Source organism: Melanotaenia boesemani, chromosome 18 (assembly GCF_017639745.1).
Source record: "Melanotaenia boesemani isolate fMelBoe1 chromosome 18, fMelBoe1.pri, whole genome shotgun sequence".
NCBI lineage: Eukaryota > Metazoa > Chordata > Actinopteri > Atheriniformes > Melanotaeniidae > Melanotaenia > Melanotaenia boesemani.
This window is the reverse complement of record NC_055699.1, coordinates 27304020-27444461: the sequence shown is the minus strand read 5'-3', so window position 1 is coordinate 27444461 and position 140442 is coordinate 27304020. Positions and strand designations below refer to the sequence as shown.

The 140442-nt window shown below is 43.2% G+C and overlaps 9 protein-coding genes across 18 annotated transcripts in view; 6 read left to right on the top strand and 3 right to left on the bottom strand.

Moving 5' to 3' along the window:
- LOC121629041 (ankyrin repeat and SAM domain-containing protein 6-like) overlaps positions 1-14318 on the bottom strand; it is a 27498-nt gene extending 13180 nt beyond the window's left edge. The window contains exons 1-7 of one of the 2 annotated variants that reach the window (XM_041968532.1): positions 13740-14318; positions 12635-12853; positions 12378-12570; positions 12163-12313; positions 10046-10090; positions 8674-8878; positions 5997-6103 (exon numbers count right to left, since the gene is read on the bottom strand). In XM_041968532.1, the coding sequence (XP_041824466.1) occupies positions 5997-6103; positions 8674-8878; positions 10046-10090; positions 12163-12313; positions 12378-12570; positions 12635-12853; positions 13740-14068 (1249 nt within the window). In that variant the 5' untranslated portion in view covers positions 14069-14318. The remainder of the gene's footprint in view (positions 1-5996; positions 6104-8673; positions 8879-10045; positions 10091-12162; positions 12314-12377; positions 12571-12634; positions 12854-13739) is intronic. The other variant, XM_041968533.1, reaches the window with a different exon arrangement.
- A 3406-nt stretch (positions 14319-17724) lies between these two features.
- rps20 (ribosomal protein S20) lies at positions 17725-19397 on the top strand. The gene is made up of 4 exons (XM_041968573.1): positions 17725-17851; positions 18736-18835; positions 19014-19087; positions 19181-19397. Exons 1-4 carry the CDS (start codon positions 17849-17851, stop codon positions 19361-19363), a joined length of 360 nt encoding a protein of 119 aa, XP_041824507.1. The 5' UTR covers positions 17725-17848; the 3' UTR covers positions 19364-19397.
- Positions 19398-27989: 8592 nt separating this feature from the next.
- On the top strand, positions 27990-31749 carry LOC121629060 (regulator of G protein signaling 9 binding protein). Its single transcript, XM_041968569.1, has 3 exons — positions 27990-28242; positions 30014-30320; positions 31210-31749. Exons 1-3 carry the CDS (start codon positions 28147-28149, stop codon positions 31590-31592), a joined length of 786 nt encoding a protein of 261 aa, XP_041824503.1. The 5' UTR covers positions 27990-28146; the 3' UTR covers positions 31593-31749.
- Positions 31750-39069: 7320 nt separating this feature from the next.
- On the top strand, positions 39070-49116 carry mcur1 (mitochondrial calcium uniporter regulator 1). 2 transcript variants are annotated; one of them, XM_041968565.1, is made up of 9 exons: positions 39070-39488; positions 41192-41308; positions 42648-42751; positions 43398-43499; positions 47681-47722; positions 47813-47884; positions 48173-48226; positions 48316-48430; positions 48588-49116. In XM_041968565.1, the coding sequence occupies exons 1-9, from the start codon at positions 39263-39265 to the stop codon at positions 48641-48643; spliced, it is 888 nt and encodes a 295-aa protein (XP_041824499.1). In that variant the 5' UTR covers positions 39070-39262; the 3' UTR covers positions 48644-49116. The 2 variants fall into 2 exon arrangements, with proteins under 2 accessions (XP_041824499.1, XP_041824500.1); XM_041968566.1 differs by lacking the exons at positions 39070-39488; positions 41192-41308; positions 42648-42751 and adding an exon at positions 43212-43274.
- A 102-nt stretch (positions 49117-49218) lies between these two features.
- Positions 49219-59237, top strand: dph2 (diphthamide biosynthesis 2). Of its 4 annotated transcripts, none has more exons than XM_041968552.1 (8): positions 49236-49331; positions 50922-51084; positions 51411-51581; positions 51862-51974; positions 53902-54122; positions 54204-54887; positions 57114-57293; positions 57375-59237. In XM_041968552.1, the coding sequence occupies exons 2-8, from the start codon at positions 51082-51084 to the stop codon at positions 57500-57502; spliced, it is 1500 nt and encodes a 499-aa protein (XP_041824486.1). In that variant the 5' UTR covers positions 49236-49331; positions 50922-51081; the 3' UTR covers positions 57503-59237. The 4 variants fall into 4 exon arrangements, with proteins under 4 accessions (XP_041824487.1, XP_041824488.1, XP_041824486.1 ...); XM_041968551.1 differs by having other exon boundaries at positions 51408-51581; XM_041968553.1 differs by lacking the exon at positions 50922-51084 and having other exon boundaries at positions 49219-49331; positions 51408-51581.
- On the bottom strand, positions 57634-65267 carry ncf2 (neutrophil cytosolic factor 2). Its single transcript, XM_041968555.1, has 15 exons — positions 65030-65267; positions 64750-64832; positions 64549-64657; positions 63012-63146; positions 62798-62905; positions 62445-62504; positions 62289-62332; positions 60855-60996; positions 60711-60776; positions 60275-60341; positions 60145-60185; positions 59925-60067; positions 59750-59849; positions 57848-57965; positions 57634-57771 (listed from the first exon to the last, which is right to left on the bottom strand). Exons 1-15 carry the CDS (start codon positions 65201-65203, stop codon positions 57686-57688), a joined length of 1476 nt encoding a protein of 491 aa, XP_041824489.1. The 5' UTR covers positions 65204-65267; the 3' UTR covers positions 57634-57685.
- A 637-nt stretch (positions 65268-65904) lies between these two features.
- Positions 65905-74090, top strand: garem (GRB2 associated, regulator of MAPK1). 4 transcript variants are annotated; one of them, XM_041968536.1, is made up of 7 exons: positions 65905-66270; positions 66712-66822; positions 68971-69111; positions 69216-69346; positions 69582-70772; positions 71297-71436; positions 71525-74090. In XM_041968536.1, the coding sequence occupies exons 1-7, from the start codon at positions 66150-66152 to the stop codon at positions 72366-72368; spliced, it is 2679 nt and encodes an 892-aa protein (XP_041824470.1). In that variant the 5' UTR covers positions 65905-66149; the 3' UTR covers positions 72369-74090. The 4 variants fall into 4 exon arrangements, with proteins under 4 accessions (XP_041824470.1, XP_041824468.1, XP_041824472.1 ...); XM_041968534.1 differs by having other exon boundaries at positions 71522-74090; XM_041968538.1 differs by lacking the exon at positions 66712-66822.
- A 1416-nt stretch (positions 74091-75506) lies between these two features.
- On the bottom strand, positions 75507-130056 carry prkdc (protein kinase, DNA-activated, catalytic subunit). Its single transcript, XM_041968527.1, has 86 exons — positions 129684-130056; positions 128124-128200; positions 127944-128048; positions 127748-127822; positions 126685-126793; positions 126486-126598; positions 125920-126019; positions 125797-125852; positions 125699-125729; positions 125464-125621; positions 125237-125383; positions 122982-123146; positions 122729-122897; positions 122513-122562; positions 122322-122429; positions 120886-121035; positions 120700-120809; positions 120363-120522; positions 118597-118683; positions 118394-118513; positions 116492-116651; positions 116297-116406; positions 116132-116219; positions 115884-116047; positions 115651-115803; positions 114233-114340; positions 113804-114030; positions 113158-113252; positions 112807-112909; positions 112207-112340; positions 111025-111255; positions 110727-110953; positions 110443-110651; positions 110233-110356; positions 110008-110166; positions 108600-108803; positions 108334-108522; positions 108158-108262; positions 107904-108071; positions 107680-107807; positions 107397-107604; positions 107106-107284; positions 106858-107026; positions 106061-106126; positions 105931-105994; positions 105682-105830; positions 105429-105569; positions 105212-105331; positions 104984-105127; positions 104578-104729; positions 103698-103829; positions 103396-103507; positions 103196-103320; positions 102440-102589; positions 101835-102008; positions 101657-101755; positions 101357-101567; positions 101096-101270; positions 100816-101016; positions 100619-100734; positions 100411-100542; positions 100159-100338; positions 99854-100062; positions 99624-99762; positions 94087-94275; positions 93725-93949; positions 93243-93351; positions 93062-93164; positions 92822-92981; positions 92567-92741; positions 92299-92492; positions 89682-89865; positions 89226-89386; positions 88558-88769; positions 88397-88481; positions 88001-88144; positions 81820-82027; positions 81660-81727; positions 81351-81571; positions 80005-80097; positions 79445-79525; positions 78378-78449; positions 78094-78295; positions 77780-77968; positions 77378-77517; positions 75507-75840 (listed from the first exon to the last, which is right to left on the bottom strand). Exons 1-86 carry the CDS (start codon positions 129844-129846, stop codon positions 75636-75638), a joined length of 12306 nt encoding a protein of 4101 aa, XP_041824461.1. The 5' UTR covers positions 129847-130056; the 3' UTR covers positions 75507-75635.
- An 8404-nt stretch (positions 130057-138460) lies between these two features.
- snx16 (sorting nexin 16) overlaps positions 138461-140442 on the top strand; it is a 10628-nt gene continuing 8646 nt past the window's right edge. The window contains exons 1-3 of one of the 2 annotated variants that reach the window (XM_041968562.1): positions 138461-138614; positions 139347-139883; positions 140343-140429. In XM_041968562.1, coding sequence (XP_041824496.1) covers positions 139479-139883; positions 140343-140429 — 492 coding nt within the window. In that variant the 5' untranslated portion in view covers positions 138461-138614; positions 139347-139478. The remainder of the gene's footprint in view (positions 138615-139346; positions 139884-140342; positions 140430-140442) is intronic. The other variant, XM_041968563.1, reaches the window with a different exon arrangement.

The following is a 140442-nucleotide window of genomic DNA, read 5'->3' as shown; positions in this document are numbered from 1 at the left end:
GGATCAGATTGGACTCTAAATAATAAAAAAAAGTTTAATGGATTACTGTTAAGACACCAACTAGAAGCAAGCAGTTAGCAGCGATGCATCGGCAGGTCCTACTTTGCGACGTTGGATCAGGAGCAGACTGGGGCAACTAGTGTTGCCGGAGGTGTCGTCCTCGGAGACATCAAGGTAGTGGTCTCGGACTTTTCTCTGGTTAACACCGCTGATGGGGTCCACCCATCAGGGAACCGGGTCTCAGTTCAACGTCTCAAGTAGACCACTTATTATTGCTCCTTTTTCCTCACCAGGAAAGACTGCACAGGGTGTCGGTAAAACAGCAATTCCAAGTTGTGATTCTCACCAGTGCGTCATGAGCGTATCACTCCAATACTGGCTTCTCTACACTGGCTTTCTGTTCAGTACAGGATCCAGTTCAAGATTTTATTGCTTGTTTTTAAAAGTTTTAATAACACAGCACCACCTCATTTTTCAGAGCTGCTCACAGTCCTGTCAGAGAACTGAGCTCATCAAGTCAGTTGCTCGTCACAGTTCCTAGATCCAGGTTAAAAGGCAGATGTGACAGAGGTTTTTCTGTTGCTGCTCCCAGACATTGGAACAGCACAGAGAATTTAAAATCATTATTAAAAACACACTGTTTCTCACTGGCTTTTCCTCCACCTTGAGCATTTAAATTGAGTTTGTATTGTATTATGTGTTTTTATGCTATTTTACTGTATTTCATGTTATCACATGTAGACCGATAATTCCCAAATTTCCCTGAGGACTCTCCAAAGGGATTAATAAAGTATTTCTATTCTATTCTATTCTATTCTATAATTCCATAGTCACTTGCCAAAACACCATCCAATGCTATACAAACAATGTTTTGTTTTATTTAAATTTTACCAGTGAGCAGCAGCGACAGACACGCCAGTGTTCACGCATCCGGAGGTCTGGTGTATTTATGCCAGTTTCTTAGAGGAATAAGTTCTTTCTTGGCATGTCTTGCTGATAAAACCCAGTCTGGTCCTTGAGAGTGGTTTTTAAAGCTGGTGGTACCAGTTTTACTGATAAGCACTTTGACCATCTGCTGAGCGAATAGGGGGGTTCTGGTTAGGTCATTAATCCTAAGGTCTTCTGGGTCTGGCTTGGGGATTTCCTCTACAAAAGTTTAAAGTAATATGCAATAATAGCACATTATATACAGCATACGTATCGTAAAGAGTGTATAAAATGCTTATAGCAGCAGAAATTGTTTAAAAAGGAGAGGTAAGTGACAGGCGTCAAAACACTGGAAGATTGGGGGGGTTCTGAATAAGGACAGGGACAGGGCTGGCATAGAGTTTAACACAGCCTTGTGAGTGAAGCTGTTTTTCAGACTGCTAGTCCTCCCCCAAAATCTCCTCCTCCTGGACTATCCCATCTGGATAGTGCCCTGTCTCTGCAGCAGGACACTGTCCAACCACCGTACTACACATTGATGCAGCTAGTGAGGGTGTTCTCAATGGTAAATGGTCTGTATTTATATAGCGCTTTTATCCAAAGCGCTTTACATGTACGTCACATTCACCCATTCACACATACATTCACACACTGATGGCGGAAGCTGCCATGCAAGGCGCTCAACCACGACACATCAGGTGCAATTAGGGGTTTGGTGTCTTGCTCAGGGACACCTCGACATGAGCTCGACGGGCCGGGATCGAACCAGCAACCCTTGGGCTGAAGGACGACCACCCTACTAACTGAGCCATGCCGACCCACCGATGGTGCCCTAGTAGAAGCAGTGCACGATGGAGGCTGAGGTTTTGGCTCTTCTCAGTCTGCAGACGAAGTAAAGGCACTGCAGAGCTTTCTTGGCCACTGATGCGGTGCTGGTGTTCCAGGAGAGGTCCTCTGCGAAGTGCACACTCAGGAATTTGGTGCTGCTTACTCTTTCTACAGTTGTACCATTGATGGACATGGGAGGGTGTTTGATGTGCGCTTTCCAGAAGTCGACAACAATCTCTTGTTTTCTCCACGTTGAGTGTGAGATTGTTGTTGCTGCACCATTTGGTCAGTTGGCTCACCTCTTCCCTGTAACTGGACTCACCCTTATTGCTGATGAGACCCACCATGGTCGTGTCATCCGCAAACTTGTTAAAAGGGTTGATGTTGTGCTTTGGTGTGCAGTCATGGGTCAGAAGCGTGAAGAGTAGGGGGCTGAGCACAAATCCTTGGTGGACTCCCACTTTCAGGATGATGGTGCTGGATGTGCTGCTGCCAACCCGGACTGCCTGTGGTCTCCTGGTCAGGAAATTCCGTCACCAGTTTCACAGCGAGGTGCTCAGCCCCAGCCCGTCCAGCTTCTGTACTAGCTGCTGGGGGATGATTGTGTTGAAAGCTGAACTGAAGTCTACAAACAGCATCAGAGTCCTTGGTGTCCAGATGGGTGAGAGCTGTGTGAAGAGTGGTGGAAATATAATCTTTAGTGGACCTGTTGGTGAGATAAGCCCACTGGTAGGGGTCCAGGGTGGGTGGGAAGATGGACTTGATGTGCTGCATGACACTTCATAATTATTGGGGCCAGTGCAACAGTAGTCACTGAAGCAGGATGGAGAAGCCTTTTTTGGAACCGGGATGATGGTGGTGTCTTTGAAGCATGTAGGGACAGCAGCTTGGCTCAGGAAGGTGTTAAAGATGTCTGTGAGGACAGCTGGTCGAGCTGAATGGATGGCCACCAATGTGCTATACAAATAAACTTGCCTTCCCTTGCCCATAAGACCTGGAGTTCCCAAATACCGTTGTCCATATCCCCAAACGAATCCCCCAGAATGGCGATTCCACATGACTGAGGTCCATTACTGGATCACATTCCAACAGCAAATTCACCAGGTCTCTTGAGGTGATGCTGGAAAAGCCTGCTGGGTCCATGAGTGGCCCTTTCATTCTGTCAAGGTGGCGAGGCGGAGGTGTGGACCTAAATGCAGCAAGACTCCAGACGGCAACCAAATGGCGACTAAAATGTGAGATAGTGCGAGTGAATTTTTCATCTACTCGTGCAATGGCGACCGATACATTTGCCGATCTTTTTCTTGTAGTAGTTATAACTTAATTAATTTTGTCGCTAACAAACTTTGCTCCCCTCTTCAGCCCAGTAGTTCACTGTAATGCGCAAATTAGCTGCTGGTTTGCCGACTCAAACTAACTTCAATACGAGAAAAGGAGACAAACACCAACGAAGAAGACGACAGCCAACGTGTGTGTGAGCAGGGAAGAACGACCACTGTGATTGGCTTATGTGTGAAAAGAGCCGGGTCTTGTGGGAATTTATTATTCCTCAGTGCTGCCAACTTAGCGACTTTGTCGCTATATTTAGCAAGTTTTCAGACGCCACTAAGCGACTTTTTTTTTTTTAAGCGACTAACAACAAATCTAGCAATTTTTTCTGGTTTTATTGGAGACTTTTGGAGACTGACATGAATGAACGTAGTTAACTCTTCCCAATGAGGAGTATGTGCTGTGCAGACCCCTCTCATACGAGGCTTGGTCTTCTTGCAGCAGCAGCAGCTGCATTCAGAGCAGACGACGTTCACCTCTGTGTCATGACCAGGCTGAAAATTAAATGTACAAAGCTGCTGCTGCGCTGGCTTACCACCAGAGTAATGTCTATTAATGAAGAGTGTGGAGGAAAACATTTAAAATTTTAGAAATTTAGCAAATAAAAAATATATCTAAAAAATATATAAAATAATAAAAAAGCCTAATAAAACTGAACTTAAAAACAAACATATTAACATATTGTGACATGTTCCACACTCCTAATTACAAAAACAAAATACACTTAAAAACAACTGAACTAAAAATGAAGAAAAATTGACAATTATTTTATTTATTTATTTATTTATTTATTGTTGTTCTAAACATTTTTAGGTTGCCTTTTTTTTCCATCAATTTTTGCCTTTCCCACGACATCCCTCTTTATGGCCTCTATATGTATCAGGCTGATTATGCTAATTAGCTACTTTTCTTACTGAGAAGTTGGGAACAGTGGCTGGAGAGGAGTATCAGTCCCTGTCTGTTTATTGCCAGGGACTACATGGACCAGTCATACCGTGCCCTAAGGGGGATGATGGTGACAAAGTTGTCATTCTGCTTCGACTACAAAGTGAAAATCAAATCTGATGTGATTTGATTTGACAAGTTCTATGTCTACTTGTTTTGTATTAGAGCGACCTGTCAGATGTTTTTTTTATGTTATGTCCACTGCTGCACAAAAGAAATGTGAATTGTAAACATTGTCATTTCTGAATTTATAGTTCGAGTATTTATCATTAATACAGTGAAAACGAGAGGAAATGTGAATGTTTGCTTTGCAAGGCGATTTCAGTGTGTGCCTCTAAATTTTCTGCTTGCGCTCCTGAAAATTTAAGTTAGGGGCCACTGTGCTCGTAAAAAAAGTTAGTCTGGAGCCCTGTGCAGGCTTGATTAGCAGAAGACAGAGTGGTTCAGGAACTAAGGTTTTATTAACAAGAACTGAAGATGAACACTGAGGAACCAAAGACACGACAGGACATGAAGACTCACAACATATAGACTACAATGAACTGGTCGGATATAACTGAAACCAAAGGGTATATATACAGAGGTGAACTAACAGGAAGCAGGTGAAGCAAATCAAAACAGGTTTACTATGGACAGGAAGCAGAAAGTTAAATATAATACACAAGTAGAAATCCTACAAAATAAGACAAGAAAACCAGAACATGACAAGACTACCAAACCAAAACCTATGGATCATGACAATTTTTCAGGGGTCATTTTCACAACCCTACAGGGGCCGACCAATTCTCTCCCCATGATTCTGACCCAAAACCTGACTCCACCACCTCCTTGGTGACATCCCAGCCTTGTTGGAACATGGTGGCCATCCACCAGTCATTCACTACTCCTTCCATTTGGACCATCCAGGGTTGCATGGCACTCGTCAGTGAACAAGACTCAATGAGTCTTCATGTGTTTTGGGGCCCACTGCAGTTGTTTCTGCTTGTGAGCATTGGTTAGGATGGTCAAATAGAAGATTTCTGCATAACTGCAAACCTCTGGATGATCCTACACCTTGATGTTCGTGGGACTCCAGAGGCATCAGCAGCTTCAAATACTTGTCTGCAGCTTTGTAATGGTATTTTAGCAGCCACTCTCTAAATTGAATGTATTTGTCTGGCAGAAACCCTTAACATTGTGCCTTTATCTGCACAAACCTGTGTGTGCTCTGAATTGGCCACAAATCTCTTGACAGTACGACGTTCATATCTAAAGTTTTACCTTGACCGAGGCATTCAACTATTTTACGCTATTTGTCAGCAGAGAGATCGTTTCCATATTGCTTGAAAATGATGGTCTCATTAATAATGTGAAACATCCTTTTTCAGTAGTTTTCCTTTAATTGAGCTCACCTGGCAAACTAATTATCACAGGTGTCTGGGACTGATGTCTGTGATCCAAAGAGCCCTGAGATACAATACCATCCATGAGTTAAATTGAAAAACAAAAAATTTTATGATACTTAAATACAATTTACATTATAATTTTGGAACACTGTGTAAACTGAATATACTGTAAATGTTTTATTCAATCTAAAGTATATTATTTAAATTTAAATTTTACATGGACGCAACTTTTCTTCTTCTCCTGTTGTGTCTCAGTTTCATTAGATAAGAATGTTGACCCTCCCGTTGCTATGGCGATGAGTCATCTGTTGTAACTGCTTTACTTCACTCAGTCCTTATTTTTATTCTGGATTGCTGTTTGGAGGAAAACTTTAAGAAGTGGTTACACTAAAAATTGATCATCTTCCAGTTTCCTGTTGATTATTGATCAGGAAGGAATGTTTTTATTGTCAGATTCTGTTTTTACTTTATTTACTTTGTCACTGAGCTGATGAACAACTTCGTCTACAATTGTGAAGCCCTGCTCAATTTAAGAGATTTTCCCAAAGTGTTATAAAAGAAAAGGATTATGATGATGGTTACCTGGATCATTGAGTAGCATCACCAAATCAAAAGCTGTGTATCCATTCTTAGATCGAAGGTTCACGTTGGCTCCTTGACTCAACAAGAACTTCACGATGTCTTTATTCCTGGATGAGGACAAGAAGGACGGAGAGAAGTGATGATGTCAGCAGCCGCTCTGCATATTTTCATCAGATTCCCATCAGATTTACATCAAGTCAAGTGAAATTTACTTCTATTGCACAGTTGAGCAAAGTGCTAAACAGGATAGACAATAGAAACAACATCAGACAGCAATAAAATAAAATAAAATACACTCACGGGCAAAGTTTTAAATAATAATAATAAAAAGGTAGAAAGAATAAAATAAAATTAAAAGCTAAGCAATAAAAAGGTTTAAGAAAACCAAGTTAAAAGATCTCTATTCCTGCTTTGCTTGGTTCCTCAATCCCTCCACCCTCCACTGCACCTGTCTGCAACCCAGTGGATAAACACTTTCTAAAAATATGGGCCCAGTTCAGGAAACAGTTTGTACGATTTTTTCCCTTCTATTGGATCTAACCACCTTTTAAGCCCTCTCTCCATGACATTTTTAAGATACCTGCAAGCAAACACTATGTGCACTCTTTTAAGCATTAATGCAGTCAAACAATTAATGCAGTCAAACATAGCCTTAACGCAGTCAAACGCAGCATTAAACCAGTCAAACATAGCATAACACAGTCAAACGCAGCATTAACACAGTCAAACATAGCCTTAACGCAGTCAAACGCAGCATTAACGCAAACACAGCATAACACAGTCAAACGCAGCATTAACACAGTCAAACATAGCCTTAACGCAGTCAAACGCAGCATTAACGCAAACATAGCATAACACAGTCAAACACAGCCTTAACGCAGCATTAACGCAGTCAAACACAGCATAACACAGTCAAACACAGCCTTAACGCAGCATTAACGCAGTCAAACACAGCATAACACAGTCAAACACAGCCTTAACACAGCATTAACGCAGTCAAACACAGCATAACACAGCCAAATACAGCCTTAACACAGCATTAACGCAGTCAAACACAGCATAACACAGTCAAACACAGCCTTAACACAGCATTAATGCAGTCAAACACAGCATAACACAGTCAAACACAGCCTTAACGCAGCATTAACGCAGTCAAACACAGCATAACACAGTCAAACACAGCCTTAACACAGCATTAATGCAGTCAAACAAAGCCATAACGCAGTCAAACATAGCCTTAAACCAGTCAAACGCAGTATTAATGCAAACACAGCCATAACACAGTCAAACATACGCAGCATTAACGCAGTCAAACACAGCCATAACACAGTCAAACACAGCCTTAATGGGGTCAAGCACAGTATTAATAAAATCAAACATAGCCTTAACACAGTCAAACATAGCCTTAACACAGTCAAACATAGCCTTAACACAGTCAAACACATTAATGCAGTGAAACGCAGCCTTAATGCAGCTTTAATGAATGAATGAATGAATGAATGAAACTTGATTGTCATTGCAACAGGTGCAATGAAATTTTTTTCCAGTACAAACCCATCCAAGATTAGACAACAACAACATATAGAACAAACAGGATCAGGCAGACTGAGGCAGCAGCCGCTGTGCAGCGCGCCATTTTCACAGATGGAAAAGATAACATGAGGGAGAGTAATGGGGAGAGGCTAGAAAAAAAGGCATCTCTACATTGGGCCTTGACGGGCCCAGTGTAGAGACACAAAAAAAACACACCTCGGTACATGAAAGCACATAATTCAGACATTCACAACATGCATACAGTTAAACACATCCATAACGCAATCAAACACAGCCTTAACACAGTCAAACGCACACTTAACACAATTAAACTCAGCCTTAACGCAGCCATAATGCAGTCAAATAAAACCTTAATGCAGAAAAATTAAACCTTAACGCACCCTTAATGCAGTCTTAACGCAGTCAAATGAAGCCTTAACGCAGGCCTAATGCAGTCAAACGCATGCCGACAGTCAGTCAACCATACCAGTTCGTTGCCTCACCAGATCCATGCAATACCACAGATCTACGTTTGTGTTTAGAAGTCTGGAGTAAGTTTTTGTGGACCTATTTCAGTGAGGGAACCTGTCTAAAGCAGTTCATGCTATGGCTAGGTCAAAAAAAAAATCAATGAATCATTTTGAATCGATTAGAATTTTATTAATCTAATATCGATTCATAAAATTTTAAGATTGATTTTTTGTATATGTCCTTTTTTCCAGTGACGTGCCCCTACTTTCGCGTGACTTACTAAGTCTCAGTGAGATCTTAGCATATATGCACACTGCTTGCCTGTTGCAACATGTAAGGATATCCAGCCCTAGTTCATACTTGACCAGGCTGAGCCAGGTTGTTTTCCACCTCTCAAGTTCAGGTTGTTTCTGCAGAACCAGTCAGAAGCTTCAGGTTTCCGAGTGCACAGAACGACACTCATCCTGGTCTTTCACCCTGAAGTAAAACATAAAAAGCTTCCTCCACCTCCAACTTCTGGTTCTACAAAAACTGGACCTAAACTGGACCAGCACTTTTTCCTGCAGAGTTGTCTACAGTAAAAAGGTTGTTATTTTCCTTACTTCCTGCCAGTTAAAACATGGTTGAGGAACCTGGAAAAACGATTATTCCAGAAAACCAGACCAGTACCAACCCATGGTAAGTGGCTTGCATCAATGCGGTCCATCCATGAACGCAGTCCTGTTTGTCTATGTCAGCGTTCTTCTCCACCATCAGCTGCACCACCTCTAACTGGCCGCTCACCGCCGCCATCATCAGAAGAGATGCTCCCTCCTGATTCGACAAATTCACCTGAGAAGGATCCTCCTCCAAGATCTCCTTAACAAGCTGTGAATTTCCTGGAGCATTACACACGTAAACATGACGACATGTAAGCATGATGACACAGAAACACGTGAACATGACGACACATAAGCATGATGACACAGAAACAGGTAAACATGACGACATGTAAACATGACGACATGTAAACATGACGACACAGAAACACGTAAACATGACAACACGTAAACATGACACAGAAACACGTAAACATGACACAGAAACACGTAAACATGACAACACGTAAACATGACACAGAAACACGTAAACATTACAACACGTAAACATGACACAGAAACACGTAAACATGACAACACGTAAACATGACAACACGTAAACATGACAACACAGAAACACGTAAACATTACAACACGTAAACATTACAACACGTAAACATGACACAGAAACACGTAAACATGACACAGAAACACGTAAACATTACAACACGTAAACATGACACAGAAACACGTAAACATTACAACACGTAAACATGACACAGAAACACGTAAACATGACAACACGTAAACATGACAACACGTAAACATGACGACACAGAAACACGTAAACATGACAACACGTAAACATTACAACACATAAACATGACCCAGAAACACGTAAACATGACAACACGTAAACATGACAACACGTAAACATGACACAGAAACACGTAAACATTACAACACGTAAACATGACACAGAAACACGTAAACATGACAACACGTAAACATGACAACACGTAAACATGATGACACAGAAACACGTAAACATGACAACACGTAAACATTACAACACGTAAACATGACACAGAAACACGTAAACATGACACAGAAACACGTAAACATTACAACACGTAAACATGACACAGAAACACGTAAACATTACAACACGTAAACATGACACAGAAACACGTAAACATGACAACACGTAAACATGATGACACAGAAACACGTAAACATGACAACACGTAAACATTACAACACGTAAACATGACACAGAAACACGTAAACATGACACAGAAACACGTAAACATTACAACACGTAAACATGACACAGAAACACGTAAACATTACAACACGTAAACATGACACAGAAACACGTAAACATTACAACAAGTAAACATGGTGACAGAGAAACACGTAAACATTACAACACGTAAACATGGCGACACAGAAACAGGAACTCACCCAGTCTAAGAGCAGAGAACACGTCTGGTCGTCTTCTCTCATCATCTGTGAAGAAGCCAGAGAAGATTTCAGTGGAAACTCAATGGTGTTCAAAGAAGAAGAAAACTTCTGGTGTTTAAGGGGAACTTCTCACTTCATTTATGACAGAGATAAAAATTTTGAAGTGACTGGTTTTATTGTTGCAAAACGGTGAGTCGGTTCTGCAGTTGATAGATGTTAAACTTCAAAGCCTCACCTGAAGCAGGTTAGATTCACTCAGCATTTATTTTTGTATGTATTTATTTCTTCTCTTTATTTGATCAAAAATCCAAACCTGTTTGATTGTTTCAGGAGTTTTCATAAACCAAAGCAAAGTGAAATCAGTCAGTGGATGGTGGATTGATAAATCTCTCTGGAAAGTTTATTTCACTTTGAAATGGAGCCGCATCTGGATCTCCTCCCCCTCCAACCTGTCTGGTTCCTGGAGCCACAATGAGCTCTGGACTCTGACTGGACCAGGTCAACACCTGGTTCTGGTGTAGATCTGCTGCTGTGCTTAGGATCACTGTCCTGCTCCATGAGGCAGTTCCAGACCAGCTTTAGCTGTCAGACAGATGGACTCACGTCTGACTGTAAAGAAGTTCATGGTCCACTCACCGACTTCAAGATGTCCAGATCATCATCCCTCAACCACCATGCTGCCATGTTCTTTTTTTCCCTTGCAACCCTTCCCAACAAACCATACTGGTTTAGTCTTTTTCTAACTAGACTTCAACATTGAACCTTTTAACTAAGACCTGGAGGGTCTGAGATGGGTTTTTTCTCTGAGATGGACTCCAGATCTATAGTCCGGAAATGACCTGAAAACCTTCCCAGACTAACAGGCAGCAACAGGGGCTTCTCTAAGATCATTCTGATGTCTTTCCTCCAGTAAAACTGCTGCAGTCAGTTTGGAGTTGGATTAGTTTCGCTGTAAACTGGAGGGAAGCATCAAATTCTTTCAATGATCACAAACCTTCAGCTTATAAAACAAAAGCAAACTTAATGAATTTCATTAGTTTATAAACGGTGTCCTCAACTTCTGTCTTCTTGTTGGACTTTACAAACCTGTAGCATGGACTACCAATCAGGATGAGAGAGAACTGAGAGAACAGATTACTGTTGATAATTTTTTCCTGCTATTTTTACAGCTAGTACTGGTGGGTACCTATGGCTGGAATAAAGCCAAGAAGACGTTTCTGATGCACGGTGGCGCCACAAAGCAGCTGAGCTGGAGTTGGTTTAGTGAGGATAGCAGGTAAATAGTAGCAGGAATAACTGGAAATGAGGAAAAAGTGGAAACATGGAAACAGTTTCTGTTGTGTTTTTGTTTCAATGCCAATATTTTTTCTCCTGAAAGCCAAGACTTGAGAGAACGATGAGATGAGAAAAGGTTTGGTCACTGTTAATCTGTGTGTTATTTCTACAAAGTTCTGTTAGTAATAAATTCTGCTTTCTTCTTCTGGTCGGCCTTTATGCTGCTATATCTATTCATACATTCATTTATATCATTTTAGTCTCATAATCTGACAGAAACAGGCTGGAAACATCATGTCTGCATGCTGACTGGGTTTAAAAGCTTCAGCTGCTACAGACTGATTTATACTGGGATTAAAAGCTTCAGCTGTTACAGACTAGTTTATACTAGGATTAAAAGCTTCAGCTGCTACAGACTGGTTTATACTGGGTTTAAAAGCTTCAGCTGCTACAGACTGATTTATACTGGGATTAAAAGCTTCAGCTGCTACAGACTGGTTTATACTGGGATTAAAAGCTTCAACTGCTACAGACTGGTTTATACTGGGATTAAAAGCTGACATTGTCATGTTAAAGGTGAACTAACATTTTATTTTTTTATGAACCTTTATTTAAGTCGGATCTCCACTGGGACGACCCCGTGCTGCACCAGGTAGAAAACATCAAATCATCTTCAGAGCAAATTCACAGACTTCAGGTGAACAAGTTCTTAATAAAGCTTTAAATTACTGAGCCAAGTTAGCAAGTTTTAAGGTGGAGGCTTCCTGGAGGAGGGTTTGGTCTGTTGATCGGAAGCAGGCTGAATCAGTGACATTATAAAAGTTATTGACTGGGAAGCTGACCTGTCTGAGGCCGGACGGTCGTGATGGCGTCCAGGTACGACTTGATGTCTCTCTGTTTCATCTGCAGGGCCAGTTCAAAAGCAGTTTTAGACAGAACGTTGACCCGGTCCGGGTCGGCGCCACGCTCCACCAGCTGCTGGGCTACACCCACCTGCAGAGCATAACTTTATTCACCTAACTGAAACCAGTGGGGACCAGCAGAACCAGAGCTCTACCTTCCCGCTGAGCGTGGCCACCATCAGCGGCCCCCAGCCTGTGGTCCTCTGGGAGAAGTTGACATCTGACCCCCACTCCAGCAGCAGGCGGACCACGGCCTCGTGGCCATGCTGAGACGCCACCATCAGGGCGGTGATGTCCATGAAGTCTCTGCCTCCTCCTGGAGCGTCAGCAGGTCCAAACCCGGCGGCGCTGTGGACCAGAGGAATATCAGACACAACTCATCAACAGCATCATTCTCTGGAAACACAACCACCTGCAGCTGTTGTTGTTGTTGCCGTTGGAAACTGCCTCCGCAGCAGCAGCCAGGTGATCATAGTCGTCCACGTAAGCCCCGCCCTCCAGAAGGAGTTTCACCACGTGTGCGTGTCCCCCTCGAGCCGCCATGCTCAGGATGCTGGCGCCGAGCCGGTTGCGTCCGTTTATCTCCGCCCCATTCTCCAGGAGGATGTGGGCCACGGTCAGATGGCCGAACCTGGACATAAAAAAGTCCTGAAACCGGAGATTCCTCCCCAGACCTTCTCACAGTAAGTCTGATGTGGACATCACTACAGTAGAACCAGCAGGACTGTGGAATCAGGTGTGTTGGAGCTGGAAACATCTAAAACCTGCAGTACTGCGGCGCCTGCCTACCTGCTTCCTCTGAATGTGTCTGCTAATATTTTCTCCCACTCAATCATCGCTCTGTAAGGTTAAACTAGTGCTAAGCGAGTAAAATCAAGGGCTAGTATCACTGATACTTTTTAATAGGGATATCAAAATGACTGCATTAACACAAATAATCTGTGGAAGTAATGTTTTTATCATATTAACAGATAAACAAAGTTGTTACATCATAAGCATGTGACTTTGCCAATATCTCTGCGTTAGAGGTTGATTTGGGGCGTGTAGGTGCTTTGTCACAGCAGTAAACCAAATCCACCAAAACTACTTTAACCTCCATATTTAGATTCTGACAGTTTTCAAGCCTGCCATTTGAGTATTGACGCTATCACACTAGTATCGATCGGTGACGATACCAACATTGGTATTGATGTTCTGGATATTTGGATGGATCTGCCCATCCAGCTTTAGAACCAACAGGTAAAAGGTGAGTTACATGTGCAGGGAAATGATCCAGCATCGGTGGGAACACTAGGGATGCTGAGGTACGGGGGCCAATTCAGATTCTGCTCAGGGCCCAATGATGGCTCGTTCCGGCCCTGGTAATGAGTAGAGGCATGCAACTTTCATGTGTTTTGTTTGTGTAAACATTGCACACGTCATGTAAAACAAATCTCAGAGTTTCTGGCAGTGACGTCAGCTCATTAATAACAAATCAGAAACGAGGTAAATGAGGACGTTTTTAACTTCAGCCCCACCTCGCAGCCTGCATCAGGGGGGTCCAGCCGTAGTTGTTCCGGCTGTCCACTGAGGCCCCCTTCCTCAGCAAAAACCGGACCAGGTTCTCGTGTCCGCTGGCCGAGGCGAACTGCAGGCCGGTGTTCCCCTCCTCGTCCGTGCAGTCCACCGGAACCAGAGCCATCATGTCCGCGGCGGAGCCGTCAGAGCCGACCTCAGACAGCAGCCTGCTCTGCCGCCCGGACTCTCTGGGGGCCCCGGGCTCCAGGATGCCCCGGGCCGTTTCATAGTCCCCCTCATCGCAGGTTCTGAGAAGCAGGAGCGAGTTTGCGGGAACTCCGAAATTCATGTCTTAATTTGTGTTGTTTTTTTTCTGCTGGTTCTGATCCAGTTTGTGGTTCGAACGAGTCGATGGAAAACTTTTATGTCTCTGGGTGCGGCCCAGAAAACCTAGTTTTTCCGCCATGTGGAGGAAAAACTTTTTCTTCCAGATTTACCCAGATTTCCACCTAAACCAGATTCTGGCGTGCAGTCGGTCCGCTACGGTTCCGCTAGTCCGTAAAGAAGTTCACCTCCATCAAGATGCCGACAACATAGCACGTCACTTCCGCTTTCACTTTTCAAAATAAGTTTGCCAGGTTCACCTGTGGCCCAAAATAAACCATTTGCCAGTTTAGAACGTCGTTACGACGTCGTGAAAAGGTGCGAATCGAGGACGGAACGTAATGTGACCAAACTCTCTCCCTGCACTCACATCCCTACCCATTACACGTTTTAATTGATAACTAAATCAGTAAAGGCAAGGCAGTTTATTTCTACAGCACATTTCATGTACAACACAATTCACAGTGCTTTAAACATTAACAGCGTTACAGATGGTGCAAAGACCTGAATTTAAAAGTGTCTACATTTGGTGAAAGTTTAATCTAAACTGGCAGTTTGTTCCACTTGTTTGCAGCATAACAGCTAAATGCTGCTTCTCGTGTTTAGTCTGGACCCTGGTCTGGGCTCTGGTCTGGACTAGTTGACCAGAGTATTTGGATTTAAGAGCTCTGTTGGGTTTATATTCTCTAAACATATCACAGATTGATTCTGGGATGTAAACGATCAGAAGGGTTTAAAAATCTATTCTGTGACAGACTGGAAGTACAAACTGGAAACCAGTGTAAATGGTAAGCCAGTGTAACGATTTTATAGAGACAGATTTTATTTTCATTTTGTACACAGTAGGTGTAAACAGAAGGAAATGTTTCAGCTTCAGTTTACTTTAAAACCACCGATCTTTCAGCAGCCACATCAAAACTGTCACTAACATTTGATATTAATTCTCCTGAGAGCGCACGCTTGGGGGGGGGGGAAACCAAAAAAAGGATTTTCAGGAAAAAGGGGAGATGTTATTAATAACATCAACCACATCAACCAACCAATAAAACAAAACTTACATGTTATAAAACACATCCAGCTAAATAAGGTGTCAGTCTGCTGCCAGCATGTCAGAAAGTCATTCAGAGGAGCGGGACGCAGACTGGAAGCTGGAGTCTAGAAGTGATGCAACGCTAATAAAACACACAAGAGGTGGATTTCCTTTTATTTATTTAATCTTACACAATGCTTTATTTTAAATTGTTGTCCCAATTCCTGTCCAGACTGTCTTTATTTAACGCAGCTCCTTGTCCACCTAGTTAATAGCGGTGATCGTGTCCCTCTGCACCGCCCAACCAGCTGGAGCACCCAGCAGCTAGAAAGAAATATTATTTAACATGAAATAAACTGCTACCAATCTCAGATATATCTGTACAATGACTAAATTACCAGCATTATTACCGTCATTTAACAGACAACTTTCTCCAAAGCGATTCAGCACTCTGGGAATTGAACTTCGGTCTCCTGCATGGGAGACGGATGCTCTACCAACTGATACCCTGCTGAACATTTCAATACCTCTGGCATGTGTTGCCTCCTGACACTGCCATGACAGCATCTCCACCTGCTGCCACTATTCTGCCTTTCTGACACCAGTAATGCCCACCAATTAAATATTTTTACGTTTGTCACCGTGGTCCGTCAGGATCGCAGTCTCACACCCCGAAAAATCCATTTCTTCCCTCTTTTTCCCTCCTGAGCCATCATGGAAATGATGTAATGAATATGTATCGTAGGCGTCCACCTGAACATTTATAGCCACCATGCGGGCGTGAGAAGACGTTCCCTCACGTGCGCCCACTTTAGAGTTGATTGTGATTTCTAAAGAGAAACAGGTGTAGGACATGCATGGGCACGCTTTTATAAATCTTAAAGTTGAAGTGCGCAGCATTTGCTTTTTGCACAGCGGACGCCACCTGTAGTTTTCTTTGCTACACACAGTTTTATAAATAAGGCCTCTGAACTCTAAATAAAAACTAGTTCCATGCAGCAGAGGACAGGTGGGTCTTTAACCTGGATTGAAATAAACTGTATATTTCAGCTGATCTGAGGCTTTCTGGGAGTTTGTTCCAGACATGTGGAGCATAGAAGCTGAATGCAGCTTCTCCATGTCTGGTTCTGACTCTAAGAACTGATAAGAAACTGGATCCAGATGACCTGAGGGTTCTGGTAGGTTCATACTGGGACAAGAGGTCCTAAACAATTCAGAGCTTTATATATTAATATAGAGCTTTTATATATAAATATAAAAGCAGAGCTGGAATTCATTTATCATTCAGAAAATTAAACTTTCAGTAGTTTGTTGTTTACTATATAAGATTTTTGCCATTTCACCAAAAGTTGATTCATCTTGGGTTTTGAAGTTATCAATTAAAAAAATATAATAAATGTGTGTGGGGGATGGAAACTTGAAGAAAATACTTGCTTCAATGTCTGCGTAAGCAATGAAATGAGGACTGTTCGTTTTGTGGGGACTGGAAGTAGAGCTCATTCTGACTAAAAAGATCAATGTTAATGTCATGAAATAGCAGAGAACTGTATGAAAGCAAACGGTACATTTCCAAAAGCGTTTGCAGTTTGATCAATGCATGAGAAACTCTACTCTGATTCGCACACACAACAAGCTTTTGTGGAGTTTAAACTGATAGTGATAAGAATGTTAATTCTGATGAGAAAGCACCAAAGCCCCTGAGAAAAACAGTTTAACAACAAGTCCCGACAATGACGTCACTTCATCTTCAAAACTGCAACAAACCTGAAATTAGAAATAAAACTAATTCATTTCCAAAGTTCCCTCCCAGCAGAAGGAAATTCATAACTATAAAAGAGATATTTCCTACTGATGGGTTTATCTGAGCCAAGGTTAGATTAAAAGTGGATTCGTATGTAATGATCATTTGGAGTCAGTTTGTTTTTTAGATGTGAGGTGATTATAATCCTGTAGCGTCTGAGTGGCTTCAAGGAAAGATTCTATTTCTTTTTATCAGATTTTTCGTTAAGTCATCTTGTAATTTTTTTATTTTATTTTTCTGCCAATGATTGTGGGAATGATTTTTAGTTAGAAATTCTGGCAAATGTAACCCTAACCCATAGTAAAGAATTATTTTAAACGTTGCCGGATCCAGACAGTGATCAGGGTCACCTTCAAAATCAGATCACTTGTGCCTTTATTACATTTGAGATGTTTCCTGAAAATTTTATTAAAATTCTTACAGAACTTGAGTTATGTTGCTTACAGATCCTTGTAGTCCACTTCATTTATTTAGATTAGAGGTGTTATTTATTTTATTTTATTAGATTTTTCTTGCTTTTTCTTTCTCATTGTGTCCTGCTCATCCTGTTACAGAACCAGAGTTCTGATATGTGATGTTTTACAGGTGGTGGTTTAATGTTCCAGCCTGACTTCATCTCACAGAGCTGGGATTCATATTTATTACCAATCTGACATGTTTCTATTCTCTGAATATCATGTTTGTTCTATAGATGGTGTGGAGGAATGAGCCTCCACACCGGTAGGTGGCGGTAATCATATGCTCTATGCTCTCCTTTTTTTTTCCGATCAAAACCCGGATGTACGGAACATTTTCCGGAAGTGGACCTCCCTTCTTCCTTTTCCCGAAGATCTCAACACGCTGGTAGCGTGTTCTCCTGGCTCACCGCTGTTCGCCTGAATTTCTTCCGAATAAGTCGGTCAGGAATCATTAAAATGGTTCGTATCATTAAATTAAATCTGGTACTCATCGATACAAAGCATATTTGCATGTTGTTTGACATTTTTATTGTTAAATTAGCACATTTTAAGCAGCTAATGTAGCTAACAGCCGCAATGGAAGACGGCGCGAGCTTCCCGCCACGCGCGACAGAATAAATTTCACAGTAATCAAGATGTGACTGATGGCGGAGCTGTTTTATGAAACAAACAGTACCAGCGGAGCCATTGAGCCGAGATTTTATAGCTGAACTGGGCCCAGTTTGGAGGACTCGGAGACTTTTCCCCCATCACAGTCCTCGTGCTCGTCCTTAAGTGCTTCAGCTGGCAGTAAAATTGAACTCATAAAGCAGAAGTTAAATGTTTTTTATTCAAATTAAACAATTATTTGAGGATTTTTGTAAAAGAGCAGAAGCATAATTTTAACTGGTTATAACTGAGAAATGTGACCAGCTCACCAGTAAGAACCACAATGGGATTAAAGTTTCAGGCTGCCATTTCCAAAACCCAATGCAGCAAAGAAAACTGATGTATAGAGCTATGTCACGTTGGAACAAACTACCAGCTAAAGCAGATTACCAGTAAGATTTGCTTTACAAAGTTTGCATATAGAAAAGCCAATGTGTACTCTGCAGTGTTGAGACTAACTGAAAGTTAATTGTCTTCATTGTACATATTGTGATGTTAAAATGTTTGTATTGGTATATCAAAACAAAGTTTTAGTATGTACTGTAAAGTTATAACTTATTTATGTTTCATTGCGTGTGGACCCCAGGAAGACTAGTTGTTGCTGTGGCAATAACTAGTGGGGATCCGTAATAAAGATTTAAGTAAAGCAGGCCTTGCATGAATGAGACTTTTAAATAAAAATTAAACTTTTTCAGGCCTTTAAGGACACCGGAAAGGCACCTGTTGAGACCGAGGTCGCCATCCACCGCATCCGGATCACCCTCACCAGCCGCAATGTCAAGTCTCTGGAGAAAGGTACATTATCCCAGTTAAATGAGATGAAATTGTCCTTAAAGCCGAGCTGTGAGGAAAACCACATGACCAGAACCAACCCTGTTGATTGTATACGCTATTCTGAGCTGGAGGCCGCAAATCTCCTCTGAACGGCACCGCTCACGGCTTCAGTTAACAGCTCCCTGTTTTTCTCCTCCAGTTTGTGCAGATCTGATCCGTGGGGCGAAGGAGAAGAACCTGAAGGTGAAGGGCCCGGTCCGGATGCCCACCAAGGTACTGAGTAATGCTCCGATCCATGCCTAGAGGTTGGATCCAGGCTCTGAATTGATGACTGTGTCTGTAAGCTGGGTCTCTGTCTGCTTCCAGACTCTGCGCATCACCACCAGGAAGACTCCCTGTGGCGAAGGCTCTAAAACCTGGGATCGTTTCCAGATGAGGATCCATAAACGCCTGATTGATCTGCACAGCCCATCTGAGATCGTCAAGCAGATCACGTCCATCAGCATCGAGCCGGGCGTGGAGGTGGAGGTCACCATCGCTGATGCATAAACAGCAGTTTCTAATAAAGAGAAAAAGAAACCTGTTTCTTGTCTGTCATTAAAAGATGGTTTTCCAGGATGATCCGTCTGGAACGATCAAACGTGATTTTGTCTCTTTAGATGCTTCTGTAATAACTCAACGTTTTGAGGTTTCTGGTTTTGAATCTGGCTTCCTCCATCTAAGTGGTTTTAAGTTAGAAAAACCGAACTTATCTTGGCTTTCTGCGATCAACTTTATCCTGATAGGTCCTCATGAGGCTGGAAAAACTGACCGAAAATGACCAGAATTTCCTTGAAACCAGACTGAACCAGTTTTAGGTCCAACATTGAGATTATAGACCATTTAGTTGCTGAAGGCAATCAAGGAGTTTGTTAGCAGTATATTAGCATGACCCCTTCTGTTGGATAACAGCTGAGGACAGAAATGGTCAGTCCCCAGATGTCCTCGGACACGGTGGAGATGGTGATCATTTGATTGATTGGAAAAGTCAGCTGGTGATGGGGCTGAAAAATGTGCTTGAATTTAAATCCAACTCTTTAAAAAGTGCTGGAAACTCCTGAGTTGATTGTAGTTTAAAGTTTTTTTTTTTATTGAGCAAATGAAAATACAAACTCAAAGAGGACAATAATACAGATGAAAGTTAAATACAGGGTAAAAGTCTAACTGGAATTCAGGAATCAAACCACACAAAGTGAAACACCATGTTGGTGTGAAAGATGTGATTAATCGGGCATTAAATCTAGCGTAAAAAGGAGCAGCGGAATAATAAGTTGGAATAAGAAGACAGGAAGTCTGGAAGATGTGTGGAGTATAATGCAGCTTCTGCTGAATTCCTCGTGTTTCAGGGAAAACCAGGCACCTGGTGCGGCTTCACACTTTATACAATAGCTGTTTCGCGTGTCTTTCTGTTGCCATGGAGATGTGTGCTTCCCTTTTCCAGTGGAGGGTAGAGGCCATCCTGTTCCTGTCCATCTTCAGTTCAGCAGGTAAACAGCTGATTTCACAGGAGGTCCAGGTCTCTGATGGATCAGGTCTCTGATGGACCAGGTCTGTATGAGAATTTTCTGCCATGAGATGAACTGAGATGATTATGTCTGGTAGCAAAGAGAAGGGTCGGCACTAGTCCAGCATCTGAGACTCCAGCATAGACCAGGTTGATGGACTCGCATCTGACATGAAAGCTGTCACCAAGGCAACAGAATTTAAGGTTTAGTCTCTCAGTAAGACCAGTAGAAGGTCCTCCATATATTTATCTCTAGCAGATTCAAGATCTTTCTTTATTTTTATTGTCATTATGCAGCATAAAAAGTTTTTTGTGGACTGTCTCAGCACACATTAGTAAAAAAATAAAGATCTAAAATCTTTCAGAACACGTCCATATTACTAGAAACTGGGAGAATTCCCAGCAGACAGTAATATTTACAGACTGGATAAAGTTCATCCTGGTGCAAGGATGGAGGTCTGTGTGTGTGTGTGTGTGGCTGAAAAGGTGTGTGTGGCGGGTTGGGTGCACATGTGTGAATACTGTAGGGGGGGTGTAAGTGTTGAATCTGTCTGATTGAGTCTGTCTGTGGTGGTTTCAATGTTCCTGTTCAGCTTTCCTGATGGAAGCGGTACAAACTGGGCGTCGCCTGGTTGGGTGGGGTCAGCTGCAATGCGTCTGGCCCTCTTCTGGACTCGGGCGGTGTAGATGGAGTCCAGATCTGGTAGACGGCGGCCCACAATCCCCTGAGCTGTCCTCAGCACCCGGACTAAGTTCTTCTTGTCCTGTGCTGTCCAGCTGCCGTACCACACCGTCACACTGAGACACAAGATGCTCTCCATGGAGGCTCTGTGGAAGTTCACCAGCAGCTGAGAAGAGAGTCCCGTCCACTTCACCTTCCTGAGAAAGGAGAGCCGTTGTTGGGCTTCTTCACCAGGTGTGAAGTGTTCACAGTCCAGGAGAGGTCAGAGGAAATGTGGATGTCCAGGAACTTAATGCTGTCCACACGCTCCACTGCCTCTCCGTGGATGCAGAGAGGAGCGTGTTCAGTCTTCCTGGACCTCCTGGAATCTTCTAGGACCTCCCTGGTCTTGTTGATGTGAAGAACCAGATTGTTCTTGGAAGAGCATTTAGTGAGACTCTGGACCTCTGTGGTGGGTCTCATCATTGTTGGATATGAAACCTACCACAGTGGTATCATCCAGAGACTTCACAGCCATGTTGGTGAGGTGAATGGCAGAGCAGTCCTGTGTGAAGAGTGCGGGGCTGAGCACACAACCCTGCAGCGTTACAGTGTTGAGGATCAATGGTGAAGATGTTGACTTCCCTATCCTCACCACCTGGGCCTGTTGGTGAGGAAGCCCCTGATCCAGGTTCAGGGTGATGCTTGTAGACCAGGTTGTGGAGCTTCAGGACCAGCACGTCCAGGAGAACGGTGTTAAAGGCTGAGCTGATATTGTTGACCAGCCAGGTCTCGGTGAAGATTGCCACAGCTGTCAGTCTTATGTGAGACAATCCCCAGATGAATTTCCTCCAATTTCTTGGTGAGAGACCTGGCGTTGGGGAGGAGGCGACTGGCCAGGGTTAGCTTGTAGCCTAGCACTCAGCTTGTGTTTACGTTGTCTCCTCCGTCTCCTGGACCAAAGAGGGGGGATAGTTCTAAAGGTTTCCAAATTCATTGTGTATTATTCTTTATTATTCATTAATCATCTTTTTATTATTCACTTCATTAATCTTCATTACATTTCTTACAAATTTTTTCATTATAATCATTTTAGTCTTTTATCCATCTCTAAACATCTTCTTTTTCTGAGTATGTACTCTGAGCGATGACCTGAAGGTCTCTGATCCTGGGCTGGGAACAGTGTGGTTCTTATGAGAGACACTGAGTCTGTACAAGAGAAAGGTCCAAGGGAGGGAGTCAGGCTTATCTGGTCATAATGACCTCTGGTAACAGCACAGAGGTAGAAAACTACTCAACCTGGTCCTGGTTCTTCAGAGCCTCCTGCAACCAGGTGCGGTGTCCAAGTCTTTAATTGTAATAATGTAACTAAATAATAAATAACTGTAATAAACGTTGTTAAACTTTGCTCAGACTCTTGGTAATAATTTTTCTACAATCGTTCCAGAGGTGTCCAGATCATTAGTGAACTGCTTATTTAGACAAGTCTGAAACTTTTCAATTGTTCTGATGTTCCACCTTATTTTTATCCATCAGAGACACATCTACTGATTTTTACTCGTCCTAATGAATCTGGACCCGTTAATCGGATAACCGGCATCTCCAGAGTTGGTCCTCGCAAACTTTTTTTTCATCCTTTGTGCCTCTCTGTCCCATTTCCAGTCCTGACCAGTAACCATCCAGCACCCCCAGTCCTGACTCGTCCGCCCTGTGTGTGGGATTCTTGGAGATTTAATCTTTTCTGGACTCGAGTCTTGTTTTCTAGACTTATCCCAGTTCTTCTTCCAGCCATTGGATTTTCACCATGAAGCTCCTGAAGGTCAGAGGAGGAACCGTTAAAGCCGTCTCTGAGTGAGTTTATGGACTTTTCCAGATGATTTTATGTGGCGATTATTTCCCAGTAAACAGAATCAACAGGTATTCTTGTTGATGACAGAAACAGAAACAATGAAATCAGCTGGATTTTAGAGGAAATCAGATGTTTCCAGAATATTTGACTAAATGTATTAAATGTTGCTGGTAAATAAGAGACAAATAAAAAAATATTAATCCCAGGAGGAAAATATTGCAATAAAATGAGGTTATTTTAATTAAATATAAAATAATAAGTATTTTTACATTGATACAATGTAATAAATATATAAAAAAATAAATCTTAAACTGATCCAACTGTAAATTCAATAAGTTTGAAATGCTTGTCATGGGTCATTTTATCCATTAGATAAAAACGCAGATAAATCTGCAGCATTTAGATGATTTTATTTTCCAGGAAGTAAATAAAAAGTGACATGGACTCACACAGGGTAGAAATAGATGTAAAATGTGATGTAGGAGGTAAATATTTAAAATCTGCAGTAAGAATTTAAAATGTGTAACAGATTGAGTCAGTTGCATCTGACTGGCAGTGGCAAACTTAGTAATATGGGGGCCCCTGCATCTACCGATGTGCCTTATATGTACATTCTATGGATATTGCAAACTCTTATATTGTCTTAAAGCATGGATGTGTGCAAATTAGGGCTGTCAGAATTATTAAAAGTTCTAATCAGATTAATCACAGCTTACAAATTAATCATGATTAATCATCATTTGCGACTATGCCTGAAATCTGCCCATTTTTACTGTATTGTATCAACAGAACGAGCCGATGCTATTGACCTTCCCTTGTGTAAATGTCAGATGTCCAATGGTCAGTAAATGCAGCATGTAATGTACTTCTATATGCTGTTCTAAATCATCTCTACCATGTTCTTGATCATGATTAAGAATTCATCCAGCATCATCTCACCAACCATCTCCATGGTGAACATTTCTGTCATAAAACCAGCAGAAGTGACGACTGAAGTTAAACAGCCAACATTGATGAAGAAACTCTGACAAAACTGATGATCTGGATAAAATCAGCTTTTTCCTTTTAACACTGAAGTGTGAGAGTTTGGGCAGCAATGACAAAAGTCTTACAGGAGCATCACCCAAAGTAAACACCTGCTGATAAAATACATGATTGGCTGTTTGTTTTACTAGTTCTTCTTCACATTTTTTTACATTAGATAATCACTTTAGTTGTATTAATCAGTTCATTATTTAAAAAAATCTAGACCTAAAAAAAATGTCTCATCTGTTCCCCCCTTTTCCTGGTAAGTGCTCCTGCCTGGCCCCCCCATCAGAACTTTTCTAGGTCCGCCCCTGCATAGCTGAAGTATAAACCGTGTCTACCACCAGCCAGCTACTGTGTTAGAGAAGGTCCTGCCAAAAAACACTTTGGGATAAATATGCAATGGTGTGAACAATAACCCGCTAGTTTCCTCCTTCTCAGTTGAACCATGAACACACCAACAAGAGAGAAAAGCCAATCAGCTGATCACCGACAGCCCTCATGATTCACAGTCTGTTTTTGTTTTTTCAAAAAAGCGACAACAAAAGCAAAGGACACGTCTGCACTTTCACTGTAAACTAGCCAAGATCTGTACACCCTCTCGCCATTTTTCATTAATTTGTAATAGTTTGCCTTTGTGAATTATTATCTACCTTTTCATTTTGTGGTAAACATTTAACTTTAACTTGGCCCCATTTCCACAGCTGAGCAGCTCATCAGGAGGGAGGGATGAAGAAATGCTGTCACTCAACATAACTTGTGCATCATCTTCTTCATCAGATTGTGGATTGCTGCTGGCTAAGCCAGAGCCACTTGGATTGACAAGAGGACTCATTGGTGATGGGAGGCGCTTCAGCTACAACATTACCGGCGGTGAGAGAAAACGGTGTAGGTTTCTCTTGCACCGCAGCCACAGTTCCAGTAAAAAGCTAGAAAGCTTTGGCAGCTGTGATACGAAGTGCTGCCTTTGGTCCATCTTTTTCTTTTTTTGTGAGCCATTTTTATATGTCTGCTTCATTTTGATTTCTCTCTTTTACCGTTTGTTTGTTTGTATTTTTGGGGCCCCATGGGCCTTGTATGGGGTCTGGGGCTCCAGACAAATGCTTGGTTTGCCTAATAGTATGGCCCGCCTCTGCTGATTGGACTTATTGATATTGTGAATTGGAATAATTATTAGTCATGATTCCAGATGGAATAAAAATGGTGATAACTGAGGAAATAATTTCTCTCTACAGCCTCGCCAGATCAGAAAGATGCCATGAAACGTTCAGAGAAAGGCTGCAGGCCGGGAATATCAATAATTCCCTTCTGGTTCTTGGAAAGAACATCAGCCCGCTGCGTAGTAGTCAGACCAACAGGTAAACCACAGATTTACCACCTGTCTCTTCAAACCGGCTTGAGGACCGGTTCCTGATATCTGGAACCATCAATCAATCAATAAAACTTTATTTATAAAGCGCTTTTCATGCTGAAGGCATCACAAAGTGCTTTACATGATTAAAATAAACAAAATGTTCATTCATATTTCAATTCATGCATATAAAAAAAGAAAACAAGCTTTTACACACATCAAAATAGAATTACATAAAAAAAAACATTCATTCAAAATCTTTCACAGTTGTGCATGCACATGATCAGTCTGACATGTGATGAGTGGATATATTTCAGCTCCACAAACATGCACAGTTTGATGTGTGTGTGTGTGTGTGTGTGTGTGTGTGTGTGTGTGTGTGTGTGTGTGTGCGTGTGTGTGTGTGTGTGTGTGTGTGTGTGTGTGTGTGTGTGTGTGTGTGTGTGTGTGTGTGTGTGAAGACCACAAACCTCCTTCAACACAGAAGCAGAGGTGATGAGGTGAACTAAAGAGAAGAGGAGGAGGACAGGTGCAGCTAGGGTTGAAGACCTATTTATATATCTTGTTTTTTTTACATTTTGTTACTTCTAAGTGCTATATATGATCATTAAACCTGCACAAAATCAGTCAAAATGAGTCTTATGACAAAATTTTGGTTGGTTCCACCAAATTTCTCCAAGGAGTATTGAAAAGTTGGCAGCCCTGTTTCCACATCATATTGGGTGGAATACTCCCCAGACTCACCTCTCCTCAGGGGGCTGCAAGCAAACTGAGGAGCAGAGCGCAAACAGGAAGTGACATCACCAAAGGAAACCAGGATCAAACAAAAAAATTAAAGCACTTATTTTATTGGAGAGCTTTTAAGAAAAATAGAAAAGTAACCCAGAACAAAGTATACACAGACATATAAGGTGGATTTTTGGTGAAATATAAAGCAGTTTAACACCATCTAAAGTCAGGGTTTAATCTTTCCTGTGAAGCCCGCAGATAAAGGGGCTGAGGGGAGCAACACAGAAAAGCTGGAGAACATGCCAACCCAGACCAATCCATACTGGCCCAGACAGGCCTATACTGGCCCAGATCAGCATAGACCTGCCCAGATTGGCCTAGACTTGCCCAGGCTGACCCAGACCAGTCCAAACTGGCCCAGACTGGCCTAGACCGGCCCAGACAAGCCCTACACTGGGCCAGGCTGAAACAAACCAGTCCACACTGGGCCAGACTCGTCTAGGCCTGTCCAGACAGGCCTAGACTGGCTCAGACCAGTCCACACTGCCCTAGACCAGCCCAGGCTGCCCTAGACTGGCACAGACTACTCCAGGTCCTCAGTGGTAATACTATCTGCAGAGTATATCTGCAGAGTTTTATGGACCAGTCAGACCAGTAAATAAACTGTCAGGCCACCAGGAAAATGTTCGATGGCCAGTCTGTCCCTGACATGATGGTGTCTGGGATCTGGGATGGACGTGGTCAGGTACTGGTGGTTAGAACATGTTGGTACTGAGGGGTCCAGAGTGGACTGGCAGACAGTAGTGGTACCCAGAGTGGTCTCCTGCCGCATCCTGGTCCAGACATCTTTTCTCTTCTTCAGACCATCCTCTATAAACCCTGTAGACGGATGTGTATGAAAATCCCAGTAAACACTCAGACCAACAACCATTAATCCCAGTTCTTCCTGATTCTGATGCTCAGTCTGAAGGTCAAGTTGCTGTCCTGTGAGAGGCTGATCACATATTAGTGTTAACAGCAGGTTAGAGGTGGAGCTGATGAAGAGGACGGTGGGAGTATAAATGTCTTCTTCATGAAACTCTGATCCTCATTGAACCAACAGAATGATTTTTAACTTTCAGGTTTATCTCCTCTCGTCCTTTCAAACTCTCAGACGGGACGTTTCTGTATTGGACATGTTGGTGTCCAGCAGACAAGGAGGACAAGCTCCAACGGTGGACCAGTCAGACTCAACTGCCCAAAGATGCTGAAGAACCAGATAAATGTCTGGTTTCCAGGTGGACAGATGGGATAGATGTGAAGATGTGGGACGGAGGACAGGTGGGATAGATGTGAAGAGGTGGGATGGGGACAGGTGAAATAGATGGTGAAAAAGTGGAATGGGGGACAGGTGAAGGACATCAAACTCAGCAGGAGTTTCATCGAAATGTTTAAACCACATTATTTATAGGTTTGTATATATATATATATATATATAGGGAAATTATAAAGTTTTATATATCATATCATATATATCATATATATGATATATAAAACTTTATAATTTCCCTTCATTTCATGATAAATCCAGTTTTTTGGTTTTACGTTTCATCTTTGTCTCTGAGGGGATGCTGGTGTCCAGTAACATGTCCCTCATGTCTTCAGGCTGTTTTTATGATTTTATTCATTTCATCATCATCTTTACTAAATAAAACTCAGAGTTTGACATGTGCAGAGTGATAAGGATGGAGCGGCTGGAGTTGGTGTGGAGGTTCTGAGGGGATGGAGCTCCCTGCCTCCTCCTCCTCTTCCTCCTCCTCCTCCTGGACCAGCTGCTCAGCTCTGGGTGATGCTTAATAAGATTATCTGGATGTCTTAGCTTGCGTCAGTGCAAAGGGGTCAATCACAGGATTACACCTTGCTTAAGACTTATATCAGTTTATTATACTTTTTCTTCATTGCTCTGACTTTCCTGGCCTGCTCTCTGAGGGATGTTTAGTTAAACTGCAGCCTGTTTGCAGGACGGGGATGTCGGTGTTAGCCATGCTGCCGTGGGACTGAGTCGACTCTCACCCGCTGAATGAAGCATCTTCCAGGAGGAGACGAGGAGCAGAGGCAGCCAGAGAAGTGAAGGGGAGTCAGGCCAACATCTTGCCTCCTGTGCAGAGTCTGAGACTCTGGACAAATCATCCTCATGCCACTTGTAAACAACAAAGTTGGGGATGACTGCACAGCTGGTGGTGACAAGGCGCTGTTAGACGGGAAGCTTTGGGTGGATTCTCTGATAAAGGTAAGCTGCTGCAGCATTCTTTTCTCTTTATGTTGGAGGATATTTCTCTTTTCTTTCTACAGCAGGTCCTCCCCAACATCTTCATCATCTATTTTACTTACAAACAACATTAGTTTTTCCACCAATATTCTGAGTTTAAAATCTAAATATTTGATATAAAATAAAAAGTATTATCTGTATGAACATGTTTCCTTCTTCAGCAGACTGAACAAAGATTTTCCCTGCAGCTAAAAAGGCACTTTGAGAAGAATTTCTGCTCCAATGCATCTCTGTTAATGCTGCAGCCAGCACTTACTTTATTTATTTAACTCCATCGGACTGTTTATTATGTGAACATCCAGTCCACCACACCATCCTCAGCAGATTAAACCTTCTGATTTCTCAAGTAGCAGCTTTGCAGAATTTTGTTTTCAGCTACAAATAAATAAATAAAGCAGAACTTGTGATTATGAACTGAGTTTCCTTGGTTAGTAAATGAATATTTGATAAGAGAGAGATTTGGGGGTAAATTTTGCTGGAAACCCAATTTTGAATTGAATTTATTGCAGAAATAAAGCAGAGAATAAAATAAAGTTTTTCTGTTGGGGTTTCTTGTGTCGGCAGCATGAATGTGGGCCACTGCTGCTCTGAGTGCACAAGGTTGTTTTGGCTTATCTAGAAATAGATCAATGATAATGAGATTATATATAATATTTTTAATGAATGGAACCACACTGCTAATCCACCAGGGTTAAGCTAATAGCTGTTAATAAAACATGGTTAGAAGATGATTTACTGCAGAATACTTTTCATTTCAGGAGGTTTAGAATTCCTTCTTGTTCATAAATCCACGTCTTCTCATATTTACAGATGGCAAGCCAAATTTATTTCAGAATTCAGGTATAAAAATATAAATCAATTAAATTTCTGTGGTGGAAATCTGTTTAAAGACCCACTCCAGTGAAAATAATGTTTTTCGTGTTGTTTACATGTCCATGTGGCATTTATCTGACGATAGAGGACATATCTTGTGAAAATGTGATCAAAATGGCTCTTCTGAGTATTTCTGCATTTTAAATCATTGTGAACCAATGGCGAGCAGAAAAAGGCGAGCTCAAACAGACCCTCATTTACACATCATAAACCCACAGGGCGAGGCCACAAGCTCCTGCCCCGCCCACTCCACCCACTCTGACTCTGAGGACAAAAAGATGGCGGATCGACGCAAATGTTGCTAATCACGTTAGCTTTCATTATTTACCAAAAATCTTTGCTGTGAGAGAGCAGTGGATTAGGTTTCTCCATCATCACAATATAACAAATGTTGAATTGCAATCAACACTTGAAGGAAGCCTGGGTCAGCATAGCTCCTATGTTACATGCCTTTTTCTTTTTTCACCGCTAATGATCGGCTGGTGCACTAGCATGCAGAGCCAGCACATAGCAACGGGAGGGGGGGTTTAGAGCGCCAACAGGGGGAGGGCACTGAGCAGCGCTGACTCCACCCACAACTCAGAGGCAAATTGCTAATGAGCTACTGGTCCTCTGCAGAAGCAGAGTCCTGGAAAAGGGTGCAGGTTTTTTTTTAATTTTTGCCAAAAACTTGATAATCACAATTTAAAGGCCACTGAAAACATTTTAAATAGTTCCAAATAAGCATTGTAGGGGGTCTTTAAAACCTGATAGACAGAGACCGCTTGATCAAGATTAGAGATCTTATTGAACATCTGCTCGTCTTCTTCTGTAGTCTGGTTTTCTAACTCTTCTATCTCTGACTCTTCTTCTCTCTCAGGTGGTAGCATGTTACCGACATTTAGCCTCATGTGTTGGTGGGTGCACTGATAGTCTGCAGCTCCGCGATGAACTGCGACGGACCAGGGAAAAGGCCCAAAAGCTGGCCGAGGCCATCTGCCATCACCTCACCTCCCATCTCCGAGACAAGAGGCTCCCCGAGGAGCAGCGGAGGGAGATGGAGCTCCTCTGGGTGGCCTTCTCCTGCAGCTTAGAGCTGCTGCATGTCGACATGTGCAAAGTTTTTAACATCGGAGACATTTTCTCACTGGCCACCACAGCTTCCCTGGTGCAGACCGGTCTGCAAGGTAAACGCTGCAGCTAGACTAGTCTGAACCTGTCTGACCGGCCTGATCAGTCTGGACCGGTCTGACTAGTCTGGACCGGTCTGACCAGTCTGAGCCAGTCTGGACTGGTTTGACCAGTCTGGACCGGTCAGACCAGTCTGGATTTAGACAAAGAATAAGATTTCCAGCCTTTCCAAGTTTTAGTCTCTGAAAATGTTACTGAATGAAAAGTTACACCATGAAGTTCTTCAAATGATCGGCCCTGTTCTTCCTGTACTGACACCATAGCCCTGTTTCCACCAGGGAGTCCAGCTCAGTACAGCACGACTCAGGATGGGGTGCATAGATCAGTCTGAGTTGGCATGTTTCGGGACGGTAACAATTAACACGGTTTGCGACAGGACATATGGATCATATGAGTTATCACAGTTTGGAATGGGATGGTACAGGGTGGAACGGTTCGGGACGGGACGTAGGGAGTGTCTGAGTTGAAATGAGACATATGTATCCGAGCCGTCCTACTTTTTTGGGACCCTTTCGTTAAGGTCCCAGTCTTACCGTTGGATGTCCACCGTTCGTCTCTGTTTTTCTGGGTCGCCTTCTTATTCTTCCTTAGAATTCAAGGAAGGCGTTGTGCCGCTATGACATAGTGATGTCATAGCACCCACTTGCAGCTGACACATCTATGGCTATCTGGCTGATACCCTGCCTATCAGGTAAGGGTATGGTTGCTGTGGAAACACTACAGAGACCAGGTTTTACTGAACCGTGCTGTTCTGAGACGGATCTGTTGGTGGAAATGGGGTTCATGATGCTCTGGTTTGCAATTGTTTCTCAAACTTTTGTTCAGAAGTTTCTTTTTGCTGTTAAAAGGTGGTAAAAATTTTAATGTTGTTGTTTGATGCTGCAGGAGGAGGCAGTGAGGTTGCGGCAAGAGCGCTCAGTTTGCCAGACCTGAATCAGGACCAGACCACCACCCTCCACGATGACTTGGAGAATGAGGAGCGCATCATCATGGAGCAGGAGATCAATCACATTGACCACATGATCGATGACATGGAGATGAAGGTCAACGTGTTGCGCTGGATGGTGGAGCCTCACGGGCCTCAGTATGTGGACCCGACTGGCAGCACAGACAGCGCTTCGCTAGCCCTGCTCTCCATCAACGAGGAGCAGCCCGGCCCAGTCTACCAGCCTCTCGGCCGGCGGAGCGACATGTTCGTGCTCTTGTTGCTTTTTGCATTTATTTCCGTGGCAGTAATTTTATCTGTCTGTGTTTTCCTTCTGTCCTGAAGGAAACTGTCAAAGAACTCTCAGAAATGCTCCGTAACTCTGTAAACATGGCCACCTTCGCATGTACGCTAGTTCTTTCCTCACTCACATCACCTTCCTGCAAATGCTCTGAAAACAGCTGACAAAGCAAACCAGTTCAACCTGGATGCAAACCAGTTTGCCATTTTGTTGCATTGAATCAAACGGCCATATGCTTTTAAATATCTGATCAAGGAAATGTCAGTTAGAAATAATTTAAGTCAAATAAATCATTTTAGAAGGAATTATTATTATTATTATTATTATTATTATTATTATTATTATTATTTTCCCCTGCTAGCATTGGGAGAACCTAAAATAGATGGTGATGCTTGGTAGTTGATGTAATAACTTTTTGGATTTATAACGTATTTTGTAAATAATGTGCTTTGTAGAGAAATATTAACACTGTGCAATATAAAAATATCAACTTTGATATGAAATTGTTGTTTTTCATTATTCTTTTCTTGACCTTCAGAAAACACCATATAATTATAAATAAATATAATTATTAAGGCAGTAAAAATGAAAGCGATGACTGCATTAGTTATGTAATTAATTTACATTTAACAGTTAGAAACCTCAGACACTCGTCATGTCTCTGTTAGGACGGCAAGATAAACTATACAGTAAAAACAAGATTTTTTTAATATAAAGCTGTCTATTGATTAGCATTAAAAACATTCAATAAAACTATAAAAACATAATTTATAATCATAATTTTTTCCCTTAGTTGTCACATTAATCCCTTAATTGTGAGTTTTCAAAAGATTTTTTTGAATGAATAAATAAAATTAAATTATTTACAAGTACAGCTTTATGTACATATTTAATTGTGCTGGTTTACATATGTTCTTTTTCTTTATACTTTTTGAATAACATGTCTGTGAATTTCTTCTTAAGTAGCAAGTATCTTCTTCTTAACCTCCCCCCAGCCTATACACACACACATATATATATTCTGGTGTATATATAATGGTTGCAGAGGACTCTTGTGTTTCCCCAAAAGCTCAACACAATAATTAAAATATGGCACAATCAGTGAACTACATTTATCAGTGTTTTAAAAGCATTAACATCAGTTCCTCTTTAATGGCTTGGTGCACTCTTAGAAATAAAGGTTTCCAGAAGGGTTCTCCATGAAGGGGAGAGGTTCAACCCACAACTATTTGCATCTGAAAATCCCTTTTTCATTGAAAGGGTCTATCAAGGGTTCTTCAAGGGTTCTCTGTAAGAATAAGGGTTCCCATAGCAACCCCTTTAATGCAGAAAACCATTTTTGGGGGAGGGGGTGGTGAGGGGGCTGTTCTTCAAGGCCTGGTGAAAGTATGGGTGTTAGGAGATCATCACCCTCAAATATTTATGTTTTTAAAAGTATTTTTAATGCTTGTGTCTAGAATGCTTTCATCAATTCATTTTACTGACAAGAAATGAAGTTTCAGACAAATTTAACCTTTTTTGACTGCTCTGCTTTACATTTGAGTTCTTCGCTTTAATTCCTGTGCTGTTAACAATTAGGCAATGTTAGAAAGTTCTGCCCTGTTTGAATTTTAAAGTTGATACCATTAGTGAAACGGACAGCACAGGAAAAGAAGTCACCACCAGCCACATCTTTTATATGTTGTGACATGAGTAAAAAGGGGATGGTTACTGCTGTAACTTATTGATACCTTTTCAGTTCTGCAGATAGCAGTTCTGGACCCGTGATGTGTTGCAAAGATGCATCTAGAAATTGTTATCATTGGAAGGTGTGTAACGAAATGCAGTGGAAGAACGAAACAATATTCATAAATCTCATTTAAGAAAGTTAATTAAAACAACTAGAGTATGAAGACAATTAGATAAGTGAACTAATGGGTTTGAGTAAAGTCTAATGGCTGCCCATGTTGTTATAACTTGACATGTTTCAGCATTTATAAAAACTAGAATGGTTTAAGGCAACAAACTTCCATGCTAATTTCTAATAAACTCAACTAATCTGGGATTAGAGTGCTGACACTTTCCAGGAGGTCAGTCATGGCAAACACCATTTACCTGAATGTTGATTGGTGAATGTTATGATGTGTTCACACTGAAATATGTGGTCTGGCATGAGCTTCAAGGGGTGTTACCATGGTTTCTACAGCGGGGCTGCTGATTGGCTGTCATAAAAATGGTTCTAGAAATCAGACACATGACCAGCCATCTTGAACCATGTATGTGCCTTTTGTTTGCCTGAATTTGATCTTAATGGAGGTGAAATTTCCACCATGGATGTTTGCAGCTGATCACCTTGTTAGAGAACTGCATGCTGTGCAGTTAGTACTTTAACATTTAACAGTTGTACACTTGCATTCAAAATTAAAGAGAAACTCTAATTACGTTCACCTGTAAAGGTCATTGTACATTTTAACTCTGTTCTGACATCATTCAACAAGTGAAATATTCTTAACTTGTTGCGAATAGTGTATGTCTCACTATTTATTTCAATGGGATCTAAAATCCAATCCAATAAACCTTCAACATACAGGCACCAGTTCAATTAAATCAGGGTAAGACAGGTGTACCACTGAGCCCTCTCACATCCAAAGGAATATATTGAATGAATTGATCAATTTAACCAGTAGAGAGAACCATTCAGTTAGGTAAAAAAAAAGTCAAATAATCAAATGCGGGGTTCCTTTGCTACAAACAAAAACTATATTCATAGGTTTGTTTGTCTAATGTAAAATTAATTTTGTGTGGGATTAGGTTGAGGGACATCTATTTTGATATGATTTTTGGCATGCGGGGCCTGGGAGCTGGCTGCTCGGTTGGTTGCCCTGTGGGAGTGGAGTGTTGGTTTCCATATTGACAAAACAGGTGTCACATGTCGGTGGTGATTACTATTCTCTAATGTGATCACCTGTCTAGGAATTTGGATTAAGAGATGGGTTAAGTGTGACGACATCTGAAACCTCAGAGAATTCAGGTAAGTTTAATCTTATTTTGCCAAGCATGACTAGCTAAGGATTTCCATGGGGAAAGGTAGAATATCTTAATATTAACATCTGTTTCTTGTACGTATTTTTTTGGCAGATAAATTATCAACTTTAGACACAATACGATGGGTGCCACTTGCTTGAAAAAGAGGGTTTTGGTGACTTTGGAGGTGTCTTTTTGGGTGAGATGACATGAATTTGCAGTGTTCAACTATACCATCAAAGTGAACCCCATTTTGTTGTTGAACGCGTTGAAAATGGATGCCCAAATAAATATACCAAAATATCATCATTTCTAAAACATCTATGCCAGAAACAGCAGCACAATCCAACAGGAAAACACTGGAGTGGACGCCAACATAGACCTATCATATGCCATGTAACATTTCTGTTTGTGTTACAAACCTGGAATGTGTTACTGAAAAGATGTTCGAATTTACCAGCATAAAATAATGTTAAAACTTTGTGAGGTCCTCTCACTTCCATCTGATTATGTGCCAATGGAGGCTGGTGTAGCAGGAGTTAGAAGACGAGCTCCGTCAGTCTGTTCCACTATTACTATGTGCTTATTCTCAGAGTATTCTCTCTGGACCATCCATTACTGTTGGTAGACAGCTAGGTAATTCATCTGGTGTAGTAATTATGTCTTGTATGGATGCTACTGGCTGACTTTTTTGTCTTTCCTTTCCATGTCACCATTGTTGGAGATGATATTCATCCACCTGACAAGGACATCTTGGTGTGCCTGGCTTGTCTGTAACATTGGTTAATCTACTGGCCTATGCTCACTTTTATTACCCACAGGACCAACATAACCTCTCCTCAAAGAGTATGCCCTCCTTATCCGTCATTGTGTGAAGATTTTTTCATAAAAAATAAGATTTAAATGCAGTTGAATGCTTTTTCAATCTCAGCTATTTTGATAGACACAATATATAATGTGTATGTTATTCAATAGTTGTGCCTGAAATGTTGCATCAATTTTTTCTCTGCTCCGCTGGAACTGGAATAAGAAAAGGAATGGAGTTAGCAAACACCCGCGGAGAAACCGATATGGCAACAAATGATTTACAACGCAAAGTTAGAAGTAATGACGTGTCTATTTGGTTGGCAGAACTGGTTAGAAAAGGTGGTCATATTAATGAACTTCATGAAGTGCGACAGTGTCAATACAGTGTATGAAAAACAAGTTTAGTTAATGACATTTAGGAATGAGTGAAATACAACTTTATGTGTTTTGTTTGGGTTTATTCAACTTTGGTAGACATGGCTTGAACCGTGTACTGTTTCATTATTGTTTACTATTTTTTTCCTTTTTTCTTTATTGTAACTGACCTTTTTAAAAAAAAGCTAGAAACACTTCGCAGCTGGTCTAAAAAGGGAAGGGTGAAAACATTTCATCAAGTTCAATGTACTACCTAATAAATTTAAAAAAAAAATGGGAGAGGGAGTAATTTATCAGGATAGAGATGGGGCAAGATTTTTTTCTGTGGGAGTAGGATGGGACAGGAGTGAAAATGAACTCCCGTGTCACCCTCTATTTAGCTGCTCTCGTGTCTGTTCGGAACATGCGTGATTGTTTTTTAGCAGAGCAGCTTGCTAATCGTTTGCCTGCGTTGATTATTTGACTAAAACAACAGTTAAATTAATAAAATCCAGATTTTTCTTCAGAAATATGAGCTAATATGTGAACAAAATGAGCTAGCTTATATGAACAAAGTTTAGAAGAGACAACAAGCTGATGTTCCACAATTTTCCATCAGACGAACTAACTGACCCACCTCCCCTCTGAAAGAACTAGGTGACATATTGTCGACCCCTCTGTTCTCTCTAGTCTCAGCCTTTTTCTTTTCTTTTTAAACTTCCCAATTTTTGAGGCATCCTGCCATCTTACCATCCACTGTCTGTTGTGTTGGAGCAGGTGGACTGAACCATTTCAGGGAAATATAGAAGGGGTGTGTGTGTGTGTGTGTGTGGGGGGGGGGGTGTTCAGAAATGTTTCCGAAACAAAGAAACTTAGTGATACCAGTGCATTGTAACTAAAATGTTTGCGTGATTGTAAGTTTATCATTGAGTATTAGATAATTTTCTTAGTATTACACCTGCATTGAGGGCCCTTCTGGGCCCCTGTCAGTAATGGGCCCCTAGAATCCTTCTCCTTTACCCCCTTTTTCAGCGCCCCAGTTCAAATATCTACCAAAAGATCTAACCCAGGGGATTTTGAGAGACCAAAACACAATAAAATGGCCAAACTCAGATTGAGTAAATTTATAAAGAGTTTTTGTTTTTATCTTTTTGTTACTTGTTATATGACCTAAGAAAACCTTTCCAAGGTACTGAATGTCTATGTGAAAGTAGATTTAGTGACCTGATGGGCAGTGGAGAGACTCACTGTGAAGTATGGTTGGCACCATTAATATTGTTTTATTAATCATTCACTGAATTTTTTATTTTTCCTAACTTACTGTCAAAGATGGTGGCATAATGTGTATGTAAATTCTGTTATAAATAATAATAATAATAATAATAATAGAGAAGTAAAAAAAGTTAGCCCCCCCAATTTTTCAGTGAGGAAAGATATTCCACATAGAGGTGGAGTTTTTTTAGGTATGATTTTAGCTAATTTGTTTAAAAGGTGTTATTTAAGGTTGTAAAATTGAAAAAGTTTAGACCAATGTTCTGATAAGTGTTTATTATCACTGACTTTTATATACAGTTTTTCCACGGTTTTTCAAAATGAAGTTAAACAAAAGGTGATCAATACTTTTAAAGTGTCTGATCATTTATGTATAAAGATAAAGCAGCATAATTTTATCAGGATATCTCTTCAGCTTTTGACATCAAGACCCTCCCCTTTATAGTTAGGTCCCTTTGGAGCCATTGGTTGAAGCATTTTTTGTTGTTGTTGTTTTATCAATTATATGCTCAACATTTTGACATCTATTGATTTGATTTTTGGCAATTATTATACCCAGGATAGTAACATTATTTTTTTACTGGAATATTAAAGAATTATAAAATTATAATTAACAGAGTTAAAGGCTTTATGAAAATCAAGGAAAAGAATAAAACTATCATCAGGGACTAAGTAGGAGCAGTCCAGAATATCTAAAATGAGATGAATATTGATTGAAATTTGTCTTTTCTGCATGAAACCAGGTTGTTTTTCTCCAATTATTGTGTCAAGAATAGATTTGAGTCTTTTAGGGAATACTGAAGCAAAACTTTTGTAATTGTTATTCAGGACACAGATAGGGCGCCAGTTTTCAATAATTAATAAGTCTTTTTTAGGTTTGGGTATCAATGACAAGTCCTTGAGTCAGACTGGGAGGAAGCAAACCAAACTTTATAGATTTTTCAAAGACTTTTAGTAAAATAGGAGCAAATTGATCAGGAAATAATTTGTAAAACTGACCAGATATCCCGTCTGTGCCAGGAGGTTTATTGTTTTTAAGATAATTTACACTCCAAACTACTTAGTCTGCAATATTTTTGGAATCTGTTGTTATGTTATCATTAATTTTTAGTTTTTGGATTGTAATGTGTTTGCCACGACGTTTTTCAAGCTGGAAGAAATATGCTGAGTGGGTTCATCTTCCTGCAGCCATTTTAACCTGGATCTAATGAAAGCACCTTCTGCTTTATATTAGTAGATTTCGTCAAGGTTATTTTGTAGGGTTGCCAGATTTAAATTTTTTGTCTCTGTAAGATCTGCTAGGATTTTTTTAGATAGAGCCAAAATGTCATTAATGACTATATTTTCTTCTGCTGCTTTGATTTTAGCCATATGTGAACTATAGTTTCTAAAAGACCTCAAACTTAAATAACTCCCAGGTTTTTTTTAAAATAATCATTTTCCTTTTTAACTTTTTCCAAATATTCAGTAATCATATTAAAAATTTTGCATTTTACTGTCTTTTTGAGAATAGCATTGTTCAAGGTACAATATGAGTTTCTTTTTGGGAAGTTTTTTTCATCTGATAATTTAAGTGTGATGTGAATTGCTTTATGATCTGTATAAGGCGTAGGAAGGATATCGACAACTAGTTTATCTAGATTAATGTTATCAGACACAAGCCAGGAATCAATACAGGATTGTCTGGAGCCATTGTTATTTTTCCAGGCATAAACCTGGTCATTGGAAAATGTTTTCTGTAAGGAATTTTTTCTCTCCAGACATCAATGAAGTTATATCTCTACATAAACTGCACAAAGTCATCATCAGAAGACGACTGTGGCCAACGATCAAGCTGGTTATTAATAACTAAATTAAAATCACCTCCAATTACCAGAACAACAATGGAAAATCTGGAGAAACCCTGGTTAATGTGGTTTCCTAAAGAGAGTAAGAGTTTTAGTTGAATTTTCAGATTTTGAATTATAACCATATACATTAATGATAATAAAGATCTTATCACAGCAAGAAATGGTCGTTTCAGCTTTATTTTGAAAACTACGACCGGAAGCTTGTTGAATTCTTGTGAATATTGTTTTTTTTAATGATCAGGTTAAATTTAACCGGCTTATTTAAATCGGGTTAATTGATTAATTCAGAACAGTTAGTCAGGGTTAGTTAGATCGGGTTGGTAAAAGGGGAAAAGTGTTGATGTCAACAGGATAGACATGTGTGAGGCTCGTGACAACCGGAAGTAAACAGTCGGTAAAACTTTTAGGAGGACTCGAACTTCCGTGATGGTTCTGAAACGGAGAATGAAGCTTTCTAGTCTGAAACGGATTGAGCGGGTCGGTACCAGAACTTTACCCCAGATCGAGGCTCGCGCTCCGAACGTTCCTCTGGTTTTGCTCACCTCCACCTCCTCTGGTTTCCGGTTCTCCTTCCAGAGGTCGCCATGGACCCGGACTGGTCCGGAACTGAAGATAACAGATCAGTCCGCTGGTACACGCCTGTCAGTCCGAGGTAAGACTTGGATCTACTTTAATCCGACCCATTCAGGACTTGAACTTCTTGACAGGGGGAGGGCTGTAGTCTGGTTCTGGTTCAGTTTTCAGTTTTTTTGTCAATCCCGGTGTTAATAAGCCAGAAGCTGGTTCTGACAACCAGAAGGATGGCGGGGAAAACAGTGTAAAAAGAAAAACGAGCACATTTCATCAAAGCTGCTGATCAATCATCATTCACTCGTTTGGAATGAATGAATAAATTTATTTTGAACGATATGTAAAGACGAGGGAGAAACTTACAAAAAGAAAACAATGAAAAAATAAATAATAATAATAGTAATTATTATTGCATCATCATAGAAAGAAGTTCGAAAAAGGAGTGGGAAGAAGTGTACACTTTATTTGGAAATTACACCCCTTTCTACTCATCATGGTTTATAAATATATAAATTGTCCCCTCGCCCTCTGTGGGCGGGCTCTCATCCATCCAAGCTCGGGTCCTTGAGGCTTGAGGGTTCTGTGTAGTATCTTTGCTGTTCCTAGGACTGCACTCTTCTGGACCGAGATGTCTGAGGTTTGTCCTGGGATTTGCTGTAGCCACTCTTCCGGTTTGGGGATTACTGCCCTGAGTGCTCCAATGACCACGGGCACCACTGTTGCCTTCACTTTCCAGGCCTTCTCAAGTTCTTCTTTCAGGCCTTGGTATTTCTCCAGTTTCTCATGTTCCTTTTTCCTGATGTTGCAATCGCTTGGTATTGCGATGTCAACCACAACGGCTTTCCTCTGCTGTTTGTCCATCACCACAATGTCCGGCTGGTTTTCCATTACAATTTTGTCGGTCTGGATCTGGAAGTCCCACAGGATCTTAGCTCGGTTATTCTCTACCACCTTCGGAGGTGTTTCCCACCTTAACTTCGGGGCTTCCAGTCTGTACTCCGCACAGATGTTCCTGTACACTATACCAGCCACTTGGTTATGACACTCCTTGTAAGCTTTCCCTGCCAGCATCTTACACCCTGCAGTTATGTGCTGGATTGTCTCAGGGGCCTCTTTGCACAGTCTGCACCTGGGGTCTTGTCTTGTATGGTAGATCTGGGCCTCTATTGCTCTGGTGCTCAAGGCCTGTGCAGCTATGATCAGTGCCTCTGTGCTGTCTTTCCAGGAGTATGGAGTGCTGGATCCCCTCATACAAGCTGTTTGGTCCCTGTACGACCGGTGCCAGAGCTTGGTCCACATTGCCGGCAATAATTCAGATTAGTTTTCAGTGAGGTTTGGACTCAGCCATTGGACCGAATATTTAGGTGCAGCCGAGGCGTTGAGGAGATCCAGTTTGGTGGCCTCAGGATTGGGTCTCTGGTTTCTGGGTTTCCTATTCTTATTAATATTCTTATATGAAAATAAATTTACATCCATATAAATATACATCAGAGAGTAACATGATGTTTCTTTATTGAATCAGGATCAGTCAATGTGATTAAATCATGAGCTTCATGAGTTCTAAATGATTGAAAACACAGCATCACATTATACAACATAAGAATACCAGACATGTAGACCCAGTACACCCAGTGTACAGCAGTGGAAAACGAAAAAGTTTTAAACATGACTTCAAACTGGAGCAACAAAGTGGGAATCTTGAACCCGTTTTGCGTGTCTGAACTAACGTGTCTTCCCACATAGAAAAAGGAAATCCTGAACCTGTGTTGCATGTTTTGGTTTCAGAGCTCAGAACATCTGCCAGAAGTTTCCAGTACGACCTGAAAGCAGATGTCCCGAAGACGGAAGGACGAACGTTGTTCTTTGATACGCACGCAGTCGTTCAGCTCCTGGAAGAAAATGGTTTGATTTCTGCTTTTCTTCTGTATTTCCTGAATATAATCATTCATATTAATTCAGCTTTATTTATGGAGCCCCAATTAACCATGAAAGCTTTCAAAGTTACTTTAACCAGAACCGGGAAGGAAAACCTCCATCAGCACCACAACCGGGAAGGAAAACCTCCACCAGGACCAGAACTAGGGAAAGAAAACCTCCGTCAGGACCAGAACCGGGAAGGAAGCCTCCATCAGGACCAGAACTAGGAAGGAAACCTCCATCAGCACCAGAACCGGGAAGGAAACCTCCATCAGGACCAGAACTAGGAAGAAAACCTCCATCAGGACCAGAACTGGGAAGGAAACCTCCATCAGGACCAAAACTAGGAAGGAAACCCTCCATCAGAACCAGAACCAGGAAAGAAAACCTCCATCAGAACTGGAACCAGGAAGGACGGTCATCTTCCTGGACCAGTTGGGGGATGAGAGGACAGGAAAGAGGGGTCAACCAGCCGCAGAACTCTAATCCAGGGATTCCTGCTGAGAAAGAATTGGAGAAACACAGATGAATGACAACAACCTCAGATATTTTTACATGAAGAGTAAAGAGAGCAGAGAGAAGCCCAGTGCATCATGGGACGTCCCCCAGCAGAGAGGGTCCGATAACTGAAGGTTTTGCCTCATATTCTACTTTTAGAACCTCTAGGAACCACCAATAAACCTGCAGTCTGAGAATGTAGTACTCTAATGGAAAAAATCTGGAACTCTGAGATCCTTAAGATCCAATGGAGCTTGGTCACTGAAAGTTTCATATGTGAGGAGAAGAATCTTAAATTATATTCTGGATTTAACAGCAAGCTGATGAAGAGAAGATAAAACTGGAGAACCATGACCTCCTCTGCTAATTCTCATCAGAAACCTTGCTGCAGCATCTTGGATCAGATGGATATTTTTAGAGCAATAATCAGAAATTTCTGTTGTCCAGTCTGGAAGGAACAAATCCATGGACCAGGTTTCCTGCATCATTCTGAGACAGGATGGTCCTGATTCTGGGAATATTACGTAGGTGGAAGCAGGTTGTCCTAAAAAACTGGTTTATATGTAGGTCAAAGGACAGATCTTGATCCAGAATAACTCCAATTTCCTCACTGTAGTACTGGAAGCCAAGTCAATATCATCCAGAATGATTCCATAGCTAGACAGAGCCTTCCTGAGGTTCTCAGGTCCAAACACAACAACCTCAGTCTGTCTGAGTTTAGAAGGAGAAAATTCATCCAGGTCTTTATGTCTGTCTGAGTGTCATCTGTGAAGAAATGACATGTTATGCCAATAACAGTGTTTGGATCTTTTTTCCTCCTCAACAGGTTTCAGTCCTCAGCAGGCGGAGGTGATTGTCAAAGTCCTGGTGAGGACGACAAACTCTAACATGGACATCATATACAGCGACATGGTAACCAAGGTGCAGCAGGTTAGTCTGACAGGTTTCAGATCTGTGTTAGATTAACACACTCAGATTTCTCCTCTATTCTCCAATGTCTTCCTGCACGAAGACCCATACATCTGATTTATTTAGTCTTTCACATCAGAGTATGCGTAAAAAACAAGGTGAGCGAAGCTCAACAGAAGGATGTCATTTAGCAGCAGGAAGTCAGAGTATAAACAAGCAAAACCTTCACATGTGGTCTTGTTAGCAACTTATTAGCTCCCACATTAGCAGCTAATGCTAAAACTGCAAGCTCCTACATTAGGTGTCTGTCTAGTGATGGAGGTGTGACAGAGTTGTGGTGTCTGAATACTGATGGAGATGTCACAAAGGTGTGGTGGCTGTCTAGTGATGGAGATGTGATGGAGGTCTGGTGTCTGTCTGCTGATGTAGGTGTGATGGAGGTGTGTTGTCTGTCTACTGACAGAGGTGTGATGGAGGTGTGCTGTCTGACTGCTGGTGGAGGTGTGACAGAGGTGTGGTGTCTGTTGATGGAGGTGTGATGGAGGTGAGTTGTCTGTCTACTGACAGAGGTGTGATGGAGGTGTGGTGTCTGTCTACTGATGGTGGTGTGATGGAGGTGTAGTGTCTTACTGCTGATGGAGGTGTGATGGAGGTGTGGTTTTTGCAGGAGATCGTGTTGCAGCGGGTGATGTCTCAGATTGCTGCTGTGAAGAAGGACATGATCATCTTGGAGAAGAGTGAGTTTTCCACACTGCTGGCAGAGAACGAGGTGAACATCTTTTATCCCGTCATCTGCAGACTTGTCCACCATCCATCCATCCATCCATCCATCCATCCAGTTATCAAATCACCCATCCATCAATCCATTTAATTTAAATTTTTATTTGACAGAGAACGAGCATATTAAAAAAAAACATAGAAAGAACACTTCTAGATATGCTGGATTTGGGAAAAGGGCAAATTTTCTGTCCTTGGCCAGATCTTAAATAAGCTCCCTGGAATAAGGAATAATAAAGGAATAAGGAAAAACATAAAGAAAAAGACCTTCTCTGGGCTCAACACCTGAAGGAGGGGGCATAGGAGTTGGGTGCAGTGTGAGCTGGGCGGTGGGCAAAGGCAGGGACCCTGGCAGTCTGATCCTCAGCTGCAGAAGCTAGCTCTAGGGACGTGGAACATCACCTCTCTGGTGGGGAAGGAGCCTTAGCTGGTGCGTGAGGTTGAGCGTTTCTGGCTAGATATAGTTGGACTCTGGAACCACAGTCCTCGAGATGAGTTGGACCCTCTTCCATTCTGAAGTTGCTCCCCGTGAGAAGCACCAAGCAGGTGTGGGTATACTCATTGCCCCTCGACTTAGCGCCTGTAATTTGTGGTTTACCCTGGTGGACAAGAGGGTAGCCTACTTCCACCGTCAGGTGAGGGGTGGGTCCTAACTGTTGTCTTATGCACACTTCAGAGTACCCACCCTTTTTGGAGTCCTTGGATGGGGTGTTTAGTGAGTGCTCCTTCCACGGACTCCCTCATTCTGCTTGGGCACTTCAATGCTCTCGTGGACCATGACAGTGAGACCTGGAAGGGTGTGATTGGGAGGAACGGCCCCCTGATCTGAATCTGAGTGGTGTTTTGTTGTTGGACTTCTGTTGTCGTGGATTGTCTATATTGAACACCATGCTCAGGCATAAGAGTGTCCACATGTGCACTTGGCACCAGGACGCTCTAGGCCCCAGTTCATTGGTCGACTTTGTAGTCGTGTCAATGGTCTTGCGGCTGCATGTCTTGGACACTCGGGTGAAGAGAGAGCAGCGAAGCTGTCAACTGATCACCACCTGGTGGTGAGTTGGCTCAGATGGTGGGGGAGGATGCCAGTCAAGCCTGGTAGACTCAAACGTGTTGTGAGGGTCTGTTGGGAACGTCTGGTGCAGTCCACTGTCAGAAAGAATTTCAACTCCCACCTCCAGCAGAAATTCAACCATGTCCCCGGTGAGGTGGGGGACATTGATTCAGAGTGGGCTGTGTTCCGTGCCTCTATTGATGTGGCAGCCAACTGGAGCTGTGGCCGTAAGGTCGTCATTGCCAAAAAACTCGTTGGTAGTGAGGCAGTGAGGCATGTTGTCAAACTGAAGGAGACCTATCACACCCTTTTGGCCTGTGGGACTCCAGAGGCAGCTGATGGGTATCAGCAAGTTAATTGGAAAGTGGCTTCGGTTGTCGCTGAGGCAAAAACTCAGGCATAGGAGGAGTTTTGAGAGGCCATGGAGAAGGACTTCCAGACGGCTTTGAGAAGAGAAGAGGATCACACTCCTTAGTCTCCCTGGTAAGGTCTATTCAGGGGTCCTGGTGAGGAGGGTCTGTCAGATAGTCAAACCTCGAATTGAGGAGGAGCAGTGTGGTTTTCGTCCCAGTCGTGGAACAGTGGACCAGCTCTACATAGGCCTATCGCAATAACAAATTTTGCTGTACGATAAATTTTCTCAGAAATTATTGCGATAAGCAATAATATTGCGCAAAGCTGTCATGTGTTGTCATTTTGAGACCATTTTCAACTAATATAATGACAATGCCATAATAATGCAAATACGCCCTTTCAAAGATCAATAAACTTTCATTTCTAAAGAACATTTTACACTGGAACTGGAAGATATTTTAAATAACAAAACAGAAACAATAATTAGAATGGACTCTGTCTCATTAACATTGAATGAAAACCAAACACAACCAAAACTAATAAGTATGATAGATAATAAAGTCTCTGTTCTGTAAACAAAACTGTCCTTCAAAAAGTATATAAAAAAAATTAAACATGGCGCTCAGATGTGGAAAACCGGTGAAACAGTCAGTTAGTACCATTAAAAAAATTTTTTAAAAATTACTGCGCATCGTTGCTGTTTGTGAAATATCTCCCCTCATCGCTGCGTGTCAGACTGATCTATGAGCAGTGAGCTGCTGCGATGCTGCGCTTTTCCACATACATCGGGACACCGCCCTAAAAGTAATGCGGCCCACTGGAAATCCTATCAAACCTCTCGATTAGCTCATTGCTCATTGCAATTGCTCTTCATGTCTATTTCAGCGTGAGAGGTTTAGCATGAGATCGTGAGAAGCCACTCAAATGCACAAGTCTCACGGCCGATGCGTGAGAATTGGTAGCCCTGTAAAACAAATGCAGCATACCGGCTCACATAGGTTAAGTAGTTCACCACGGTCTAGTGCTGCAACATGCTGCTGTCAAGTATGACACGAGAGAGATCACTCCACAAGAAACGAGAGTGTTCAGTCGAGATGCTCCATAGTGAAACCTACTGTCATATACAGTGGTAAAGTAAGATAAAAAAAAAAATAATAAATTATCGCGGCCGGCAAACTCGTCGTGCTCATTTTTTCTTACCCTGCAATTAATTGACTTATTGTGAGACAGGCCTAGCTCTACACCCTTTTCAGGGTCTTGGAGGGGGCATGAGAGTTTTCCCAACCAGTCTACATGTGCTTTGTGGACTTGAAGGATGCTTTTGACCGTCTCCCCCAGGAACTCCTGTGGGGGTTGCTCTGGGAGTGTGGAGTACCTGACCCCCTCATACAAGCTGTTCGATCCCTGTACGACTGGTGCCAGAGCTTGGTCCACATTACCAGCAGTAAATCAGAATAATTTCCAGTGAGGGTTGCCCTTTGTCACCCATTTTGTTTATCTATGTGTTGAGGGGATCCGGTTTGGTGGTCTCAGATTTGAGTATTTTTGCAGATGATACGGTTCTGATGGCTTCATGAAGTGTGTGTGAAGCTTGACGTGGAACTTTGTTGCTGAAGCACACCCTCTGATCCCCCTTCTTAAAGAGGGGTACCAAAACCCCAGTCTCCCACTCCAGAGACACTGTCCCCAATTTCCACTCAATGCTGCAACGGCGTGTCAACCTAGCCAGCCCTACAACATCCAAAGCCATGAAGAACTTCACATGAAGATGCTGAACAACAGGGGGCCCAACATGGAGCCATGGGGAACTAGACATAGATGCTGGACAACAGGGGGCCCAACATGGAGCCATGGGGAACTAGACATGTAGATCTACAGTTACCAACTGGTACAAGATAATTCCTGACTGTCAAGCAGGATTCAGATTTTTTCATATCTGGACCAGATTCTCTCTCAATTTTCCATTCTTAGGAGACATACAAACACCTTCTGACCACTGTTGCCAACTGCTCAGTAAGAAAAGTAGCTATTGGCTGTCCTAAAACTCGCAAGAAGTCGCTAATTAACATCATCATCTAATTAGCATAATCAACCCAGCCTACATATAGTTGTAATGGATGCTGCCATAGAGAAGGATGTCATGGGAAAGGCAAAAATTGATGAAAAGACAATCTAAAAATGTTTAAAACAACAAATAAATAAAATAAAATAATAATTCTGTCAATATTTTCTTTATTTTTTTAGTTCAGTTTTTTAAAGTGTATTTTGTTTTTTAATTACGAGTCTGGAACATGTCACAACACTTTTAACTTTTTAAATATTTTTGTCCATACTCTTTAATAGACGTTACTATCTGACAGAGGATCGTCCAGCAGCAGCTTTGTACGTTTCATTTTCAGCCTGGTCATGAAACAGAGGTGAACGTAGTCTGCTCTGAATGCAGCTGGAGCTGCTGCTGCGTAAAGACCAAGCCTCGTATGAGCGCTTTTGGGCGGGGTGTGTGTCTGCGCAGCACCCACTCCTCATTGGGAAGAGTAAACTTCGTTCACTCTCGTCAGTCTCCAAAAGTCTCCAATAATATCAGAAAAAGTCGCTAGACTTGTTGCTTTTTTGAAGTAAAGTCGCTAGAGGGGTCTGAAAAGTTGGCAACACTGCTCCTAACCACAGCATCCTTGACTTTCATCAGTCAGAGCTCTGTGTTTCTGTTTCTGCATTGTTGTCAGGAATGTGATTTATTGAACTGTTTGTTTCTCGTATGATTTCTCCAGAAACTGAAAATCCAGTTGTCACAGCTCAAAGTCCAACTCGCAGTAAGTGGTTCATTGTTTTAAACCACGTTATGGTATCATTTCCTATAACTGGACCGTGCTGAAGCGTCTGCCTTGTCTTCTGTGTTGCAGGATGTCATGAATAAAGTTCGTTCTGACAATATTTTGGACATGAATTTGGAAAAAAGCCGCGTAAAAGAACTGGTAAGTTCTTTGGATATGGAACGTAATCTTTAAAATTGTTTTTCTATAATTGAAGCGACAGATGTTTCTAGATATCGGGAAACGGTCCAGATGCCAGGAACCAGGAGAAGTTAGACGTTGGTTCAGGATGTTGTGGTAGCAGCCGTCCCAGCATGCTCTGCAGAATTTTATTCTGTTGGTCAAGCTCACCTTTTCGTTCCTTTTCATCTCATCCTACAAACATGCACCTGTTCAGGTGTGAGAATGTGGGATCATCACATTCCTGATAAATATTGTTCATATTTTTAGAAAGCAGATCATGAGAAGAAGCTTCTGGGGACCCGAACTGAGATTGTGGAGATGGTTTGTACCTCAAACAACTCAAAATGTTTTTGTTTCTGCTGATCTGAGGCAGAAACGTCTGTAAAAGTCTGGTTCTTGTTTGTTCCCAGACAGCAGAGCAGGATCGGCATCTGACTCAGACCAATATCAAGATCGACACCGAGGTTGCCGGTTTGAAAACCATATTAGAGTCTCACAAACTGGATACCATCAAATATCTGGCAGGTTTGTGATAGTACGGTAACCAGACCAGTTTCCCACCAAAACCACAAAAACTAGAAACTGATATCTGCTGAACTTGATTGAAAAGTGGAATGTGACCTGAGTGGAAAGAGATTTTGAGCTGAGAACATCTGCTTTCTTCTTTGTTTTCCTCCTCCAGGTTCAGTGTTCACCTGTCTCACCGTGGTTCTGGGTTTCTACCGGATCTGGATGTGAACCACTGCTGATACTTGAACTTTCTGCATCTCTTCAAAACAACAACATTCTGAGAACTGACATCTCACCTTTCATGGTTCTTTTCTCTGTTTCCAGATATTAGGATAAAAGAGCTGTTTAGGTAAAACAGGTCTCCATAAAAATCCTGTAATCTTTTTCGGGATTCTTGAACAGATTACGATGGGTGCAAAGCCAATTTCTCCGTTTAATGTTTGTTTTCAGCTTAATGATGACAGTTTTCTGTGTGTATTTATCTGTTGATGGTGAAGAACATATCAGACGCGTCAGTGTGAACCAGAACCAGTCCATTTTACCAGAACAAATATTTCACTGTCGATTTAATTTAAATTTTCTCAATGAAATTATTAATAAATGCAAACTTTTGCTCACAGATGCCATGCTTGATTTTTATACAGATTGTTAAACTCTATGAAATTATTTTTTATCAACAAATAAAAGAAAACAATAATAAATGTGAGTTATTTTCATTTTAACTCCTTTTAGTTAAGTTGTTTAATTGTTTTATTACAACGGTGATATCAGGTCAGTTGACGGAAGTGACGAGACAGGAAACCGTAAGAAGAAAAAAAGCGTTAGGACCGGAAATGTTGTCATGATAAACAACATTGGTTCCCTGTTCGCACGTGCAGAAGTTTCAGAGAAGCACGCGACTTTATGACTGTCAATTGTAAGTTTACCTCAATAATTAGCCCCGTGTAAAAAGGTGTATCCAGATTTACGCTGTTAGCTAGCTGTTAACATTCGCTAGCTGTAGTGTAATCAGTTAGCAATTTAGCTAGCCGAGGGTAAACAGGGAACCCAGAAGCCAACGTGCTCAACTATCTTTATTTTATCGTTAAATCGTGTTAATTTTTTTATTATGATCTCGATATAGAGAAGATGTGGGTTATTTCGAGATAAAAGTATGGTGAAGGTGGGCTCAAAAGTAAGTGTTACCTGATTTCATTGATCAAAATAGACATGACAGCTGGGAGGGAAGCTACGGAGCCACTTCAGAGACGCAGGTCCTTGATTTCTGCACCAGTTAGACTGGAAACCAACACTGCTCCCAGTACACCACCAACACAAGTCAATAAAAGTTCTTGGCTTCCGTAGAGATCAGATTCAGAAGACTTTATTATTCCCTGGAGAAAAGTTAAGTCTTTAATTAGCAACAAAAGAAATGTAACAACTTATACGTAAAAACAGAATAGAAAAATATACTCTGCTTTTTACATATGTGTTTATTGGTGTGTGTGTGTGTATACACTCTATTGCCAAAAGTACTTGTTCACCTGCCTTGACTCACATCTGAACTTAATAGACATCCCATTCTTAATCAGATGACTTCATTATGACATTGGCCTACCCTTTGCAACTATAGCAGCTTCAACTCTCCTGGGAAGGCTTTCCACAGGTTTAGGAGTGTGTTTATAGGAGGTTTCTCCTCTAGAAGCTCATGTGTGAGGTCAGACACTGATGTTGGACCAGAAGGCCTGGCTCTCAGCCTTCCGTTCTAATCCCATCCTATCAGGTTGAGGTCAGGACTCTGTGCAGGCCAATCAAGTTCATCCACACCAAACTCCTCATCCAGGTCTTTATGGACCTGCTTTGTGCACTGGTGTACAGTCATGTTGGAACAGGGAACAGGAAAGAGCCACTCTCAAACTGTTCCCACAAAGTTGGGAGCATGGAATTGTCCAAAATCTTTAGGTATGCTGAAGCATTCAGAGTTCCTTTAACTTAAACTAAGAGGCCAAGCCCAGCTCCTGAAAAACAGCCCCAAACCATAATCCCCCCTCCACCGCCTTGGCACAATGCAGTCAGCCCAGTATCGTTCTTCTGGCAACCGCCATACCCAGACTCCTCCATCAGATCGCCAGATGGTAAGTGTGATTCGTCACTCAGGTGAACGGGTGTCTACTGATCCAGAGTCCAGTGGTGGCGTTCTCTGCACCACTGCATCCGACGCTTTGCATTGCTTCTGGTGATGTATAGCTTGGATGTAGCTGCTGCCGTGGAAACCCAATCCATGAAGCTCTCTTCTGTTCTAGAGCTGATCTGAAGGCAACATGAAGTCTGGAGGTCTGGAGCAACCGACTCTACAGAAAATTGCAGACCTTTGCGCCTCAACGTCCGCCGACCCCACTCAGTTTTTTTAGGGGGCCGACCACTTCGTGGCTGAGTTTCTGTCGTTTCCACATTGTTATGATACAACGACAGCTGACTGTGGAATATTTAGGAGTGAGGAAGTTTCACGACTAAACTTGTTGCACAGGTGGCATCCTATCACAGTACCACGCTGGAATTCACTGAGCTCCTGAGAGCGACCCGTTCCTTCACAGATGTTTGTAGAAACCGTCTGCATGCCTCGCTGCTGGGTTTTTATACAGCTGTGGCCATGGCAGTGATTGGAACACCTGGTTTCAGTTATTTGGATGGTGAGTAAATACTTTTGGCACTAGAGTGTATGTCAAAATGTGTACATTCACGTACACCGAACTGCTGGAGTTAAAAGCGTGTGTTCATGTATATGTGGGCATGTATATGAATGTAAACTATGTTTGTGTATGTGAAATCTGTGGTTTCCAATGAAGCAGTTTTTTTTTTAACACATTATTGAATAGAAGTGTTGTGTTTGTTGTTTCTGTTTATAAAGGGAGAGAAACGTTGAATGGAGACCATGTTTTACTGAACGGGTCGTCTTTGGTTAGTTTGTTTAGTTATTGCCGTCCAGTAATGTGTTGTGAATGTTGTGTCTTAGCAGGTTTACGTTTTCTTTGTCGTCATGGCCGACGTGTTCAGCAGCAGCTCGGAAACCGTCATTCAGCGATCTGTCGACATTCCACTGAAGGGAAACACTCCACAGGAAAATCTGGAAGAGTTTTATCAGCTCAAGAAGATCAGCCAGTTCATAAGTGAACACGGATTTAAAAAGGTTTAAGTCTGATTTTTCAGTTTGTTGAAAGCAGTGGTTCTCAAACTGGGGGACAGGCCCCAGTTGAAGGGACACAACAACATGATGGAGGGGGCACATGGGATTGGGAAAATGTAGCAGACAAACTAATAGGAGGCCTAGGAAGGTTTATTCCTCCAAAAGGGGGCCATGTTTGGAAAAAGTTTGAGAACCCCCAGCTTAAAGGAACATTTAAAATATTTTTTCTATGAGGAAGAGGAGTTGGTGGTTGAGGGATGTTTCTTTTCTTGTGGTTTTCCAGGTTGCTCTTCAGTTTCCTGATGAGCTGCTGGTTGATGCCGTGGCCGTAGCAGAAGAGCTTCAGAGAAACACTAACGTCAAGACTTATATTTTAGGAGATACGTCTTACGGCAGGTAACATGTCACATTTAACATGTCATATTTAACATGTTAGGTTTAACATGTCACATTTAATATGTCACATTTAACGTTTGCTTTAACGTGTCACTTTAAATACATGACTTTTAACTAATGTACATTTAACAGGTCACATTATAACCGGTCACATTTTACAGGTCACGTTATAACAGGTCACGTTTAATAGGTCACATTTAACAGGTCACGTTATAACAGGTCATGTTTAATAGGTCACATTTAACAGGTCACGTTATAACAGGTCACGTTTAATAGGTCACATTTAACAGGTCACGTTATAACAGGTCACGTTTAATAGGTCACATTTAACAGGTCACGTTATAACAGGTCACGTTTAATAGGTCACATTTAACAGGTCACGTTATAACAGGTCACGTTTAATAGGTCACATTTAACAGGTCACATTTAACAGGTCATGTTTAATAGGTCACGTTTAACAGGTCACGTTATAACAGGTCAGATTTTACAGGTCACGTTATAACAGGTCATGTTTAATAGGTCACATTTAACAGGTCACATTTAACGGGTCACGTTTAACAGGTCATGTTTAATAGGTCACGTTATAATAGGTCACATTTAACAGGTCATGTTTAACAGGTCATTTTTAATAGGTCACATTTAACAGGTCATGTTTAATAGGTCACGTTATAATAGGTCACATTTAACAGGTCATGTTTAACAGGTCATGTTTAACAGGTCATGTTTAATAGGTCACATTTAACAGGTCACATTTAACAGGTCACGTTATAACAGGTCACATTTAACAGGTCACATTATAACGGGTCACATTTAACAGGCCATGTTTAATAGGTCACATTTAACAGGTCACGTTTAACAGGTCATGTTTAATAGGTCACGTTATAACAGGTCACATTTAACAGGTCACATTATAACGGGTCACATTTAACAGGTCATGTTTAATAGGTCACGTTATAATAGGTCACATTTAACAGGTCATGTTTAACAGGTCATGTTTAATAGGTCACATTTAACAGGTCACATTTAACAGGCCATGTTTAATAGGTCACATTTAACAGGTCACGTTTAACAGGTCACGTTATAACAGGTCACATTTAACAGGTCACATTATAACAGGTCACATTTAACAGGCCATGTTTAATAGGTCACGTTATAACAGGTCACATTATAATGGGTCACATTTAACAGGTCATGTTTAATAGGTCACGTTATAATAGGTCACATTTAACAGGTCATGTTTAATAGGTCACGTTATAACAGGTCACATTTAACAGGTCACATTATAACAGGTCACATTTAACAGGCCATGTTTAATAGGTCACGTTATAACAGGTCACATTATAACGGGTCACATTTAACAGGTCATGTTTAATAGGTCACATTTAACAGGTCACATTATAACGGTTCACATTTAACAGGCCATGTTTAATAGGTCACGTTATAACAGGTCACATTATAACGGGTCACATTTAACAGGTCATGTTTAATAGGTCACATTTAACAGGTCACATTATAACGGGTCACATTTAACAGGCCATGTTTAATAGGTCACGTTATAACAGGTCACATTATAACGGGTCACATTTAACAGGTCATGTTTAATAGGTCACGTTATAATAGGTCACATTTAACAGGTCACGTTTAACAGGTCACGTTATAACAGGTCACATTTAACAGGTCACATTATAACGGGTCACATTTAACAGGCCATGTTTAATAGGTCACATTTAACAGGTCACGTTTAACAGGTCATGTTTAATAGGTCACGTTATAACAGGTCACATTATAACGGGTTACATTTAACAGGTCATGTTTAACGTGTCAGATTCATATTTTTGGCAGTTTGTTTTGGTCGCAGTCAGAAGTTTTGGACTCTGAATGTGTTTTCTTTTTTCTGTCATGTTTGCTAACCGTGTCGCTGTGACAGCTGCTGCGTGGATGAGGTTGCGGCCGAACATGTCGGCGCTGACTGCATCGTCCACTTTGGCGCCGCCTGTCTGAGTCCATCCACACGGCTGCCACTGTTCTTCGTCTTTGAGAAAAGACCGTTGGACGTGGAGGCGTGTGCGTCCAGCTTCAGAGAGCTTCATCAAGATACGCAGAGTCACGTCATCGTCCTGTACGACGTCAACTACCAGCACGCCATCAGTAAGTTTCCACACGGGAATATGTCCTCTTTTCACTGGCCACGTGTCAGAAGGAGAAAATAAAGCAGTTTTCCTTTTCCAGATGACCTCTTGGCGCTCCTGTCTCCAGAGTATCCTAACCTGGTTGCCTCGGAGCTTCTAGTGGAGGGAGGGCGGTGTTACAGTCACGGTCGGATGGAAGGACTGAACGGAGAAAGAGACCAGGAAGAAAACTGCCAGGTGATACATCAGTTTGGAAGACGGATCTGTCTGAAAGCCGGTCTGAGTGTCGTAGATTACCGGATGTTCTACGTCGGCCAGGAAGGAGCTACGTTACGGAACTTCATGATTACGTGGAACCGCTGCATGTTCTGCTCCTATGATCCCGTTTCCATGACAGCAAGGACAGAGTCGGTCATCATCAACCGAGCGCTGATGAAGCGATATTACGCCATAGAACGGGCCAAAGACGCCGCCGTGGTCGGCATCCTCGTCGGGACCCTGGGCGTAGCCGACTACCTCGGCATCATCCAGCAGCTGAAGGAGACGATCCACGGAGCCGGGAAGAAGAGCTATGTGTTCGCCATGGGGAAGCTCAACGTTCCCAAGCTGGCAAACTTTCTGGAGATCGACATCTTTGTGCTGATTGCATGTCCAGAAAACTCGCTGCTGGACTCCAGTGAGTTCTACAAACCTGTCGTGACGCCGTTTGAGATGGATGTGGCCTGCAATAAGAACAGGGAATGGTCCGAGGAATACGTCACAGATTTCCGACATCTCCTGCCAGGTAGGGCTGGGATTTACTTGCATACTTGCCACTTTTAGCCAACAGGAGGCCCCAGTGAGAACTGTGAGGAAATAATATATTACTCCTGAAGTAGCTGCAAATTTTATTGATATTTTAAATCAAACTCCTGCTCAGATTTTACCTGCATCATGTGATTTTATTGTTGATAATTTTAATAGCAAACACAAGTCAGTTATCAATGCTGTAGCTCCACTCAAAACTAAAATAATAAAATAAAAACCCAAGCCATCATGGAGAAATGAACAAATCAAAGAGCTCAAAAGAAATTGCAGGAGAGCAGAGATGAAGCGGAGGAAAACAAAATTAATCATTCATTTAGGAATTTTTAAAGAACAACTCAAAACCTACAATAAAACAGTTAAACAGGCCAGAACTCCTCGTTTCTTATTACAGAAACAAGAATAACCCCAAATTTCTTTTTAAAACTACAGATCTTTTAATAAACAGATTTTAACAAGTCCTCCATGCCTGCATCAGATGCTGCGTTCAAGGACTTAGCAGACCACTTCAGAAATAAGATCAATGTTATCAGATCCAGTCTTTTATCTCAAAATGTTGATTTTAACAGATCTGAACCTCTGCTTTTACCTGAGGAAACACAGGATAGTTTTGTCCTGGTTGATGCAAGTTTTCTAAACACAATAACCTCCCTGTTAGACCCGATTCCTACATCACTTTTAATAACATTTTTTGATTTTTTTGAGTTTGAGCTTTCAAACGTGGTAAATTTCTCCCTTCAGACGGGTGTATTTCCGGTTGCCGTTAAAACGGCGGTGGTGAGGCCCCTTCTGAAGAAGAGTCATTTAGATCCAGACATTCTTGATAATTACCGACCTGTCTCCAACTCATCATTTTTAAGTAAAATTATTAAAAAACTTGTCTTTATGCAATTACATGAGTTTTTGCATTAACACAATATTTTAGAAAAATATCAAAACTACAGTACCGAGATGGCCCTTTTAAAACTTGTTAATGACCTTAGATTTAACTTAGACTCACAAAAACTTTCTGTCCTGGTTCTACTGGATCTTAGTGCCGCCTTTGATACAGTTGATTACCAGATTTTACTAGACAGACTCAGAAGTCTGGTGGGCCTCTCAGGTACTGATCTTAAATGGTTTTACTCCTATCTCACAGATCAAAATTTTTTTGTAAATATGGATACATGCTCCTCAAGAATCCATGAAGGCAAGTGTGGGGTTCCCCAGGGATCAATTTTAGGCCCAATGCTATTTAATCTGTACTTGTTGCCTCTTGGGGATGTCATCAGGAGACATTGATTTTCACAGCTATGCTGATGATACGCAGTTTTACATCGCCATGTCTCCTATAGACCTGGAGCCATTTAACGTCCTTTTAAACTGTATTTTATATATTAAGTCATGGATGACAGAGAACTTCTTACAGCTTAACTGGAGCAGTTTGCTTATGAGGAGTGGGCCAGAATACCTGCTGAGAGGTGCAGAAGTCTCAATGACAGTTACAGGAATCATTTGATTGCACTGATTGCCTCAAAAGCAACAAAATATTAAGTTAAGGGTACCATCATTTTTGTCCAGCCCTGTTTCATGAGTGTATTTTTTTAAATAATTCTGTTGAAGCATGGTTGAAAAGCAATGTCTGATTTCATTGGTCAAATTTCATAGAATATTTATTTATTATTACTTTAGTCAGATTCACGTTATTTCTTTGACCATTGTCAGTTTTTCTTTTCCGAAGGGTACCAACAATTTTGTCCACGTCTGTATGTTATTTTTTTTTTAATGTTATGCTACTTTGATGTGTGATATGTGAAAGCTTGTTTTATTTAATATGCATAAACTGTTTTTATCATGTAAAGCACTTTGTATTGCGTTTGGTAGAAAAGTGCTTTATAAATAAAATTGATCTGAAAATCTGGTGACTAAATCTGCAAAATCTTCAATCTTCTGAAGAGGTGTGAGCTCCATCCATCAGGTTACAGAATGTTCCTAACATGGATTTTCTACATTTTAGCATGTTTGCATAAGTTATTCTGTTGTATTCTGGCAGCATCAGGCCAGATATTTTATACCTGCTTTCAGCTTGATTGATTGATTGATTGATTGATTGATTGATTGATTGATTGATTGATTGATTGATTGATAAAAATTAATATTGATCATATTGATCACATCTTTGAGCTGTAGTTTATTGAAGGAAGGTATACTTCCTGTTTTCATCCAGGTGGGCGGAGCCACGTTCCTCCATCTGATCAGCAGGATGGTGACGAAGCAGATGTCTCATTGATCACCGGATCTCTGCGGAACCAGAACCTGAGGAGCAGGGATCCTGTAGAGTCCTCGTTCGGGTCGTCAGTGGTTCTGAGGAACCAGACTTTGACCGTGTCCAACCCAAACTCAGCTGGTAAACAAACAAACATTTCTGCTGCGGTTGGTAAAAACAGGACACACTGAAAGGTTTGCTTTTATGTTTATTGATCTGTAGCATCTTTCCTGGCTGGTCGGAGCTGGCGTGGCTTAGAGCCGAAGCTGGGAGAGACAGCCGTGATGAAGGCCGTGGAGGGGAGGCGGGGCATCGCCATCGCTTACGAAGAGGAGGGAACGTCTTCCTGATTCACCACAAAGTCTCCACATTTCATCAAATACAATAAACCTTTAATCAGCTGAAATTGTTATTTTCATCATCATTATCATCATCATCATCATCTATAAAGTTTTTACGTGGAAGGCAGTTCTTTCTGTTCCTGATGATTTGGATTTACAACCTCGTCTGAGACAACATACAGCACAGGCCGTTTACATCACAGGAACTTCTTCCACAAAGGATGCAGGAAATATACCAGTATTCCCATCACAGTGGCCTTCCAACCAGTCCTGGTTAACTGGAAAAAGAAGACACATCCTTAGTAAACAGAATTTTATTTTCCAGATGTTCTGAACGACTGGACGGAGTCTCACCTCTAGAGAGCAGCGTGATGGTTGCCCCCTGGTCAAAGTTCAGGTCTTCAGGGTTGGAGGACTGGTAGGAGTGGAGGGCCACAAGACGGATCTCATCCTGGGGTTCTTCATCGCTCAGCTGAAATTAAATTTTCATTTTAAGATTAAATTTGTACGGAAAAGTTCAACTAAAATGTTTCTGACTTCAGGACTTTTTACTCGAACGAAGGAGGTTTCAAACGGAACGGAAGTATCCGGTCGGATCCGGACCAGGATGGCTGTCCAGCCGAGTTACCGTGGTAACTAGTGCTGGTGAACCGGTCTGATCCAGGTCATGATAAAACATGGTTCCTTAAGATGAATTTGATTTTGAAGAACTTTCGTGTCACACCAAGGCAGGAAATGTGTCTTTGACTGGCAATAAAAACACACGAGTCGGTACACACAACATTTACTATAATACAAAGTTAATCGTGCAAACACACATCAGACACAGAAACACAACTAGCCATCCACCCGCTGCCATCCACCTGCAGCCTGCACTCTGATGTGTTAGCTACTGTAATTTGTTGACCACAGTAACCACGTTGGGAATAAAATAACTCATGAATCTTTTTCTTTACCAAAGATGCTCTATAGCACCACCCTGAGGGGAGTAACGCAAACTCGTAGTGGGGGTGTGTTATATCTCTAGTTAGTGATAGGGATTTCCTTCGGACGGCAGAGCTGTAAAGTTCATCAAAGGTCTTTGTTAACAGCCAGAATCTTTCCCGCCGTCTTCACCACCCTGTTCACTTTGTTCCTGTTTATTAGTCAGATGTCCAAGCCACACCGAGATGTTAAAAACAAGGATGCTGTAAATAAGACGCACATACACCTTTCGTAAAATATCAGTAGTGACCTCAGGTTCTTTTAGCCTCCTCCATTCTCTGGCTTTCTTACATATTTCATCTGAGTTGTTAGTGAAGCTCAGCTGATTACCTCTGCGTGTTTCCAGATATTTGAAGCGCTGGACTGTACCATGGGATGGGAACGTGTTTGATTTTTGATTAACATGCCTTTCACCCTGCTGACCTCATGTAATCAGATTATATTCAATCTATTGAAACCAGATCACTGTATTTCATTGTTTCTAAAATAAAAAAAAAACCTTAAAATTGCTTAAGTAAAAGATTATATGCAACAAGTTGCAAATAGAAGTAAAGTCTGGATGACCCCCACCCGTGGGTGGGTGTGCTGGGAGCCGAGACAAGTCAGATTGATTTCAGTAACTCGCCCTAATGGAAGATATTTATATTTCATTTTTCACATACAGACACATTTTATGTCGTCAGACATATTATTATTATTTTATATAAAATGTTAGTATCTTTTATTGAATTTAATTTAATAAAGGATGATTATTAATCTCCATGGTTACAGGTTAGTGGGGTTCACTTCCACTTAACTCAGTAGAACTAAGTAACGTAGCTGCTTAGAGGTCAGACTGGTTATGTTACTATAGTCACATGATCACTTTTAAAGTTTCTTTATCAGTAAAATGAAAAGTCTGTCTGGAACCAGCCTGAATGTCTGAAACCAGCTTAGATGTTCGGAACCAGCCTGGAAGTTTGTCTGGAGCCAGTCTGGATTAAATAATGCTGAGCTGGTTAGTGGAACAGCCGGTTAATGTGGTGGTTCCCAACCTATTTTCCTTGGCGACCCCCTTAATGAAAACCTAAAAAGCCATGGACCCCCTGCTCCACCTGGGACTGGAACCATGCTGGTTTCATGCTTTCAAAAGTCAGATTCTCACCATAAATAATGTGTTCTGGCTGAGTCCTATCCTTCCATAAAGCCTCAGTTAAGTTAAGAAAAAACCCTCTGGAAAACCCTTCTGGAGTTTTTAAAGATCGGGAGTCTGTCCTCCCCCCTCCTCCTCACCATTCTGGTCTTGCACCACACTGTGATGCGCCCCTCCTTGGCCCGACTCCACAGGTCGTCCATGTTGTCGTGGATTAGATGCTGTCCCCCGGCCACGGAACTGGAATCAGACAGAAGCTTTGTCCTTCAACCGTGAACGTGGACCAGAGGTCATGATGGTGGGATGAGTCGGTACCTTAGAATGACTGCAGCTGAACTGACATTCAGCTTCCTGCTGATTTTTCCCACCAGCACTCTGTATGGAGAGCCTCTAGGAACGGAGACGATGAAGTTAAAGGTGAAACGGACTTTGACGACACAGAATGCTTCTGTTGGCTCCTGGAAGAAAAGCAGAACCTTCTGTTTAAACATGTGGCTCAGAGACTAGGACAGATGGAGGATTTTCTTCAGCGTACCATCCTCCGAGCGTCTCCTCCACCCTCTCCTGGAGTCAAACCTAACACAACCAAAAAAAAAAAACATACTTTATTCCTGTCTGGAAGGCATGAAGTCTGGAAATGTGATTTATGTTGTTGGATAATTTACCCAGAATCCTCTCAGGTCTGGTTGGTGGTTCTCGGCTTGGAGACGCTGTTCGGTCCGGCTGGTTCACCTGAACACAGAAAAAGTCAGAGGTCACACTGAATCAGGACAGAGATCGCTTTGGATCAGGTCAGACGTCACGTGGGATCAGGTCAGAGGTCAAGCTGGATCAGATCAGATGTTTGGAAACAAACTTCATGTTTGGGAAAATTATGTCCTGAACATGAAACATAGGGAAACACAGATTTTTTTAGAAACAGTAGCAACTACGATGATGGTTGATGGTTTGAAAACCATCTCATCCGGTTTGCTCAGTAACAGATACCACGGCAGATAGAGACCACCTGATGGAGAGTTCCTGATGGAGACCACCTGATCCTCTGTAACATTTAGAGGTCATAATTGAATGTCATGTGATATTAAAGAAAATAATTCTTACCCGATTCTGTCGGGAAGCCAGGGAGATTTCCAGACGTTCCAGGTAATTATAGGGAACAAGTCCCCGCTGTAATGGAGATCACCATCACCATCATCATCATCATCATGAACTCTGGTTTGATTATAATCAAAAGTTGGTTCTTACTCTCTCATTGAAAACCACGTAAGCCCAGTTATCAGCTCCTTTCTGCAGAACAAACACAATGTTTCCTGGAACCACGGCAAGCTCATCGCTGGTCTCAGGACAGAACTCAAACAGAACTGTGTGGGGTTCTCCTTCCAGAGCTCTGGAGACCAGACAAAATAGGGTTAGGGACCAGGGGCCTCATGTCTAAACCTGAGCATAGCAAAGCAGACTACAGGTGGTGTACGTAGGGTCCGCTATTAACAATGTGGACAAGGAGTTACAGGAGATAAAGACCATCTGAATGGAAAATAAGGACAACTCTAAAAAATCCTTTGTGAATGAATAAAACTCCACCTCCTGCATGTTTCCTAAGTATTGCATCACTTCTAGACCTCCAGCCTCCTGTCCTCGTCCCACTCTGCTGGGTCTTTGAATGACTGAAGCTACTTCTCGCATTTTCTTTTACTGACTGCTACATATTGGGACAACTTCTTCAGAACGACGTTTGCAGACACCATAACATAGTGTGGTTCTGTTACTTTTTGTTATTAGTCGCCCGAAGCCTCGTTTCCAACAAAACGAAGCAGATCCTGCAGATGAAGCAGTCGCCTCAGTTATTGTGGACCCAGGCCGGAGAGCCACAACATTGGTGAGCCACATGTTGAATCACATATGATTTGGACATTTAAAGAATGAAAATGTTTTGGTTATGACAGCAGATTTCATTTCCAATTTACAATTTGGCTGGCTGGTTAGCTCAGTTGGCATAGCATCTATCGCCCATGTGGGAGACATGGCAACCATGTCATTTTGATTATTAGGAACTTGTTTGTCTGGCTCATGTTGGCAGCAGACTGTTAATCTTAGCCTGAATGGATTTTATTTCATAGAAAGGTAGGAACATTCTCCCACCCCCAAGTTTGGTTTTTAGAAATCCCAAAAGTTGACTATAATTGGTGTATGGCGGTTTTTGTATGTACGCCTACTTTAGAAATGAGGTCCCTGGACATTCTGGCAAAACCAGGACAGTCTGAACCAGGATGTTCTTGCAGAACCAGGAGGTTCAGAAGGAACCAGGACATTCAGACACAACTAGAACATTCAGACCCAGGACATAGAGACAGATCTGGGACATTTAGAAACAGGATGTTCAGACAGAACCTGGACATTTAGAACCGGGACATTCAGACAGGACCAGGACATTAGAAAACCAGTACATTAACACGGACCCTGGGCATTCAGAACAAGCTTGTTCAGACAGAACCAAGATTTTTGGACAGAACCAGGACATTCAGAACCTGGATATTCAGACAGAACCTGGACATTTAGAACCAGGACGTTCAGGCAGAACCTGGACATTTAGAACCAGGACGTTCAGACAGAACCAAGACGGAACCACTTTAATAGATCTAGTTGGGTTTTGTTCTTCAACAGTATGACCGAGACTAGTACCTCAGAACCTCTGGTTCTTTCGGAGAAGAAGGACCGTCCTCAACCTTCCAGATGTAAACAAAAACACAAACAGTCATTAAGTTTTTATGGTTTATTTAATCAGCATCGACTTCATGTTCAGTAATGTTTGTTGGTTGTCATGGTGGATGAAGTCACCTGAGGTTGTAACGGCGCAAATCCTGAGAAATCATCCTGAGGAACAACAGAGGCAACGACCTAATAAACACAAACAAAAATAAAATCAGTCAGTGTCATCCCTGGAAGGAGGTTCAGAGATGGAAAAGAGTTTTAAGGGAAGTTGTGGGAGATGCAGGATCGGGTAAATTTCCTGGCGAGATGCAGAACTGGGTAAATGTCCGGGCGTAACGCTGGATCAGGTAAATGTCCAGGTGTGGAGCTTTTAGGGATACTGAGATCAGAAAAATCTACACCAACAATAAAAACTTCTTTTTTTAAATAGAGAAAAATCTAAAAGTAATGTCAATAATCGATAATCAGTAATGCGTTACCTTTGCCTTTCCCAGGTAGTCCTTCTTCTCCAGCTCCGCCACGTAATGTTTGTTTGGTCTGAATAGGATGGTGGATGGGAACGTGACCAGCTTGAAAACCTTTTGTTTCTGTATGAAAAATTTGCACCAAGAAAATTCAGTTTTTGTTAACACGACATGTGAGAAGGTCCTTTACTGGGAGCTTTGGTAATATCAGATCCATGTCCTGACTGACCAGTGTGGACTGCAGAGCTTTGTCAATGACACTCAGCTTGGCCTCCGTCTTGCAGTCCAGTGCCTTCACCAGGTTCTCCTGGGCCTTTTCCCAGTTCCCCAGCTGGGCCTCAGCCAGGGCCACATTGTGGAGGACCTGTCCCGGAACATATTGATAATCTATTAGATCTATTGTCTCTATTAGACAGTGATGATTCTCCAGCTTTTTTAGTTCCTTTATACAGAAAATTCAATCAGGCCTGAGCCTCTATTCAAACAGTCTCATCAAATAGTATCTCTCTCTCTCTCTCTTTCTCTCTCTCTCTCTCTCCACATATATATATATATATATATATATATATATATATATATATATATATATATATATATATATATATATATATATACATATATATAGAATAGAATAGAATAGAATAGAATAGAAATACTTTATTAATCTCTTTGGAGAGTCCTCAGGGAAATTTGGGTACCAGCAGCAATACAACACCAACAGTAAAGCAGGATAAGCACGAGATATAATATATACAGGAATAAAGTAAAATAGAGGCAATAAGGTGCAAGAAAAGTATAAATAGAATGCAATAAATAATAATAAGATAAGTTAAATAAAATAATATAAACAAGCATTGCACACAGTAGAGGTGGTACAGATTCCCAGTTCACTATTGCACGTATAAGTTATAGCAACTGTTTGTATGGGTTATTGTGCATGTGTTGAAATCAGGCGGACTGCACACCTCCCTCTCCCCCCTCCTTCTCCCCCTCCTACATAATGCAGAGTTGTACAGTTTGATGGCTCGGGGGACAAAAGAGTCTCTGAGCCGGTTGGTCCTACTCTTGGTGAGAGTAGGACCAACTCCTGATTATATATATATATATATATATATACATATATAATCTAAATAATAATCAGGATCTGTTGGGCTGCATTAACACCAGGATAGTCCGCTACATTCAGTCCGATTGGGGACTCAGTTCAGCTGGGGGTGCAACATTCTTGCGGACCGAGTCTGTGTTCGTGTTGCATGATCCAAATGAATCTTATAAATAATGTGTTCCACTCCTCACCAGAGGCAGCACTGCACCAAGAATTACTAAACTAGAAGACAAGACAACTAACAAAGAAGATAACTGGCTCATCTACTGGTTAATGCAGGATCAGATAAACATGGAGCTGCATCAGATCCTAGCATCTTGACTGATCAGAATTCTATCTGAACTTTTACAGAGTTCTTCCACATCTGACTGCAAGACTTTTCTCCCATCCAGAGCCTTATGTCATCCTATGTTTTGATTGTGTTTACCCATGATGCCTTGTGCTGAACCCACAATGCCCTTTGTTCTGCAGTCCTTTCCCTGTATTCGGTTCACTTCAAATGGACCGAATCCTTGAAGGCGGACCAAGCATCTGAATCAGAATTTCTTTGTGCGTTCACAATACCCCAAACAAAGCGACTTTCCCAGCAGATGGACTGGGATTGGGATTATAAAGCTGGTGCAAATGCGGCCTTAGATTGGTGTGGGTTACTGGTTTTTACCTCGCATGCATACAGGATGTATCTGAGACCGAGAGCCTTGTAGTCGATCAGCTGGTTTCCTCTCAGAGCTTTGAAGGCTCTCTGGAAATCAGCTAAGCTCTCCTCATACCTTCAGTCAGGAAAAATCAAGTTATGGCTGTTGTGAAACATTTAGGAGTTAAATATGAAAAAGTCCTTTCATTAAAGAGAGATGAGTCTTACTTCTTCTTTCTGTAGAAGGTGATTCCTCTTTGAAAGAAGGCAACAGCCAGATGTTCATCTTTGCGTATGCTGCAATCAAAGGCCTGAAAAATGTAGAAAACAGTAACTTCCTCAGCGAGAGCAGAAGCATCGCCTACTTCTTCTTTCACAGTGACTTGCGTTTTCAGACACCTTTTCATCTCTGCAGCTCATCCCAGCTTCACCAGCTGCATCCTGGTATTTTTACAGGTTCAAAGTCATATTTTACAACCTCACAGTTTCTCCGGTTGCTCACACGTACCTTTTCGGCAGCATCCAGGTCTTGGTTGATTAGGTGGAGGCAGCCGATGTCAAAACAAATCTTAGAGTTTGGTTCTTGAATAGACAAAAAAATCCTGAGGGCTTCTGATAAATCCTGTCTGTCAGCACAGGTTATAGCCTCATCCCACTGACGCAAAGTATCCACAAAAGACATTTTCACTGGCTGAAGACACTGACACCAAAATCAGGAAGCTCCTCAGATTTATAGTAGCAGGATGAGGAAGTGTGATGACAATCATTCACTGGTGTAACCAAAGCTGATCTCAGTCATGCTCTGACTTCTGCACAGTAATGTCAAGGTTTAATGTGGGGAAAAAATAATTTTAATTCATTTTTTCTCATAATATTTCAGTTTAAAGCAATAAACACACAATGACTCGAACATAATAATGTATGTAAAGCGTGTTTCTTTAAATCCACATGTTCTTTTACGGCCACATAAAAAAACAAGATTTTATGTAAGGTATGTGAAGGAATGCGGATTGTGTCAAGTTCATGATCATCACTTTAAAATGCTTTTTTCCTCTCTTGTTTTTAGTCAGATTTATTGGTCTGACTCTGTGTTTTTATTTAAGAGAAGATTGTTTAACATGTTTACATTATTTATTCATTTATCTTTTTGACTGACTGGATAAATTTGTCTTCAGTTTTGATCAACATAAAAGTATGACTGAAGTTTTTAAAATGGATTGTACAATTTGGATTGTAGATAGCTGGAGAGCTCATATTACTGAATACGGTACAGTTCAGTAACAACATGTTTCTTTATTAACATGTTGAAATAATCTATAGAAATAATATTTCTGTTCAACCGTAAGGTAAACAATGCTCTTGTTGTTAAAGTGTCATGACGTATTTCCGGTGAAGCAGTTGCGTTGATGCAGCCGTCGTGAGCTAAACAAACATGGCTCTGCTCCTTTATCGACCTTTATGATACCTGGACAAACGAAAATGGAAATATGAGACGACCGTGTAGTATAATATGACTCTGTAGATGAAGATCAACTTAACCATTTAATGTGTTCTTTTGTTTAAAGTAGCGTTTTGTGGCCGTGTTTACGTTGAGCTAGCTAAACAGTTAGCTAATGTAAGCTAACAAGATGGACCTTGGAACAATGTTGTACAATAATTTAAAAGATGTTACGTGGAGTACGTCGTCGCTTCCATTAGATCAGCTCGTCAGCGCCTATAAGTTACCCCAGATCATCAGGCTGGACGACGGTTAGTAGTTTCGTGACTGTCCCAAGTTTTCATGTTAACTTATTAGCAGCAGGGGCTAACAACTGTGAGCGAGGCTGGTTTGTACGATCAGCTTGGTCAGTTTCTGATAACTGCTCAGTGTAATAGTGTCTTTTTCATTATAATGTAGGAATTTCCCCATGTCTGCCCAACAAACCACAATACGTTAAGATAATTTGTTTAGACATATAATCTACTCTTCACAGCTTTACTTCACATAAATAATTAAAGCCAATTAAAACACGGTGTCATTGTAGCTCAGTGGTTTATGCGATTTGATTAAAATTGTTCTCTACATTAACAACAAGGAGCTGCTCAGAGATGTGTTATTGTTATAAAATGTTAAGCAGGCAGTAACTATTTAAAGATAGCAGATCTGCAGGGATGTTTAGATCACATCAGACCCTCTCCCTCCTTGTGTAGTGTTATCGTCACCTGTACCCTCCTCGCACCACCCTGTCTCCCCCATCCACAGCATCCAAAAGACCCATCCTCCACCCAGCCGATCATCATGTCTGCCTCACAGCCGATCAGGTGAGAAGCCACCTCAGAAGGACGAAGGCCATGAAGGCAGCAGGTCTGGACAGAATCTGCTCCAGGCTGCTCAGAGACTGTGCAGACCAGCTCTTTCAGGTGGTCCTGAATATCTTCAACCTGAGCCTGAGTCTCGAGAGGGTTCCTGATCTATGGAAGACTTCCTGTGTGGTTCCAGGGTGCCCAACCACTACAGACCTGTGCCCCTGACTTATCACTTCATGAATCGTATCGAGCAGACTAGCATTGTATAAGGTCAAATCATTAATGAATTGCATCATGAACAGGGCTAAGTTGTATTGCATCATATCCGCCGGAGGCTTCACTGTATCGTTAATGTACATATTGCTGGCAGCATATGGAGATGCATATCAAATTGGCCTTTAGTGGTGGGGATTCACATCCCTATTGTCCAGTGCTTTCAACACCATCCAGCCTGCACTGCTGAGAGGGAAGCTGGTGGGAACTGGAGTGGACAAGTAGTTGACTACATGGACCATGGACTACCTTACCAACGGACCACAGTATGTGAGGCTCCATGACTGTGTGTCCGATGTGGAAGTCTGCAGCATGGGGGAGCCACAGGGCACAGTTCTCTCACCCTTCCTGTTCAACCTCTACACTTCAGACTTTAGGCACAACTCGTACCATTGCCACCTACAAAAGTTCTTGGATAATACCGCCATTATTGGACGCATGTCAGAAGAGGAATGACAAACTGGTCCGGAGATCAGGTCCTGTGCTGAGATGTCCTCTGGAGCCTGTTGTGGTGTTGGACAAGAGGACGATGTTAGCAAAGCTGACATCCATCATGGACAACCCCATGACCCTCTGCATGAGGCCGTGGGTATGCTGAGCAGCTCCTTCTGTCAGAGACTACAGCATCCTGGCTGCAGGAAGGAGCATTTCCTTGATCCTTCATCACCAGTCAGTCGGACACTTTACCTCCACTGTTGCCACTTCATGCACACAAGATGCACCTCGTATGTGTGTAGACAGTTATGTATGTATGTGTGTGTGTGTATATGTGAAAATGTGTAAGTGTATGACAGGTGCCCAGCTCCAGTCCTCAAGGGCTACAATCCTGCAGGTTTTTGATGTGTCCCTGCTCCAAAACCACCTGACTCAAATTGATGAGTCATTGTGCAAAACTTAATAGGCTGTTGGATCTATTTAATTTGAGTCAGGTGTGTTGAAGCAGGAAAGATTGGAAAATCTGCAGGACAGCGGCCCTCAAGGGCCGACTTTGGGCACCCCTGATGTATGAATATACACTGTGTATGTGTATGTGTAGATATATGTGTATACATGTATGTCGATACATATAGACAGATATTACCCTAATTGCATATTTCAGTAAACCTTCCTCCTTAATGCACACTGTGTACGCTTGTACATAGAACACCAATTACTGTGGTATATAGTTTTTAAAATTTTGTTGTAATTGTATTTAATATATGTATTTTATATTTTCTTAATTTGCTTTTCGTAATATATTTTTCTGTAGTAACACACAATTCCCTGTTGTGAAATTTATAAAGTCTTAGTGGATTAAAATGGTTTAATTCTTCATGCATTGAAAGATTTGGTTCAGTAAAATAATCTGAGATGAGGAAGCATCTCTCCTGTGTTTTGTTTTGGCTTCATTTTTAAATTGCCGTCTTTCTTCACATCTCCACCCACGCTGCAGATCTGATGTTTTTTTTTTTTTACCAGGCCTGTAGGTTTTCCTCGCTTCCTGCTCCAGCACACCTGAGCCAGATTATTGAGTCACTGTGCAAAATTTCATAGGCTGTTGGATCCATTTAATCAGAGTCAGGTGTGCTGTAGAAGGAAACATCTAAAACCTGCAGAACTGCAGGCCTCGTAGGACCGGGATGCACCAGCCTCTGGAAGACTTATGGATTAATCTTTGCTTTCAGTTATTCAAAGTTTTGCCTGAAAATAGAAATGGCTGCTGCTGTAACAGCATGATATTTAACGTTATGGTATATTCTTCTGGCCTGTTATTGTCGTTCTCTGACACCAGTCAAGCCAATACCAGACTCATCTGTACTTGGATGTCATTGGTAGTATTTCCTTGGTGCAGGTGGAATGGCAGGATTAAGTCAGCATTTCAGCTGATGAATGTTTTTCTCCTTCCTGCAGATCAGCTGGTTGAAGGGCTCCAAGACAACGACTACCTCTTGGTTCATTCCTGCCGTCAGTGGACAACCATCACTGCTCACAGCCTGGAGGAGGGACACTACGTCATCGGCCCCAAAATAGAGATCCCAGTTCATTATGAAGGTAAGCTCCAAGCACGTGTCCATTCTCTGTTTGTTCTTATACCGTATAGTTTTGTCTTTGCTTTCTTAATATTCTCTGTTCCCACTGCGTGTTTCCTGCTTAAGGTCAGTTTAAGCTGCTGGAGCAGGACCGGGACGTCAAGGAACCCGTGCAGTACTTCAATAGTGTGGAGGAGGTGGCGAAAGCCTTCCCTGAACGGGTCTACGTCATGGAGGAAATCACTTTTAATGTAAAGGTACATTTAATCTGTTTATTCTGGAATCTTGTTTGGTGTGTGGGATTCATTTAAAACCCAGTTTTTCTGGAAGCTGGCAGCATTTCTACTGACATGTTTACCCCAGGAATTTAGATTTCCATGAAAAAGAAAAAATGAAGAAACTAAATTTAGTGCTGTCACATGGCCGATGTGGTTCTAAGGTCCATTCCTGGCTCCTTCTAATCAGTTTAATGGTGATGTGATGTTTCCTCAGATGGCTTCTGGAGAATGTAATGAGGACACAGAAGTTTATAACATCACACTCTGCACCGGTGATGAGCTGACATTAATGGGTCAGGCCGAGATCCTCTACGCCAAGAGCTCCAAAGAGAAGTCCAGACTCAACACTATTTTTAAGAAGATCGGGAAGCTGAACTCCATCAGTAAGATCGGTCGGGGAAAGATGCCGTGTTTGATCTGCATGAACCACCGAACAAACGAAAGCATCAGCCTTCCGTTCCAGTGCAAGGGCCGGTTCAGCACCTGCAGTCCGCTGGAGCTCCAGATGCAGGACGGTGAGCACACCATCAGGAACATCGTGGAAAAAACCCGACTCCCGGTCAACGTCATCGTCCCTAGCAGTCCACCCCGAAACCAGCATGACCTCCACCTGATCCGGGAGGGGCACCGCTACAAGCTGGTGAACATCCAGACCAAGACCGTGGTCGTGTGCTGTATCCTGCGAAGCAACAAAATAGTTCCCATCCATTTTCCTTTTCACGTGGCCATGCCGAGGTTCATCGTTCCAGAGGAGCTGCTGCAGGGAGAGCTGTGGCTGGACACCATGGTCCACCGCTGGTTCTCCTTCTGTCAGGACCAATTTGACATCGATGACTACTCGCGTGCCGTCCGGGATGTTCGGACAGACTGGAATGATGATGGAAAAAGTCCTAAGAAGAGCAGTGGGAATAGTAGCGGTGGTGGGAGCAGCAGCTCCAATGGGTGTCCGGGTCACCTGCAGATTCCCAGCTCCCTGACGTACGCCCGGGATGAGCTCACCCAGTCCTTCCACCGGCTATCAGTGTGCGTCTATGGCAGCAATCTCCATGGTAACAGTGAAGTCAACCTACAGGGATGTATGACGCTGTATGGAGACTGGCCCCCTCCACCGTCTGACGGGAACCAATCAGAACCCGGAGAAAACGAACACTTTTTCCACGAGCTGCTGGAGAGCTCAAGCCAATCGCCAGGCCTTAGCAAGCTAGACGTTCCCTATGAGGAGCTGTGGTTGGACCACCTGCGAGGCCAGATCCCAAAAACCTCCTCAAACGAAGGAATCCGAAGCATCAACAACGGCTGCATGGCAACTGGGACCCTGTCGTACCCGGTCACGTGTCCTCTGGGCGCTGTCACCAGTTTGGATGCTCCTCTGACTCCACCACCAGTCCCACCCAAATCTGAAGCTGTGAGTACAAATCCTTCCTACAGGGATGGTCTGAGAAGGTCTGATTCACATTGATTTATACGTAAAAACCAGAGAACAGAACAGTTTGATTCGTAAGGTCTGTTTGTTGGTAGATTTTAATCTCCATCAGAATGAACACGTCATTCATGAAAGGCTGATATGGGGACGGAGTCTCTACGGTCCGCTCTGCGCCAGCGCCTTTCCTCCCAAAACATCCTGATTTCTAAATAAAGTTTCCCACTTTATAAAAGAAAAACCATTTCCAGGGTTGTGACTGGTACCGTGGACACAAACATCCAGAACAAACCGATCCTTCCTGTGTGAACTGGATCAGTAGATCAATTCTCCTGTTAAACGGGAGCAATGAGTTTATCATGCTGACCGATCCGGTCCAGAGGATCCGGCTCCTACGAGTCAGGTTTCAGACTTGTCTCAGTTTTTGACTTGTCTTTGTGCTGTCTGACAAATCTCAGGCTGAAAGAAAACATTTTCAGGGTTGTTAATGTTGTTTTTTTTCCTTTTAGGTGAAGGAGGAATGTCGTCTCCTCAACGCTCCGCCCATCCCGCCACGGAGTCTCAAACAGCCGCCGTTAAAACCACGACAGCAGGACACCCGTTCCCCTAGTCCAACCCTCTCGTATTACTCCTCTGGTCTCCACAACATGTAAGAACTGGGGAACTGGAAAACTGAGCCAGAGCACGTTTAGACTGACCTGAACCTGCTGACAAATTTTCCATTTTTCTTTCAGCAGTGGAGCGAGTGAGCAAGACGGAGCCGATCCAGCAGACCAGAGCCATGGTTGCTACCCCTGTAACTGGGTCCAGTCCAACAGCACTGAGCCTGCCGACCCCCCTAGCAGCTCTCTGAGGTCAGATGGAGTTTCCTCGCGGTTATCTTGGCCCAATAACTTCAGCAGAGGAGAGTCCTGTTGCATGGACGACTTCCTACCGTCCAGCTGTCGCAGTTACTACAGTTATCCCAGAAAAAGGTCTCCCAACACCCCTAAAATGTGCACGTCCAGCCTTGTGGACTTCAATGTACGAGAGCACGTACTCACCAGTAAAGACTTCAGTTTTCAAAAAGCATCTCAGATCTGCACCAAATCTTCTAGTTACAACTCGGAGATGTACAGAGACAAGCCGATAGAAGAATCTAACAGCCAGCAGAGCCGGTCCTGCCCCATTCTGCCCCCCCGAACACCCAAATCCTGCACCATGAAGACCACCAAGGACCTTCTGTCAGAGTTCGTCTGTGATACAAAGGAGGAAACTACAAACTCCTCACTTCCCCAACCAGACCAGGACACAGAAAACAAGTCTACCGTCTCCAATTCTTTAATCTGTCCCACCTTTTCGCCGACTGAACCCTGGCAGCCTCCGTCCAGCCTGGCTGGGGTTTCTATAGAAGAGGTGTACAAGTCTCTAAAGTTCCTGGGCCTTCCAGACGAAATTGTCTCTCTGTTTGTGTCTGAGAAGATTGATGGGAATCTGCTCCTGCAGCTGACCGAGGAGATTTTATCCGAAGACTTTAAACTGAGTAAACTACAGGTCAAGAAAGTCATGCAGTTCATCAATGGATGGAGACCCAAAATCTGACCGTCTAACACTAAAACTGAAATCTAACACTAACTCCTGTTGGAGGACTTCATGCCTTCAGTACATCTGCTATGCACATCAGCCACAAAGTTCCTTTTTTTTATATGAACTGGTTTCTTTAATTCTGCAGCGTACAGACGAACGTTGCTGTCCGATGGTTAAATATTTGGCACTTTCACAAAGATTTTATATAAACTTTTAAGTACTTTTTTAATTCACAGGCTTCTGTTCATGTCATCACACTAAATGTAGGTCAGACAGAACTTAAATCTACAGAAATGTGTTGCATTCAACACATTCAACAAATGTGTTGCATTCAAGGAGCCAGTGTCCTGCAGGTATTGGATGTTTTCCTGCAGCAACACCAATGATTGGGTCACTTGTGCAAAACTTGACAACAAGCTGTTGGAGATCCATTTTATTAGAATCAGGTGTGTTGCAGTAGGGAAACATCCAATACTTGCAGGACACCAGCCCTCGACGACCAAAGTGAGTGATCCCAGCTGTATCATCAGCAGGGATCCCGGTAGAGCAGTTCTCAGTCTTGGTCTTCAGGAACCACCACCCTGCATGTTTTAGAGGTGTCCATACTATAACACACCTAACTCACCTAAAACATGCCGGATGATGGTTCCTGAGGACCAAAACTGAGAAAGACTTCTGTAGAGGTGAGCAGCGATGTCCCTCTACAAGAACATGTTAAAAACTTTTATCAGAGAGAGTCTGTGTTCTTTTAAAGATAACTTTGGACTCCTCTTGGCTTCTAAACTTTATTCATTTTTTCCTTTTTGTAGAAAACTGACAAATTTCTCTAGAAGCTGTTGGTTGAACTCATGGTTCCTCACTGATGTGCGGTTTGTTTGAAAACGGGTCCTGGAAGATTAGAAGGAAGCTGTGGCATTACAGATATATAAAGCTTTAACAACACTACAGAAAACAGTTGAGAGGTGTTACTGGTTTCTTATCCAACTTTTGATGATCACAACAAATAAACTCGCTGAATTTCTGCATCTTCATTCTTCTAAACGCAATGAGCCAAAGCAGCGGATCATCATCATCATCGCTTGATTCTTCTACTTTAAGACGTCTCAGCTGATCAGAACTCTAACATGTGAAGCCAAAAATGAGAAGTTTCGTAAAACTCGGACACCAGGATGAACTGAGCGAATGGACCCAGATGTTCAGAAAACACTAATTATGCATCTCGCACTTTCATTTCAGAAGTTCTGGCTGTTAAAGTGTTTTAGTAAAACCAGCTGCGGCGGTACGTTTCTGATGCAGCGCTTCTCCCTGCGCCTTAAACCCAAAGACCTTAACGGATTTCTGGTTTTAATGTTTTCATTTTTTATGTCAAACCTCAACATGAACCGAGGGAATGATGTTGGTTCATCTTCCCCAGAACCCGACGGAAACAAGCTGAAAACCATCCGTGTTCACAGAAAAAATGTTAAACCAGGAAATTCAAACCTGTTAAGAATTGTAATTGTCGGTTCTGCAGTGTTCTCTTTGCGACACTTTTTATGGCAACTTGTTACATAATTTACTTTATATATTTTTTATGAATTTTTAAAGAAAATCATTTGAGATTATTTTTTACTGAAAAATGTTTTGTTAAATCTTGGTTCTGTTTGGGTGTGAATCCATGTCTGGAAGTAATTGTGACAGAAGAACCTCCTGCAGGCCTCAGTCTGTTTACTGACCGAAATAAAGAAATAATCATGACTCAGCACTTTCATTGTCTTGAAATCTGGATTTCTTTTGGATTGATCCGTGTTGTATTGGGTCTCCAAAGACCAGGAGAAGGAACAACAAAGTTCTGGGTTCTGATCCGGCTGCAGTGTCCAGTTATGGTCATGACCACCTTCAGGATGTTTTGTGTTCCTGGTACTGGTCCGATCCAGACCGGGACCTGCAGGAATCATCACTGTGACCGTTAAACAGAATAATGTTTTCTTAGCCCCCCCCCCCATTTTTAATGTTATAATCTATTGAAGTGGATTAATTGCTGCTTGTGTCTGATCACTGATAAAATAATTTAACTTAATTCATGCTCAGAGATAATTCACCTTCAGCCCAAAGATTAAAACCAGAACTTCCAGATTTGATGCTAAAAAGATTCAACAGATCTGAGCTCGATTGGTGGAAATGATTCCGTTTATTGAGAAGTGAAATTAATTTAAATTTAACCGAGTCTCTGAACGGATGTGTTCTATCTTCAGTCAGCTGCTATACATTTTTGAATTAACAAGATCATTTTAGAAGTAAAAGTTTTTTCCCTGACTTTAGGAGACTTTCGGGTCTAGTTCTGGTCCAGGAGGTATTTTCAGTGCCTGGGTTGCTGCTCCAAAACTTTTTTTTTTTTTTTTTTTTTTAAAGAGCAAATACTGGACCAAAGGAAAAAATTGTTGGAGGGTTCAGGCTGAGAGAGAGAACAACCTAGAGTATGAACGAGTCCTGAAAAGAGAAACCAGGAAAAGTTAGTTTCAATGAGTTCAGACTTAGAGAACAGGAACCAGAACCAGTTCTGCTTTTCTGGCTGATTGCAGCTTTTCCTTCCTGCTGCAGAAATATGCTCCTTCTCACCGTTAAACTTCAACTCTGTTTATCAACCAACCACGCGTGAAATCTGTTGGGAAATGAGCTGACTGGTTTGTCGTGAAGGAATTTTAATGTTTCTAGATGGATCATCTGAGTCAGGTCGGACCAGGAAAACCTGCAGCACCGAGGTCCTCCAGAACCAGAACTGGACATCCCCTGGTCCAGAAGTTTCTGGACTCTGGTTAATAATCTTCCTTTATTAAATTAAATTAAAGATACTAATATTTTATATAAAATAAAATCTTCACTATTATATCTGAACAGCGGTGATCTGAGTGGACGATGATCTGTGTGCCAGGAAGTGAAAATAAAATCTAAATCTCTCCCTTCAGGGTGAGTTAATGAAGTTTTACAGATTTAGCCATAAAGAGATCCAGTCCGCTGTTTGTAACATTGTTTGGAAAAGTGATGTATAAATAAAGTTTTATTATGCTCCATCCTGTCAGAAAACGGCTGGACTGGATTAACGGGATTGTTGGAATGACAATAAATGAAAACAGCTGATGCTTTTATCTCTTCAAGTAATTTTACAGGAAAAACTTCAGACTTTGGTTTATTTTCATTCAGATGATTAAAGTTTTTTTCCACAGACAAGAATATCTGACATCAAGCAGGGTTCTTCCAGTTACCCCAACATTTGTTTGATCACTCTGACGATCCACCACAGAATCAGATCCACGGTTCCCAGCCGACCCAAACTCTGCCGAGGATATTGGGATCCATGGCCTGGTCCAGCAGACAGTCCACCTGGTTCTCCACTGACAGACCGGAAGCCGGAAGCTTTGCCCGAACGTTGTGCTCCTCACTTCCCAAAGCTACACGCTGCATTCCTGGGAATGACAAGTCCTTCTCAAAGCCGAGCTCCAGCTCCTCACTGTGGACACCACAGAACAGCTGAGGGTTAATGAAACTCTGAATAAAAACCTGAATAAAACCAGAATATTCTATTCTACAGTCATTTGATAGACGCTTTTCTCCAAAGCGACTTACATCTGAGAGTAAGAACAACACAGAACTACACATCATCATCTTGGGCATAAGTGCACACAGCTTATTCTGTACTTTGTTGAGCCAAAGAGCTGCACAAATCTTTCTAACTCATTCTGAGTAGAAGAGTTAAGCTAAGAGTGGAAATGCTCCTTAAATAGCTGAGTCCTTAGCTTGCTTTTAAAAGTGGATAAGGACTCTGCGGTTCGGACGGAGTTTGGTAGATCGTTCCACCACTGGGGGACAACAGAGGAGAAGAGTCTAGCTACTGATTTTGTCCCACGTTGTGGTGGGAGCACTAGGTGACTTTCACTGGCAGAGCGTAACTGTCGAGAGGGAGTGTTGGATTAAGGAGTGAAGGCAGACAGGAGCCGTTTGGGTTATTGTTTTGTAAGCCAGAAGCAGAGCTTTGAATTTGATGGGTGCTGCAACTGGAAGCCAGTGAAGAGCAATTAGCAGCGGAGTGACATGAGTTCTTTTGGGCTGGTTGAAGACCAGACGTGCTGCTGCATTCTGGATCATCTGCAGAGGTTTAACTGAGCATGCAGGCAGGCCAGCCAGCAAGGAGTTGCAGTAGTCAATGCGTGAAATGACCAGAGCCTGGACCAGGAGTTGGGCCGTGTGTTCTGTCAGGTAGGGTCTGATCCTCCTGATGTTGTAGAGAGCAAATCAGCAAGATCGAGCAACCGAGGCAACATGGTCCTTAAAGGTCAGCTGGTTGTCTACCATGACACCAAGATTCCTGATAGAAGATGTAGGCACAAGTGTGAGTCAGACTGCATACTTAAATGTGGCAGTAAGGAATGATTTGCTGGAAAAACAATAAGCTCAGTCTTGGACAGATTTAGCTGAAGGTGGTGATCCTTCATCTATGCAGAGATATCAGCAAGGCATGCTGATATTCGCATTGAGACAGTTGTGTCGTCAGGTGGGAAAGAAAGGAAAAGCTGAGTGTCATCTGCATAGCAGTGGTAGGAGAAACCATGAGAGCTAATGATGCACCGAGTGAGGAGGTGTATAGTGGAAAGAGAAGAGGGCCAAGCACAGAGCCCTGAGGCACCCCTGTTGTCAGCCCATGTGATCTGGACACGCCCCCTCGCCAAGATACTTTGAAAGAACTTCTGAGCTGGGTTCTGGTTCTGCTTGAGGTTTTTCCTTTCTGTTAAAAGGGAGTTTTTCCTTTCTACTATCACATCGTGCGTCTCAGGATGGGGGATCGGATTGAAGTCAAGATTCAATGCAATCTGTTGGTTTTCCTTAACTAGGCTGGTATTGATCATAAACTGGCTGGAATTGATTTGTCTATAAAGCCCTGAGATGACGTGTTGTGAAGTGGAACTATTCAAATAAAGCTGGATTGAACTGAACCAGAATAAATTGGGAATAAAACCAGAATGAAAGCTTCATCCGTCCTGAGGTGGTACCTGGTTATAACAGCTGGATTTGCTCCTTCGAGCTTCCGTCTGGCAAAGTTGACCTTCTGCAGAGGAAACCAGTTGATCTCTTTGGTGTCCACGTTCTCCGTCCACGTTCCTCCTTTTTTCAGTTGTTTCATCTCAAAGTTCTTCAGAAAAAAACAAAAATATATTGTGTGTTTTCTGGATGAAGAAATGGGTGTTGGAGTCTAACTCAGAACCTGGTCTGGTATAACATCACTCTTCAAATCAATGACTTTTATCTATTAATGATTAATCTGACTTGCTGATTAGAAAACATCTGGCTTTATCTGCATCATGTAGAATAGAAATACCAGCATCATATCAGTTCTACAGAAACCTGAACCCTGAACCATAACCTGGTCATGGTCCTGGTTCAGGTTCTGGTACCTTCCAGTCCAGAGATGGTTCTTTGACAAACACATCCATGGTGTTTAGCAGGAGGTCCGGCTCCGCCCGGTAGGCCCGCAAAGAGTGGACCATGATGTTATGGATCAACCCAGATTCCTTCAATGGCTGCATCAGATTCAGGAACTGCTGAGTCAGCCGGAATGGCATCAGCTCGGGAACCGGGAGGAACTGGAAGGAAACACAACATTCCACCTTCGAGTCTCAGGTCAGTGTTCTAAGGGGAGGTAAACTCCACTTACTTCCGACTCTTATTTAATGAAGTGTTACGACATTTTTGGAGTTAATGAAATTACCTGTGTGGCTGAACCAAAAGCATGACCAAAGTCGATGCCGATCATGCCGCCGGTCTCCATGTTGATCATAAAGTTGGATAGATGACGGTCTCCGATGCCGAGGATCCAGTGGCTGATGCACAGCAGAGCATGAGAGCTGATGAAGTGGGATCTGAGAGACAGGAAGGCTTCGGGACTACTGCACATCTTCAGGAATGCTCTCCTGGACATTGGAGAGGAAAAGGAAAAGTTTCACCGAAATTCTGCTTTTCCTTCGTCATCGTGAAAAGAATTATTCAACTTACTTTAGCAGATCACCAGGAACATGCTGCATCACTTTCAAGAAGTTACTCACTGCATCGGCACGTTTGGCTTTCCTGGTAGAGAAGGAAAAGATTTCAGCATGAACTGCTTCAAAGTCAGGAACTACCTCGTATCAGCCAGTAACTGTAGATCTGAATGTGGAGTTCCCCACAGCTCCACGTTGGGCCCCTTATAGTTCAGCATCTACACGTGGAGTTCCCCAAGGCTTCATGATGGATAAGTGTCAGTTTTCCCTAAAAACTCAAAAGCATGGTCTAGAACAGAGGAGGATTTGATGTTAGCAACCTCGTCAATGTCGACGCCAAGTTGTGAACCTTACATTGAACGTGGAAAATCCACCATTAAAGTGAAAATACCACCACGACTGTTTGCAGCTTATTTTTGTTTTGAGCGGGTGATGTAGATGATCCTCAACTGCATTGTGTTTTGTGGTACGAAACTTTGACTGACGAGGCTATGAAACCTGCAAAGCTGAAGAGACACCTAGTAAGCTTTGAGTGGATCAGATATCCATTTGGGTCACCAAGAAGCCGACAGCCTTGTTGATACTGTATAAGATGAGACACTGACTACAGCTTTCACCAAGAAAAGTTTAACTGACTTTTGGCTCCAAATCCGACCTGATCCTGAGCTCACTGACAACGCCCTGAAACAGCTGATGCCGTTTCCATCCACTTACAACCGTGAAGCCGGATTTCTGCACTTGTTGGCCTGAAAACAAAGCAGCGCAACCGCATTAATGTGGACTAGGATATGAGACTTAAACTCTCAGATGTGGAGCCAGATATTGCTTCACTTAGGCACAGAAAATCAGCACATTCTTCCTATTAAGATGGTAAAATGAAACAATAAGTGAGTACAGACTAAAATGTTGTAAAAGCTGTGAATTCATGTTGTAAACTGCTGTGAACTGTTTAAGTTGGCAAGTTGTTTTGGGAGCTGTTTAGAGTTAGGTAGTCCATGAATGTTTGTTGTATGGGTCAAGTGGACTAAAAAGGTTGAGAAACACTGGAACAACCCGATGCAGACCTGAGTTTAAATAGGTTACCTGTAGACCAGTCCATACACAGCGAAACCACTAACGTCTGGAGCAAAGGTAGAGAGCCATCTCATGTAGACGTCAGCAGATCTGAAACAGAAATAATCTCCTGTCAAGCTAAATCTGGATTAAATGTAAATACTTCCAAAAGAATCTCAACAGGGAGATTTGGAGAAAGACAGAAGACTCAGGTGTTTTCAGGAAATAAAATATGAAATGGTGAGGATCTCCTCCAAAAAAATAAATTTAATCCAAAATGTGTTTGAAGGAAAGTCCTCAGGGCTCATATCTGGGGTTATGGTCCACTATCGACCACTAACACTTGACTGAAAATAGAAAAGAACAAAGACCTTAGCAGGGATCTGATCTAAACCCAAACCATGTTACCATCAGTGGCAGAACAATCAGTAACAGAAAGATCTGACATCTGAGAGTGGAACACCAACATCATGATGAACCCTCATCATATCAGCGGACCATACCTTCAGATTAGCGGACCGTACCTTCAGATTAGCGGACCGTACCTTCAGATTAGCGGACCATAGTACCTTCAGATAAGCGGACCGTACCCTTTAGCTTTGTGCTGCTCCTCTTCAGTCATCGTGTTGTAGAGAAACTCTTTCAGAGTGCAGGTGTTCTCCATCCATTCAATCAGACCAATTCTGAAAACAGAAAGTTGTTCAGTCAGTTTTAAATTTTTTAAAGTTTTAAAGTGGAGGGAATCAGTCAGTGATCACAGAGAGAATTATTTAGTTCTAGGTTTGCAAAATTCCAGGAATTTTCAAAGTTGGAAACTTTCAATGGGAATTAACGGGAATATTTGGGAAATAACGGAAAAATATGGGAATTAATGGGAATATTTTGGAATTAACCAGACACTTACTAAGTTTAAGGTTTATTCACTTAAACTTCACTTAAAATTTAACAGAGAACTTAAATTTAGTTAAGGAAAATATATTATTGCATAATCTTGGCTAAAACAACCAGATTTATAGCAAGCACACTTGAATATCTATGCCAGGGCTACTCAATTCGGTCCTACGAGGGCCGCAATCCAGCAGGTTTTCCATGTATCCCTGCACTAACACACCTGAGTCAAATTAGGTGTCTCTAACAGCCAATCAGGTTCTACACAATGACTCATTAATTTGACTCAGGTGTGTTGGTGCAGGGATACATGGAAAACCTGCTGGATTGCGGCCCTCGTAGGACCGAATTGAGTAGCCCTGATCTATGCTATTCAGGTAAAATTCTGGCCAGTTTGGCAAAGTACCTACAGCCTCCATCATCCTCCAAATCCCATCATCATCAGCTTCCTCTGAGCGCAACTGATCACTGTTCAGTAAAAAGCACACAAAGCATACAAGCTCACAAATGTGAGGTGGCCAGGTGGTGAGAGTAATACTTTACTCAACATTCATGTTTTTGCTGTTCAATAAAAGATTTGATTGTTCAGTACAAGAATTAACGATTTAAAGTTCTGCTCTGAAGTAAATCTGTTGAAATACCATGTTTTTTATTGTTTTATTTTGCATGGAAGTCTACTTGTGACAAAACAAAATCTTGATATTTATGTTTGGATATGATAGTTTGTTGAAATTATCCCCAAATTCCAGTTAATTCCCATGAATTCCCAATAATCCACATAATTCCTGTGGAAAGTTTCCAATTTGGAATATTTCCAAAATTCCCAAGCTTAACTTCCCATGGAAAGATTCTGGAAATTTACCAGAAATTTACTGGACATTTTCCTCTCCTTTGCAATCCTATTTGGTTCTGACCCAAAGTTCTGACTGAATCCTCTATTTCTGGATCTCCATCCGGACTGATGGAGATCCACCAATCAGAAAACCTTTATACTATATAAGAGGTTGATAAAGATGTTTCTGGCAGTAGTAGTAGTTTCTGCTGGTACCTGGTGGTTATGGGGATGACCTGATAGGTTCGAAGCTGCAAACCTCGACGTGTGCAAGATGTGTCGTGGCTTAGCAGGATGTTCATGACAGCGAAAAGCTGCTCGATGCGCTGGTCTTGGCGGAGGTCCTCCCCACCCTTCACCAGAAACGGGTGGTCCCGCTCATCATCGCCACGGATAATCAGACGTTTGGGACGACGGATAGAGGACATCACCTTCACCTGCAAGGAGTAAACTCATGTTCATTGAGCCTTCCTCCAGGATAACAGACTGGTTCATGTGTCCTGGTTTAAAAAAGAATGCTGATACCCTTTCATCAAAGCCTGTTATCTTTGCATGATACTCTGGTAAAGGTTTGGATCTGCCATCATATTGTCCTACAACAGGAAGAAAGAAAACAGCCTCATTAAAGCCGATCACCTAAAACATGTCGTTAAAGAAGTTTCTGAACACTGAGGAAGTGACTGACCAGGGATCTCCAGCTCGTTGCTGAACAGGTCTGCTTTAAATCCACTCAACCAGGGTGAGTATTCCTTAAGGTTCCCCGGTTCCTTCTGAAATTCACGCATGGATGCTGCCAGCTTATCCACCGGTCGCAGAAAGCTTCTGTCTTTTCTCTTCTCAAACAGCTTGCAGCCATTTGGCCCCAAAAGTTTCTCCACATCTTTAAAGAACTTCTACAAAGTCCATGATGACAGAACACAGCTGCATTAGCTACAGCCAGCTTACCCAGTACGGGGTTTCAGTTCATTACAGAAACACACACTCACACCTTTATAACTGGAAAATGGGAACTCTAACTTTCCATTTTTTAAATTGCTGACTTTAACTTATCAGGTTCTTCATTTTAGAGCTTTTATTTACAAAATAAAATATAAAAATATATAAATCGCACCTTGTTTTTACAGCAATTCTGATACTCTGATATCTTGGATTTTACCTAAAATTAAAGTGTAAATTCTTGTCTACTGTACCTGTAACACTACAAGAGCCACTCAGTAGCTAGTTAGCTAACTTAAAAACACACAAAGCACAGGGTATTGTATTTAACTAACTACATGTTAGAAGTTATCAATTATAAATTCATTTGTCAGCACACACACGGTCATTTATCTGTTCATCTGTTTAATACTGATGCAGAACAGCCACACAAAGTATTGTAGTCATATAAATTATTAGCTAGCTAAGATGCTAAAAACACCTTAGTTAGCAAGCTAACTTAGCGTCTTAGCTAGTGAGCTAACTGGATCATTCTATGAAACAGGTGCCATTTAAACCCACAACATTTGATGAGATTAAAAACCCATAAAAACGTGTCCAACTGTGTTTCCAAAGTTTCAAGCGGTTAATGTGTGTGTTCTTAATCGCATAATATGAGACACTGCGTTTTTAAAAGAAAAATATCTCATTTTTAATTATTTTTAATTAGCACATAGCAATTTTTGCCATGTCCACAATGACCAACATGATATTTGCATGTAACATAAAATTTTTTTTTTATCAAACTTTTATTCTATTTTTAGTAATAATTTCAGAAAAAGAAATAATAATAAAATTTGAGCGTGTCCCTCAGTTTGACTTACCACCCCATCACACTTGCTTTTTTGTCTATAGAAATATACTTATTTTACATGGCATCACAAACAGGAAATGACATAATCTCAGCGTCTGTAGCAGTGTTGTTTTCGTCAACGATGTCGATGACGAATTTACTTAGTTGACAAACCTTTTTTCATGACGATAACGAGACAGTGACGAGCTAAAAATGGCTCTCTGATGACGAAAACATGACAAGACGTTTGTAAGATTTCGTTGAGACGAAAATGTTGAAGGGCTGATTGTCCGACATTAAAAATGCACGACATTTCTGCCTGTTGTGAGAGCAATCTGTCAGTCAGCAATGCTGCTGCACCTTGGCCACGCCCACCACCAGACGTGTACAAGCAGTTCATTCATTCATGATAAATCATGACGGCAGTGTGGACAAAGGGTAGAAGCGATGAAACGATATATGGACATATTTTAACTATAATCGATCATAATTTCACTGGCAGACCAGGTCATATGTGTTCCTCATCCTTTGCTCATATTTTGGGCATGTGTTATGTTCAGGGTGGAGTATTGCACTTCAGAAAATTCTCAGAAATAAAGCCACGTTTACCAAAGTGAGGATGTTGCTCTTTTTTGGAGTAATTGATTCCACAGTTAGAACTTTATCTGTGCAATGTATAACCCTAAGTAGATCAGAAAGTATGGTGTTGGTCGGGAATCCTTCTAAGTCTAAAACAATTCTTTTTAATTTTGTAATTATTGATGAAAATAACCAAACAACAAGCTCACAATGTGTTGCTATATGTTGAACTTATAGATCTAATATTTTCTTGTGTGACATTTTGTATGATTAAGTAGAGCATCAATTCATGAAAAAAGGTGAAATATAGAAATAAAAGGTTTCTGCCCAACAGCAGTTAAGTAAAACACGGCAGCATTGCATCCCTGTTGATGGGAAAGTCTCAGCTAAGCTGTCAGTCTGGTAAAGGATCTGGTTATTAAGCAAAAGCATTAAGGTCAACTTGTTTTATGAGTTGCAATACTTGTTATAACCTGTCAACCTAAATTATTATTATGCACCTAAATTAATTTGTTAAAAGACTAATACTTTTTATTTGACTAAAACGAGTTTTCGTCGACTAAAACTAGACTAAAACTATCAAACTTAGAAATTACTAAAATTAATAAGCACTTTCGTCATGACGACTCAAACTAAGACTAAAACTCAGATGCTGCCAAAAACAACACTGGTCTGTAGGAGCCAAGTTCCCAGACTATTTTACATTAATTATTTGATGTTTTTAACAGTTGGATGGGGTCCGTCAAGCTTAATGTAACAACCCCATCACACAAAATAGATCAGGAAAACTTTTCTTTTTTAAAGAAAAAACAGCATTAATGGAAATAAAATTATATTTCAGATTGAAATACACTGCTCACAAAAATTAAAGGAACACTTTTTTTATTGGGCCTGGCATGAAATCAGTTAAACCTGTCTGATAATTTTCTGGTTGGTTAAGCAGCTGAGGGCATCGTTAATCACTTTCAGCTGTATTGGTGTTCATGGAATTAACAACAGGTGCACCACAGTGGCAACAATCAGAAAACCCTCAAAACAGGACTGGTTTTACATGTGGAGGTCATTTCAAGTTTCTCCCTCTTGATCTTTTTTGGCTGATTTTTCACTCGTGCTGGTTTTGGCTTGAGTAATTATCTCTACTGGCAGTATGAGGCGATTCCTTAACCCTACAGAAGTTGCACAGGTTGTCCAACTTCTCCAGGATGGCACATCCACACGTGCTGCAGCAAGAAGGTTTAATGTGTCTCCCAGCACAATCTCCAGAACATGGAGGAGATTTCAGGAGACTGGTGGTTATTCTCGGAGAGCTGGACAGGGCCGTAGAAGGTCCTCAAGCCATCAGCAAGACTGATACCTGCTCCTTTGTGCAAGGCGGAACAGGCTGAGCACTGCTCGTGCCCTACAGAATGACCTCCAGAGGGCCACTGGTGTGAAGGTCTCTACCCAAACAATCAGGAACAGACTTCATGAAGGTGGCCTGAGGGCCCGACGTCCTGTAGTGGGCCCTGTGCTCACTGCCCAGCACCGTGGAGCTCGACTGGCATTTGCTGAAGAACACCAGAATTGGCAAGTCCGCCACTGGCGCCCTGTACTTTTCACAGACGAGAGCAGGTTCACCCTGAGCACCTGTGATAGACGTGAAAGAGTCTGGAGAAGACAAGGAGAACGTTATGCTGCCTGCAACGTCGTTCAACATGACAGGTTTGGTGGTGGGTCAGTGATAGTCTGGGGAGGCATATCCATGGAGGGACGCACAGACCTCTACTGCCTAGGAAATGGTTCTCTGACTGCCATAAGGTATCGAGATGAAATCCTTCAACCCATTGTCAGACCCTACGCTGGTGCAGTAGGTCCTGGTTTCCTCCTAATGCACGACAATGCCCGGCCTCATGTGGCAAGAGTATGCAGGCAGTACCTGGAGGATGAAGGAATTGAAACAATTGAATGGCCTTCACGATCCCCTGACTTAAACCCAATAGAACATGTGTGGGACATTATGTTTCGATCCATTAGGCGCCGCCAAGTTGCTCCTCAGACTGTACAACAGCTCAGGGATGCCCTCACACAGATCTGGGAGGAAATGCCACAAGACACCATCCGTCGTCTCATTAGGAGCATGCCGCGACGTTGTCAAGCATGCATACAAGCTCGTGGGGGCCACACAAGATACTGAAAAGCATTTTGAGTTGCAGAAATTAAGTTTTTGAAAAAATGGACTAGCCTGCCACATCTTCATTTCACTCTGATTTTAGGGTGTCTACACAATTGAGCCCTCTGTAGGCTGAAAACTTTTATTTCCATTAAAAGACTTGGCATCCTTTTGTTCCTAAGACATTGCCCTGTCGTTATTTGTATAGATATCCAACTTCATATTGAGATCTGATGTATCTAATGTGTTTCTTTAAAGTGCTCCTTTAATTTCTGTGAGCAGTGTATATATGCTGAGTCAGCTAGCTTACCATGCAGGGAACTGGCAGCCATTTTAGACTGAAATTTACCCCAGCAGTCACACTTTCATTGTGATGGGGTAATTCTGCTTCCCAGTTTTGTTTGAAAATTGTTTAATTGGAGCCTAAATTATAATGTAAAATATCAGTTTTGAGTAGGAAAAGACAAAGGCAGGTGTTTTTGAGGAAGAATGATTACTTCTTTTTCTGTTAACCCTGTTTCTGTTAACTCATTCACTCTTACTCTCATTTTCACTTAGTCTCCCATTCTGCCATCTACTCACTAACCCCTTCAAAAGTTAACTTGCATTGCATCATATTTGCAGATGCTTCCATCATGGCTCCATTAAGTGCTGCAGAGAGACAACGGAGACAACATGTTGATCCTAAGAGGAGGCAAAAATAAGAGTGGATGGAAACCAGATGTAGAGCTAGGAAAAAAAGATGATCAATGATTTAAATGAGCTGGAGGGAGCAAAACAGAAAGTGAAAAGAGAAGAATGCCAGGATGTGGACATCCCTCCTGAGAGTCCAGACTCTGTCCAACAGCCAGGCTGGACCTTCAAGGTCAGAGTAGTCTGCAGTTAGCTTTGAAAATACACTAGTAGAGAAGAAAAAGAATAAGCAGGCTTATCATTGATATTTAGCTGTTTTATATGTTGTACATGGTGACTGACCCACTAATTTATAAAATAATTTCTGCTGCTTTCAGGCAACGTGAAGCAGGAAAGCGAATCTCTAGGAAGAACAGAGAGAAACTACAACAAGAAGCTGAGAAGCTAAATAAATGGTAAAAGGAGAGAAAACGTGCTGACAAATACCAGAAAGGATGCAAGAGCTCGAAAAAGAACGATTCTCCTCATTCAAATATAAATCAGTTAATTGGAAGACTAAACCTGGCCTTAAAAAACTCCTCTACCGTGAAGCTCAGTAAAGCAAGAAAAAGAAACTACTGATTGCAAAGGGAACAGTGGTGAAGATTTTAAAGAAAAACAGACTTTAGGCGTTTGCTGAGAATGCTCTGGGATTCCCAGAGAAGCGTTGTGGTGTTCAGAGTGAACATCTCTGCACCACCAACAGATTTCCTGCTGTGCTGAAGCCTGACGTACAATCCCTCTTCACCCGAGATGGTGAAGCCGAATTACGACGGGCGAAAACTCACCAGGAACAAGGTGAAGAAGCAGAAGAGACACCATGTAAAATCTTCATGACACCTATATCATACTCCTTTTTCTGCGAGTTTCGTCCATTTTGGGTTGTAAACCCCACGCTTTCTGACCGCAAAGATTCCTAAGAGTGCAGATTGTGGTAGAGAAGCTGCATCATTTGAGGCCCACAGATCCCACGGAGAGTTGACTAGAATGATGCCACCACCAGAACAGTGTTCATGTATGACGAGTGTGTCCCAATTCAGGGTCTGCACACTTCGGAGTGCACAGACTACAGCATGTCCTCTGTATTAGTCAAATTGTGTGCATCTTGTCCGTTGGAACAACTCCCATCTGAATAAATCAGGTAATATGAAAAAGTATTTTATATCTGAGGTGGGAAAGATGTTTTTTGGAGGTTTAACCTTTTATTTTTTTATATTGTGGGTTTCTTAAAAAATTGCCTTTGATGAAAATGTTTTAAATTACAAAGTAGAAATGGCCCCGTTTCATAGACTGACTCAACTACTTTTACCCAACCAGAATGCTAAAAGCATTTTAGCTAGCAAGCTACCTAACTTGCCAAAAGCATCGTTTAGTTTGGTAAAAATAAGTTAGCTCACTAGCTAAAATGGTAAAACTAGCATGTTAGCTTGCTTAGATGCTAAAGGTATTTAAGCTATCTAACTACCGTTTTTAGTTTTAGTTTAGTTTAAATCAGTAACAGGAAAACAATCTCATGTTTGGAATCATGTCAATTCATATTAAACCGGAATATTGGGATAAAAGCCGAATAATCAGACATAAAAATGTATAATAACCATGAAAGTAGAAACTGATCCTCTGGAAATTTACAATGAAAGATAGAGGAAAACTTAATGATTTCTGTTTGTGACAAATGAAGAAAAAAATAAAGTTACAAACTCGGATAAATTTCCTGCGAAACGTTCCGTGTCTTTCAGCGTTTTCATCCCCGAGGGAAGATCGCATCTCCTCATACATGTTTTCCATCTGCTTCCTGTCAAACGTTGGTTTCTCCAGTTCGGTTTTCACACCGTCCCACCATTCCTGTCGGAACCAGAGGTCAGGACCATCGTCAGGCCAGAAACCAGAACAGCTGAACCATAAATCACCAGTTTCACCAGGATATCTGATCAGATTTGGATCCGGAGATCGATATGAGATGATATCACAGCTGATTTAATACAATCACTTCAAATTAAATCACAATAAAATTCAAATAAAAACAGACAATGGCTCAATGATCAATGAATCAACGTACTGATAAATGGCCTGATAAATAACGTTTGTATTTATTACCTTAAAAATCATGTCGGGGTTTGTCAGCTGCTGCAGAGCATCCACGAACGTCCTCACGGCTCCTCTATCCAGCCTGCTGCTGAGCCTGACGCCACACCACAAACACTCAGAAAACCAAACCCAGAAGCATTTTATTAGCAGCTGAGAGGAAACGTTCCTACCGGCGGACAAAGTCCTGCTGCTGGTGTCCGGTGGCCGAGTCCTCGAACCGGAACGTCTCACTGCTGATCATGAGGGCATAAACCAGCGCCTGAGGGTAACACTCGGCTATCTGAGCCACGCAGTGCTGCACCGCCACAGATTCTGGTTTATCCAGCACAGCGACCATCTGACTGATCCAGCCAATCAGCATCCAGCAAGGGACTGACATCATCTGATTAAAAACAGGTGGTGACATCAATCGTTTACAGAAGATATTACAACAAATCCAGAACCAGAAAAAGACCTCGTTAGACCCCATGAAGTAGATGAAGTAGTTTTTGGATGGTTCCTCTGAAAAAGAATTGCAGCCATTTTTAAACTGAAACATTTCACATGAGACAACTCAAGAAAAGTCCTGGTTCCAGAGAAAAGGAGGCAGAACGTTCACACACCAGGCCTCCATTAGTCCAGGGCCCTGTGGACTGATTATATAATGCTGTTTGAAATGGACTAGAAGTGGACTTTAGTCAGTTGGACTAAAACTGGACTGTGTGGTCTGGGACTTGGCTGTGAGGTGGTGCTATAAAAATGAAGGTGACCTGAATTTATATAGTGAGGAAGTGAAGTGTGAGTATATTTCCAGGTTAGAAGTAACCTGAACAGGTTATTACACGAGTCAGTATCTCACCTCTCTGGTCATGAGGTCGAGCGTCTCAGATGGAAATGACTCAATGATCTGAAGGAGACGAGGGAACTTGAGGCGAGCCTCCTCCGAATCCATCTTCAGAGCTTTCAGCATGCTCTCCACCACATGAACAGGCAGCATCTGCAGCTCTGGAAATTTACTGTCTGCAATCAATCACAGAGAGAAGTGGAACAACCAGAGAGGGAGGAAACACCACTCTAGCCCTGCAACCAAGACCACAGAAACCCCCGTAACTTCACCAGGTCATAGCTTTACTGGAGGAAGACAACGACGTTGATCTGGTTTCTCATGTTTACTTAGGTGTAAAAACAGATCATTTCTATGCTAATAAAACAGGAAATATCTGATTCTTCTCTTAACTCTGTAACTTTCTATTTTGGGAGTGATCAGTCACTGCTCCGTCGTTTAACTAAGTAAAGAGTTCCTGCAGGAATTTACCAATTTGGGCATGCTCCTCCAGTCGCAGAAGTTTATCGCAAAAATCCGACAGAGCCATGAACGTCTCTGCGATGCTGCTGCTCTCCACCGAGTCCTGACTGAAGGACTGGAGCTCCTCATCAGCCTTTCTGGAGGCCTCACACAGCAACCGGAGAGCCTGGAGCTGCAGACCCACCTCTACTTCCTGCAGGAGAAACCATCATCATCATCATGATCATCACCATCATGATCAACATCATCATCATGTGTACGAGTTTGGTTCGGGTGAGGGGGTGACTCTCGCCACTACCACTTTTTTTTCCGTCGCTATGCGTTTAAAACTTCCTTACTGCAGACTTTCCTCCGCTTACACTCGCTCACTTTTCTTTCCAAACACTCGACAGCAGGTGGGCTTCCTCCACTGAATCATGTGTTGTAACGGCGCTTTACCATTGGCAGAGGGAGGAGGCAATGGCAGTGCTGCGTTTGGGGACACTTGAAAAAATCCAGGAGGAATTTAGGAGCATTTGTTTGTGATGCAGCTTGTGATATAAAAAGCTTTAGAATCGCTGTGTGCAGAAATGAGATCACGTGTAAGTGTGAATCGAGATCGCGATTTTTTTGTTCAGCCCTAATCATCACCATTACCATCATCACCATCATCATCACGTCTCCAGAAAACAGCTGGTGTGTTTGTTTACATGATGTTTATTACATATTATTACATGCATTCATTGAATTTCACTCCCATTATTCATTATTTTCTCTGTATTTGTTTATTTTTTCTGTATTTATTTATTTTTTCTGTATTTACTTATTTTCTCTTTATTCGTTTTCTGCACTGTGTGGTTCTTATTCTAGTGGATTTAACTGCTGCGTTTGATACTGTTGTCCATGATATTTTAATCCTTCCCTTTCGGCTGCAGTCACTGGGTCCTGGACAAGGGAGACATGCCCTCAGCCTGCCAGGGGTGCCTATCGCCACCGGTTGGTTGGCTCACTCTCTGGGGGAAGTTTTCTACAGCTACTCTTCCACACTCTTCCACACACCCATACATGCAGGGTTTTGAGGAGTGTGCACGTCGTATGGGGTTTTGAGGATGGGACCATCTAAGTGGCCTCGTTCGCTGCTCCCTGTGGCTGCTCACTCCTACGTTTTACATACACTTTGTCACCAACACACAACAACACAAACACAGACACCACCCAAGCAGAACTGGTGGGGGTCGTGCTATTGGTCACTGTGTCGTGGGCTGAATCACCAATAACTACAGTCATGTTCTTCTCCATCTTGTCTTCTGATGATTATCGGCTTTGTTTCCTTACAGGTGTACCAGCTGGTTGTTTTTTTCTGCTAACATTGAACAGCTGATGTTTCCTCATATCTGGTGTATCTTTGTCTTTTTTTTTAAGGTGGAGTACAAGAGAAAGGTAGAAAAACAGCTGGAGAACATCAAGGAGGTGGAGAGGGGGGAAGACCATCGCTGGCTACAAACTGAAGAGCTATCAGTCTGTGGAAGATGATGTAGGCAGAGCTAACTCCTTCAACCAGTACTACGTCAGCTGCTAACACCTCTACTGCTGCTCCCTCCACCTCCACGTCTCTGCCTGCTCCATCCACTACCTCTGCTGCTCCCCCTCCACTACATCCTGAGTGTCTCCATCTGTCTATAACAACAAAGTAGGTGGGAGCTGAGCTCAGGAAACTTCGGCCAGGAAAGGCTGCTGGACCAGATGAAGTATGTCCAAGGCTTCTGAAGACTGTGCAGGACCACTAGCCGTTCCTCCTAAGAGGATCTTCAGGATAAGCCTTTAGATGGAAACAGTCCCGGTGCTGTGGAAGACCTCCTGTCTCAAACCGGTGCCTGAAACTGGGTGACCCGTGGAGCTGAATGACTACAGACCGGTGACTTTAACATCTCACATAATGAAGACCTGGGAGCAGCTCCTTGTCTGTCACATGAATCTGCAGGCTGCTGAGGATCTAGACCCCCTCCAGGACCAGGAACATTTGGGAACTAAATACGCAGTTCTTTACCTGCTGCACCAGGCAGACACCTACCTGGATGTGCCTGGTTCTTATGTGAGGATCATGTTCTCCTCCAGCGCTTTTAACACCGAAAGGCCTCTTATACTCAGAGATAAACTGATGAGTAGGGGGGGGGGGCCTCCCCGATATCCTGGATTATGGACTATCTGACATCCAGACTTCAGTACGTCAGGGAGGGAAGATGTTTCTGGGACACTGGAATGCAGCACTGGGGTTCCACAGGGGATTGTTTTAGCTCCCTTTCTTTTCACATACATCAGACTTTAGGTCCAACTCAGAGTCCTGCCACATACAGAAGTATTCAGATGATGCAGCTGTTGTGGTAGGTGTAGGTGGTGGACCGGAGGGGGTACAGGGATCTTGTGGAGGTCTTCTTAGACTGGAGTAAATAAAACTGTCTTCTTCTGAACACCTCCAAGACTAAGGAGCTGGTGGAGCTGGTTGATCCTGAAACGCACGGGGACCCAGTGCAGCGATTTTAAACCTGGTGTGATGTGTTCCCGCCCTCTGGTTCTCATCAGAACTCGTGCTGCTGAGTTCTAGAGTAACTATGAGACAAAACTATTAGAATGAGCAGTCCTGACGTACCTTTGGACTTCCACTGGACCAAGCAGCTCCTGACAACTTAACAACTCTCTGAGCTTTCTCGGGATCCAGAACTTCCAGAACCGACGTGGACCTGCCCAGAGCTGAGGCCAGCATGTGGAAAGATGTTCCCTGGAGGATTTTCTGGTACCGGAGCACTTTACTCGGAGCACTCTGACAGTCGTCCTGAAGATCCTCTGCAGAGACAAAAGATAACGTTTCTTAACTGCTGGTGTCTTCGAACTTGCCTGGGTTCGTCGTTCCAGCTCACCAAGGAGGGGGATGGTCTTCAGCATGATACTGATCTGCTCCACGGGACCCTGGGCTTGGCTGCGGTGATGGTTGTAGCGGCTGAAGCAGTGAACCCACTGCAGCAGCCAGCTTCGGTTGGTTTTAGCTTCTCGGTGAAGTTCCTTCAGAAGCTTGGTGGCAACTGGGAAGTTTCTCTGAGAACATTGGAGGACAGAGATGAGTTTAAAAGAAATGAAGAGCTCAAACTAACGAACCACCGCGCTCGGTTCTGCACCTGCTTCAGGGCGCTGTTAGCCATGTGCAGCTTCATGTTGAACTTGCAGTCGTTCACGATGGCCTCCACATCAGCTGCTGGGTCTGAATCCTCCACCTCCATGCTGTCGCTGAGAACTGGACCTCTCAGTTTTTCTCTGATCTTGTCCAGAAAGAAGCACCTGGGCCAGAGAGATCATGTTCCAGGGTCTGGTTCTGTTTCAGAAAACGTGTGAGCAAACGTTTTGGTACGTGTTGTTACCGTGATGTGATGATGTCATCCCAAACGTTGACTGGATCTACTCTAGCATCAGGAAATCGATCGGTCCATGATCTGATGAGGCGCTTCAGGGAGCTCACCGACACTGAGGAGAATCAGATTTAAAAAGGTTTTAAGAGGTCAGAAAACACCAGATGATTTCTAAAAGGCTGCCTCAACACACCATCTCCTTTAATGAAGAACAGGAAGTCCTGGATCTCAGTCAAGGCCTGGACTGACTGTAGGATGGTCAGCCGACTCTGGGTCAGCAGAGTGTCCACGCTGGAGTAGCTCTGCACCAAGGGTCATTCAGGTAGAAAAAAAACAAAACATATTTTCTGGCTTTTACATCATAAAAATGACTCGTAAAACCCTCCAACCACCTGAATCTACTGGTTTCCCATTTGCCACTCAATGCAGCACCAGCAGTTAAACTACTGTGGACCAAGTCAGAACCAGAGAGTCAACAGTTCTAGGTTTGCTTTATGTGCTGCTGCTAGTGGTTTCCTGTTTACTGGCTCATTCTGTAGAACTGAACCAGGCTGCTCTGGAAAAATGAAAACTTAAAGTAGCAGTCGGACCAAGCCAACGTTTTGTAGAAATTCAGTAAACCCTCAAACGTGAGTTTGAGGGGAAACTGAATCTGATGAGGGAAAGATGTCGGACCTCCATGAAGGTCTGCATGGCGTTGCTGGTGTAGAATCTGGCTCGGTCGTAGTCCTCCTGCAGGATGTAGAGGAGACTGAGCTCCTGGCTGTGATGCGTCTCCAGCAGCTTCTTCCGTTCCTCCACCTTCATCGCTTTATCGATGAAGCTGAGAAGCGTCTGGTCCGTGTCGCCCAGCTGCAGCTGCTTCAGCATGCTGCGGATCATGTGATGAAGGTACATGTCCTGGAACCACGAAGAGACCCGGCTTAGACGTTCTGTTGTACACCCTTCACCCATCTGCAGATTCACTTAATTTCATTTCACTTTGTTTAAGGAGGATAATGAATCGGCTCATGTGTGTAATGAATTGGCAGTGTTACCTGGTAGGACGGTTCTGACCACATCTTCTCCAGATCAGGTGGAGTGGTACCATCGATGTAAATGGTGGAACAATACTGGAGAGACTTCCACTCGGTCAGCTGACTGTACGCCTCCATGGCAGCGATTTCCCAGAAGTCCTTCTCAGAGTCGGTCGGTTCACCATCAGACCAGTTTTCCATGTTCAGAGCCTGTCAGTGTGGAGGGACACCAGAACTACTGCATCGGAACCACAGAGTCGGATAAGAACAAACTCAGCTCAGATCAGATTGTTTGCCGCCATCTGTGTGGTGTACAGTTAAAATCTTGGTTTCCATGGCAACAGTAGACATAGCCATGACTGTGCTAATCTTGTCATTAGGACTTTTAACATACTGTTCCACATCGAGTTTTCTCAGCAAGGTCCTTATTTTTATGGTTTATATGAACACAGTTATCATCTGAGTTGGGCCGATACTGGCATCGGAGATACTCTAAACATCACCCGTTACCATGAAAACAGAATTAAAATTCTTTGTTTCCTTCCCAACACAATCACACACAGAAAGGAAGATACACAGTCCTGGTAGGTGGAGAAGCAGCTGCATGTGAGTCACTGTTGTGCTAACATTTAGCATTAGCGACATGTTAGTAATTTGGCATCATTACTTATGAGGAAATCCAATAATACAACAGCAACATGTCTCATATGCAGGAATGAAGTTTCCAGAGGCGGCAGGAAAGCTGGCAGGTTTACCAGCAGCGGCTTCGTCAATTTGAGAAAGAGCGCAAGGAGGTTGTTGTCTTAAAGGAAAAGCACAATAACTGCAGCAACAACAAACGCTGGCAAATACTTCTAAAAAACAGGGAGGAACCTGCAGAAGAAAGTCAGAAACCAGAAAGCCAGAAGCCAGAAAACCAGTGCAACAATAAACCGGGTTTTAAAAGTTCTGGTCTTGTATTAGCAGCCCCCACCCTTTGTGGAAAACATTCACTGTAAGTCCAGTTTCTAGATGCTTTAATAGAAACCTTTTGATCCGAGTTTAATTACTCAGTAATTAAAAAAAATGGCAATCATGGTCTTCATGTGTTAATAAAGCATGACTTACATAAATAAATATCAAGGCTTTTAAAAAATAAGGCGTTAATGGCAGAAACTAATCTATGTAATAACTGCGTTCATTTTTTAAACTCCCCAATCCCCCATACTTTTCATGATTAGAGGGTTCACATCCGGACTCCTTCATTTAAAGAAAAACCTTTTCCCACAGTTCTGTACTAATATGGCTTCTCCTCCTCCGCCTCCTCTTTCCCGGTGTTGGTGATCAGCTGATCGGCTTTTCTCTTTTGTTGCTTGTTTATGGTTCATCTGAGAAGGAGGAGGACTAGCATTCCTGGTTCATCTCAAATTTAACCCAAAGTATTGTTACTGGATGCGCCAGCAATAGCAAAACTTTATCATCCTCATGTCCATTAGGCACAATTGGGTCTATTAATAGAATTAATAGACCTCTTTTTTTCTACCCTCTCCTGTCCAGCATGGTGGTGGCAGAATGATGGTCTGGCTGCTGTGTTGTGCCAAACAAATTTTCTTTGCCAAGAAGAGCTTTATGGGTATAAGGCTCCTCTTGATAATCTGGGTTTTTATTTCTTTATTTATTTAAATATATAGTTATATCTTATTTATTTTGATTCATGGAATCTTTGTAACCTTGCTGGACCTGATCGGAGGGGAGGAAAGGAAAGTAGAAAAAAGGAAGAGGTGACAAAAGGTGTGTCCCAATCCATGCACTTCTATACTTCAAGCACTATATTTAAGTGCATTGTGCGCTGACACAGAAATTTCAGCAAAAACTCAGTGCACTGAAAGTACCTGGATACTGCCCTAAACTCGGTCAAAAATCTAGAGTGAAATGATGAACACTACACGCACTAAACGGACACCATCTTGCTGATGGAGCGGAAGGGGAGGGACTTTCAACCAGCTTTCCAGAGCTGAATAATGGCGGCCAACGACTCAGCAGCACAGATGCAGGCAGAGGTTGTTTTGTAAGAATGAAGTTATTCAATCAGAATTCTAATGTAAATGACTGCATGCTACCTATCTCTTCTGGCCCTGATGACAGTTATGGATCTGATCATTTGTCTGAGGCTGCGGCTATACCGACTCAGTAGAGTTCCATCCATCCATTGTCTACCGCTTATCCGGAGCAGCTGCCTAAGCAGGGGAACCCAGACTTCCCTCTCCTCGGCCACATTCACTAGCTCATCCGGGGGGGATCCTGAGCCCGGCCACCCAGCAGAGAAAACTCCATTTGGTTGCTTGTATTCGTGATCTTGTTCTTTCAGTCATTACCCACAGCTTGTGACCATAGGTGAGGGTGGGAACGTAGATCGACCGGTAAATCAAGAGTTTTGCCTTTTGGCTCAGCTCCTTCTTCACCACGACAGACCGATGCAGAGTCTGCATCACTGCAGACGCCGCACCGATCCACCTGTCCATCTCCTGCTTCATCCATCCCTCACTCGTGAACAAGACCCTGAGAAACGTGAACGCCTCCACTTGGGGCAGGACCCTATTGCAGACCAGGAGAGAGCACTCCACCCTTTTCCAGCTGAGGACCATGGTCTCATACTTGGAGGTGCTGATTCTCATCCCAGCTGCTTCACACTCGGCTGCAAATCGCTCCAGTGAGAGCTGAAGATCACGGCCCGATGAAGCCAACAGAACCACATCATTCGCAAAGAGCAGAGACCCAATCCTAAGGCCACTGAACCGGATCCCCTCCACACCTCAGCTGCGCCTAGAAATTCTGTCCATAAAAGTTATGAACAGAATCGGTGACAAAGGGCAGCCTTGGCGGAGTCCAACCCTTGCCGGAAACGATTCTGATTTACTGCCAGCAATGCTGACCAAGCTCTGACATTGGTTGTACAGGGACCAGGCAGCTCGTACAAGCAGGTCCGGCACTCCATACTCCCAGAGTGCCCCCCACAGGAGTCCCCAGGGTACACAGTCGAACGCCTTCTCCAAGTCCACAAAACACATGTACACTGGTTGAGCATCCTCCCATGCATCCTCCAAGACCATGAAGAGAGTATGGAGCTGGTCCACTGTTCCACGACCAGGACGAAAACCACACTGCTCCTTCTCAATCTGAGTTTCGACTATCCAACGGACCCTGAGGAGTGAGGAGGAGTGTGATCCTCCTGTAGCTGGAGCACAGGAGGACGATCACATCAGTCTGCCAGTCCAGGAGACCTGTTCCTGATGTCCACGCAATGCTGCAGAGGCATGTACGCCAAGACAGCCCTACAGCATCCAGAGTCTTAAGGAACTCAAGGCGGACCTCATCCACCCCCGGGCCCTGCCATCGAGGAGCTTTTTAACCACGTCAGCCCCAGAGATGGGAGAGACAACACCAGGGTCCCCACTGTACACAGTGTTGATGGAGCACTGTTTTCCCCTCCTGAGCCGCCGGATGGTGGACCAGAATTTCCTCAAAGTCGTCTGGAAATCATTCTCCATGGCCTCTCCAAACTCCTCCCATGCCAGAGTTTTTGCCTTAGCGACCACCAAAGCTTAGCCTGCCGATACCCATCAGCTGCCTCTGGAGTCCCACAGGCCAAAAAGGCCCGATAGGACTCCTTCTTCAGCTTGACGGCATCCCTTACTGCTGGTGTCCACCAACGAGTTCAGGGGTTACCACCACAACAGGCACTGACAACCTTGCGGCCACAGCTGCGTCTGGCCGCCTCAACAATAGAAGCAGGGAACACAGCCCACTCAGACTCAATGTCCCCCGCCTCATCTGGGACATGGTGGAAGCTCTGCCAGAGATAGGAGTTGAAACTCTTTCTGACAGGGGACTCTGCCAGGCGTTTCCATTAGACCCTCACAACACGCTTGTGTCTGCCAGGCTTGACCGGCATCCTCCCCGCCATCTTAGCCAACTCACCACCAGGTGGTGATCAGTTGACAGCTTTGCCCCTCTCTTCACCCGAGTGTCAAAGACATGCGGCCGCAAGTCCGACGATACGACTACAAAGTCGATCATTGAACTGCGGCCTAGATTGTCCTGGTGCACATGTGGACACTCTTATGCCTGAATAAGGTGTTCGTTATGGAAAGTCCATGACGAGCACAGAAGTCCAACAACAAAACACCACTCGGATTCAGATCAGGGTCCACAGTCGGGGGGCAATGAGCATGCCCACACCTGCTCGGCGCCTCTCACCGGGAACAACTCAAGAATGGAAGAGGGTCCAGCCCCTCTCAAGGACAGTGGTTCCAGAGCCCAAGCCATGCGTCAAGGTGAGTCCAACTATATCTAGCCGAAACCGCTCAACCTCGCACACCAGCTCAGACTCCCTCCCCGCCTCCTCCCTGAGCAGCCACCTTACCGTGGTGGAGGAGTTTGTGTGTCCTGATGGTAAGCACAGAGGTAAGCGCTTGGTGGCCGGGCCTTTGCCCATTGGGCTCGGTCAGGCTCAGCCCAAAAGGGTGTGTTTTAGCTTCTTCCTTACTGCATTTCATATTTTGAACCATGATTTCTAGTATAATCACTTTCATGTTGCCAGATATGAACTGTTTCAGTGAGACACAGATGTATATTATGTAAAGTACTTTGATTCAGTGAAGATATCTTTGCATATCTAAAAGTCATTTTACTAGTGTTTTAAATTCCACTTCATACTAATATTTATGGGGGAGACATGCAGAGACACATGAACGTTTGTGCTGATAGTGCTTTCTATCTACTGAAGTAGACTACACAATGTAGGCCACGGCACTTTGTTGCATAAACAAGGTCTTTTAAAGGCATTTAATAGCATAAAGTATGATGACATGCAAACACGTATGTGAACGTTATTTTGGATTTGGAAGAACTTATTTGGACGGACTGTCCCTGAAAAGGTATTAACAGAGCAACGCTGCCATTAGCATGTAGGAGGGACATATACCTTAAAATAAATAAGCTGCATTCTAACTGATGTTCAGCCAACAAAAGGAGGATCCTACATCGGCTTTGGATGCAACGTAGTTTACAGGTCGGGATAAGTAAAGAGTAAACAAAAAAAAGTCAAATCAAGAGATGGAAATTCATTCTGTGAATTAAAGCAGGCAGAAGGATTGCGGTCAAATGCTGGAACCACATGTAAATGCAAAACATCAGTGCTCTATTTGGGTCAGTGCACTACAGAAGGTAATGCTTAGTAAACACTACGCACTGCATTCCAGTGCACTCATATAAGTGAACTGATTGATACACACACAAAGATCCAGTAGATAGAAGCAACAAGCTTCAATTAAACCTAACACCGGACAACCAACTGCTACACCTGTACAGAAACACAACAGCTTTTACAGGTAAACTAAGCTGACAATCATCAGAAATTCCTAAAAAAATAACCAAGTCAACAACGACAAGATGTATCACAACAACAACCAAAGTACCAGAAACACACAGCTAGATTATGGCTTCCAGTCATGTCTGGGTGTTTTTGTGGGAAACGTTAGAGGGAAAACAGTTTTGTTCCTGTGGACAGAATTTCCTACCTCGTTATAAAGCTTCACAGCTTCTGCAAAGTCGGAGTTGGCTTCCGCTTGAAGAGCAGAGCAGGTGATGGACTTGGTGCCGACTTTTCCTCCAAAGATACCACGAACAACATCGTAATCCTCCAGAGATCTGTAAAGCCTGGAGAAGTAAAGAAGCAGAACTCTGAGGAGTGCAACTGCTGCAGAAAGACGAGGAATGCTCTGCACAACTGGACATTACAGATCCCTACCTGGCCAGGTGGATCCACTTTGAGGTGTCAGGAGGGATCTCTTTACGTCCTCGTGAGCGTTTGGCAGGACGTTCGTCCGGGCCAGCGGCGTGCAGCAAACTTTCTTCCAGCAGCAGGATGCCAGACGGCTGCTGGAGACTCATGAGGCAGGTGGAGCTGACAGCTGCCGGGTCGAGCTGCTGCAGCTCTGAGTGCCGGTAGCACATGTCCTGCAGGAACATTGCACTGCGTTCAGGGACTCAAACACTGAAATGAAGCTGCCGTGCTACATCCAGGGACTGGAAGCAAATTAAAGGGGTGTTCACCTGCACACATGCTATGAATGGTGGGAAACAGAGCGTACTCTTGTTCAGGAACATGTTCATGTTGCACCGCAGATCCTCTTTGATCCTGCAGCTCTCCTCCGGATTCTGATGCTTCTCCATTTCTTGGAGGATGCCAGCAAACAGGGAGCTGAACAGCTGTTTGGCCAAAATGGGATCTCTCTGGAGGAAAATCATTAACTCATCTCAGAATCTGAGCCTCCACACAAGAGCAGGAAGCAGCGGCGGTCGTACCTGCGCTAATGCTTGAAGCGGAGCGATGAGGCTGCTGTGGGGGATCTGGATATCTGGGAAGTCGCCGGTTCTGTAGCTGCGGTACAGAGTCACCTGAGCCTCCTTCCTCAGCCTCTGATCGGCTTTTTCTTCCTGTGGAACCAAAACAAACCAGATGAGATCAGGAGACAAACTCAGTCCAGGATGGGTGTGTCGGCCTGAGGGAAACCTTCTTCTGCCTCTGTTGTTGGATCTCTCTCTGAGCGAAGGTCAAGCTGACTCTGTCCTGGTCTTTGAGAAATCTGCGTCTCAGTCTCAGGATGTTACTGCGCCGCTCATTTTCAGCTGAGGACAGAGAAAAAGGAAATGTGATAAGAGCAGCGTCTTGGATTGGTTCCTCTGATCCAGGTCTCCATTCAGACAGACCTCGGGTGCGACTGTCCACCTCGTCCGCTGATGTGGTCAGACGCCTCAGACCGAAGCCCTCCCCCACTGGCCTCCTCGCCGCCGGCTGCCTCTCCTTCTTATCGAACACCATGAGCGAGGACAGGGACTCAGAGCTTGGAGAGTAATCTGCCAGTGTGTCAACGCTGCTTCCTGTCAGCCAGTTATAAGCAGAACGACGACCTGCAAGACGAATAAAAACTAACTCAGAAAAGTTTCCAGACTTGTCTCCTGCCATGAGGATGCTGGATGGGGATGGTACCGGGTATCTGGGTCTGGGTAAACTCTAAGGAGGTCTGGGTGGCTCTGAGTTTCCCCTTTGAGGCTGCAGACTGGGAGGCTGCCAGACTCTCTGGACCCTGAGAGCTCTGGGTTTCAACAAACATGGGAGTCATGACAGTGCTCCTGACGCGCCAGTTGGAGTCGATGACGTAGTCCTGCAGGGGGGAGGAGGAGAAGGAGAAGGAGGTGAGGCTGGGGAGAAAACAGATCAACAGTTTCTGCTGAGAGGAAAGATCCAGACCTGGAAGTTGCATTCAGACAGAGGATACTCAAACATGTTGCGTTGAAAGTCGGGACTCTGGCTCGTCATTTCCAGTAGCAGGTTGGTGGCCAAACTTAGGAAACAGCGTTCAATGTGGCAGGAGTAGAGAGAGCGAAGGATCACCTGCATCCTCTGCAGGGTGGTGGTGGGCAGGCGCTTCTCCTGACTCCAGAAGTTACGGACATAAAGTCTGCAGAGCATCAAAAGAAACAAGACCAACATTCAGTTTTTATCTTGAAACGTTGGGCCATCAGGAAGCTGGAGGTCTCTGCTGCTTACTGGAGGCCTGGGTTTTCCTCTGATAACCCCTGAAGCAGAGCTTCTTTAGCTGCATCTAAAACCTCGACTGATGTGGCGTCGTTCATGCTCTCCTCATCACTGCAGGGAAAAACAGTCGATAAAAACAACAGCAGATTCTCAACAAAGCTCACGGCTCGTATCAGACAGGATCCCTGACCTGTAGTTGTCCTGGATCCACATCAGGATGTCGTACATCCTCTCTCTGCAGACCGGTGAAGGATGGGAGATAAACGCCGTCACAGCTCCCAGAATCTCCTGAAGATCAGCCGGAGTCAGGAGAGCAAGGATCTTATGGATGATGTCCAGACAAACTCGCTGTCTTCCTTCGTCCCTAAAAGACGGATTCAGCAGAAAGAAATCCTTCACATGACCAGCTGGAGGTAGGAGAGGTAACCAAACCAGAACAAGTGATATCTGGAACCATCAACCTGGACCAGTTCCTGACACCTAGAAAACCATCAACCTGGACCGGTTCCTGACATCTGGAACCATCTGCTGCTTCAGACCAGTTTCTGGACCAGCATAGGGAAACATGGAAAATCTTGGAAAACTAGAACTTCCTGGTGTGTGGATGGTGGAACAGCTGGGATTAAGGCCCTTCAGGACAAATTCTACATTGTTCCTAGCAACGGCACTTCTAAACTGACTTGTTTCTTTCTCTTTCTTTTTAGGACTTGACGAGGAACCCTGAAGGAACCTCCATCAGTTTCAGGATCTGATTGATAAAAACAAGCAGAAACACAAACAGTGCTGAAGACTCACCTGTGGCTCATCATCTGAATGAATCCTGTGGTCTTCAGCTGCAGAAAGATGTCGGGGATGACGTCAGCTCGGCTCAGCACACACTCCAAACAATGAGTCTTTAAAAGGCCGTGTAGCTTCGGCAGGAGGAAGAAGACGTGATTAACAAACCTAAAAAAGATGATATGAAGCTGTGGTTAGCTGGGTATTAGCTGGATTCTAGCAGGATGTTAGGTGGATGCTAGCTGGATGATGGCTGGATGTTAGCAGGATGTTAGGTGGATGCCAGATGGATATTAGGTGGATGCTAGCTGGGTGTCATCTAAAGACTAGCTGGGTGTTAGCTGGATGCTGGCTGGATGTTAGGTGGATACCAGATGGATGTTTGGTGGATGCTAGCTGGATGATGGCTGGATGTTAGGTGGATGCCAGATGGATATTAGGTGGATGCTAGCTGGGTGTTATCTAAAGACTAGCTGGTTGTTAACTGAATGATGGCTGGATGTTAGCAGGATGATGGCTGGATGTTAGGTAGATGCCAGATGGATGTTTGGTGGATGCTAGCTGGGTGTTAACTGAATGATGGCTGGATGTTAGCAAGATGTTAGGGGGATGCTAGCTGGGTGTTAGCTGGATGATGGCTGGATGTTAGGTGTATGCTAGCTTGAAGCTAGCTGAATACTAGCTGGATACTAACTTAATGACAGCGCTATGTAAGCTGGATGCTAACTGGATGTTAGCTCAAATGCAACACACAGAGTTCAAACCCAAACCTACCGATCCATAAATGGAGGGAAGTGTTTGGATACTTTGTTTAAGCAGATGATGAACTTGTCATCGAGATCTTTTTTCTTCAGGTTTGTTATTTTGGTTGCAGCAAGATTGAGAAGTTCCTGATGATGCTGAGAAAAAAAACAATTTAGAGTGAAATGAAAGAGAACCAAGAGAAAGGTGATTCAGAAGAAGGAAGTTCATACCTGACCCAGTTCTGTCATGTTCTTCAGGATGAGGCCAATAACTTCAGCTGCAGCTGAATAAACGTCTTTATACCTCACAAAGGAGAAGTTGTTGGTCAGGGACTGAATGTACCTGAAAACACACACAAGTTAGAAATGATTTTTGACAACTTTTATATGAAAGTTTTAGGAAAAGAAATTTATTTGAGGTTAAAAATCTGCTTTATAGTTCTGGTCTGGATGACAGCTGTCCATGCTCACACCAACAGAGTCAGGAAAATCCATAAAGGCAAGACAATCAGGACATTGCTCAGATTTTCTACCTCTCATACTCAATCCCACAGGAGGGATCGTATGCCGGGAGGTTGTTGGCAAGGACGATTCCCAGCAGCTGGAGTCCAACAGAGTTGTCTTTGCTGTTCAGGTCGGTGCCGCTGAATCGCTCGTGGATCAGACTGGATCAGAAGGCTCAGAGTCAAGGACAGGATCAAGTTTCATTCTGTGCTTCAATAAATCACCTGCTGTTTGTCCATTAATATGTCACCTGTACCCGTGTCCTAGCGTCACCTGTACACGTGTCCTAGCGTTACCTGTACCCACGTTACCTGTACCCGCGTCCTAGCGTCATCTGTACCCGCGTCTTAGCGTCACCTGTACCCGAGTCTTAGCGTCACCTGTACCAGCGTCCTAGCGTCACCTGTACCCGCATCCTAGCGTCACCTGTACCCGCGTATTAGCGTCACCTGTACCCGTGTCCTAGAGTCACCTGTACCTGCGTCCTAGCATCACCTGTACCCGCAACCTAGCGTCACCTGTACCCGCGTATTAGCGTCACCTGTACCCGCGTCCTAGAGTCACCTGTACCTGCGTCCTAGCATCACCTGTACCCGCATCCTAGTGTCACCTGTACCCGCGTATTAGCGTCACCTGTACCCGCGTCCTAGAGTCACCTGTACCCGCGTCCTAGCGTCACCTGTACCCGCGTATTAGCGTCACCTGTACCTGCGTCCTAGAGTCACCTGTACCTGCGTCCTAGCATCACCTGTACCCGCATCCTAGCGTCACCTGTACCCGCGTATTAGCGTCACCTGTACCCGCGTCCTAGCGTCACCTGTACCCGCGTATTAGCGTCACCTGTACCCGCGTCCTAGAGTCACCTGTACCCGCGTCCTAGCGTCACCTGTACCCGCGTGTTAACGTCACCTGTATGGGACGTGCAGACAGTCTTTCCAGCATTCGACCAGAGTGCGAATGATTTCCAGGTTGTGGCGGAAGACGGCTCTCTTGTAGTGAAAGCTGTGCTTCATCAGGAACTCCAGCAGCCGGTTGGCGAGGACTTCGTCTCTGGGGTTTCCCTGGAAAATTAACCCGGAATTAAAGGAAAGAGAAATCTCTCGCTTTTAGTTTTTAATGTTTCCGAAAGGTCAGAAATGACATGAATCAGAGAGGAAGACTTTTATACTTGGATTTGTTTAGATGTAACTTTGATTTTTAGTAAAAGTTGTTGGAGCAGAGAAAATGCCGGAGCTCACAGGGTTTTCTATGTCATTCTTGTTTTCCCAGCTGGAAATCCAGAATGACTGAGTAGTTTTCAGGAAGTCTGACCAACCTTTGGCGTGGCCAGGCTTGTCCATGACAGCACTGTGACCACAACATCCACCACCATGAAATGGATCCCTACTCCTCCGTTGTTACTAGAGACGACGAGCTGCAGCAGCGGTCCAAGCCAGTGTTTGGCATATGGCCGGAAAACCTGGAAAACATCTCAGGTTAAATTCAGCAGTGACAGGTGAGAAGAGGTAAAACAATGGTGAAATACGGCTGGAGGAACATCCACCTCCTCTGAGTTGATGATCAGCTTTGATATGAAGAGTCTGATGTTCAGAGGCGTCATTGGATTTGACAGTTTTCCATGAAGAAACTTCATCCATGAAGGAAGCTCACCTGGCAGATTTCCCTGTTTCACAAAGAGGAAAACACCTGGATCAAAACACCTGACAGACAGGTGTTTGATCCCGGTAAAAGTCAGGTGAAAGCTGCTGGAGGAAACGTACCTGATGGATTTTAGGGGTGATGTTGTTCCTGTGCATGTGACCGATCAAAGAAGTCATGGCCGCCATACATTCGTGCTGGTTCAGCTCATCCATTTCCAGATCCACCGCTGCATCCTGGGAGACGGGAGTCTCCTCCATCTCCTGCAAACAAGGACAAGCCTCGTGACCTCCAGAGCACCACATCACAGTTCTGTCTTCAGATAAATTAAAATATTAATCTGAGAGGACAGATGACAGTTAAACGGATAAAAACCTTTCTAGGAACAGGCTGTTTTGGTCTCTCTGGGTTTTGGGAGTTGAAGGAAAAACTTTGTACTCCTGTGGAAAAGTCAAACTGACTCATTTCTTCACTCAGGCTGCTGTCGGCCATGTAGGACTGGGAGGACAGGTAGACTGGCGTTTCTATGGAAACCACAACATCAACACAACAGTCAGCTATGATGAACGTAGACCATCTGATCTAAGCATCCCGGTTTTTATTCTTTCACTTCTGAAGTCGTACCTCCGCTCTCATCACTCGCTTCTTTTCTGATCAGAACGTATTTCTTCTTTCTTTCAAGTGGGACCTGAAATTGTTATTGATCAATAATCAAACTGAACATTGGAAACAAACCAGATAAACAACAACATACCTCGATTTCAATGGGAAAGTTGTAGGTTCTTTCGACATCAATGATGTTTTCCAGGATGAACTGGTTCTGGATGGAAAGAAGACGACGGCTGCGTTTTAATGCACTGAAAGTAAATAATTCTGGACTCTGAATACAAATACTTTTTACTTTTAAACTGAAACCTGCCAAAATTTTAAAGATTTTTTTTTTCATATTTCCTAAAATGCAGCTTTACAGCAAAACTGTGTTCCAGCATCTCCTCCATGAAAATGGAGGAAGATCCACCATCTGACCCAAACCTGGAAACTTCCACATCAACTCAGTGTGAATAAAATAAAATAACTAAACAAAAATTTTTTTAAATTAAATTAAATGAATACATGAAAAAAATAACAACAATGATAAAATAACAAAAGGAAATAAAATAACTCTTCATTGGGTCATCCCTGATATAAACGCCTTTCAAACCAGGTAGTTTACATGTTCTGCAGCACCAGATCTCAGGAACATCTGGGTCAGGACTAGGGACCTCGGGGTCGGGACTCTAGACCTCGAGGACCTCTGGGTCAGGACTCCGGACCTCAGGGTTGGGACTCCGGACCTCGTGGACCTCTGAGTCTAGTTTCCGGACCTCGGGGTCGGGACTCCAGACCTCGGGGTCGGGACTCCAGACCTTGGGGACCTCGGGGTCCAGATTCTGGACCTCGGGGTCGGGACTCCAGACCTCGGGGTCGGGACTCCAGACCTTGGGGACCTCGGGGTCCAGATTCTGGACCTCAGGGTCGAGACTCCGGACCTCGGGGCCAGGACTCTGGTACCTTCTCTGGCTTCTCGCTGAAGAGGAAGCCGTGGTAGAAGCGGGGCTCAGTGAAGCTGCGGCTGATGACGGCCATGGCGCAGGTGTAAGCAGAGCAGTGGTAAAGTCTCCTGACTTCCAGCAGCTGGGTCTCTCCAGCCATATTCTCTGTGAAAGCTTCAAAACATGACCTGTAGACACAAAACCAACATGATCCTGATTCCCACCGGGAATGAACCGGGATGAAGATGGTGTCTGGTGGAGACGGACTTAATGAGAGCCTTGGACAGCTCGTTTCCCTCCGTCTGGGCGGAGCGACAGTAGGCCTGATTGATGCGGGAATCCTTGGAGTAAAGCTCCTCTTTAGGAAGCCGTGAGTAGAGAAGCTCCATCAGCTTATAGAAGCCGTTCTTCTTCAGCAGCTGGACCTCAAACTCTGCTTCGTTTGACTGAAACCAGGAAAACTACATGAAACACCACTGAAAAAAAACTGAACTCACCATTGCTAAAACAGCTGATAAGACAAGAAGTCAGTGAAGGCATCGTCTCTGAGAGGCCAACCTTGGTGAAGCGGCTGAGCAGGAAGGAAATGATGTCAGAGATATTTTCCAGAAAGAAGCTGCTGAGAGCCTCGGTGCTGCAGTGGGAGGCCAGCGGCAGCAGGACCCGTTCCATCATGGCCTGCAGCATGGAGCTGACAGGAACGTCGCCCTGCTGGATCACCTGGAACACGGAACGCAGCAGCTGTAGCTGCCGCTCACCGCTCGACCTGATCCAACACGGACAAACGCATCAGAACCAGAGGCCTCTGGACCTCATCCTGCTCATACAAACCTGTACTCACCGCTGGGAAATCCTCTGGAAGCAGGTTTGGAACTGGTCCTCCATGATGTGCTTACGGTCCCGGCACAGAACTCCGGCCAGAAGTCTAAGCAGAACCGGACTCTGGGACAGCTCCAGAGCGTCCAGCAGCTACAAGACAAACATGGATGATGGGTCAGTAAACCAGTTACAGCAGTGGCTCCCTCACATCCGCCACGTACCCAAAGCCCGGAACCGGTTCTTTACCTTACGGATGCAGTCCATGTAGTTGTTCCGGTGCAGGGAGCCCTTGGCAAACTCGTCCGACTGCATGGGGAAGTGGGACGCTACCAGAGAATGGAGGGCCTTCTGCAGCTCAGCCAGAGGCTGGTCTGGGAGGACGGTAAAGAACGGCAGCACCAGCAGGGCTTGACTCTGGAGGGTCAGAAGATCACAGTAGACATCGGGTCACGTTCACTCATCTCGTTTTCCATCATCATCATCATCCTCCTCCTCCTCACCTTGAGATTTAGTGGTAGATCCATGTCGACCAGCAGGGAAGTAAAAGTGTAAAACACGGGTCTGAAGGCTTCGTGTTCAGTGTTGGAGCAAACAGAAGAATCAATCTGAGGAGAAGAGAGATCATCATCTCCATGTTCTGATGCTGCGTGTCACGTCAGCATGTCATGCTTGGTACCTGGAGGAGCTTGGAGAGCAGAAGAAGAGTAGCGGTTTTGCTCTCTTGGGTGGATGAAGGTCCTTCCCACCATGCCTGCAGGCTGCTCCATCTTCTCAGCACCTCCTCCACCAGCTGCTTGCCCTGAGTCTTCCTCATGGAGCGCTCCCTGAAGGTGTGGTCCAGCATGCCGTTTAGCAGCAGGCTCACCTGTACAGCAGAAGAAGCGGTTAGAAAGACGATTGGTGAGGGATACAGGATCATGAAGTGGATGGAAGGTAAAGCACCATGCTGGGACTGAGAGCCGAGGCCTGCAGAAGGCGGGGAACGCTGCTGTCCAGATGTCTGAGCAGCTCTGTGTTGATGGTGGTCTGGAAGAGGCTGTAGAAGTACTCTCCATGAGAGAAGCTCAGGAAGTTGTGGCTGGGACCTCCAGAAACTGGAACTGAGAGCATGATGGTGTTCAGCAGTAGATCCACCAGCTGTTGGCTCTGCATGAGGAAACAACACCGCGTTAACCGGTCCTCTCATCACCACCACGACGGTCAACAATTGATCAGGAGGATCTTCATAGATCTACAGCTGCTTCGGTAATGATCTGTAGTTGGGTTTTTACTAAAGACATGTTGGAGCTGAGGAGGAAAAAAGGATGGAGAGAAGGAGAAGAAGGCATCCTACAGCCTCTGTAAGAAACCACAGCAGATCATCAGAAGCACCTACCGGAACACCAAGCTCCAACGCGTGTTCAGGACTTACAGGTAAACATGATGGTTGCTGCTTGGAAAGAAGTCTCAGCGTAAACCTACCTTCATGTGGATCTCCTTTTTGACTGGTTGTGTCGTGTGTCTCTCTTCGCTCCCCCTGTTGGCTGCTGTTTATCAGACAAACGTCCACACTGAACCTGTCCCTATGAGTCCAGCAGCTATTCTGCTAGAGGAAGCTGGAAGTCAGAGCTAGCCAGAAGTTTCCCTTCTTCTGAAGTAATGTTTAGAAGTATTTTTATCATGTAGTTTCCAGGAAGAAGCCTCCCAGGTCCAGGTAGATTCCTGCAACCTTTTAACTGTTTCTCTGAGTGAATATGTAGGAATTTAACTTTTTTTGTGCTAGTTGCATACACCAGCTTCTTCGAGCACAACACAGAAACAAGTAGGCCTTCCTGGCTCTCTTAGTTTCTGGCACCAACTCCCAAAAAGCTTGCCGTCTCCACCCCTTCTTCTATCCATGCCCAGCGCCATTTGGTTCTAAGGCTGTTGTCAATTAGGACGTCTTTCCCTGGCTTCATGGATTTACTCTCCATTTTTTTTAATCTGATTTCGGTAATTCAACCGTCGACTTGGATGCTGCGTTCAAGACCACTCGGAGATAATGTTCATGCTACAGGGTAACTCGGGAGAAAAACGAAGTGTGGCATATTGTCACTATTTCCTGAACACTGAGAACATATGCAGCAGCAAGTTCTGCTTATTTTCGAAGATGTATATGTGTAATTTCCGACTTTAACGCTGTTCATTGTATAATTCATTTTCTACAATTATGGGCCAATTCAGAGCCTCAACCACTATACCCATAGTTACGTTTTGTTTTTTTTTTCTTTTTCTTTTTCTTGAGTCATAGTGAAAAGTCGGAGATCCAGCATGGTGCCGGAATACTTTAAGCCCTGGACCTACCTATCAGGACTGAGGTCATGTGACCAACCTGCTGGCTGAGGGAGAAGGTGAGCTGCAGCAGACCATCCGCCACTCTCCGGGTGTTTACGTCCAGCGATGGAAGCGCCTTCCTGTCCTCTCCGGGAGCGATGCCCTTATATACTGCCATTAACAGTCGCGACCCGAGCGACACTGCGTAGGACGAATCCTGCAGACACACGGCAGAGTTTCATAGGAGGAAACTAACACTGAACAGTGTGGCTGATGTTCGTACCTGGCCGTGCAGAATGCAGCTGAGGGCACCGGCTTTGTGAATCTGCTTACAGGAAGCCAGAAGCATCTCCATGCGGTCGTGGTGGCTGAGGTGGAATAGGTCTACAGCACACAGATCCTCCACGCTGGCAAAGAAACAGAAAAACGTTAAATGAAGCCATCAGCGCAGAGGAGGAGGAGCTTCTTCCCACCAACCAGAGAACTCAGACACCTTTTCCTGGAGATTTTAGTTCGCAGGCTGCTTTCGATGCAACTGCGATACGGAGAGGCCAGCAGAGCTTTCAGAAGGGGAACGCACACCTCTGGTAGGTTCTTCATCACCTCCACGTCGGCCATGTTGAAACCCACAGCAGATGGCTCACACACCACCGTCGCCGTCAGCTCAAAGAACACCGAACAGAAAATGTCTCGTTCCAGATGCTGCAAAGGAAACCAGAGAAGAAACTGAAGCATCAGGATGGAGTCTGACCCTGTGGGAGTGGAACCCAGCAGTACCTTCCAGAAGTCCTGGTCTCCTCGAACCAGGATCATGGAGGAAAACTCCAGCAGACGGACGATGATGCTGCATTTACTGTAGTTGTACTGGTCCACCTCTCTGGGACTGAAGTGGGACATCCCATCTCCGACTGGGAAGCATCCCTCTGCTGCTGGGAGGTCGTGAGCCGCCAGCTCCGTCAGGAAGAAATGTGTCGCCTTCAGGAAGCTCGATTTATCTTTGGAGCCTTAAAAACCAACGAAGAAGAATGAAAGACAGAAAGGAGCTGAGAAGAGGAGCCGTGTGCGGCAGGCTTACCGAGGACATGCTGAGGCTGGAGGATGTGCAAGCTGATGAAGGTGTTGTAGCAGTCCAACACCGCCAGCAGCAGGTCCATCCAGCGCAGGGCAGCCCGGACGTTGAAGGGGCCCGGCAGGTCCCTGAGGGTCGGCTGGGACAGGAGACCCCCCCCCTCAAAGCAAGAGATCAGGAAGTCAATGCCGTGATCCTTCAGCATCCCGTCCAGCCACTGAGCTGCAGATTTCCTCCCTGATTCACACAAACCCAGAAAAACATCAGTCTTATAACCCCAAACAAATCCCAGTATAAACCAGTCTGTAGCAGCTGAATCTTTTAATCCCAGTATAAACCAGTCAGCAAGCAGACATGATGTTTCTCAGCTTCAGATTATGAGGCTAAAATGATGTAAAATGAATGTATGAATAGATATAGCAGCATAAAGGCCGACCAGAAGAAGAAAGCAGAATTTATTACTAACAGAACTTTGTAGAAATAACTCACAGATCAACAGTGACCAAACCTTTTCTCATCTGCATCATTCTCTCAAGTCTTGGCTTTCAGGAAAAAAAATATTGCCATTGAAACAAAAACACAACAGAAATTATTTCCATGTTTCCACTTTTCCTAATTTCCGGTTATTCCTGCTACTATTTACCTGCTATCCTCACTAAACCAACTCCAGCTCAGCTGCTTTTTGGCGCCACCGTGCATCAGAAACGTCTTCTTGGCTTCATTCCAGCCATAGAGGAGCTTTATTTTTCTTCTTTTCAGACAAACATAGAACTTTCTGCTCACTGGTTGATCTTTGGCTGCTCCTGATTGGACATTACCGTCAATCTAAGCTCTCTGATTGGTGGAAAGTTTGACAGGAAGTGGCTTCATCATCGTGTCCAGGTCTAAGTAGAGGTCTCTTAGCAACATAGTAGTGATAGTGATCGTTTTATGATGAAATGTGATAAATAATGCTGTTATCATGGATCATTGTGGATTTACCAGATAGAGTCTCTGAATAAAACTACATTTAGTGGCTGGATTGTAAACCTCCTGGAAGGGATAGAAATGCCTGGAAAACTTCAGTAGATCATCTAAAGGGTAAAATATCCATCAGTTTACCCCACAGAGCTACACATGATAGAAGATCTGGTAGAGATTGAAGGGTTAATGGAACATATTTCTTTATAATGACGGTTTTGTTCTGACCTGGAAGGAGAGGAATGAATTCATACAGCAGCTCCATGCATTTGTGGCGACACTCCGTCTGAGGTCGACCACATTGCTCCAGAAGCCAGACGACCATGTCTGATAGACACAGCTTTCCACCAGGAGGAAACCCCCTGATGGAGAAATTTAACACTCATTTCAAAATCTAAAAACATCACAACAAGCAACATAAAGATGAAAAAGAAAGAACTATTTATACTAACAGTAAAAAGATAATATTGCAGGATAGAACAAACATCTCAGATGATGAAACTTAGACATAGAACATTCCTCTCCTCAAACTCCAGCAACTCCTCACTTCCCAGACATTTCCAGACAGTTGTTAGAAGAAGACGGGATGCTACACCATGCTGAACATCACCCTGGAACTACTTTTTCCAGACGTGTTGCTGCCATCAGATTCACTATCAGCTCATATTTTCCATGTCATGGTAAAATGTCTCAGTTTCATCATCTGATGTGTTGATCTTCTACTGGGGATATAATATGACCTGATAAGAGATCACTGTGTTCTGGTTTAATTTCCCGCTCTTATAGATGTGTAGTTATATTTCCAGTGAGGATGGACTGGACACCAACCTGGGGATGCGTCTGTTGGTGCTGTGCTGGTTCAGACTGGGAGCTTTGTGTTTAATGATTCTCTTCAGGTGGTCGATGGCGCTGCAGCACTGCTGCAATGTACCTGCAGCAACATTTTACAGCTAATAACATTTTCTTTTACTACGAAACCTCAGCTAAGCCTTCTTCAACACTTTCATCAGGAATTCATTACAAAACTGACTTTTTATAAACTTTAATCATTTCTAGTTACAATTAGAAACCCATAAAAACCTAAATCAGATTTTATAAATATTGGCATCAGTAATGCTTCTCTCCAGAAAACATTTTAAACTGTATTAAGTTTATTTCTATAGTCCATAAGACAATTACCCATTGATCGCTCATCTGAGTGTGCCAGAGCCAGGCTCTCCACAAAAATGACCAGAACCTCAAAGACAAACTGCTCCACCAGCGAGTTCTCCTCTCTGGAAAGTTAGACAAGCAGAGCAATCACCACACATGCGGGTAAAGTCTGAAAAACACAGGCGTCTAGGCTCAGGAAGTTTCTTTATTCCTGACCAACAAAAATAAACAGAAAAAAACTTCCTGTTTTCATTTCCTAAACCAGGCAGGAAAACCTGAATGAACCAAAACCTCCATTTGTTTTAGTTTTATCTAAGTCGTCTGAACAGAAGTCCTCTCTGCTCTGTATTCGCCATGTTGATGACACCTGATCACCATCCAGATCAATCACCTGATCATCATCAGGGTCAATCATCTGATCATCATCAGGGTCAATCATCTGATCGTCATCAGGATCAATCACCTGATTGCCATCAGGGTCAATCACTTGTTTGCCATCCGGATCAATCACCTGATCATCATCCGGATCAATCACCGGATCAATCACCTGATCATTATAAGGATCAATCACCTGATCGTCATCAGGATCAATCACCTGATCGTCATCAGGATCAATCACCTGATCATCTGACACACCATCAGACCAAAGAAGAAGAAGCAGCTCAGGCCCCACCTGAACTGCCTGTAGATATTGTTGAACGCTAAGGCGGCGCCGAGTCTCCTGAAGCCGCCCGGATGGAGAGCCAGGCTGTAGATGCGTTTAAAGAGACTCTTCATATTGGTGGGGCTCTTCTCCTGCTGCCTGGGTGTGGTCTGTTTGATCGACCATTTAACAAACTCCTCCATGCAGCGGCCACAGAAGTCTCTGAGAGTGCTGTCTGTCGGGTCAACCACTCCATCCTGAAAACAAAGAGACAGAACACAAATTTACTACAAGTACAAATGAGTTAACCCCGCAAACCAGGCTAACCAAGCTAACAGAGCTAGCTGAGTGAACCATGTAAATCCAGCCAGCAAAGCTAACTGCTTGAGCTTATCCAGCTAACCGAGCTAGCTGAGCTAACCCAGCTAACAGAGCCCCTCACAAAGCCCGAACACCCACCAGAATGGCCTCCAGAACTGCGACTGTATCCTGACTCTCAAACTTCTTGTTGTTGGTGAACCAGTGAATCAGTTGCATGACCAGTGGTTCAAACAGCTGTCTGGTTACCTGGAAAAGACAACAGAAAATACACAGAACAGGAAACACCATCTGTGGTCAGTGTACCAGCAGCGTAAACCACAACCCAGCCCTGAGGAAGGCTGGTGGACCGGCGCAGGGGGAAACATGTGTGATCTAATATGAGGAACAGGTGGTAAATCCAATTTTTTAAATTCTTACTTACAGTGTTGTGTAGAAGTATTTACTCCCTTACAGATAATTCTTCCGTTGCAAATGTATCACACTTAAAAGTTTCAGATCATCAAAATAATTTCAATATCAAAGATAAAAAGTAAAAACTGCAAGTTTTAGTTCATTTATTTGAGAAAAAAACTCTCCAAACCAGCCTGGCTCAATGTTCAGCCATGTTTACACCATGAGGTTCCCATGCAAGACCCAAAACCTTCTCTTGCTGTAAAACGGTGGAATGAAATCTCTTCACAAACAGGACTGGAACCGATGCTGTGCACATGTCAGGCCTGTGATGGACGGAGGATTTAGCAGTCCAGAGACTGGTCTCCCACTGCCTTCTGGTCCCCCTCTGCCTTCTGGTCTCCCGCCGCCTTCTGGTCCCCCTCCGCCTTCTGGTCTCCCTCCGCCTTCTGGTCCCCCTCCGCCTTCTGGTCCCCCTCTGCCTTCTGGTCCCCCTCTGCCTTTTGGTCTCCCTCCGCCTTCTGGTTCCCCTCTGCCTTCTGGTCTTCTACCTCTGCCTTCTGGTCCCCCTCTGCCTTCTGGTCTCCAGCAGCCTTCTGGTCCCCCTCCGCCTTCTGGTCTCCCGCCGCCTGTTTGGGGGTGAACTGCTTATTTGGCGGTGGTGGTCTGGAAGACTTGCTGTGATCCATGCAACCATTAATTCTGCTTTCTTCCAGAAAATCCTAAAGGAGGAAGTCCAACTATCAGTTCCTCAGTGTATGCAGTAGGCCCAGGACTTAAAGCAGGAAGTTCCCCTCTGAATGGCTCCTAGAAAACCAAAAATGAAGGTCTTTAAGAGTCCTGGAGGAAGTCTGGACTGAAATTGTCCTGAGCGATCCAGTATGACCTTTAACATGCTGACTATGAACCATCCGTCCACTGAGATGGGAAATTCGCAGACAGTTACCTGATTCCGGGTTGCTGTTGGGAAGAGATGAACCAGTTATCAGGTTCAGGGAGGGTTACTGGTCCACATCAGACCAGGTTGCTTGGGATGGCTGTCTCCCCTTCAATAAATAAATTCAGGTTATCTTTGAAATTAAAACGTGTTTGATGATCTGAAACCTTTAAAAAAAAACAGCCAGCCCTGAACCAGCATGGTGAACACAGCCTCTGGGAGCAGGTACCTGATCCACATCACAAGCCAGGCGCAGCAACACAGGAAACAGTCTTTTGTGCAGCTTGTACATGGGCGGCGGTTTATTCTTCCCTTCGGCCATCTGAGCACTCTTCCCAACCATGTAGACCACCAGGCTGTGGAGCAGCTCGCAGGCCGCTACCTGCAGCAAACACAGCCATTACTCATTCATACCAACGCTAGGTTTTACATCTGGCCACAGATGAGGAAGACTCTTCATACTTTGGTTTGTCTGTCGCTGGTGGACAGAGCCAGCTCGCTAATGCGAGGCAGGAACGGGTCGAGGTATATGACCGGCTTCATGTCGCTGAACGGCACCGCGAAGCTTAGTCTTCTCTCCAAGTCCCAGGCCACAAATTTCTTCATCATTTCCTCTGAGGAGACCACTGCACCACCAAACAGAGGATGTGATGAAGAAAAGCTCCATCACAGCAGGACTCTACATCGGACTGAAACCTACGAGGACCTACCAGTCACCAGGTTCCTGTTCAGCTTTCCTCCCAGGTGTCCGAGCAGCTTCACCACCCTGAGCCTCACCAAGTCAAGAGGTGCATCTTCCTGCATGAGGAAAACACTTAGCAAGCTGAGATACAGAGAACCAGAGAGTTGGTTTCTGTTATGCCTTCATCCATTACCACAGCCAGCTGCTTGGACTTCTTCAGGAGCCTCGTCATCACTCTGCTGTATCCTCGTTCACTTCTTGAAGATAAAGAAGACACCACCTCCCAGCTGCTTCCATCTTTTTCTGAAGTAAACGACAGCTTGTTTAGACATGCTGGGAATCAGGCTGACATGTCAAACTGCAGAAGTAGAGCATTCATCCATCTCACCGTTAGCAGTGGTGCTTTTCAGGTATCCATCCAGGAGAGGAAGGATGCTCGTGTAGCAGGGCTGCATAGTCTCCAGGGGGATGTTAGAGGACCAGTCCTCCAGAGCATCCAGGGCAGCGTTGGCCAGAGGAACGTGGCTCAGACCCAACCTCAGTGCAGTCTGGACATGTTCACAAAAAACAAGGACATAAATTTCATGTGTCTGGTAGCAAACTCTAGAAAATCTGAAACTCTGGTTTTATCCTCACAGCCCTCGTTTCCATCATCCAACACTGAAGTTTTTTTTCTTTACTTTGCCGTGTTAACATGTGTACTGCTGACGCTGACAGCATAGCAAAGCAACTGTAGGTAAATGATCATTATTAAGTTTTGTTAAAAAGGTTTCTTCATCCTTCAGAAGCTGCTTTTTAGAAACAAAAAAAACTGAAACATTCAGAAAAAGTCACTAAATCAAATACATTTTATTTATAAAGCTCTTTTCCTGCCAAAGGCAACACAAAGTGTTTTACATCATAAAACCAAGTTATGCTTATTAAAGTAACAACAGCACACAGCAAAGCAACACAGCAAATTAAAAACACTCATTATCACCTTTGTCACATAGACGTCCACACACATGCCCAACAAGAGCTGTTCACCCCCATTCCACACAAGCATGAACTAGTCATTTCTGTCTCTTAGAATAAAGATATTAAACATAATAAATATCTCACAGCTCAGAGTCTAAAAAAGACACCCAGGTTTCTCACACGCTGAGAAGGATTGAAATTATGTAATTTTGGTAAAGTGATCTCTCGTGTCTTCAGGACCAATAATTAAAACTCCAGTTTTGACCTGGCTGAGCTGTAAGAAGTTCTCTGCCATCCATGACTTTACATCTAGAATACAGTTTAAAAGGACGTTAACTGGCTCCATGTCATTAGGAGACACGGTGGTGTAAAGCTGCGCATCATCAGCATAGCTTTGGAAATCAATGCCGTGTCTCCTGATGACATCCCCAAGAGCTTAAAAAGAACTGGGCCCAGAACTGGTCCTTGGGGAACCCCACACTTGACTTCATAGATTCTTGAGAAACAGGTATCAGCTTACCAAAACCGAGCAACCAGAGTCAAAGCTGAAATACTTATTTACTTGTTCCTGTTAGCCAACCACATAACTGCTTCATTTATACTTTGTGTTTACCATTAATTAAGTTTTATTTTCCTGTTTTAATAATTTATTTATCCGTTTTGTCCAGTTTCATTAATCCACATTTGCTTTTAGGTGATTATTTAAACATTACAATGTAGCTAACTCTTAGCTATATCCTCACTAGCTCCTAAATCCTAGCTAACACTTGGTAGCTCCTCGCTAACACCTAGCTATCACCTCACTATCTCCTCGCTAACACCTAGCTATCTCCTCACCATCTCCATGCCAACAAACACCTAATTATCGCCTCACAATCTCCTAAATTAATACTAGCTAACACGTAGCTATCTCCTAGCTAACTCTTAGTTATAGCTAAGATTGCTCCTAGCCATATCCTAGCTAACTCCTGGCTAACACTTAGGTGGCGCTTCACTATCTCCCAACCATCTCCTTGCCAACTTCTAGCTATCTCCCAGCTAAATTCCTAGTCCTCTCCTTGCTAACTTCTATCTATCTCCTTAGCTGTGTTTGTGTGTTATAATTGTCAAAAAATCTGGGACCATATTCTTTTACAACAAAGTTTTATATTTATCTTAACTGTCGAAGGGTAAAACTTGAGATGTTTTTTTGTGTTGGATGCTGTGTCGTAAGATGTAGGTGATTCCTGCCAGTCAACTCTACAAACCCGTCCACAAAGACAGCTAAAGCAGCAGCTTCAGGCTCAGTACATAAAACAACAAATATCTGATGAAGACGGTAAAAGATTCCCACCTCCAGAGCAGGACAGTAGGCCTTAATGTCCAAAGCCACCATGTTGTGGTGCAGCGAGAGAACAAAGGTCAAGCAGGACGCCAGCAGCTCATCCTTGTACTGCTTCATTCGGACACACACCTGGTGGAAAACATGGCTGTAACAACCACTGCATACCTCGTTATTACTCCAACAACAATCATATATAAAAAGTGAAGAAATACCTCTTTTCCAAACTTGGATAAAAGGGTGAAACAAGCTCTTTTCACATTATCAGTCTGAGGAGATTCAGAGCTTCTCAGGCCAACTCCCTGCTCACAAACAGATCTGTGTTATTTATATTACTCATCCATGTTCTGTACCTCTTTGTCCAGTTTAGGGTCACGGGGGCAGAGCCTAACCCAGCAGGTGAGAGGCAGGTTTACTCATTGTGCCACACAGGTATTTTACTTCTTGGTAGGGAATCTGGCAACAAAATACTGTGTGCATACATTTCACAAACTGGCCCTGGCATTTAGCCACTATATCATCAGTTCCTACCACTGTGCACAGTGTATAATGAAAACAGTGTTAGCAGTTAGCATTAGCATCGCTGCCAGTTTCAGAACTATATATAACTACATCTCTGTGTTTACTTAAAACCTTCAAAGAGGGTGTATTTTTTTTTATGAGGCCTCTTGGACATGCTGATCACGTTTAGCCTTCGTTGTAAATGAGTAAAGTCTCTAAATCAATTAAAGAAATCGCTGCTGTTCTAGATTAGCTCTGTGAGTGCATCACAGATCTTAAATAATGTGGATGCTCCCGCCTGAATGGTACCATATGAAATGCAAGTGCATGATGCAGTTCCACTATAACGAACTAATACGTGGTGAATTCAAAGAATAGTGTGGATAAACTGAAAATGACCACGAAAACGTAAGGAAATAATATATATTGCTTTTGGTAAGAATAGTTTTAGGGTTTGGTGACATACTGTGTGATAAACATGCAATCTGATGGGCTGGCTCAAAGGTTGGCTTGGTGTTTGTTTTGAGACTGATGTGAGGTGGTCGGCTAAGTTAAGATTATGCTTGGTATCATCTGAAAGTGCAGCTTTTTTAGTTTCATTTGATACCCAATATGTTGGGGTGACATGAATGGATCACCCATTGTGTTGCATTTTGTTTCGCGTGTTACTCATAATGGTTATTGGTTGCATATGTATTTTCAAGTTGTTATAAAACAAATACTGTGTTGACAAAAAGCAATTGGAGGGTTGATTTAGTGACGTTAGGGATTCTTTGAGACACATTAGAAATAAAATATCCTTACATCATTAAAGTTACTTTTTTTACACACATGAACGTGTGCTTACAGCTGCAGGACCCGGTACCGGTCCGTTGGGCTTAAAGAGTTAACTTTTTCACAAATTTGCTCCTATATGGCGTTTCTATGTGCGCCAGTCAGATTTCTTTGCTGTAGGTCATTTAAGTGTTTGTTGGCTTCTTCAACTAATAACTCCAATTCTATGGGGTCGAATTTCTTTTAGCGTTGCCTCGATAAGCTCCATGTGGCAAACCACAAAACGAGCAAAACCCTTATTTAAAAAGGAGGTTAAATCAGCATCCCTCCAACACGTTTGCACCTCCTGCCATTCACGCACTCAGTAAATCACCTGCAAACCGTGGTTCATCCCCAAAATTCTACATTGCACACGCAAATTGGAGTTTTGCCCGTAATGCGTAAAATTTTTTTTAACGCGTTAATTTTTTAACGCGTTAATTTTTCGTAAATGAATCATAATTAATGCATTAAAGTCCCACCTCTAATAATTTGCATTTAATGTGTGGACTACACGGTGTGACATATTCCATCCATACTTCACACGTCTGAGAAAACAGGACTTATTTCCTGTTTCAGGCTGATTTCGCTCCCATCATATTCTGATGATATTCCAGATCCTGACAGGAAGCCAGGCCTGATGCCAAAATAAAAGAGAGAATATTACCTGGTAATACTTGATTCTCTTGGCAACTTTCATGGTGACAGACAGCAGCTTGTAAAAGCCACTGACGAGTGGATTTCTAATGGAGTGGAGGATCAGATCATGGCTGAGAGGGTACATCCACCACTGGAAATACTCCACGTGTTTACTGAGCAACAACTCGCTGCAGAGACAACAAACAACAGGCTTTACTGGGAGAACTGGGAATGTGCTAAATGTCCAGATAAATGCAGCTGGGGCTGATGTTGTGGAAGGCACACTGCTCTAATCTGAGAAACCAAACCAGATCCACTTAAGTTCTGGTCCAGTTTGACCAACTGGACCAAAATTTTGGTTTTACCTGCAGAACTCAACCAGGTTGACGAAGGCGGTGAAGTCTTTGACCTTGTTGGGTAAAAGGTAAGCTGTCGGGTCGGATGAGGGCAGGATGTGGGCCGAGTCATCTGGAGCCTGACAATCACGGAGGATTAAATCAGCATCCCTCAGACCGCCGTGGAAAACAGAGCACATGGAGACGACAGCTTACCTCCTCTCCCGACGTTATCTTCTGCACAGACAAGTCCAACTTCTCCACAATCCGGAGAATCGATTTCACCAACTCATCGTAGAGGAGACGGCTCAGAGACCCCAGGGCAGCGTTCTGGCTTTCAAAAGCACCATCCAAAAACCCAGAATCCTGCAGGAGAAAGATGAAAAAGCTTGATTCAGGCAGCAGGAAGTAGTGTTGTGTGAGTCATGAAAAAATTGTTCAGTACTTAAGAATCACTTTACTGACTCCCTTACTGAATCCCTCTCCACTCATTCACTAACTCGTTCCTGCTACCGCTAGCTAACTGCAGCGCTAACTGAAAAGACCAATTAATATATCACTATTGTGCAACTTCTATTCTAACTGCACTTGTAGATAAATCAAGCTAATCATGCTAACAGAAGGAAAAGCAACAGCTTGTGTTTCTTAACCAAACTCTCCATTTCCCTGGTGGACCATTGCCATTTCCCTATCTGCTTTGAACTTTCAACGATGGAAAAACACTCCGCTCACAGCACACCGACTCACTTGCTCACCCTCTCCGTTCCTGTGAGCTACATCACTCATTAAGCCCGCAGTATTCTGGCGCTGACTCGACTCGTAGCAGGAACTCACAGCACCGACTGGAGTACATGGGAGTCACTCACCCGCTCCCTCCCGGCTCTCAGCTTCCTCACCTGAGCTGAAGCTTTGCTGTCTTTGTCTCTTTTACGTGACACTATTTCCACATAAAGTTGGTCTTTTTAACCTTTAGTGGGCAGTGAAACTTTGCAACGACACACCCAGGTGTGCAGCATCCTCATCAGGCTGCACAACAACGGAAGCGTTATGCGTCAGCCACTAGTTATCCGGAGCACGTGACATCTGCATCTCTGCCAAGCAGCAACCTCAGCCGGTAAAATGTGAAGCCAATGTGGAAGAGCAAAAAGTTGCAGTTTACCCCTCTATACCCCTCAAATCCCTATAGACTCCCATGTTAAAAAGACCAACTTCACAGTAGAAATAAATATGTTTAAAGCCTGGTATAAAAATCTATTTAATAAAAATCAGTCATAAATGGACCGAATATTTCAGGTAGTCATCTCCATGGCAACAGTAAAATCTGAGAACCTGAAGCCGTTCTAAAACATTTAAACCCAGCCAATGAGATGGAGCGACATGAAGAAGGTAACCAGTGTAATAAAAACCCTAAAAGTTGTTGAGATGTGGAGATTTAACAGATCTTACTGGATCCAGCTGGAGTCAGGGTTCATCTGCAGCAGACCTGCCAGTCCTAAGAGGAAACCTGCTAATCTGTCCTGATTATCAATGAGACCTTGTGCATATACGAAGTCCTAACCAGGTGCTGCTGCCTTACCTGAGCAGCAGAACATAGACGATAAAAGGCTCCACACACCTACAGAAAATAAGACAAGAATCAGCTAAAAGTGCACCTTCAGTTGGTCACAGTCCAGAAGCCCTTTATACAGAGGAAGGTAGCTGGGACTGGAGGGAAGCTTCCACTTTCCAGTCCGAACTTGGGAGGACTCATTTCCAGCATCCTGAAGAGAAGAAAAAGTTTCTCTAATGGAAAAAAAAGATCTTTGTAAACAGAAAACAAAGAATAAATGACTTCCTGTCTGACCTCAGCAGGGACGACGGGCTTCGAACAGACACGAATCAGACCCTGATGAACTGGAACAGAAGAAACCGCCACAGCCTGATCTTATATTCCTGCTTCCGTCCATTCATATATCCATCCATCCATCCATCCATCAGTCCCGCTCTTCCATCCATCCATCCATCCATCCATCCGTCAGTACAAACTGAGAGGAATGTGGATTTCTGGGGATCTACGTACCCACAGAGCTGATGAAGGTCCAGAGAACCGGTCCTTTAGAGGCCATGGCCACCAGAACCTTCAGGATGGACCTGCTGCAGGCCATCTGCATCCTCTCGCTGTACTGAGGGAAACTGTCAATCTGCACCACCAGGAGCCGCTCTAACAGCGGAGTATACACCTCTGGAACCTAGAGCACAAGGTTCACATCAGTCCAGCTGATTATCAATAGCAGATCAAAGTGATGCACAGTGAACTTGTGGCCTGCTTTTACCTTGTCCAGGTGAATGAGGACACTGGCAATGGAGTCCAGAAAGCTGGGTAGCTGATAGAAGCTGTCGTCCTCGCTGTCCGACTCTGTCAGGTACATCTGCTTACAGCGCTGGATCAACTCCGTGTACATCAGGTCCACATCCTGGGGGCAAACCTTCTTACAGGGCTGAGGGAAGACACCAGATGGCAAGAGTCAACAAGCCAAGCAGACTTCATTTATAAAGCACTTTAAAAACAGCAGGCGCTGACCAAGGTGCTGACCAGTAAGGCTACATAAAACAGGAAACAAGAACAGAACACAGGAAGACACTAAGATGATGTTCAATCAGCAAAGTAGATCGCCATCTAGTGGTCACATTGGAGCCGGCAACAGTGTCAGGGCCTCAGTCTCTTATTGTTGTTTTAAGCTGGAAAACCACCAGTTAACGCATTTTGAAGCAAAGAATCAGCCTCCTAGTGGAGGCTGTAGGCTGACGTTTGCTGTAAGATGTATTGTGTCACTTCCTGCGTACCTTCCTCGTTTGCGCTGCACCACTAGCCCTGTTAGCTCCACATCTAAATAGATATTCTACACCGTTTGTCCTTTCCACACCGTGTAACAGTTAACACACTCTTCCTCTGCCTTCTTTACTGATGACGGTATGTGTAAGCAATGTAGCTTGTTTGTAGCTTTGAGGCTAACTCTGCGAAGTGGAGGCTTGACTGTAGTAAAGCACCCAGTAGCCAGCCAAGCCCCTGCAGCCAGTGCGAAGCCACTTAGAGAGGCTAACCCACTCAGCCGTCCCTTAGCAGCACCCACGCAGCCGGGGTCACAGGCCGGTTTGGTGACGGTCAGGAGGAAGCGTAGCCTTAAGCCCGTGGCTCACCACCAGCCTGTCTATGTTTTCTAACAGATTTTCCCCACTCAGCGACACACCCACTCAGGAAAAAACCTGGTAATCAATGCCGGTGTGGGCCGAGCTGTGAACAATTACACTATAGCTTTGCAGGAGGCATGTAGTGTCTTTTTCTGGTATTATTGGAGACTTTTGGAGACTGACGTGATTAAACGTAGTTTACTCTTCCCAATGAAGAGTGGGTGCTGCGCAGACCCCTCCCTGTCATACGAGTCTTGGTCCTCACACAGCAGCAGCAGCTGCATTCAGAGCAGACGACGTTCACCTCTGCTTCATGACCAGGCTGAAAATGAAACGAACAAAGCTGCTGCTGGAGGATCCCGCGCTGGCTTACTGTCAGAAAGTAATGTCTATTAATGAAGAGTGTGGACAAAAATATTTAAAAAGTTAAGTGTTGTGACATGCTCCACACTCCTAATTCAAAAACAAAATACACTTAAAAACTTAACTAAAAAAATAAAGAAAATATTGACATAATTATTTTATTTATTTTTGCTGATCTAGTCATTTTTAGGTTGTCAATTTATTAATTTTGGCCTTTCCCACTACATCCCTCTTTATGGCAGCATCCATTACAACTATATGTACCAGGCTGATTATGCTAATTAGCAACTTCTTGCGACTTTTAGGACAGCCAATAGCTACTTCTCTTACTGAGGAGTTGGGAACAGTGGCTGGAGAGGAGCATCAGTCCCTGAAGCTGTTTATTGCCAGGAACTACATGACCAGTCATACCATGCCCTGTGGGGGGATGATGGTGACAAAGTTGCCGTTCTGCTTCGACTACAAAGTGAAAATCAAATCTGATTTGACAAGTTCTGTCGACTCGTTTTGTATTAGAGCGACCAGTAAGATGTTTTCTTTTTCAATGTCAACTGCTGCACAAAAAAGCGTGAATTGTAAACATTGTAATTTCTGAATTTATAGTAGTATTTATCACTAATACAGTGAAAATGAGAGGAAATGTGAATGTTTGCTTTGCAAGGCGATTTCAGTGTGAGCCTCTAAATCTTAGGGGCCACTGTGCTCCTCGTACAAAAAGTTAGTCTGGAGCCCCGACTTCTAATGTATTTTTGTCTTCACTGTTTTAGTCTTTTAATTTCTACCAGTTTATTCTTCCTTTCTCGCTTCTTTTACTGTCTTATTTTAATTTTTCTGGGAGAATTTCTGACTTCAGTGAACAAACTCACTATGACATCATATCCTGATCAAACTGGTGATTTACACCCCCCACACACAATACATGCTCCATTATATCATAATAAAAATAACAACAACAACAATAATAATAATAATAATAATAATAATAATAATAATAATAACAATAATAATAATAATAATGATGAGGTGTTGCGGCTACCGCAGCAAAGAAGCCATATCCTCGGATGGCGATGGACAGCTCTTTGTGGGTGGAGTCCATGGTTTTAATAATGCTGCAGAACTTCTGCATGAAGAACTTCAGTTTGGTTTTGTGCTCTTCAACGTTGTCGGCGACCAACATGGCGACCTGAGGAGCACGAGGAGACGGAAGGATGATTCTGTTTGCGGCGTGGGCGGATCGGTGCAGGAGGGTGGTGCAAGACTGACCTGTTTGAGAAAAGCTTCCAGAGCACTATAGCTGGTCTTCTTCATCTCAGCGTTGATGTGACCGCAGAGTTTACACATGGTCTCGAACAAGGTGCGGTACTGGTCCATGAGGCAGCCGCTGAACTGGGACGCATGTCTGGAGAACAGCCGGAGTCCAGCTGTTGAAGGAACCGTCAGAAAGACCTCAGTTTACGGCAACGTTTAGCATCACTCAGCTGGAAATGTCCACACTCACCACACGTGACGGCGTAGCGACTCATTTCCATCTGAAACAGACAAGAAGACGTGAGGCAGCTGTCAGAGCTGCGCACATGATGCTGCTGTCATGGTTACCTGGGGAGTGATGGACTTCACCGCATACTGGAAGATGTCCTTACAGGTTACTGGGTCTGCAGATGAGGACACTGGTGTTTATCCTGAGATGAACTCACTGTGGACATGAAGATAGACACCAACCTTCTTCCATGCTCTTAGTGAAATTAACCATCAGGGCGGTGATTCCTCTCAGACATCCAGCTACCACAAAAAGTTTGGCTTCTTTTGTTGAAGACGTCATCTGAGGAAAAACACATTAAATCAGCAGCTAAAAGTAGACCTCGTCCACGTCCACATCCATGTCCACCCATCTAACCTTTAAAACTCTGGGATATTTTTTATTATTTTCTGTCCATCTGGTTCATTTAAATCTAAACCAGTCACCATGCAGACGTTGGCCACATTTAATTGAGTTTTAATTCTCCTTTAATTCAGAATAAAACCTAAATCCTCTTTAAAATGACCTTGTAAACTCCTAATTCTGAATGAAAATGGCCATTCCGAATAAAACTTAAATCCAAAGTAAGCTGCTGTTTCTTCATATTTTAAATCTGAATTGAATAATTCTTCGATCACGTCAACGTTCATTCCGCTTTAAAAGAATTCCAGTTATTCTGAGCATGTAAAATGATGTAAAATGAATGTTTCGATGGATATAGCAGCATTGCAGGTCGTCCATATTTCTGTGTGCTACGTGGAAAACTGACCTGCTCCTTCAGCTCTCCCAGATAAGCCTTGTAGAGCTTATCGGAGTTGTTGACCATCTCACTGGGATGAACCTCTCCCAGAACTCCCAGCAGCTCGTAGATTTTACCCAGAACTGAACAACAGGGAGAAGAAAGGAATAAAAAGTTGTGAAGTTTCTATTTTACATCCAGAAATGAATCATCTGATAAATAAATTCACCTGAATCTGCTAGCTTGCTCTTCTGACAGAGCTCGCTGTAAAACCGGTTGAATATCTCAGAGATCCTGAAGTCTGCAGCCACGCTGGAAGCCTTCGTCGTCTTCACCACCTGCACACACACCATGAAGATGAAGATGATGATGATGGGAGATCTGCTGCAGCTGAATGATGCTGGGGGCAAGTGGGTCTGACATGTTTTAACTTGATTTCAAAGTTTCTCTAAAAACAAGCGGGTCATTGATTTTAATCATTTTACTTAATTATTCCTGATTGGGAAATTTGTCCACTCTGTAGTAGATGTGCCAGAGAGCCATGGGCTGCCATATTTCGCCACACCGGGGACTCAAACCCAGACCCAGAGCCCACCTCTGTAACCTCTCCCCCCAAGAATCAGTGATCAGTAATATTACCATCATCACCGTTAATAACAGTGATGTAATTGGTGCAGGCTTAAGGATCTCAGGCTTCCTGAACACGTAGTAGCCTCAGTCGACCACCAGATGTCACTGTTCTTCGTCAGACTGAAGCCTCCATCCTTCATGAGGCTCCACCATCACTACAGCCCTGTTTCCACCACTGGTGGGGATGCAGAGTGTGGTGCAGGTCAGGGTTCTGGGCGGGATGTGGGTCGGGGTGCCGGGTGCGGGTCAGGGCAGGGTGCGGGGCACATCCTGGTGGGTTGGGGCAGATTTTTTTGTGTTTCCACATGAGAAAACTGGGAAGGGTGCCATAATATCCGACTCGACCCGTCCTACTTTGTTGGGGCCCTTTCGTTGGGGTACCTCTCTAACTAATCCGACCCAAAAGGGTGGAGCTTGACACACTGCAATCTGTTGATTGGTTGAGAAAAAGAATCACTTCCTGTGCAATATGGCGAAAAACAAAGCAAGAAGGGCTCCTTATTCAGAGAAACATATTTTCTTTGTGTTGATTAAATCTCCATTTAAAATGGCATCACAAAGCACGAAGTAAGGTTATGATTGGCTGTGGGAACCATATCCTTACCCTAACCGTCCCGACCCGACCTGCACCTGTTGGTGGAAACGAGGAAACACAAACCCACCTTAATCAGGAGCTCCAGGATGGGGGTCCGACATTTGGCAGCCTTCTCCTTTGTGTAAACAGCCATGCACATGTCCTGCAAACAAACAACAGATTCTGAGGCTCGTGTTTAGAAGCAGAAAAGCTGATCTGAGCTTCCACTGAACAGAAACTCACATTGGAAGCTAGAATAAGCAGCAACAGCATCATGAACTCACTCTGATGTCCACGGCGTACGTTTTCTCCCAGCCTTTCACTCTGGAAGACATTTTGTCTAAAAACTTCTCCAAAAACACAAAGGCTTCAACACGCGTGTCCCGCAGCTGGAAAACAGATGTTTCTGTTAACATGTGAACGTTGGACCGGACGATGTGGAGGAGCAGTTACGGGACGCTTACCTCATCCAACGCCACGGACTTCCTGAGGAAGATGAGAAGGCCATAATCTTTGGAGAACAGCAGCGACGTCTGTAAGGCTGCAGGAGATGAAGAAATAAAATAATTACTTCCACAGAACATCCGTAGATAGGTCTTCATGTCTGAATCAGCTCGTCTCAACAGTTATTAAAAACCAGACTAATCACAATGAATCGGTTTGAATTGATCACATTTGCAAACACTGCAACGTGACTTTGTTGTGAATTGTTGTGATATAAATAAAGATGGACTGAATCCATCCAGAGTTTTGGCTTCCAGTGTAGACAAAGTAAATCAGTTATTGGAGCCGATACAGTGGAAAAAGGAACCAAGGAGATCTGACTGAAGAGAAATGATGTGAAATGTGTTAATATGGCTTTAAAGAAATGTTCCATCTGGTCCCACCTGGTTATTAATGGGATGTACGTTTCTGTACCTCCATATCTGCCAGTATAATGTACAATTCCATCTTTCTAAACATTAATACAACACTGTGTTCATACAAAACATGGCAATTTTTCACTTCTCATGGGTTTTATGTAATAAATGTTATTTGTTTTCACTTCTTAGAATTGCAGCCAATAAAATCAATAATAATCATAATTTTTACATTTTTTTCCACTTCTGAGAAATCCAGGAAACAAAATAATGTGGAGAAATAAAAAGTCCAGATGTGTTCCTTTACTTCTTCCATGTCAGGTGATCGTGGCGGCCTATCAGATGATGATGATGTTAGTGATGATGTTTTAATATTTTACTGGTTTAAAGCAGGTTCTGCGGCATTATGTTTTAATGGGTTTTCTATATTTCAATTTTAGATTTTGTTTAAGCGATTTAAATCTTATATTGTGTAGTTTCTTAAATCTGTTTTTACATGTTAATATTCATTCATTTTGTGTACCGCTTCCTCCGATTCAGGGTTGCAAGGAAGCTGGAGCCTTTGCCAACCATTAACAGGTGACAAGCAGGTTAGCCCGGACAGGTAACCAGCCCATCACCTTCCCCCCAGTCGAGGCTCGAACTAGTGACCTTCTTGCTGTAACCACTTCACCACCGTGAACCATTACATGTTAATATATTTATTATAATTTTATGAGCAATTCGTTCAAGTATTTATGTTTAAATGTTGTATTTGTATTTCGTTATTAATATACCAGTGTTCATTGAACAGTGAGATTTTCTTTTATGGAGCAAAAAGTATTAATATTGATAAAACAGTACCATAAACGGATGGTATCGTGTCGATGGGAAACATTTCGATCTGCAACACCTGCTTTTCCTTGTGGTAATGTCACGTGACTGCGTGTACTCGGAGGGATCAGTCCCACACGTTCTGAGTTTTGGCGGAAGGATACAATCTAATTAGACCTGATCAGTTATAAAAGTATTTTCAGCGTGACGAACTCAGAAATAACAGATGAAAATCTATAAATATTCTCCTTTACTGGGAGTCTGATACTTGTCAACAAAAGAAGCACGAAGCAAGTTTAAAACAGACTTTGAAGGAGGTTCGGTTGGGTCCATTTGAAGAACCTGCCTTACCAAGTTCGCTCTCAGTGGGGGTTAGCATGCACTCCTGCCCCAAATCACCGATAATATCGTGACAATTCAAAGCTGCTGCTCGCTTGTCTTCGTCTGAAAGTGATTCATGAAGTTTCAGGAGAAGACCCTGAATCCCAGAAGCAGCGCTGCTCTGAGTAGACATGACAGCAGCTCTGTTGCAAGCTAGCGCTCATAAACTACACTTTCTGCTTCAAGCTAGCGCTCATAAACTACACTTTCTGCTGCAAGCTAGTGCTCATAAACTACATTTTCTGCTCCAAGCTAGCGCTTATAAACGCCACTCCACATTAGGAAGTGAGCGCACAATCTCAGAAGTGATAAACACCAGCCTGTTCTCTCGCGCGCCGTCATTCAGTCTAACAGCAGGAAGAATGAGGACCGGAAGTTAGCTCAACGAATTTTCAAAAGAAGATTAATATCTCCAACAGACACTTGCCACTGCCACAGTTTGTGGAGCCAAACATAAAAAAATGTAGTTTAATTTTTCGTTCTAAACATACATTTAGTTAGATTTTATTTTTGTTTTCTATATTTTGTTATTTTTAAAATGTTGTTTGTTTAATCATTTGCATGTTTAACGTTCATGTTTACAATGTATGACGCCCTTGATGATCATTTTTAAAAATACATCAGTAGTATGAACAGTTTTAAAATGTAGAGGAAGAGATACTTTCGTATCTTTGTGTTGGAATACGTTCACTGTTAAGAATTCCTGCTCCTGAGGGACCGGATGTCTCTGGTTATACAAAAATTAATAATCAGTGGGTTTTTGCTTGCTAATTCCCTTGGGCCACTAGCACCTCACAGCAGAACCCATACTAGGAATCTTTGTGTGATTATGGATGGTGCTTTTAAGCTGGACCAACAGGTCAGCTTAGTGGTGAAGTCTAGCTTCTTCCAGCTACGACTTATTACCAAAATCAAGTCTTATCTAAGCAAAGGAGACATTGAAAAGGTCATCTGTGCTTTTATTTCCTCTCGCTTAGACTACTGTAACTCCTTGTATGTGGGAATTGAACAGTCGGAGCTTCATCGCCTCCAGCTTGTTTAAAATGCAGCCTCCTCACTGGGACAAAGAGACGTGAGCACATAACTCCGGTTCTCTCTTCTCTTCACTGGCTTCCAGTCAGGTACAGGATTGATTCTGGGTTCTTTTATCTGTTTTTAAGTGACTGAATGGACCCCAGAATCCCTTTCTGATCTCACTGGACTGCATCGGGCCTTCGTTCAGACAGTCAGACAGTGTTGGAGGTTCCTCCATCTAGCTTAAAAACCAGAGGAGACCGAGCCTTTGCAGTTACAGCTCCCATTCTGTGGAACATTTTACTTTAACTGTGCAGTCTGCAAACAGTCTGTCAGCTTTTAAACCTTTGCTTAAGACGCAGCTGTTTGCCTTCAGCGGAGTCCAGGCTCCCTGTTGGAGATCTAGTTCTACCGTTGTTGGTGTCCCTATGTGTTTTTATACTTTATTGGTTTGTGTAAAGCACTTTGGAGGCTTCGGCTGTATAAATGTGCTATAGAAGTAAACTTGACATTTAATAATAAAATTGACATTTGTTTTGAAAGGAAAACCGGAAAAACCGTGTCGGACTTTTTCTATTCTATTCTATTCTATTCTATTCTATTCTATTCTATTCTATTCTATTCTATTCTACAGTCATTTGACAGACGCTTTTCTCCAAAGCGACTTGCATCTGAAAGTAAGAATAACACAAGCAGAAACCAACCAGGAGGGACGGCATCATTAAGTGGTAGTCAGACTGTTGGGAGTCCAGCTGGGCCCAGGTGCTGTCATGTAGTGCTAGAGACAGGAATTTGTTTTTCCTTCTCCTCCCTACAATAGTCCTTTGTTTAATTACGAGATCATGATTTCGTTACACATCATCATTTTGGGCATAAATGCACGCAGCTTAGTCAATACTGAGTTGATCCAAAGAGCTGGACAAATCTTTCTAAGTCATTCCAAGGAGTAGAAGAGTTAAGCTAAATGCTGAAATGCTCATTAAACAGCTGAGTCTTTGCTCTTGACAGTGGATAAGGACTCTGTGGAGATCCACCACTGGGAACAACAGGGGGAAAAAGAGTCTAGTTACTAATTAAAATCAGAATCAGGTTTATTGCCAAGTAGGTTTACACGTACAAGGAATTTGTTTTGATGCGTGGGTGCCAACAAGAGCAGATACACATAAATAAATAAAACAACTAAATAGGACTTTTACAACAATAATAAAAAGAAAAGCAGTGAAAGTAAGTCCAATGTAAATGTAAGTACAATCTGAACTGAGGATGTGGCGCCACGTTGTGGTGGAAACACTGAGCGTCTTTCACTGTGGAGGGAGTGTAGCTCTGGAGTAAGGAGTGTGGTATGTTCTCCACCTTTGAGGACACTGGGAACTGATGTGTGGCATTACCGGAACATGAAGCTGTGAGGGAGATGGACACAGGTGGATCTGGTCTTCAACAGGTTGTCCAGGGAGAGGGGTTGTTGCGAAAATAGTGGTCTGGTCCGGACCATGGTCCGGACCACTGTAAGGGTTCCTGCCACTAGGAGACATTTATATCAGTGGTCGCTACATACTTTACATTTCAGATACCAGTATAAGAAATTTTATGATTATTTTTCTTTTTTTTATTTATTTATTTATTTTATTTTTAATGGAAGAACAAAATTCATCATAAATAAAAAAGATATTTGGTAAAATAATATGAAAAATGAATTATTAGAGCATTAGATTTTGAGTCATTGGTAGGTACCATTAAAATTAATTTGTTAAAAGATTTTTTTTTTTTTTTTTACAAATTTTCACACAACTTTTCTCCCCATGCTTCCACTTCATGGAATAATAGAGTGATAGCCATTAATAGGAAGCCAATATTTAAATAGAATTGATTTGAAAAAGGCATTGTCTTTGTAATGGACATATTGTACATAAATGGAAATATTTTATCAAAATTTTTCCGCTAAATTTATTTTTCATTTTCCTAAAATAGAATTCATTAAGGTTTGCAAACCAGTCCTGTACCCCTGCTTATTGTCTTACACAATGGTTTGCAATACTCTCTTCTGAAACCAAGTTTAACAAAAATTGCAGTTGGTAGACTTCATTTTTTTAAATTTATTACTACATTGTTTAAATCTAAGATATTCCATAATTATGATTGACACATCAGACAAACAGCAGATTCAAAATTTTTTCAGTGATAAAGCCCAGTTCCTTCCTACCATCTGCTATCAGACTTTCCAACTCCTCCACCTGTGTCAGAGCTACTATTACACACCTGGTCACCTTTTCCACACACACATCACATTGCAGTCATGTATCTTTGCATACGTTGAACATACAAATATATAGGAAAAAAAATTATATATGTATATATTGTTGTTATTATTATTATTATTACTTCTATAATACTTACTATTACTGTTATTATTGTTATTACCTTTGCTATTATGTTATTGTATTATTATGATTATTATTATTATTATTATTATTATTATTATTATTATTGATTGGGAGGAACGGCCCCCCTTATCTGAATCCGAGTGGTGTTTTGTTGTTGGACTTCTGTGCTCGTCATGGATTGTCCATAACGAACACCTTGTTCAGACATAAGAGTGTCCACATGTGCACTTGGCACCAGGACACTCTAGGCCGCAGTTCGATGATCGACTTTGTAGTCGTGTCATCGGACTTGCGGCCGCATGTCCTGGACACTCGGGTGAAGAGCGGGGTGGAGCTGTCAACTGATCACCACCTGGTGGTGAGTTGGCTCAGATGGTGGGGGAGGATGCCAGTCAGGCCTGGCAGACCCAAGCGTGTTGTGAGGGTCTGCTGGGAACGTCTGGCAGAGTCCCCTGTCAGAAAGAGTTTCAACTCCCATCTCTGGCAGAGCTTCAACCATGTCCCGGGGGAGGCAGGGGACATTGAGTCCAAGTGGGCTGTGTTCCGTGCCTCTATTGTCGAGGCGGCCAGCCGCAGCTGTGGCCGTAAGGTCGTCGGTGCCTGTCGTGGTGGTAACCCCCGTTGGTGGACACCGGCAGTAAGGGATGCCGTCAAGCTGAAGAAGGAGTCCTATCAGGCCTCTTTGGCCTGTGGGACTCCAGAGGCAGCCGATGGGTATCGGCGGGCTAAGCAGAGCGCAGCTTCGGTGGTTGCAAAGGCAAAAACTCGGGCATGGGAGGAGTTTGGAGAGGCCATGGAGAATGACTTCCAGACGGCTTCGAGGAGATTCTGGTCCACCATCCGGCAGCTCAGGAGGGGAAAGCAGTGCTCTGTCAACACTGTGTGCAGTGGGGATGGGGGGCTGCTGACCTTGACTCAAAACGTTGTGAGGCGGTGGAGGGAATACTTCGAAGACCTCCTCAATCCCACTAACACGTCTTCTGATGAGGAAGCAGAGTCTGGGGTAGCTGGTGCTGGCTCGCCTATCTCTGGGGCTGAGGTCGCTGAGGTGGTTAAAAATCTCCTTGGTGGCAAGGCCCCGGAGGTGGATGAGGTCCGCCCAGAGTTCCTTAAGGCTCTGGATGCTGTAGGGCTGTCTTGGTTGACACGCCTCTGCAGCATCGCGTGGACATCGGGGACAGTCCCCCTGGACTGGCAGACTGGGGTGATGGTCCCCCTCTTCAAAAGGGGGGACCGGAGGGTGTGCTCCAACTAAAGGGGGATCACACTCCTCAGCCTCCCCGGTAAGGTCTATTCAGGGGTGCTGGAGAGGAGGGTCCGTCGGATAGTCGAACCTCGGATTGAGGAGGAGCAGTGTGGTTTTCGTCCCGGTCGTGGAACAGTGGACCAGCTCTACACCCTGTTTGGGGTCTTTGAGGGGGCATGGGAGTTTGCCCAACCAATCTACATGTGTTTTGTGAATTTGGAGAAGGCATTTGACCGTGTTCCCCGGGGACTCCTGTGGGGGGCACTCCGGGAGTATGGAGTGCCGGACTCGCTTGTAAGAGCTGTCCGGTCCCTGTACGACTGGTGTCAGAGCTTGGTCCGCATTGCTGGCAGTTATTCAGAATCGTTTCCAGTGCGGGTTGGACTCCGCCAAGGCTGTCCTCTGTCACCGATTCTGTTCATAACTTTTATGGACAGAATGTCTAGGCGCAGCCGAGGTGTGGAGGGGATCAGGTTCGGTGGCCTCAGGATTGGGTCTCTGCTCTTTGCGGATGATGTGGTTTTGTTGGCTTCGTTGTGGCGTGATCTTCAGCTCTCACTGGAGCGATTCGCAGCCGAGTGTGAAGCGGCTGGGATGAGAATCAGCACCTCCAAGTCCGAGACCATGGTCCTCAGCCAGAAAAGGGTGGAGTGTTCTCTCCGAGTCTGCGATGGGGTCCTGCCCCAAGTGGAGGAGTTCACGTATCTCGGGGTCTTGTTCACGAGTGAGGGAAGGATGGAGCAGGAGATCGACAGGCGGATCGGTGCGGCGTCCGCAGTGATGCGGGCTCTGCGTCAGTCTGTCGTGGTGAAGAGGGAGCTGAGCCAAAAGGCAAAGCTCTCGATTTACCGGTCGATCTACATTCCTACCCTCACCTATGGTCATGAGCTGTGGGTAATGACCGAAAGAACGAGATCTCGAATACAAGTGGCCAAAATGAATTTTCTCCGCAGGGTGGCCGGGCTCTCCCTTAGAGATAGGGTGAGAAGCTCGGTGATCTGGGAGAGTAGAGTCGCTGCTCCTCCACATCGAGAGGAGCCAGATGAGGTGGCTCGGGCATCTGGTTAGGATGCCTCCTGGATGCCTCCCTAGTGAGGTGTTCCGGGCACATCCCACCGGAAAGAGGCCTCGGGGCAGACCCAGGACACGCTGGACGGACTACATCTCTCGGCTGGCCTGGGAACGCCTCGGGATCCCTCTGGATGAGCTGGTGAATGTGGCCGGGGAGAGGGATGTCTGGGTTTCCCTGCTTAGGCAGCTGCCCCCGCGACCCGACTCCAGATAAGCAGCAGAAAATGGATGGATGGATGGATTATTATTATTATTATTATTATTATTATTATTATTATTATTACTATTATTATTATTATTATTATTATTATTATTATTATTATTATTATTATTATTATTATTATTATTATTATTATATACCATTGCTGCTACAATCATATGCTGTTATTATTACACTGTCACTTTTAAGCCCTTAAGTGTTTCTATTCTATTTTTCTACTTATCTACTTCATTTTATTGCGCTTTTTTGTGTATTTTGTGTACTATTCCAGAATTTCTTGAAAGACACAAAGTAAAGGAAACACATTTAATCACCTACAAATGGCAGAAAAAACACATAGTCCGTTATTCCATTTAAAAACAACAGGTGATTAAACTTCTATGACTAAAACAAAATAAAATCATAATAAATAATAGGCCTAAATCACAGTCAATTAGTTCCAGAAAACATAAGTGCAGCCTAGCAGATAAGGAATGCGGTTTGAACCATCTAAAATAAAATATTAAACATGCTAATTATTTTTTAAAAAGCTGAGTAATCCATGGGTGGTGGTTCGGGCAATAAAATGATCGACTGAATCAAAATCTAGTCTAAGGACCACAGCAAGGACCACTGATTTAGTTGCCACCCAGTGGCAGGGACCACTCATTACAGGGGTCCTGCGCAGGGACATCCCATGGCTCTCAGAAGCGTTACAATAAAATACAAAAATGAAAGTGCAATTCATTTCAAATATAAATCGCTATAATCAAACATTAAAAACAGTAAATCAATTTAAACGATCATGTAGCAGATTTTATTTTTTCTCTTTATTAATACTGCTAATATATAACCTATCAACCCAGAAACTGTTTGACAGGAAAAAATGCTGTAAGGATTCTATTGCAGCCTTACAGAAAGAGCATTCACCTTAAATTTAAATCTACGTTTTAAAATGTCTGATACTGGATAGATTTTATTTATAATTGTATTTATAATTATTTATAAAAACTGGCTTCCAGTTGCAGCACGCATCAGATTCAAAGTTCTGCTTCTGGCTTACAAAACAATAACCCAAACGGCTCCTGTCTACCTTCACTCCTTAATCCAGAGCTACACTCCCTCTCCACAGTTACACTGTGACAGCAAAAAACGTCTAGTGCTCCCACAACAATGTGGCACAAAATCAGTAGCTAGACTCTCCTCTGTTGTTCCCCAGTGGTGGAACGATCTACCAAACTCCATCCGATCTGCAGAGTCCTTATCTACTTTTAAGAGCAAGCGAAAGACTCAGCTGTTTAAGGAGCATTTCCACACTTAGCTTAACTCTTCTACTCAGAATGACTTAGAAAGATTTGTCCAGCTCTTTGGATCAACCAAGTACTGAATAAGCTGCATGCACTTATGCCCACGTTTATATTGCTTGATGAAATTGTGATCTTGTATTTAAACAAAATGACCTACAAAAAAAACTTTTTAAAACTAAAAACAAAAAAATATATGCACTGCCCCTAACACTACATGGTAGCACCTGGTCCAACTGGACTCCCAGCAGTCTGACTACCACTTAATGATGACGTACCATCTTGTTTGAATTCTTGCTTGTGCTGTTCTTTGGATAAAAGTGTCTGCAAATTGACTGTAGGATAGAATAAATTAATTTTAAAATGTGTTTACTTGACTTTGGGTCTTACAGGTCATTTTAAAAAATTGTGTAAAAATTTGTAAAAAAAAAAAAAAAAAAAGAAAAAATTTTTTTTAACAAATTAATTTTAATGGTACCTACCAATGACTCAAAATCTAATGTCTAATACTTGATTTTTCATATTATTTTACCAAATGTCCTTTTTATTTATGATACATTTTGTTCTTCCATAAAAAAATGTAAAAATAAATAAATAAATAAATAAATAAATAAATAAATAAAATAATAATAAAATTAGCCTTTCTTATATTCATATCTGAAATGTATAGTCTGTAGCTACCACTGATTTAAATGCCTCCTAGTGGCAGGAACCCTTACAGTGGTCCGGACCATGGTCTGGACCAGACCACTATTTTCGCAACAACCCCTACTGCGTCCAGGAGGAAGACCGAGAACTCTGTAGTCTGGAACCAGAATCCATCTGTGATATGTTCACAGTAGCAGAGCTCTTAGATCAGGTCAACTAGTCCAGGCCAGGGTCCAGACTAAACATGGAGAAGCAGCATGTATCTGTTATGCTGCCAGTGGAGATGAAACTTTCACCAAACGTAAACACTTTAAATCCAGGTTAAACATTTCTGTTCTGCTGCGTCTATGCGTGACATCTGGACGTCAGCCTCTGAGTCAGACGCGGATCTTAGGGACTCCTCCTATGCCTGCTGCAGATTGGCTCACCGCCCCAAATCTCTTAAAGGTCATTGGCTATCTGAGCCGTTACACAATATCTCAACACCTGCAATCAACACTCTCTAATAATGGCCATAGGTGGAACAGGTAAAAAAAAAGACGAGAAAGACACTAAACACAACCTCTCCTCAAAAAAAAAAAAAAAAAAAAAAAAAGAAGAAGAAGAAGCACCCAACCCAATTCAAATAAAACACAGTAAAGTCAATAAAACTTTAGGAAATTCACTTTATCTGGCCTGTAAATATTACTGTCTGCTGGGAAGTCTCAGCTAGGAATAGAGGCGTTCTTATATCTTTCATGTATTTTATAGCTTTATTTTTTACTTATTTATGTGTGTCTGTTATATTTCTATTTTCTGTTTATGTGTGCTTAAGCCGAGAGACTCTTCAAAATTTCGTTGTGCTGCATCATGACGATAAAGATCTAGACTGTTTTTAGTGTGAAATAGCGCCCTCGCGTGGAGGTGTGCAGCACAGCCACTACTGGTGGAGTAAAAACAAGCTAATAGAGGAGGACAAGGAAGGAACTGAGTGGATCATCAACCACAGGACAATCTGACATCGGGTGTTTTATGTGTAATGAAACCAAACTGTAGAAGGTAAGCACACTTGGACCTGAACAGCAGGTAAAAAGTCATGTTTTAGCTCGCGTCATCTTAGCTTTGTCCAAACCGTTGTAGCTAGCTAGCTAATTCTGTCTTAGCATTGTATTTCCATGTTGTCAGTGGATGGTGGACGCTCGTTCAAAAACAGCTCGGTTACGCTCGCCGTGGTTAATTATTGGTTAGAAATGGATCAGGATCATGAAATATTATTTTTAAGGAAATCATTTTTCTGATTCGGGGTGAAGGTTTTTAGCTTTAGCAGTTTTAGTTTAAGTTAGATTAGTTAGCGTAGTTTGTTTAGGTTTAGAACTCTATCTATCTATCTATCTATCTATCTATCTATCTATCTATCTATCTAAAACCTGGTCTGCTGATCAGCTTTACTAAAAATTGAGCTGATCAATGAACCTGTCTGATGGATGGATGATGACTCCTCAGGGAGCTGGAATTGATTTTAACCAGCACACATCTACACTTCCTCGTTTATCTTAAGCTGAACCATCACTTTGTTCCTCTCTGAGACCGGCTGGACTTTTAAGCTAATGAAATGATCTTCGCCTCTTCACAGACTGTTTCTATACGGAATTTTACAGCTTCGTAAAACATGAATGATATCTGGTTATAATGATAAATAATTCATCAGCTTACAGTCTGCTGCTCCTACACTTGCTTATGTTTGTTTATAAATTACAGCTGATTTAAGCAGTTTCTGGCGTTTCTCTGCAGTATAAATGTCAGCTGCTCCTTCCTGAGCCTCATCTTCAGCAACCCCACTAGGACCAGGACGAGGACCTGTACCTGTAGGTGTGAAGGCTTACTGACAGCTGCAGTGGAGGGGGTCAGGATCAACTCAGGAACATGGCGTCACCTTTCGTGCCTGTCCCGGTTCCCATGGACAGAACCTCATCAGCTGGAGGCAGCAAGCCGAGGCGGCCACCGCGAGCTGCATCTCTGGGAAGCGTCTCCAGCAGCTCGGACTCCTCGTCTCCCATTGCCAGGGTGACTGAGGAGGGATGCAACAGAGGGGTGGGTTCTCAGCATAAATCCCGCTGCATGGACAGAACTAACCGCAGCCGGACACCACCGCCCTTACAGAACCCTGTGACGCCAGCCCGGATGAATGGGACCCCGAAGCCCTCTGTAGAGGTCTGCAGCTGCCCCCGATCCACGTCAGACCCTGCAGGGAGCCAGCAGGTGGAGGACAGGCCTATCACACCCACCGTGCTGGGCTACGAAGTCATGGAGGAGAGGGCCAAGTTCACGGTATGATCACAGGAAAGAATCATCCAATCAGCGTGCAGCATCATCCAGTCAGCATGCAGGTGACTTAGTCTACAGGTTAATCCGTCCAGTCAGGGCGGAGGTGATGTAGTCTACAGGTTAATCCGTCCAGTCAGGGCGGAGGTGATGTAGTCTACAGGTTAATCCGTCCAGTCAGGGCGGAGGTGATGTAGTCTACAGGTTAATCCGTCCAGTCAGCATGGAGGTGATGTAGTCTACACGTTAACCTGTCCAGTCAGCATGGAGGTGATGTAGTCTACAGGTTATAATCCGTCCAGTCAGCATGGAGGTGATGTAGTCTACAGGTTATAATCCGTCCAGTCAGCATGGAGGTGATGTAGTCTACAGGTTAACCTGTCCAGTCAGCGTGGAGCTGACGGAGGATGAACATCTGTCTGTATTCCAGTGTTGTATTAAGCTCCAGTGTTTTCTATGCTGCAGGTTTATAAGATCCTGGTGAGGAAGACTCCGGATGAGAGCTGGGTTGTTTTCAGACGATACACAGACTTCTCCAGACTCAATGACAAGGTGAGTTTTTCTC

What these genes read in the sequence shown, in the direction of transcription:
- rps20 (XM_041968573.1), top strand. An exon ending in TGTCAAGTCTCTGGAGAAAG is followed by an intron (nt 18,836 to 19,013) that starts GTACATTATCCC and finishes TTTCTCCTCCAG; the next exon opens with TTTGTGCAGATCTGATCCGT. An exon ending in CGGTCCGGATGCCCACCAAG is followed by an intron (nt 19,088 to 19,180) that starts GTACTGAGTAAT and finishes GTCTGCTTCCAG; the next exon opens with ACTCTGCGCATCACCACCAG.
- LOC121629060 (XM_041968569.1), top strand. Translation starts at nt 28,147, where the DNA reads ATGCCACTTGTAAACAACAAAGTTGGGGATGACTGCACAGCTGGTGGT. An exon ending in GGGTGGATTCTCTGATAAAG is followed by an intron (nt 28,243 to 30,013) that starts GTAAGCTGCTGC and finishes CTTCTCTCTCAG; the next exon opens with GTGGTAGCATGTTACCGACA. An exon ending in GGTGCAGACCGGTCTGCAAG is followed by an intron (nt 30,321 to 31,209) that starts GTAAACGCTGCA and finishes TTGATGCTGCAG; the next exon opens with GAGGAGGCAGTGAGGTTGCG.
- mcur1 (XM_041968565.1), top strand. Translation starts at nt 39,263, where the DNA reads ATGGTTCTGAAACGGAGAATGAAGCTTTCTAGTCTGAAACGGATTGAG. An exon ending in TACACGCCTGTCAGTCCGAG is followed by an intron (nt 39,489 to 41,191) that starts GTAAGACTTGGA and finishes TTTTGGTTTCAG; the next exon opens with AGCTCAGAACATCTGCCAGA. An exon ending in TGGTAACCAAGGTGCAGCAG is followed by an intron (nt 42,752 to 43,397) that starts GTTAGTCTGACA and finishes TGGTTTTTGCAG; the next exon opens with GAGATCGTGTTGCAGCGGGT.
- dph2 (XM_041968551.1), top strand. An exon ending in GTGAACACGGATTTAAAAAG is followed by an intron (nt 51,582 to 51,861) that starts GTTTAAGTCTGA and finishes GTGGTTTTCCAG; the next exon opens with GTTGCTCTTCAGTTTCCTGA. An exon ending in GGAGATACGTCTTACGGCAG is followed by an intron (nt 51,975 to 53,901) that starts GTAACATGTCAC and finishes TCGCTGTGACAG; the next exon opens with CTGCTGCGTGGATGAGGTTG.
- ncf2 (XM_041968555.1), bottom strand. Translation starts at nt 65,203, where the DNA reads ATGTCTTTTGTGGATACTTTGCGTCAGTGGGATGAGGCTATAACCTGT. An exon ending in ACCTGGATGCTGCCGAAAAG is followed by an intron (nt 64,833 to 65,029) that starts GTACGTGTGAGC and finishes TACATTTTTCAG; the next exon opens with GCCTTTGATTGCAGCATACG. An exon ending in ACATCCTGTATGCATGCGAG is followed by an intron (nt 63,147 to 64,548) that starts GTAAAAACCAGT and finishes GTTCCGGGACAG; the next exon opens with GTCCTCCACAATGTGGCCCT.
- garem (XM_041968534.1), top strand. Translation starts at nt 66,150, where the DNA reads ATGGACCTTGGAACAATGTTGTACAATAATTTAAAAGATGTTACGTGG. An exon ending in TCTGCCTCACAGCCGATCAG is followed by an intron (nt 66,823 to 68,970) that starts GTGAGAAGCCAC and finishes TCCTTCCTGCAG; the next exon opens with ATCAGCTGGTTGAAGGGCTC. An exon ending in GATCCCAGTTCATTATGAAG is followed by an intron (nt 69,112 to 69,215) that starts GTAAGCTCCAAG and finishes TTCCTGCTTAAG; the next exon opens with GTCAGTTTAAGCTGCTGGAG.
- prkdc (XM_041968527.1), bottom strand. Translation starts at nt 129,846, where the DNA reads ATGTCTACTCAGAGCAGCGCTGCTTCTGGGATTCAGGGTCTTCTCCTG. An exon ending in TCCTGGAGCTCCTGATTAAG is followed by an intron (nt 126,794 to 127,747) that starts GTGGGTTTGTGT and finishes GTGTGTGTGCAG; the next exon opens with GTGGTGAAGACGACGAAGGC. An exon ending in TGGACTGTGACCAACTGAAG is followed by an intron (nt 121,036 to 122,321) that starts GTGCACTTTTAG and finishes TTTCTCCTGCAG; the next exon opens with GATTCTGGGTTTTTGGATGG.